The sequence below is a fragment of the Scatophagus argus genome, chromosome 7 (genome assembly GCF_020382885.2).
Source record: "Scatophagus argus isolate fScaArg1 chromosome 7, fScaArg1.pri, whole genome shotgun sequence".
NCBI classification, from domain to species: domain Eukaryota; kingdom Metazoa; phylum Chordata; class Actinopteri; family Scatophagidae; genus Scatophagus; species Scatophagus argus.
In genome coordinates this window covers 12,545,226-12,662,996 of record NC_058499.1, presented here as the reverse complement: position 1 = coordinate 12,662,996, position 117,771 = coordinate 12,545,226, and the positions used below count along the sequence as shown (strand labels likewise).

The following is a 117,771-nucleotide window of genomic DNA, read 5'->3' as shown; positions in this document are numbered from 1 at the left end:
TTGACAGCTTTCGGAGATGTATGATGCCCTCTAAACAGTAAACTGAAAATTAACTTAGTTTTGCCGGTAGTAGGAGAAGGATTGACAGATTCTGTATTCTGATTTTACATGATCAAAAAAGTGTCTGCTTCCATGCCATTGCTGGAAGTGGATAAGAGATGTTTTTTAAACCACAGTGATGGTACTGAAGCACATTATCTCAAGTATATAAGTTAAATGAGACAGTGGGACTCCATGAAACCAGAGTAAGCCAGTAAATGTAATGTGTTTGTGCATGGACATCAGTGGTGAGGCAGTTTTACAGTCATTTATCTGAAAATGGCAACATAATGCAATATCATTTGGGAAGCAACTGTTTTGATTGGGATGGGATAGTCTGCTGAGCTGAAGTTACACGCCGAAGACACAATATTAGTGGCCATCATTTGAGGTAACTAACAGGGTTTCAGTTTCAGGGTTTTTGGGAAATCAAATTAGTCTGCCAGACATCCAATTTGCGTTTTGGTTTAGTCAAATGTAGCTGCTGGGTGAAATGCCGGAGGCCACAAGACAAGAGAAAAGTGGCTCATTTGTGTTACATAACACAAAAATGTGCTGCTCTTGATGTGAAATGGAAACTTTTATTTTGCTAAGCAAGGAAATGACCTACACTTGATGTACTGAGGACCTTGTAATCAAAAGGTTCACAGACACACACAGCAAGCTGCTCAGCAAATCCAATGTGAATAATACATTTCCATTAAGACGGCTCATTAAAATAATTGTTGGTCAATAAACCAGCGAGAGTAGAAGTTAGCCTCCAACGGGATTGTCAAGCTTCTGTGGTGAGCACATAGTTCCTCCACAGCTAAATCATATCAGATGGACTATTGACAGCATCCTGTCAATAGCTGAGCCCTTGGAGGGTTAGCTATTTGCACATTGACTGATTGACTGTTTCTTAATAGACACATAATTGGTGACAAAGACCTTCCAATGAAGTGTCATTTGCCAGTGCATTTGTGATAATTCACAGCCTGTCCCATTTTCTGTTGGACACAGTCCCAAAGTAGGGGCTGTGAAGAGAAGCATGAACCACTAGACAGAGTCACACTGACAAGGGAACATGTACAGTATTTGTAGCGTGGTGGAATAGCTCAGCAGTAATCACAATGAATACAAGACAAACAAACCAGATAGCTGCATGGAATCTATAGATGGAAACATGGAGGATGCAATATGGAGCATCTCAAACTTTGACCTGATATAACATTATTCATTGGCAGTAATATTACAAGCTATTTCCTCTCATTCCAGACTGTGGACAATGTTGATGGATAGTAATTCTCACATGGCACTTTTGTTTACCTTATTTATCTGCTCTCCTGTCTGACATAACCATCATTGCCTTCATCAGGGAGACAAAGCATTTACAGCTGGGCTGCTGTGATTGCAATATAGTGCAGGCATTTAAAGAGGGAGACGAAGAATGAGAGAGAGAGAGAGAGAGGGAGAGAGAGAGGGAGAGGGAGAGGAAAAACGCCCCCGTGATCCTGCAGCATTTCATGAAGGCACTGCTTTTCAAACCAGCTGCTTGGAGGATTTTTAACATCTATTAATGCAGAATTACTCCAATTACAATCCTTCTTTGCACCAAGGCCCCCTTCCGCTGCCTGCGTTAGATAGTGCACACCTCTGGGAGCCAATCACAGCCTTCACAGCCACTGGCAGCAGATGTAAGCAATTTACTTCTGATTTCTTCATATTCAGTGTGAGACAAGCTCCTGGTGACCCACGACCCTGGAGCCTGCAGGATTCTAACCCTATCAAATTAAAGCTCTCTGCTCACTTATTCCCCAGCGCTCCTCTGGTGCTAAGCAGCCATCTCGCTGCATAGCAACGCCGGTCGGGCGTGCTCACTCATACGCCCTGCCTCATCAGCTGCTATTAGGGAAAATATACAGTGCTCTAATTGGATGAGATTCAGCTAAGGAAGTGCAGTTAAAGGTCATTTTGCACCGTGTGCCTCCTGCTCTTCAGAATAATTTCTGTGTCCTCCGTCTTTGGGAGCTGTTAAACAATAGGGCCAAAGTTACAATCCTTTCTCTCACAGGCCGTGTTGAGCAGCGAGTCCTGTGAATCATGTAAACAACATAGCCAGGCCCTGACTGATGTGCTCTGTGTCAACTGCACATCTCCTCCACTGTCTTCTTTCGAAGTGTCCTGGTGCCTATGTCATAACCTTGTCATTAGCCAATTTTATAAATTTGCAAAAGGTTGGAGAAGACTGGTTTCTATGCTAATTAGTAGCCATTTGGTGTATTTTCCCTTAGTGGTGTCAGCTTTAAAGGCTGCTTTGCTGTGTGTTTTCTCTAACAGTGGATATAGGAATAGCAGAAGAGATGAATAATCATTTACGGTACATTTTCTCCAACCTAATATGATGCTTTAGGATGGTCAGCTCTGACAATAGATCACAATAACCACAGATGATGATTGTATTTAACTGTAAGAACAGAGGAAAAGAACCATTACTGGAGGTGAAATTGTCAATCAGTGTTAAAGTGATTAGCTTATGCATTCTTGACTAAAGTCTAAAAACACAAAATGTTATTTTCAAGATATGTTAAAGTGTCAGATGACACTATAGAGTATTGCTGATGTTAGCTTGAATTTAGTGTTTCTCACTATGACATGGGTTCAAAGGGCCCTGGTGGATTTCTGAAGCCACTATAAACAGCTTTGTAATGATGACCTCTTTGTTTAAATGCACGCCAGTTGTTTTATGTTACAGTGTGTATTGAAAATCCCTCATAAGATCCATGATCCTCTTAAGTCATGGGCCACTTCATAAATAAATGATATTCTCCACTGAGGGGCTTTAGTTCAGTTCACTAGCTTGTGATGCAATAATGATAAATGCAGACCTCCAGTTTCATTTAGTGCTCTAATGTATAGACTTACAACATGAGGATCACAATACTGAGACATCATCTGAGTAGCAAATGGTGCAGTCTCAATCTCAAAGATTAAAGGATTTGAGTTAGTTGTCTTCTCCCCTAGAGCTATGAATAATTGAACAATTGTAAAAATCATCACACTAGATAATTCTTAAACTGTAAGACTAAATAAAAAATTAAGCCCTCTAAGATAGCAACTGATTATTTTATCTTATCGAAAATTTCTCCTTAAAACAACAAAAAAAGAAAGAAAATGTTTGCACTTTTCACATTTGATGTTTTAACAATAATATCCTCTTTTATCAGATCTGTATAACAACCCTTCCAGCATAGAATGTAACCGAGGGTGTGGCCATTTTTATTCACATTTTGTTAATTTCTTTCACGGCTCACAATTACTCCATTAATGTATTCACTATTATGGAAACACAACACAAAACGCTAAACGTTGTTTATATGTGTACTGCATTTGTGCTACTCTCACTCTCAAGAGTAGTATGAAAAACATGTTGTTTTCGGTCCTTACCGATGTCTGCTGTGGGCTGTGCTAAAGCCTGTTTGGCTTGGTTACTTTGAGAGTAAATGCTGCAGTTTGGTGTGGGCTCACAGTAGTGGAGGATTTTAGAGGCTCCCTGTCTGCCAATTTTACAGCTGGAAGGGCAAAGGCCTTTTGAGCTCCACTGGAAAACTGAGAGACATTCACAGAAGGAGTGGGCCGGGCCCTGAGTCCCACAGCTTCTCCCACCTTTTGTCCTGCCTGAAAGGCCTCACTGCCTGAAACGCATCACTTGACGCCCAGTGTTTGCTGTTGGGAAACCTGATTAAAGGAGGCGAGACGTACACATACACAGCCTAAGCCTATCAATGACTCTCACAACCCCCCGAGATACTGTATTTGTCCTTGCAGCTTGGGCACTCAGAGTGAATGCTGCCGTCCATTGATCTTTGTCTGATAAAGCCGCTGGCGTGGTGTGCATGGTGCCTTATGGGTTTCATTCCACTCAGGCGAGTCCATTTCAGTGAGCTGTGGTTGAGCTAATGTGGGACACGCTGCGCCAGTCACGGCCTTTGGGATTTGGCCTAAGTGCTGTGCGTTGTGATGCTTTGCTCTGAAATTCTCAAGCACAGACAGGCTTCAAAGGCTCCAAGTCACCACTTCTTCAACAACTTCATCGAGTTTCTCTCAAACAACCAGGTGAGTAAAAAGAAGGCTCAAGTCAATAGATTGATTAGAGGATATATTAATGTCAACATCTGTTTTATTGCTGATTAAATAATTAACCTCTCATTAAGTCCTTCAGGTATTGCACAGTATCAAATGGTGTTAAAGAAAATCTTTGCGTCTACAAAGTACTTGTGCCTCTTTAAAAGAATGCCTTATGATTGCTGAGCAAACACTCCTGTCGAAGACATCTGACAGATGCTCTTTGAGTTCTATTGGCTTAGATCCTGCCGCCTGTCACCTTTCACATCTCAATGGGCCCAGAGGTGACCTCTCTGTTGCCTCGGAGCTCCATACGTTATTGGCCCTAACACAATCAAATGCACGTTCAGCATTTGGGGGTCGAAGCAATGGCAGCCACTAAGGTGCCCTCTTGCACAGAGAGGGCCAACTCCTGTGACCTCTAGCACCTGAACCATGACCCTCATTTACAAGCAGGTCATCTCTGCAACAACTGCATTTTACACAGGGTCAGCTTAGATCTCTGTACACCCAAAAGCTATAAAAAGCAGATAGATCTTAATCATCGTGAAGACATGACCGCACATCAGCAGTGTAAGAGAAAAGGACGACAGCTGGGCCTGGTGTTGAAGGAAATACAATGCTGCAAGTGGAGAGACATTAACAGAAAAATAAATTCATACACACCGCATGCACACACGTACACATGGGTCTAAGGTCATCAATCATCACAGGTGTTGAAGTGAATGCTGTTATATTGCTGTCTTGCTGCAAGAAGAAGCTAAACACTGATTCTCACTCATATATATCTACATACCACATTATATACAACATTATAATTACTGCCAGTAAAATCTCTGCACAGTGTGAACACATTATTGCAAAACAATACATAAATCTACTTTCTACGTCAGTAACATGAGGTAATCACATTTTAGCCCTGAACCAAAACCCCATTTTCTTCTGAACACAGTAAAGTCTGAGATGCCGTGGCACAGAGACGTTCATTGTTAGTGATCGGCCTGCCTTGGCATACATCTGTGCTGAAACAGTACCCTTATTGCCGAGACATCTCAATAAAAGTAAAAAAGGGGTTCTTTAGTTCTGACCTTCTGGCAGCTCTAAATGGCATAAATAGGAATGACATACACCAATTTATGGTAATCAAATTCCCACAGAGCAGAGATTCAGGAGAGCAGCTTTACAGTTGACAGATGAAGTTGTTCATCTGCCTCACACTGCACAGTCATTACTGATGAGATTTAAATCGTGAATTGTGCTTAGGTTTATAAAACTCACAACTCAAACACACAAGACTGACATGACTTAAGTTAAGGTTCTATAAATGAAAAATTATTTCTCTCCTTTGGTAAAACAGTCTGAATATAGGAGGGATTTGATTTGATTCAAATTCTGCTTAATACTCCACACACAGAAAGATTCACCTGTCATCTGCTCCTCTCTCATAACGCATTTATTGAGAGACAGACAAAAGGGAGTGAAAGGAAAGAGGAGGATATGGAGGGAGAGAGAAAGGAAATAAATTGAGAGACAGGGAGAGGGAGGTCATAGCGACCGTGTGATGGTCGCTGACACAGGAGTTCAGCCTGCGGTCAAGGGAAGCAGTTGAAGATGAAGCAGACACACAGGCAAGGCTCTGTGTGCAGGTGCCCCCTCGCTGCCCTGCTCGCTTTCATCCCCCATCCACTCCCACATTGCCCCGCCAGCCCCGCCTGCTATCCACCAATCAGGGCACAGGGGGGCGGCGGCACAGTGGGGACACATCAAAGCGTTCTCTCGGTGAGAGGCTCAGGGCTGATGCTGGCACAACACAGAGGAGCACAGAAGAAAGCAGGGACGGCCAGTTAGAAAAAAGGAGTCCAAATGGAATGGAAAAAAGGAGTCTAACCAGAACAAAACATTTCATTCTCTTCACAAACCAGCATTATGCCAGCCGTGCATCCAAAAACCCAGACACATTTTTCTCACTGCCTTGAGCCAATGGCCCCCTTGAGTATGTGAACAAGGGGGATAATTTAATTAAGAAAATCCAATCTTCCAGTTTGAGGGAACAAAGTTAGATTTGAATGAGTGCAATATGTTCCCTCCTTTCTTTTTTCAAATTAAAATTTCATAGCTGAAATCAAAGCGTTGCTGAGGTGCCCCGATCTCTATTGAGTGTATGCTTTCAGAACAGACGCGATGATGACAAAAACTACTAGTTTTTCTGTGTCCTCGAATCTAATTAAAAATATTTATAACATTTTGCTTCTCTAAAAAGAATGCAATGTAGTTGAATAAAATACCAAAATTGTGTTCTCAGTACTCAGAAAGAAGAATGCAAGGTTATACCTTATAGCTTTGAACTTGGAAAATGGATGACTACTGAACATGCGTAAAATGAATAGACATGTCCTGTAGAATTTTCGAGATGCTCCAACAACCAAGACATCTTAATGTCTTCTCTCTGATGTATGACCCTTCATGTTCACTCAAAACTTATAATGACTTTCTTTGTGAAAGCCCTCAGAGTGAGGAGAGTTTTCTAAATGAGAAGCACCCCTGCAATAGTGCTGAGCCGCCTGCACAGAAGTACGAGCCTCATAATACGAGCGTGTCAAGTCCCCAAGTGAGTATGATGCACAATCCAGCAAGCTTTTGCATATGTTAAGAAGGATAATAGGTTCCTATGGGAGAGGAGGCTAAGGCCCAAAAGTGAGCATGACTATAAAAGTGCTGTGAAGGGGATACACACTACATAGAGAAGTGTAGGTGAACAAACACCACTTTGAATTATGAACTACATCGCGGAAATACAGCAGCACTTGTGTATACAATAATCACAGTTTAAAGGTTCTGCATCACCTTCCCCAAGGCACTGTCAGTAATTTGAACAAAATGTCACTCAAAATACAAAGAAAGGGAAAAAGAGAAGAAAGCATGCGGCACCCTTGCTTAAAAGTCCATCTTTTGATTTACTAAATGCTCTCTTTACTCATCTTTTCCCCAATGGAGGCCGAACATGAAGCTCAACATTGAGATCAATACTTAACAAAAACAACAGCAACAAAACAACACCCCTGTGACTTTGTTGGATTGAGCTGCAAGGGAGCGCAACTGCTGTTTCCATCCCCACGTCGCTCATGTTCTTAGGCCCGTCAATAAGACGAGCAAATGCCTCAAATTCTGAATGTTTGAATTCAACCTGTTTTTCTGGTGAATTGGAGATAAGGAAAGACCTAAACACATTATAAAAGATCAGGACATTGGACTCTACTGACTGATAGCAACACCTTGTTGAACATTACAGAAGTGAGGACATACAGGTTTGGAAACATGAAGTTTTATTGATGGAAATATCAAAGCCACAGACAGGCACTGTTGACCCTTTCAGGATGTCAGTGTTCGACTCTCGCTGCTGGGCACTGTTTAAATGATAATATAGACATGGCATCTCAACATAATGAAAACTTATTGATGCCCTGCGCTGCGCTAATGATGAAATTGACTGAATGCACCAAGCTATTATTTGTATTATTCAGGCCGTTTGACATGTGTCAATGCCCCAGAATAAAAAGGAAGATTTTATCTGACTGGAGTCAATCACTTTAAAGCGCATTATACACAGTTTAAAGACAGCAGCGGAATACGAGCCTGAACAATGAAAAATGTGGCAGTTGGGACAAATCTCAGGATTTATCACTGAACAATAAAACAGAGCTGCTCAGCAGGAAATGGGACACACTGAACACATGTTCCATGGTGTGTGCAATCTCATGTAAAGACCCAGCTGACATTCTGGCAGCGTCCTCCTTTTCTGTTTTCACTTGCCGTTCTCTGCTCCTGTGCCAGCTTATCCTGTGTGTGGTCTTTGCTGCGACTTGGCACTGTACCTCTGCAGCTCAGATTACCACATTCACATTCGTTTCACTGAACGAGCTCCGCAGTAGCTTTTTGGGTGGAGAGAGGGCAAATGCAGCGACACGGACGACATGGGCAAGGTCGGATCTGAAAGTGCAGATTTTAGTAAAGTGAGAGGTGTCACTGTGGTGCTGCGGCCACGTGGCTCGCCGGCATGTATTTGGGATGACCTTCCCATTGTTCGTGAGCAGAGGCTGCTCAGCCCCTGGTCTGGACTGGGTCTGTGCCCGCGGCCAACCTCATCAGACACTCAGCCACTACCTATCCATCTTCCCTTATTGTGCACAGAGGTGACAGCTGGCATTCAGCTGTTTGTAAAAGGCCTTTAAAAAACACACAGGGCCTTCATACTCGGCTACATTAAAGTAATTAGCTGCCAAGCTAGTAGAAAGCACCCCCCACCAAGTGCCAGCAAGACTGCGGATTGAAGTCGGCATCCTGTTTGACACATCTGGGCAAGGGAGAGTAATGAAAACAGCTGCTTCTGCCCATATGGCATCCAAAGGCTGGCAGCGTGGCAGTGTGCTGTGCCAACCTTAGGCAAATTATCCATCATTAATCCCGGGATCTGACCAGCATACGAGTTGCTGCTAATCAAAACATCTGGGGATGGTGGCAGAAGCAGGGGGGAGGTCTCACTTGAAAGGGACTTATTTTGAGAGTGGAGTCAATGCAAGGCGACTGTTCAACAAAGAGCCCTGGGTAGATTACAGGTGTGATATCTGCTGACATATAGTAGTCAAACAAAGCACCAAGGATGTTTAAATTCTCAAAGAATAAATGCTGCATCAAAGGTGCAATATTTTCTTACATACATCCATCTGTATGTTTCTGCCAAATATTCTCTTTATAATAAAGTGTGAACATCAATATTTGGGATTTAGCAAGAACCCAACATGACTTTTAAATGTTGTTGTTTCATGAATTCTTGGCACTACAAACATTCAAGCATTTGAAAAAAAAAAAAAAAAATCAATTCCCGGCTATTTTTTGATTAGCTGCAAATTGCCCTCACACTTGTTTCTGCGTTTGTCTATTGTGTGTCCTTTCCGTTCATAGGCTGGCCTGTTCAAAACCAGGCTTCAAATTCCCTCAGAAAGTCAGTGACATTAAAATGTCCTTTGATGTGCCTTCCCCAAGCAGGGAGCACTAACAGTAATAGTGATTCTGTCACTTAATGCTTTTCCGGGGATCAATAGCTCTTAAATGCTAAAGTGGGACAATTAAAAATAAATAGGAGGTTGCTCTAGTCTAAATCAGATTATACATTGCTGCCCCTAGCAGGTCCTCAAAAGCACAGTATGCCTCCTCAGTGAGTCATCTGCACAGCACCCTGGTTTGTGACTGATGCATATGTAAGTGAGGATGAACTGGAAACACACAGCTCGCTTTTTCTTTTCCTACCACAGGCTCTTTCAGTGAGTCAATACAGTAATTTCAGGGGAAAAGCATTAATGTAAAATATGTGACATGTTGAAAAGGACATACTTCTTATATTCAGCATACAAATATAACCAGTATCTAATAAACGTTAATAAAATGCAATTAAAATCAGAGAAAACCCCCAAATGGCTGAGACTCGGCTGATGGCCTATTTATATTGGCTTTTGAGGATCCATCAGCCTGAGCCATGGCAGTGAGGTCGCAGGTTGGCTCCAGCTCCCCCGTGGCTGCTGCTGTAATGTCAACTCTGGCAGTAATACAGCTGTAACTGGAGGCTGAGCTTGATGGGGACCCGCTCCTGACAGACATGACCAAACCCAACACAATTAGCTAGTGACAGCAGGTGCTGCCTAACTCTGTTGCGTTAACACGTCTCAGGTTTCCTTGTAATGGCCACAAAGTGATCCTAACTTTCAATTAACACATCCCCTGCCTCCACCGCCCTGGCCAGCCACTCAATTCCACATCCCTGCCATTAGCTGCGTGGGAAGCACTGCTTTGGCACAGACGAGCTCTGTGCATGCTGACGGTGAGAGGCAACAGTTTTCACAAACAAAGACACTCATGTCCTCACAGTTTCTCCCGTCCTTCCTCTCTCTTTCTCTCTCTCTCTCTCTGTGTGTCTCTCTCACACAGACACACACACACACACAACGCAAACACACACAAATACCACTCCATTCTTCAAAGTTTTAAACAAACACCATTCTTCGGAGTTTTACGCCACAGATTTGTAGCACAAGCCACTAAGGCTTTGAGAGGCTGAATATCAGTCTCTGTCCAGCTTAAAGGGGAAGTACTGATGTTACCACTCCAGACTAAATAAGGATAAATGGCCGGACCCTCCAGGAGAAGACAAGGCGAAGGCAGCACTGCTGAGTGCCTAAACACACATAGTGAAGACACCTTCTCACGCAAAGGAAGGAGGTTCATCTTCATTCAGCACTGCACTATCCATCACTTCATGTGACTCCACAACAAAGGCCCTGAAAACCACACAGCCGCCCCAGAAGCACCTCTGTGACACAGTGCCATGGGAATTACGTGGCACAAATGACTGCTCAGGTAAGGACCGGTTTGCTGTCAAACTACAGTCTTGTCTTTAACTTGCTCTCCGCTCTCCATCAGAGCTGAATGAAGAAGTGCTCAGCTCTGTCATTTGAGTCTATTGACCTTTAGTGATTCACTGGCAGGCTGTACATGAAACAACAGACAAGAGGTGAAGGGTTTGGGCCTAACCTACACACCAGCATACACACGCAGCCTGATGAGCGACTCAGCTCTATAAAGTGCCATTTACCTTGTCAGCCAGCAGATACACCATCCATATGGATGGACACGCATTCCTCTCTAGGTCACACATACTCTGCCTGCCGATGGGATAGCAAATGACCATTTGTGATGCAAGTTCGCTTTCAGTGATGATAGTTTTGGTCCATCATCTTCTATAGCAACAGTATATGGCTTTAGTCTATTAAATGAAGAAGTGATGTACAAGATACTTCAAACTGACTTTGGGCTGTGATGGCTTGGTGTTAAAATTAAGTCATGCACAGAGGAGACGTGCATAAAATAATCCAGCTGATCTCAACACACATTTGCCATACACAACAGTGATGCATACTGCAGTGAGCAAAACCATGGTCTCAGAGGTACACTACCCAGTAGCACTTGTCATGCTGGCTCTATCACAATTTTGACCTTGTTTGAGGGGCAATGAGAGTCGTCAGGAGCTCCCTTCACTTTCTAGGGACTCAGTAAAAATGACAGGTCCCTGCAGAGTCTGAATAAACATGTGCTTTAGTGAAACTTGTGCGTAATTTGCTCTTTGCCATCTTAACTGTAGTTATTACTATTTTAAATGGATACATCTGTCTATGTGAAGTCTTTCATTACCTCCACTCATTACTAGCACATCACAGTGCTCCCCAAGGACACGCCTTTTACGTGCTCATCCGCTGAAATCCACTTTAATGTTCTGAATGTGACGCTTGTCTCTAAACAAATTTGTCTGAAGCAATTAAAAAGTATCACCTCACAAACAGCCCCTCCTAAATGCTATATTTTACATCAGCTTTTCTCCTACTGTCTGGAAAACATGTGCAGCGCTACATGTTTGACCTCACTTTAAACTGCATATCTGACATGAATAGATTAAAGGTAAAGACTTGCGTTTCATTTCATATGGAAAGCGTGTGAAGCTCAAAACCATGTGTCGATTAGTAGACATGCAGCATTTGTGTATTGCCTTATAGTTTTCAATAAGCATATTGGTGCTGTGGGTTCCAGCAAGTCTCATGAATGACATATTAAATGATCCCAACTGGCAATCAAGATGGCATTGAAATAATATAGCAAGTACAAAAGTAATGATGCATTCAAAATCTGTAACTGCCACTGTGCAAATAAGTGCACAGGCACCTTAAAACCGGATTCACATATTATATGTATTTGAATTCCAAATGATAAATTCTTTATTTACACCGTATACTGTACTTACCCAACCACTTCATGTATATATTTATTTCTGTCCACTATTTGTATTGTTTACAGTTCACCGAAACACTTCACCTGCTTTGTTGTCTTTGTTTAGCTGCATGTCTACTGTGTGTCTGACACTGGGAGACACTTGAAACCAGACTCAAATTGATTGTATGTGTCTTTACGTGTTGAAAGTGATCCTTATTCTGTGTTAAGGGGTTATGCTGTATGTAAGACATGTGTACATGTGTAGGCTGTGATGAGAGGAAAAGTTACTGTTTAGTTGACACGCACCTACTCACAAATGTAAATACACATGGAGGTTATCCTGGTGGTGGAAATACTGCATGGGGGACTGTGGTTGGTCATCATGGGCTGCTTATGTTTTCTCTTTCAAGTCTCTGATGCTGGTGGAGATTGCAGAGAGCAAAGACAACAGTAAGGCTAACAAGTGAGCTCATGTGTTCCAATTCTGCTGTAAGTTTGGTGCTATTTTTACTTTTTCCACTTCAATAATGTTTTAAATAAATTGTTAAAATGGGGAAGACTTAGTAAAATTAAAAGCAACATCCTTTTATTCCAGTTTTAGAGAGTATTTTTGGATTTCTTTTGGCAACAAAGGCATCATTTGGGATGGTGCATGTGGTTTTTCCTCTTTTCTGAAGCCAGTGCACACCAACAACTATTCTCTCGAAGCCATACATTTTACACATTCGCTGTGATGTTATGTTGTAGGTAAAGATCAGAGGATTTGGTAACGCAGACCCGTGAGAACCCAATCTATGAATGTGGATGGCCCACATTTAATAGGTTACATTCACAGACACTGAGTAGGTGCAGATCTCAAAGTTCCCTTTTGTGGAGATAGCTATACTTTTTGTAATCACAGCTGAAAGTCTTCTAACCTGAACGCTATACCCGACCATGACATCAGACAGCATCAAACAGTGTCCCTCGGACACGCTGCCATGCTCAATAAAGTCCAGGTCAACATAATACCAGTTGAAACTGAAAGTAGCGAGAAAGGTCTTGACTTGTGCAAGTGGACAGAAATATGAGCCTCTTAGGAATGCAGAAGTTTTAGAAGTCGTGAAAAAATGCAGCTGTTCCTGATGAAATCAGTTGGTTCCAGACCTCATTTACAGGTCAGGGTTGACTGAAATGACAATTGCATAGCATAGGCCTGTGATCCAACATATGCCTGCACTTAATATAATTACATTTTGAAGGTGGCTTTTAGTTCATATTTGCTTTTGAGATTGTCACTTGAGTACAGTCCAAAGTACCAAATGACTGTGCTAAAAACTATGGAGAGCATGTTGGAAATGATTTAAGTCAGTTGCAAGCAATTCACTCCTTGTGTCTTCATCCCCACCTTGCCCTTGACTATTGGTTGAATTACTGGCTTCCTTTTGAAAATATTTTCCCGGTTTATTTAATATTGTTTGCGCAGCTGTAATACTCAGCTGCACATACCTGCTGGTAAACTGTTCCCTGTCTCTTCTAATCCAATGTCTCATGGAAGTCATTGGCTGTGACACAGCTTTGATCCAAAAGAGAGAAAAAAAAACACAGGTAGGAAACAGTGCAGAAGTTGATATAGTGATATATATATATCACGGCACTCCCCATTGTATACACACATATAGGCTGCAATATACTGTATCATTTAAACAACAGCAACACTTAGACATGGATTCTGATTTCACCTAAAAGTTTCTTCTTAGCTTATTTTCCTGCCATCCCTTTGTCTTTTTGAAGTAAGAAATTTTCATTAGAAGCACATATTTATGCAGAATGGGTTGCGGCTGTTGTGACATATCCACCAATAACCTCATGCTGTCAGGCAATTGCACCTCATTGGAAAAAGCCTGATGAAATAAATGCTGGCTGCTGACTCCTCCAATTTCATGGCACTCCTCATTGTCACCCCGAGTGCCTTTCCACAGATTGAGATATTTGCAAACTGTCATCTCCCATAAATAGCTGTCTGGTCTGATGCTGCCGATGCCCCTCCAGCTCTGATTCTGAGAGGCTTTGGTGCACCGTCTCCACATTCTCGGCTATTAAAAGTCAGAGCTGCTGCAAAAAGGCAATGACAGTGGCTGACGAGTGATGAAGCAAAAACCCTTTAAACAACACACAGGAACTCACACAGCTATGTACATACCCTTCCTCACTTCATACCCAGTGCTGTCACTCACTTCCTGTGACTCCTTATCTGACATGCTGCAATCTTTGAACTCCATTAGTGGAAGCAAATCCCTCTCCCTGTCTTTGGGATAAAATGGGCTTTGGCATAGTTCCATGCTGAGATTAAAAGTTGTCATGTCTTGTGTGGTCACAGAGGTAGAGTGAGTTTTTCACGGCTCTTTAGGATGTTATCTGGCAGCTCATTATTTCATGCACATTTCAATCGGACTCAGATACAAAAGAGATAAGAATGAACTAATATTATATTTTTCTGGATTACAATGTCATAGAAACTTGAATATGATAAATCTAAATTTTTTCTTAAATTTTCCACTCCTTATTGTACTGGATGTTTTTGCTTGCACAATTCAAATGACAAATTGAAATTGTCTGATAAGGCCAAAGGTGAGATTTTTATTACTCTCTGAAAGAACATACACCACAAAAGTTTCACAGTGTGATTTGTAAACATATGCCTGAATAAATGCCATGTTATATTGCACTGTTTATCCTCTGATAGTAACACCTCAGTTTATTGGCAACTGTTCTGGAAACATAATAGCGCACATGGAACTAATGAGAAGACGTGACAAGGTAAATGTACAGCCAATAATGAATGGAGTCAATTTGCCAAAGAAAGCTATACGTACAAACAGGGTGAGGCTAACTGAACATAACAAAAGGCTGGAAGAGGGAGAACCCTAAAACATATTTATTTGGGGCTACACTTTTCTGAGGGCCTCATTAGAGATGGCACCATTGAAGCTGCGCAGAAATACAATACTTTATCAAATATGGCAGAGGAAGTTAAAGAGAAGGTTAATGAGAGGTTTAACAAAGCAGCACCATAGAGCCATGAAAAATAAACCATAAAAGCTGCTTTGTGACCATTAAAATGGTTGTTCTTTCCTGCTTTTCCAGCCAGTATCTCACTGCTACAACAGGAAATGCAGACAGGCTGTTAGGCAGCAAAACAGGCCGTTATGAGCTTAGTTATTACCACTGCTGGTCCACTTTTAATAGCCATATGATCCACCCAGCACACAATGGGCTGTGCCTGATAATATCATAACCAAGTATTTACCATGGTGCCGTTTAAGATTTCCCAGATAAAGCTGAAACACTAGAGCTGCAAATTTGTTAATATCATTAAAAGATGTTACCAGTAACTGAAGCTGAGAGAATATGATCCCTCAAGGCCTCAGTCTGTGGAAATAATTTATAATGTAACAGCTATAAAACATGTACACGTTATCAGGTTCAAGACCTGTCCCAGTATCTGAAGGCTCCTGTTACACATGGCACTGCCTTTAATACAAGTGGTAAAACAATTAAGGGAAATGGATTTTCCACTGTGTGCATGTCAGAAATCAGCCTCTCAAGTCTGTCATAAAAGCTCCAATCAGAGTAAGTAGAAGCAGTCACAGAGCTCAAGTCATAAAAACTTATTTCACTTTTGTGCATGAGCGTTTTTATACCTTCTGAATCACGGGGAATCTACCACATGTATTATAAAAAATGTGCGTGACTAAGGGTCATCCATGTAAACATATTACATGTACCTTAAAACATAGCACAAACATTTATTTCAAGAGGCGAAAAGCACAAACGTTTTAGCTATCATGCAAAAACAAGGAGCTTGTGTCAATACAAATAGCTTAAAGCCATAAACCCATTAATTAACTGCATATCAACACTATCGCTATATGTATAATACCTATCTACTTTGTCTAAGGTGACAGTTGTGTGCAGCAAATTAGCTGTGGCAAATGGAGCATAATGGCCAGGCAGAAGAAGGAAGAAATGGATGGTCATTGAAACTGCCATAGTGTTTAGTATCTCCTTTATTGTGTTCACAGTGGTAATGTGATATGTCACACTGTTGCTAATACACTTCTGTACGCTGTCATCTGGCTGTAATGCTTATCAGGCCTGTGTTGATGATTTGCCCTCTTGTCAGGGCCAATTATGCTTGGATGTGTCATGGTGGCAGGCTGTGCGACTGCTATTACTGGTGCAGAGGGATGACGTGAAGCGGCCACAAACTGCCTCTCTTCTCCAACCCAACCTCAGCCTGGCAGGTGCAGCACTCAGGCTTTCCTACTGTAGGTCAATGTAAGGAGAGGACTCATTTTCGGGTTAAAGTTGGCGTCAGCATTTTGAATCACGTAAAAAATCTTAGCTATTCATCATGTGATTGGTTGAATTCTTGTCATTTGTAAAGATCTGTGTTTTATCTGTTGGCTGTCTTCATGGCCTTGCCTCCACAACAAAGCTATGAAAGAAAAATATTACAGAATTTGGTGTAAAAGCAAAGAAATTTCCATTAAGGTGTAAATGCAATTGTAGATGTGCACATTCATTTAGAAAAGCTCATCATATTTGTGACCTTGAAAAGCTCAATTATAACATTGAAGAAACCCCCTTTGACATGACAGAGATTTTTTCTCTTATTTTATGTTAAATTGAGGTTGCAACACTATGCAACACTTGCCCTTGACTTTCATTATTTGGTTGCTTGACAATATCTAGATACATCCAGTCCAATGCATGCATTTCACCAAGGTATCACACATTATTAAAGTTCCTTTGCAAAATGATATTTGCCATCTCTAATCTCTCTCCCGCCATCAGGGCGAGGATATAGGACATAAGCTGTCAAGTCTACGTTCGAACTACAAAGGTGTTGAATTGCCTTTAGACCATGATAGTCGATTCCTGGACCAGGACTTTGTAGTGTTTCTCTTTAAGCTTTGTTTGGTTCAGAAACAAGACAGTTTCCCAAAATAAAACTCCTCTCAGTGACCTTCCCTTTCCACTGAGTAGTGCAAATCCCCATTCTCTCTGCCAACAAGGACTCATTACTCCCTGTTTTAAAGAGAGCTTTCTGGTCCAGGAGGCCTCATTACAGCTGGAAAAGACACCCATGGGACATGCAAGGAAAACAGCGAAGACCCCCCCTTGAGTAATAAGCCGGCAAACTTCTACACAAGACTCAGTGAAGAACTTACAAACTGTAAAGCGAGCAGCCCCCCGCTGTTCCATAGGAAAGGTGTCTTTGAGGTGTGCAGATTGCGTGGCTCAGTAGTCAGGATACTTCCAAATGCTCACACACTGATTAGCGTTGCACGGCGGTTCAAGACAGCAAAGCAGATACTTTGACACAACTGATGCCTTCACTGTCAAACACTGCTGCGAAGAACATACTTTGAAGCTTTCCTTTTAGCCAAATGTCACCACTAATACGCTGTTTCTGTCCCATCCAATTGTCACATCGAATTAAGAATCCACTCATTAAATTAGTTTCATTAATAAAATAATCTCCCTGGAGAAAACAAAGACTCAACATCTTTGATAACAAATAACTATATGTGAAATAGTAACCACCTCTGCATCTGAAACTACAACAATTGTTGCAACAAGAAATTTTAGAGGGAGTTATTTTTAGACGGTCTGTATTGCGTGACCTTGTGGGTAGGACTGAAAACACAGCTGCTCATTTCTATGGACAAAAATGTTATCTGAACTAATAAACTTTAGACAGCAGTTTACTTTAAGTGAAACACTAAGGGACCAAGAAACTCACAATTGAATTTTCCCACAAAGTCTTGCAGACGTTTTTGTTTCAATATTGCTGCAAGCTGTGATTCCCACGTGAAAGGCATCAGTGAGCTGCCTCCTCCTGTCACTCACTGCTAAGGACAGAGAGCTTGGTACGTCAATGTCATGACCCCCCGCTTCAGGCAAATGTATCCACCCACAACCAACTCTGTGGTGTCAGTTACACAGTCTAGACTCGATCACCATACTCAATCCCGCTCTTCTACTTGCCACTGACAGAATAAACATATAAAACGTACTTGCACAATGAGGAAGGAAGTTTATATTTTTTTCCTGTGCTGCTTGCAAATAACTTCAGCTTATTCGAAAGAACGACTTAACATGCGCTAACAGGGGCATACTGGCAGTAGTATTACATTTCACACCTATTCCTTTTTTTGTTTGTTTTGTTTTGTTAAGCTTTTTTATTTTTATAAAAAAAGAGTTGACTGTCAGCCTGTTTAAAAGGGTAAGTCTTCCTCTCAGGATCAGTTTTGGATGACTTCGGTGTCTGCAGAGGTCAGCATCCCCAGCAGTTAACACAGTGGCAGATGGCATCTCTATAAGATTTAGTAACACATGTCAACTGAGGCTCCCTTAAGGGAGTTACTCGGCCCCATTTATAGCATCAACTTCAATCTCTCTTCCCTGTAACAACAGAAAGGTGACTACAGCTTGCGTTCCCCATGCAAATGCAACGCTTCTCTTTTTCTCTTAACTCATAACAGCAACTAGACTTTTCAAATTTTACACTATTCATTTAGAGATACATCTTTTCTTCTGAATGTATGGAAATATACACTATTCAATATATTACATATCACCATCACCATATTGTATTTTGCTATGTATTCTAGGAACAGAAGCTGTCCTGTGTTGTGTTTTCCTACTGTACAAGTTTCAGCTCCTGTCCTTCATAGAACAGGACAGTCAGTACAGAAGATACTGTAGAAGGAGATGAAGTTATGACTTATGACTTTGGAATCATGCTGGTGTACAGACGTGAGATGTGCAGTCCTTCATACTGATCTACAGTGGATCATCCATGGAGTTGTTGACCGTGAATACAGTATACACAGCGCTATTCAAATTTCTGGTTCTTATTTTCATCATTGAAAACCTATTCCTAGAACAGCTAAATGGGTACAAAACACACTTAAAAAGAAATGCTTATTTTTAGCTGACATCTTTGAATTTTTTAAATTTAAATAATTGATGTGTAATTTCTCACAAATATACATATTATACTAATTGAATGCCGTCTTTTACATTTTAAACTTTAATTGGTTTGTGAATACAGTACGACTGTTGTTGGTTGACGCTGGCTAATAATTTGTTGTGTTTATGACACTGGGGCGCCTTGACTGGAATCAAGTGACTGCCCGTGAGCCAGATCCACATGCCTCAACAGGTAGTGCTGAGCCATAGGGGACTGTTCATTGACAGGCCTTTAAATGTTCAAGTCGTTTTAATTGATCCACATCCAGCTCACAAGCTGCTAGTCAGAGGGTGCATGGGAGCTGTAGGGCAGGGGAACTTAAGAGCCATTAGGCACAAGTGAGTGCACAATCGTTGATGTGAACAGATTATTGTGGCTGGTCAAGCCTTAAAGAACACTGATCGCAGTGATTATCTTTTCACCCGGAGCACTCAAAGTGCACTGACACTGGCAAAACATTTAAGAGATGTCTGGGATGAAGTGCAACCGGAGAGGGTTCCTCTCACCGTCATGGATCAATGTGCCACGGCCTACCAGGGGTAAGTGGCTTGCAGTTGACAGAAGGTCATGTTAATTTTGCTAAATGTATTAACCCATGAGTGTGACATGTGACTAACAAGAGTAACAATAATTCTCTGCTTTTACTTCTTCTCCAAATGTTACAATAATTCATCCTATTACGGAAGGTTTGCAGAGCATATATCATGTCCAATGTGCCAGCAGCCTTCAGCTATGTTTGATTTTTTTTTAAGATGCCAAGTTCATATCTACAATGCAAAGCAGTCTAGTGAGGCTTTCTACAGATGGCTGTCCTTGAAGTAAGATTTTTTTTTTTGTAAAGAGCAGGATATCACCATGGTCAAACACACCTACCGCAAAACAAATCTTAAATAGTATACATTGATGCATGTTACACATCGCTTTCACCGCACCAATCATTTTAAGTCCAGATGCTCTGAAGGAAGACACTGAGTTATTTCTGTAATAAAAACAGCATTTTGTTTGCTGTGCTGTCAGGCTTTTTGTTTATCGATACCCATAGCAAATTCCGTTTGAGTGACAGAACATTGCAAAATGCCAAAGTTGGAGAGAGCTTTCAAGTGGAGGGAAATTGAGTATGCAAGACTGACACTGACTGATTTAGCAAATGTCAAGCAGTTATCTTGAGCAACAAGAGCCACAATCATAATCGGAGAGGCTCACTTTCAAGTAGCTGTTGAAAGAGGAGATATTTTAAAAAAAGATGTTTCATCTACTTTCCCGTTCTGCTCGCGTCCATAATTCTGAAGATTTCTGCACTTCTGTTTTCATAATGATAGATATAACCTTGATATTCCAGATTCCTTGAATCACATGATTGGGGAAAATATCTGCACAAACTTTGGATGGCACTGAGAAAAATGTGCACAACACCATTCTTAGTGTATTTGAGCTGTCACCGAGTTGTCAGAGTACAGTGATGCTGACAATTGATTCATGTGCAAATGTCTCCGCTCCCCGGATGGCAGTCAGAGTATATAAAACTCACTTTTCCCTCTGTGAGAATGACAGGATGCAGTGAGTCAAGACAACAAAGCTGTCACAAACAGCTGTCTGCACTGACAATTATCAGATTTATTTATTGACAACGATCGGGCAGAACCACTTCATGAAAAGCAGCGTCGGAAGACAGGGACATCCTCTCCTGTTAGACAGGATGGACAACTATGATAATACACTGCACACTTACACTGATAGGATGTTGTCAATCATCTCCTCTTTGAAAGCCTACGTAGACTGATGGCTGAAAAATTCTTTGAGGCACTTGTTCATTACCTTTCACCATCCTCTTAGAGGAGTGAGCTCCCAGTCAAGTCAGTGTGAAGTAGCAGATATTGAACTGGGTCACAGAAAAATAATGTTCGACTAAGTGAATTCAGTGAAAAATAGCCTGAATAATGAAGATCCACTGTGTTAAGCACATAATGATCAAAAGGCTAACACCATTACAGCCCCAGACTCACCTCAGTGTCACATCGGCTCTCTGAGGACAGCTATACGTGCATCTCAAGAAACACAGAGAATAGGCCACCACCCTCGAGTGGCTTATGTACTTCTGGTCACAAATGCAGTGCCCTGCGGTTAATTTAATGATCTCTCTATCCAAAACCCCCTCTAAAAGATGAGAGTAATAGTACTTGTAACCCTACTTGTTTGGCGAGGAGCAGGCAATGCGTGTGACTTGGCTGTGGGGGACATGTTTTAATCCTGACGGCCCGATAGCACTCGCCTCTATCCAGAAGCAATGGCCCTTCATGTCTCATCATTTCTTTGCTGTGCCCCACTGCTACCCATTACATAAAGAGGCTGCACTGTTTGTTCACTGCTGTAAGTGTCAGACCTATCTGAAGAAGTTCATTTGTATTAGTAGATGCACACAGCATGCTCCGGCACTCACTCCTTATGGGCTGGATGTATACTGTGGGCCACCAGCTGATTTGGGTAACAAGGTTTTCCAAAGAGCAAATATTTGACTTGAGGTAGCTTCAAAGTGGTGCTGAATGAGAAGTGTGTAATAACTGGTGTGGTATTGGATTTTGGCTTTGTGTCATGATTCTCTTAGCCGCATATCCTACTCCCCCAGATCATGTCAAAATTGTAATATAGCTAACGATACCCAGAATATTTGCAGCATGTAACTACTGAATCCAAAGCAGTGCTCCTTATTTGATTTTATAATGATAAATTAATAATGTTTTTGAGGATCAAGCTACCACTTCTTTGATAATTTACTCTTATTTCTACTCTGCCATTTGCCATCTGTTTCATGGAAACCCAGTACAAATATTACTAAAATTAGAGGTCGAATTATTTAAATTATCATCAACATATTCTGTCCCGGACTAAATACTGGTCAAACAATGGGGAACAAAGACAGAGATGTGGGATTTAATTTCCTTATTCAAAACAGAAAGCCCCAGTATAGTTGACAAAACCGTTCTCCCTGAAATCCCTCATCCATCATGAGGATTCATCATAAAATACTTGAAACACCTGCACATGGAATACAGCATATTTCTTTAACAGCAGAGTGAATGAAGACACTGACGGAAGTTAGCTCAACCTGCGTTTCCCTAATGTGTGTCTAGACTGAATTACTTCAGCAAATGTCAGGAATGAACTGTGCTATAATGTAGATCATCAGCCACAGTTATGGTGTCTGCGCCTTGGATGCCATTTAGCCTTGCAGCCCCGTGTACATACACAGTATCTACCAGGTTACATTTTCACTTGTGTCTTGGGGGTGTCATTTTAACTTGAAGTGGCAGATAACTTAACCACTGAGCTGATACTGAGTGCCGGCAAACTTTTGAATGTTATGTCGTATCTCCTGCTCAGCTGAAGTGTGTGAGCAAGGTCTAAATGGCCTGAGAGGATACAGTAATGCTCTGAAGCCCACATAGGAGCAAGAATTATACCTGTGGTCTGTATTATATGGGCCATTTTGTGTCTGAAAAATCTTGTGTGCTCTGCATGGCAATTTTCAGTGTTGAAAGTCTAACTGACATTTTTAATGCATTTTCCTAGATCACAAGCAGCTGATCCATCCTTATTGTCAAGCACATATTCATCTCCACATGACCGCTTCGAATACTTCTGTTTTAATATTCATAGTCTGAGAGGAAAAAAAGTTTTTATGCAACTTTTTAATTTTCATCTCACAACTACATGCTGTCAAGGCAGGATTTGTGACTGGAATTAAAAAAACAAATAAATGCCACATTTTCTTTCTGAAATCTTGATGTAATGTATGAGTTTAAGGTTTGCAGCAATAGAGGAGCCCCTTGAATTTGTTGTTGAAGCAACACTTTATCTTGCCCTTTGTCCCGTGGTAATGTACTTTTAAACACATCACATTAGTTGGTCTTGGTCTACTGCGCTAAACAGTGTTTTATACACATTTTATGCATTTATACATACAATGAGACACATTTTTTTGTTTTTTTGTTTTGATGTATTGCCTCAGTCAGGTTTTCCAATGATGACATTGATTCGAAAAATGTAAAATTGGAAAATGTAGGGTTCAAAAGTAGGATTTGTCATGCAATTACAATCATTATGCAAATGTTACATAGACTAGTTTAAGTGTTTATGATCATAATAAATAAGAAATTTACCACCACCTCAAGGTTTATAGGTTGGGCAAAACAAAAAAAAAAAAAAAAAAAAGAAATGTTGGAAAATTTTTATTGACTGAGGGATGTTTACAGCTATTTCCATTCAAGTGTTACAGTGAGTCATGGCAATGGACTAGTACGCACAATACCAGGACCCTGAGACTGAAGCAGCCAAATGGCACTGACATGTCAGCATGCTTTTTGTGAGGGCCTGTTGTTAAGAATATAATGTCTGCTATATATATATATATATGATGTTTTCCTTTTGACTTCACTGCATGATGATTTCCAGTGTTTGCATTTAAGAGTCAAAATAAAAGATGCGTCAACATGTACCTTTACCATTAAAGTCAGTCCGTACGCTACTTGAGAAAGTTGGCAGTGGCAGAGGAAGGACTTAGTACATTTAATACATTGCACTTCAGTGACTTTCGTCCACAGCTCTATGGATTGGTAAACAAATCATTCGTAAATTATGCCAGGATGGCTCATTTTCTTATCGAGTCCCAGGTGCCGCTATTTTAATCATTACCTAATTGTCTGGCTGCTCAATCGACAGCATAGAGGCCTCCCACTCTGATTCTGCTGACTCTGGCAGGGCCTCCAAGATCTGGGTTAACCTTTCGATGTCCATTGACGCTCCACAGGCTGATGATGATTGATCGAGGTGGCCCTTGCTGTTAGATAATACCTAATCAGCGTTCAGAGTAATTTGTGTAAATGAGACCTCATTATTGATGTTAGGCAACTTTAGGAGCTTTCATGGATGTTGAATCTAAACAGGCATTGGATCAGCAATAAAACTTTGCTTTGTGCCTTATGCATCTCCTGCTTGAGATTGAGGGCAGCCAGGCTGGTTGAACTGTTGAATGGCAAATAAGTGGGAGAAGATGAGTTGACAGAGCGCACATCGAGAATGAGAATATGTTGCATACTATACCATGCGCCTACTACAAGGCTAGGAACTGTTGAAGAGGTTATTCTCACTATTTAATTTTGTCAATAAAATTAACATGCAAAACAATAATAGCAATATCCCCATTAGTCAAATAATGCTCCTCTGTGCTGCTTGGGTTTTCCTTCCCATTTACATATTCCTCATAATATAGCTTAGATTTGTTCCTTCTTATCTTAATTGAGCTATCTTTGATGAACCAGGGGAAAATAATTTTCCTTTCCATAAGACGACTTACTCTCAGAAACCATTCTGTCAGCACCCTGGTGAAATAAGTCCAAGCAGGGTATTAAAATGATAATAGAGCGTGTGGGTGCTTGACAAGCCATCCACGATGGAGATTATGAAAAGTAACTATTATATTCAGCTCTTTACAAATTTCAACTCTGATGGAAATGACTGCCAAAAGACAGACAAAAGTCAGCATCTGGACAGCAGTGCCCATGGATAATGAGTCTGGATTGGATATACACTATTATAATCACATACAGTACCAACAATTACCTTTTGATAAAAACATCTGTCCCATCATCTGGTTGATTGAGCTGTAATTTTACCATCAGGTGCCGGTCATGGCAGTATTTTAAAAGCAAAGTGAATGCTTCAGGTGCTGCTGCTTCTGAGGTGTTGATGTTGGTGGATGGATGGTTGCCCCAAGGACATGGCCCAGTCCTGGCCCCTATAGATGATGCTCTGCCCTGCCAGTCACAGCACAAGGCTTGGGCTCTGACATGACGACACCAGGCCTTGATGATGATTGATCATGTTGTTTTCTTCATTACTTTAAACCCAATCAGTGCTTGCTGTAATTTGAGTAATGATGGCTCATTATTGGCAATTGCAGAGTTTAAGGGCTCCTTTATTTTACCCCACCAGTGGACCCTTTGGGACAGCATTAAAGAATCAATGATTTTCCTCTTTGCGCATAGATGCTGCTGGCTTGGAAATCCTATTTCAACTGTGAAGTTCAAATGAATGGCCTGTTATGTATTCTGAGAATGGCTTTGCCATTTCATAACAAAGACAAGTAAAAGACAAGTAACTGGAGTTATTTAAGTTTCTGAGAATTGTGAAAATAAAATATCATGTACTATATTTAAATGGGAGACCAAAGGGCCATCACAACGATTAAGATAACCTTCTTCTTCATTTAATCAGTACTTTATAAATGAGATGTAGTGATGCAAACATATCAGCAGGTAAAGATGCCTGTTTTTTAATCTCATTTCCGTATAATTAAGGTAAATGGACACTAACTAAATCTCAAAATACAAAATTTGAAGTGGTTTGGGGCATTTTATTTCAGAGCTCTTAATGAACAGCTAATTAAGCATACAACACTTCAATTATACTGATTACTGCAGCAGATGTACTTACTTCTAATAATTCAATTAATTATAGACTTGTGTATAATCATGTAAAAAAAAACTAATTTTATCATTTTCTTCAAACCAAAGGCAGGTGTTTCATTTATAGACCTGGATCTCTTCAGTCAGTACTTGACCCTTAAAAACCCTGTATATTGTAATGTTTGATGTTCAGCACTTGAATATAAAATTTTACAGCTGTGGTACATCACCAAACTATAATAACGTCACATTATTTTTCATAGTCTAGAAAGTGTCTTTAATATTTCTACTGTAAAGCTCAATAACTCTGTACCTTTGGTTTTAGTCATGAAACATTTCAAGGCTAAAGCTGATCAGCTGGAAATATATTTTTAAAAAATCATTCTCAACAGTTGAAGCATATACGCACATACAGTACAATAATATGCAGGTTTGCACACATCAGTTAAACTCATATGGAAAATCTGTGAGTTCTGGCGCAAGATGCACAACAATTACGTGTTTGTCTAACTGTGGAAATGAAAACATAATTTGTTCGCAGAGCTTCATGTGTTTCAAGCTCCAGCTGGACGCTTATAAGCTTTGACACACACTTTGTGTGGCTGATAATCAGCTATTGATCCCAACCGTACAGATGTGGCTGTGAGAGGCAAATAATCAAATAGCACAGTTATTAAAAAGGATATGCAAAAATGAAATATGACAGCTTAATTAAAAGTGTGCTGATAACAAAGTAAAATTACATTGAGCTATGATAGAGACCGACATCTGAATATCACCAGTGTTGATATCTGCGGAAAATAAAAAAAGATATATTATCATTTCTAAAGCCAAATGCTGCAGCTGAACACTGTCTACAGTGGTAGAGAAGTGTTAAGGTAAAAGACATTGTTTCTGAGGTATATTGGGATCATACATATTCTTAGATGAGGGAACCAAAGTGATTTGACCTTTGCAATAAATACTGTGCAGGTGTTTAACAAAACAATCACAGCAAAGAGCATTTCCAATTTCACTCGATGCCAACAATCAATCATAGGTTCAAAGACAGGACGTAGCAATAAAGGCACCTGCAAAACCATTAATGAGCCTTTCTAGTGCTGGGAGACACAGATGCTGAGAGAGACCCAGGCAAGTGAATTGTAAAGAAAGGTCATGCCACAACTTTACACAGACTGATCAGAATCAATACAAAATTTGGAGATAGAATATCAGCAGTCCACCAGGAGGAGTCAGTGGCAGAAGTGGTGATTAATCATGCCAACACTTTATTATCAATACTATTACTCTTAAGGTCACAGCACATGTGCATAGGGCACTTTGAAAAGCAAATGTTGAAATAAAGTGTTGCGTATACTAAACTATTTTCAGATGTTGTTTCTTGAGAGTGTTGCACTTCACTTTGATGGCACCATAATGACCCTACTATCACATGCTGTTATGAAATTTGGGGCATAAAAGAATGCTGTGAGACACATGAAAGAATCTACAACAAGTCTATGAAGTCTATAACAATTCTTGTTTGTAGCCTTGACAATGTTGATCCTGTGAGGCACTAATGCCCTGAATTAGAGCAGATGAATGGGCCACTCTCCTGGTCATGACAGGGTTTCACTAGCCATCTAGTCTCTCTCTTTTCATCTTATTCCCTTTGGTGAATCCCTGGTCCAAATGTTGTACCCTTTCTTCTGGTCTCAATTTCTGTTCATCAAAAGAAAGGTGAACATATGTCCAAATCTGGTGGCCTCAGCCACAACATACTGTGTCATTAGAGCTGAAATGGGAGAATTTTGCTGAAACACACACACACACACACACACACACACACACGCACACTCACACTCAAACGTATCATAATGGCAGATAAAACACAAAAAATGCACAGCACATATAGAGACACGGGAATCTTCGCACACACTCATTGAGCACTGACACACACACAGACACACACACACATGCACAGAGGCATTTGATGTTCTCCCGTTTGAAGCCAAATTCTTGTTATCGCTGCTAGCTCTATACCGTGCTCTATTTCCGAGGTTTTTGAGGAGAGTCCAGGGCTTTCATCTGAGAGCCATCGTCCATAGAAAAGCCAACAGTCTCAGAACCAGGGACACACTGTCTTACGGCTAACATTCCCAAACCCTTGCTTTGACGAGTACAGCCAAAATACAAGGCAAGTGGAAACCACACGCAGGCACTCAGATAAAGACACAAGGCACAAAGAATACTCCCTCTCACAGACACATAAAGACCTATGCAAAGCTCACTACACCTGTCTTCAATCCCTCGCTATATTTAGCCTTTAGAAGTCACATATCATCACTTTATTAAGTCTTTCTGTGCCCTGCAGCACACCTCAACCAACAGCAGTCCTCTCCTCTGTGTTCTAACGCCCACTCCTTCGAGCTCTGCAGAGAACCACTTACAGACAGAGTAGGCAGACATTAGCCATTAAGCCTTGTTGGTGCCATTTCCTGTCTCATATTAGCAGAAGCTTGGACTTTAAGCAGCAGGGACTTGAAGAGGGTGACGATTCCACTTGTATAAAACATCTGGGGTGTGGGAGTGGGCTTCACATTGAAACATGTTCCAGACACTGAATGTTGTTAATTTTTCACTTCAGCAAGGGGCCCTTTTGAAGTCCTGAATTTAGACAATGTAAAAAAAAAAATAATTTTAAAAGTAGCCACAGAAAGACTAACCATACTCAGAAACAGTCAGTGAGCGAACGAATAGAAGTAAAAATAAGATAATGTAATCAACATGTGGCCTTTATAATTCTGCTCCCAGAAGTAAATACATGTAATCTCTGTTGTGATAAGAAGATAAAAACATCTTATTTTTCTACCTTAAGAGTAATTATATGCATTTAGAACTGAAAAAAAATGTTTCAAATTGCCAACTGCTGATATATTTGCTGAGAAAGTTGTATTTTTTTTCTCTTATAACCAGTTTGAAATTTCAAGTGAATGTAAGCAGAAATGTTTTTGAATGCGTGAACTGAATCAAACGAAATAAAATTATCACAAAAGAAACATCTCAAAAAAACTCTTGTAAAATGGGTTCACTCATCCAAAATAAGTGGATGCTTGGTGAATAGTGAGTACATGCTCTTGTGGTTGTTAATCTGAATTTTGTTTGCTAACACAATTAATTCAACACAAGGGCACATAAGTGCAAACTATGCCACGTCTCTTTTGTGGCAACTCTGCCTCCTTGAAATTCTGTTGATCTAAAAACTAATTTGCAACAGCAAAGATGTTTTTGAAGTAAACACAAGGACAACCAATTATGTTTTTGCTTTAACATAATGATAAATTTTTCTTAATTAAAGTCAAAATTTAAAATTGTTTAAAAATGTTGATGCAGAACATATCAGTAGAATATTCACTGACATTTCATGTGTTTCTGGAACATTTAACCCAAGCAACAATGTTTTTCTTCCCAAAGTGCTATTCTTTCGTAAAAGTAAACAATAAAATTTTTTGCTCAAGGTAACCAAAATGCTTTTGTTGGCTAAACTCAACAACAGAGCAGAGTCGAGACTCCATGTGAATCTTGTGCAGCGTGCATAGCATAAATATAATCTTTGATTCAGTAAAATAAATATTATCCTATGTTTCCCTTACAAATGTATTTGCAGTTGTGAATTAGCTTTACATAAACATAATTTTTAGGAGACATGGTTGTCTGTGGTGCAGGTTTACACTTAGAGAAGGAGTTAATGTAAAACTGAAATGTGAGCTAATATGATAGCTTTCTCCATTTGGGACATTCTGGCTATCACTTTCCTCCAACAAGCACTGTCAAGAGGCCATGCAAAAACACAGTGAATTTGTGTGAAATGTTGAACCCTATGCAAACTGACTTCATTTTGGCATGCAAATTCAGTGATTGTAAAGACTCTACTGAAATGGATTTATTATAGTGAGAAATTTTGCTGGGCCCGCAAGGTAAAGCCAGCAGTTTACATCTTTCTGGCAAAAATAATTTCAGCCACCAGCAAGGTCACAAAAAGACAATTTATTTGGCTGTTTCCATTTGGAGAGGCCTGTGCCTTCTCTTGAAACCTTTCTAAACGTGAAGATGTGGATTGTGCATGCCAGATCTACCCTGTCTTCAAAATGACTTATTTTACTTTATCCAGTGGGCAATGAGGTTAGGATCAGGTTCCTTCCACCATTACTTGGATAGGGGTCAGATTGAAAGTCCAAATGGCTTAAATTGGCCCTGCTGACCTGTGAATATTATATGATGGGAAGCGTAGCGAGGAAGCCCACAGATAATTTTCATCAGTCCTTGAGACGAGCCAACCGGCCAACATTCTGCAATAACAGCTAAAGTTCCATTTGCATGCAGCCTATCACTGTGTGTAGGAAAGACAGAGAAAATGGCAGAGACTGAAAAATGAAGCGGTAAAGGCAAAGCGAGAGAGAAAGAGAGAGAGGAAGAGGACAGGGTGGGGGTTGAGGGTGTACTTAACTCTATTGTTTTAAAAATGTTCACTTCCTTTTTGAACACATATTTGATTTACTATTTGGCAGAATTTCAATGCACTTTTACCCTCCATTTTCAGCAGAGGAGGAGTTAGTTGACACTCTCAATTCAGAACTCTACCAAAAGCTGAGGAGATCCCTGGAGAATCACTCATTCATGCAGCATTCCCATCAGCCCATTAGACTGGCCATCAGCCAGCATAACTGCTTCCTGTTTCTCTAAGACACCTTTTTCATCCTCAGTATAATTCAGTTGTTTGAGAAACTTCCAACAGGAAGAGGTAGTAGATTACTTTAGCCTGAGGATTCTCGTACATTGAACAAACTGAAACTGAACCAAATATCAGGAGAATGGTGCTGCATTCACTCCCGCAATTCATCGCCTACTCAAAAAGGATTGGACTGAGATTCAAATCCGTGGCATGAGCTTCATTGGAGTTGTTGTAAAAGTGCCGCAGTATGTAATGTAAGTGAAAAAGTAAAGGGTCAACACCAGTAATTGGATTTTGCAGATGCAACCATTTTCACTGACTGTGCCTTTAAAAACCGAATACCGTGTGAGTGGCTGAAAGTAGGTACCTTCTTTAAGATATATAGAAATGTAAGTAGTTCCCCCTGAGGATTATTTTTAGTGACTTTGTCTAAAATATTACACGTATTGAAAATGTTACCAAATCTTACTAACAGGAAAAGTCTTAATCATTAGCATTTTGTCACATTTTACACTAAAAATGAATGGCACATCACACACGACATCACTTACATCACATGCTGTTTATGGAAAGCAATAAACGATTGCTATTACATGCTGCGCATTAGCCAATTTCAAGTATAGAGGGTGAAAACAGAGCAGAATAGTGTTTTTTTATACATGTAGGGCATAAATTATGTCCGATCTTGCAAGCTTGATGCCACCGTTGAACAGCTAGTCAATGGAGAGGGCAGGGAGAAGCAATGGAGCGAAGTAATGTGTAATCTTACTACTCAATGGGCTGTGCCCAGCAACGGGCCTCTGAATGCTGGAAGTGTCAGAGAGATAAATAGCAGAGTGTCCCCCTCGAAAAACATGATTAATACCCCGCCTGGTGACGCTGCTGAAGATGAAGTGGGAGCAGCTGGCTCAGGCAGCGTAGGCACGCAGGGAGAGGTGGGAGGGGGGACGGGAGCGAGCGCAGCGGAGCAGAGAGGGCAAAGAGTAGGACACACTGGCAACTAGGGGAAAGGAAGGCAAGGCAAGGGCAATCCAGGCCAGCATAGGCACAGGGACCCCTACCTCAATTCATCTCCTCACATATGCAGCTTTATTTCTTTTTTTTTTTTTTGGTCATGGTTTAGCACCTAAATAATCTTCAGCTACTCGTTTGCTGTAGATGCTGTTTGTATACATAAGCACATGCACACATGCAGGACTTCAGTGACATCACTTTGTTTCTGTTTCGCTCCATGAAAATAGACGTCTGTGTCCTTTAATAACACAAGTCTTACAGGAAATCAAGGATTCCAGGAAATTTAAATCTCATTCAATTAAACAGCCCAGCAGTTCATAGCCTTACCATTTATGACATCCGCAATATAAGAATAAGTCCCACCACTATATGGCCCTCGACCTTTCACACGAGTGTTATTAACATGAACATGAGCATGCACAAGAGTGAGAACCACATGTGGTGATGCACTGCAGAGCCTACAGCACTTTCTTAATGCAAGTTTCTACAGGAAGTGCATTATGCATTGTTGAACACCAAATGTCAGCTTTCTTTAAACCTCTGTAACCACTCATCTATCAGCCCACACCTCTCAAATGTGGCTCAGCAGACAAAGTTTTGTCAGTTGGTAAAATTTCCAGTTACTGTTAAATACAGTGTCCCCTGCTGAGTGGGGCCTGTTTCTGTGGAAACAGTTGAAACTCATAAAACACAGTACAGAACGCACAGAGTTATTGGGTCTGTTCTGTTGTGTAAGTAAACATGTCGAGGGGTGGGCTACTTTTTCATGGTTCAGGGGCCCCAACCCTCCCCTCACACAATTAACTTTTCCAGTGTAATGAGATGATTGATATGCTGGAAGTGTGTGCTTTAAGGAGATATTAATCATTCCCTCTGGTAATTTTAATCATGCGTTCCATCATCCCCAGCTGCTGAGGATCACCTTCCTAGCAAACAAAGGGCGGCCACGCCACTTGCATAGTCATTCTGTTCTAGTTTAACTTTATTTTATGCCGGTTCCTCCCATCTGTTCGCACAAGCCTCCACAGCCCACGTTGCACGTTGACAAGCTGGGGAAGCAGTGTGTGGGCGGGTGATTGTATGAGTGTGTGTGTGCGCATGTGCATGTATGTGTGTAAACTTTAGAAACACAGGCATCTTTGAAATGGTAAATCTAATCCTCCAGGTCCGTGACTAGTTGGTACACCGCCACCAGCCACCTCCACTAACACATACAGTAATGCATACAAACAGCGTGCACACATACACACGCAAGCACACACAATGATTGTGACGCACATAGGCACGCGCACGCACAGACATATACACAAGTGCATATACAAACACACACATACACCACATGGTGTGGGCAATATGTCAGAGCAAAGCATAATTTGGCATTTGAACCAGCCACTATTATTGGAAGTATGAAGAAATGCTGCAGGGAAGATTCGTTTAGATGACAAACAACTTGGAAACTCTTTCTCTCCCTTGACTGCCTTGAAAGTCAAAGAGACTTATATATTCCCAAAACACTGATTAGTTCATGTTGAGCGCCTCCATTGTGCTGTACTGTACATTTGCGTTGTTGTTCCATGTTTTCACCTAAGGCTATGTAAGATTCGGAAGGGTATTCCACAATCAAAGACATTTCTCCTATGACTTTTATTCAGCTGCTGTTTTGTCACAGTCGAGACCACGGGGAAGCTAGTGGTGACCCAGTGGTGCATTCAAACACAAAACAGCACCATTCCAACTATACAAAGGCAAGAAATGTACCTTCTCAGTGGGTAGTACAGGATCCAAGCGTTTCCAGGAGGTGAAATACAAACCATGCTGATAGTAAGCTGATGCAGTAACAGTTAAACTAATGTTTGATAATAACAAATAATGTCGAATGAGAGAATTAGCAATGATAAAATCACATTGTTTTACTAACCTCCACACGAGGACAACAGCAGCTCAAAATTTTGACTTGACAAGTGTCGTACATGAACACTCAATCATGTACTGAATTAATTACAACCAGCTGACACATATTCCATCATCAATACAGAAGTTTTTGAAAGTTATTGAAGGGGGCTTGTCTGGTTGTGCACAGATTAGCATTGCTTGAATGCAGTCAGAGGCCAGTGCAAAGCAGATAGGTTAATCCCCAGGACGAATTGATAGTACACATCCCTAAATGCTCTGAGCTTCGCTGCCTCTAAAACCCATTAATTGTGCCCAGTATGAAAAAAGTAATTTAATTTTACGTGAAGTCCATCCTCATCTGTTATCTGTGGCACACTTCTGCAGAGTACATGAAGGTAATAGAGGTTTTGAGTGGCTATTCCCCACTTATTATCTAATAATGATGAATGAATATGCCAGGAAGTGACAGGTGTTTAGATGCTTTGTTGGTAGAAAGGCATCAGTTTTCAACCCTCCTGGAAATAAATTCTTGTGCACATTTAGGACTTAGAGCAACTTTTGTGCTCTGTTTCACTGAAAATACAGGAAATACTGTGGTTTTATATCTCAAGGCTTAGGGTCACTCTGAGCCATTAAGAGCCATTGGGATACAGAGCTAAGTTTGAAAAAAAAGAAACAAACATTAATTAGGCAAACTGTCTGTTGTGTCAGAACTTGCTTAAAATATACCTTTGGTCTTCCTATGAAAATGCCTTTGCCAACCTTGAAAGATCTAAAAATGTTTCAGGTGCTTTGTCAGAGGCAAAAACTTGTAACTTTTCATGTGGAAAACATAATGAAATTCAAACAGGTTTTTTGTTGAAACTCACCAAAAAACATCAGGCTCATTGATGGAGTTACCTTGTATGAAGATCAATATGACTGATGATTTATGGAACCAAAAAGAAGCAAACTGTACAAGACGCTGCAGGTGTGTTTTCATAAGCCACACAGTGCTGGCATTATTACCAGTGCAGTGCTTTATTAAAAGCAAGTGAACTGTTTGTCAGTCCATTTCAAAATCTATGCTCCATTCAAAAGAATTTCACGTGTTATTATGACTTCATGCTTATCAGCAATCTAAATAGTGTTGATAGAGTGAAGCTCCTTATAGCAACTGTTTTGTGAAGGATGCTTATGAAGAAAAGCGCCCCTCATTATTTCCACCTTGCTTTACCCTGGCACTCCTGCTCTGCTGCATGACTAAAAGACAATTAATCCTAATAATCAGGGCCTTAACCATCATTCCTCATTCTGGCAGGCCTCTTTTTCCATAGGGGCACAGAGGGAGTGCCCGAGCCATGGATCTCTGCTGCACAGATGAACCTCTTACAGATGTTGAGTGAGCAGCAGGCTAATCGCTTAGCCATCTTATGGCCTTCACACACATACAAAAATGGAAAAGTGAAGGTGGTATTTTATCATGTCATGTCTCGTGCTGAATGCGAGACTGGCTGGACCTGGTATCGATTTGTTTTGGTATTTCTAGCAATGACACAAATAAGGAACTTAATAAGAGAAAGACAGGGCTGTGGATGCCTATTAAAGCTCTTCGTGACATCAGTCTAACATGTTAGTACTGATATTTTTAGCCTCAGCTGACTATTTATATATATATCTAAATCTACATCACACATTTTCTTTGTCACTTTATTGTTCAATAATTGTTTTCATGGCATTGGACTATTTTATTCTTTTATTGTTTTGAATTATTTATATATTTTAAATTTTTATATTTATGTTTTGGAACTTGATACTTTAAATCCTTTTTTGCATGCTGATCTGTGATTTTTGTCCTAGTACTTATGCTACTGGATATTGAATCTACCTATCCATTCATGTATATCCAGCATTATAAAAAGAAGCTTACACTAATAAGAGAGTCATTCTCTAAGTATTAATTTATTTTTCTGACATGATACACTAATGCAAAATGTAAAATATGTCGACCTTACCTTCATTATAACAAGTCCTAGCAAATTTAACTAAATAAATATGTTCATGATGCTCAAGTTATTAAGGCATGACAGATGTTTCTGTAGTAAATTATTATAGTTTATTTTAATGTAGCTGAGCTCATCAAGGTTAAATCCTGCAGCAGATGAATGTATCTGGAAGTTAATGCAGCACTTTAATGCTTCTGATGTGTATATTTATGTTGTTTGGTGTCACAGAGAGATCACAAAGAACTGACTGATTAAAAGCACTATTACTATTATTAGACTACAAATTGACTGCGTGTCATGAATAACACATCGGTAACAGGAAGAGGCAGGACAAAAATGGAGGCGTCTTGTACAGTAAAGGATTCTGTGTTTATTATCCTGCTGTGGGACTGCTGTCAGTCACTTTTAAATAGACAGTGTGCACAGAGGAGGATACAAGCACAACGGTTTCAACATTAGTCAGGGAAAATACCCACATTTATATGTATATTTGTTGCCATGTTTACCAAATTATTAAATTATTAACACTATTATTTAGGCCTATACCCGGGTTATACAGGTCGATTAGAAGACCGCTTTCCGGACTATTCATGATCAACAGATGGATTTAGCAGTAATTTGAAATCATGCTAAAATCACAAATCTATTTTCAGAAATTCTTTGGTTGGTCCAATCACAGTACATATAAACAGCACATAAACAAAACAAAGCATTACTTTTACTGATTGTGGGTGAAGGCACCAATGATCACATGTGTCTCTTATGTTAATGCTAAAAAATGTAATAATATATATGCAGTATGTCATACATACTTTCTATCTTAATGCAAATATTTAAGCTAATGGTGTGCATTTAACTGGTTCTGCTCACTGGTGTAGCCTGATAAAGAGACAGAATAGTAGGGAGCAAAGTATGCACACCAATTAAAGACAAACAGTTTTCATTTCATATGGACATATGTCATTGTAGAGACATGGATGTGGAAGACTTACACCTGATCTCCGACAGGAAGTGAGACTCCTCAGGTTACTTGCCACAGCCACACAAGTCATTCATTGAATACTTTTGTACTCTAACTTCAGTATTTATCTAACTTTTACTTGAACTTGAATAGGCTACTTGATTTGTAAAGTAACAGTATCTCTATTCCTGTTTGAGTACAATTTTGGCTACTCCACCCACCTCTGCCTATGCTTGAATTGCAGTTATAGACCTCCTAATATTAGTCAATCTGCCCACCCCAAACGTTAGTTGCCCTGGATGCATTATGGAGAAACTCCAGAGACGCACACCACTATGCACACCTATGTGGTTAAGTTGGCGCACCTGAAGTGCAAAAAAAACCCCAAAACATTCTGTTTGAGTACAAACAGCATACAAAAACACTGATGACTGAGGTGACCAATGTGGTGGCCAGGCCTCAGTATGCTGAGGGCACAGCCACCCTTTGCCATCCCCCAAAATCCATGTTTGGCACTCATACTGCAAATGTGCACATCCTTTCGTCAGCAGTGTACTGAGACACCCTTTCATATCACAGCAGAAAGGCTGTGATGCCATGCTTGACTTATAAGCATGGAGACCTAATCCTCTCAAATTAAAGCCCAAATGTTTAGTGAGTGCTACAGGCCCAGTGTGTGGAAGCAGAGGGAGTGTTACGACTGCCGCAGACAGGAGGCCCAGGCAAACAAGCAGATGCTACAGGGCTGCTTTAGATGCGGAAGAAGAAAATCACCATCACAATGCAGCAATTATGGCAGTCTCAAATTCACTAGACTGAAGCACAGTGTGTTCTCACAGCGTCTCAGCAGCACTCACAGCATCCCACACAACAAGCTCATTAGGCCAGCACGTCCTCCCTCTGATTTAGGGTGGAGGAATTAATGCAACAGCACCTGGTGTCTTGGAGCCATCCATCCTGCCATCTACAGCCGGCCACGCTCAGGTTATGCATTATCTTCTTTAAAAGCGTGAAATGTGGCCACCCCTGTTCGGTTTTAAACTACACCTCTCTTTTTCTAGAGTGCTATGTGAGGGGCAGGCATATTAATCACACTCACAGCCACTAATGCTAACAATCAGTCAACACAGTTGGCCAGGCTCTCCATCTCTGGTGACAGGGAGGTTTGTCCTGAGGCCTGCTGATTCGTCCTGCTAAGTCTGCCTCTAGGACAAAATACACAGCACATGCTGGCTTCTCCTCCAGCAAATACCCCCACATCATATCATGTTCCAAATGAGTGAAATGCTCGAAATGTACAACACACATGGTTTTGTGGGGGTAGTAGTTCTAACTGTAAACAGAACATTTAATTCTAAGTAATAGCAAGGATAATAATCCCTTTTAATTCTTAAAAAAAATAAAAAAAACATTAATGTACAAATGGAGCACAACACATTCCAAAGGCTGATACAGTTTGGGGAAAACTAATTTGTTATTGGAGTGATTTTCTACAACATGGATACAACATATGTCAAACAGTCAAGTTTTGATAAACTAACAGCTGGCTGGTTCAACTGAGAGGAAACTGCCTACTGAGCAAGAGTGATCTCTCCCTGAGTGTCATCCGCCAGCAGCATGAGGCAGAACCAGCATGTTTGGATTCCTACTGAACAACAAGAATATGGCGCCTCTTGTCAACTTCAAGCTGACAAGTGTAACATTGACACAAATTAATACAAAACCTGCACAGTTAATTTCATCCTGAGCTTCATGTTACAAAAAAAAACAAATTAAATTAACAAGAAATTCTCTGAATGTTCTGAGTGCAGTACTATATGTGTGTGTGTGTGTGTGTGTCTCAGTGTGTGAGAATATATGTGTGTGTGCACAGTTGCATGTGAGTCTGGGAGTGCATGTTCTGTTTGATATTTTTTCCATTGCTCAAAAGGAAATGCTAATTATTGGGCTTCAGGTAGCGTAAAATGTACAGCTGTGGTGACTGTCAGTGCTCGGTGGACTATTGAGCTGGTGTACAACTTGACAGTGGGTGGTGTCTCTCGCTCTCATCCCAAGAATCACCCAGTGGCATTGCCATCTTCTGCCAACGTCAATCAGCAGTTTGCTTTTGAAGCACAAGGGAATCAAGCTCAACCTGTCATTCTGTGTTTAAACTCTCTTCCCCCTTTTACCGTCTGTAAAATAATAATCTACAACATCACTACACGATGACCTCTGTTGAATTAAAGGTTTCCAGGTCCCAGAAAATGAGAATAGATGGTTTGGCATCAAGGATAGGTTAGTAGGGAGTTAGAATCAGTTTGATCCTTAACTTGTTCAAACATAAAGGTTGAGCCTTATAGCCAGATGGCAGCAACAGTGCGTGCACAACACTTATAAGCAGGGTCTGCCAGTAACAGATGCGAGCTATGTGCCAGTGCTCCACATTAGTAAATACCACGAGTCACTGCTATTTGCTAATAAAAATGTTTCTTTACACTTCATACTGATGTTGAGCCAGATTCATGGATTTTGTGAACAAACTTTATTCACCAGCTTGATGTCAAATTTGATTACTTCATTTCTGAAGAATTCCAGATGTTTGAGTATTCACTCAAGGGGATTGCTCGTACCAACGCTGACAACTTTGGTCCCCTGTGCTGTCGCAAGGAACAGTAAATATACACTTTGGGTAACACGAGAAAGGTGCTTGTAGATGTGTATTTTATCAATTAATTGCTACTTCAAAAAAAAATCACTTGTTTTCTCTCTTATAAAACAGATTATAAGTATAAGATAATAATAATATTTGTTCAGAATATATTGGCTCTGCAAAAAGGCAAGGCAAGAGAAACAGAAAAGCTGGCTCGTTTATTATGTAAAAATATGGAGTCATCAGTGCTTAAAACAGATAAGACAATAATAATAAGAGTCCTGTAAGTTACCACACAGAAACTCTACTGATGATTTTGTTACTAGTATTTGTTGCCTGTGCCCATAGGATGCAATGAGTATGCTTTAATGCATCTCCAAACACATCTGCTTCAATGTCAGGCAGTCAAAGAAATTACTGAAATAATAGTTAACAAGGGAAGAAAGTCTCAAGAGGTGCGGGGGTCAGGGTTGAGGGGTGTGTCACACACACAGCTTTCACCCAGAAGACCAGAGGTTGTGTCCCATGTGGTAGTCTTAGGCTGGCCTTACATTAGTTTAGGGCTCCTTTCTCCAGTTTTTTTTTTTTTAGTCATTTTTTGAGGGGAACATGAAGTACGATTATATTGACAGAGTCAACAATGGAGTGGCTCCACATTTTCTCCCAGACTCTGATAGCTACAGAATCTGCATTATAGCAGGGTGGATGAACAAACCCTTTAAGGGAATAACGACGTTGCGAAGCTATGTCACGTGTCTAGCCATGGTAGTAGTGTTTGGCTGCATGACCACCTTCAAGTGTAGAGACAGGCTCCTGGGTGCTCTATAGTGTCTCAAGAGGGAAGCATCAGTGTCTGCAACCCGATGAACCCAGAGTCCCAAGAATGAGAGAGCTCATGTGAAACATGTTGTCCACAGTTGTTTAGACTTTTTACTAGCTCAGCGCGATAGGTGAGCACAACCATAAGAAATGGTATGATGTGAACTATCACGTGCTAGCTGAGGTCTACATCCCAGCTCAGACTTGTGAGCTCCAAAGTGAGGGCAGCTTCTATGACATAAAGGGAGTGAGGCTTTTTCTCTGGCTAACCTTTATGGCACATGAGTAAAGAGGGAGTTCATTGCAGGGCTATGCTGCCACCTATGCTTTATTCACTACTGTATATTAAGCTCAGTCTATTGCACATGCCAAATGGAGAACTCGGCTGTGCCATCCCAGAAATGTTACTTGCTACCCCTTTAAATTTACCATGAGGAACCTGAACCCTCAAATCCTGACTGTCACAGCACCTTTTGCAGACATTAAACTACTAACATCCCAGCACTGTGATCACAGTGAGTGGTACTGCCTTGCAGAATACTTTGAATACTTAGGGTTGAACAGGGTTGAAAATGTTCATCCTGATATTCAGAACCTGAACACATTGTAATGTGCTGTGATGCAATGAGGAGTAAATCTATAGACCGCCATTAGTGGTTTCAGCCAATAATCATAAAACTGCAGTTAGAATAGTTAGAATATATAACTGCTGTTTCACAACATTAGAATGCATTCAGGGATTGCATTGTGTCTGTCAGTCATTTTATAAATACAGTAAGGCATTCAGTCCTATTTTTTTTGAGAGGTTGTAAAACTCATTCTGTGAACACTCTGAACATGATGTCAAGGTATTACTGTAAAATGCATTAAATATGTGTTGCAGTTTTTTATTGTTTGTACACTTCACTACAGACGTATGTGCCATCGATCATGTATAGGTGAGTTATGCTGAGTCACACTTGCAGAGTCAAAGTGCACAATGGAGATATGTTAAGGAGAAAAAAATAAATTAAAAAAAAGGGAAAATGTAAAACATAGGATATGTAGTCGTAGTGGAGCAGGATTTAGACTCACTTCGCTGATTCTGTTGCCCTAGGGAGAGCTAACACTAAAATGCTCTTTGACCATGAAATGGCCCAGCCCGGTAATGGTGGTTAATGGCTGTATGGTAGAGTGGTGCTGAGGCTAAGCAGGAGGGAGACCTAACAGGGGCATCCTGCCTGCTCCAGTAGGCCCCATCCACTGAAGAAAAGGGAAAGGTTGGGATAGTAGTGATGTTTGCTTGAAAGTATAAATGTCATTGCGCTGTGGTCAGGAGGCTCTATGTGTGGGTACATTTAGAAAAAAGATCAATAGAAAGAAGGGATATTTCTTGAGTCAGAAAGTGAGAAACAACAAATAGTACTGTGTTTTATTTCCACAAGTACTAATAAAGATATGGCGGAACAAAGCTGCATAATGGAAAATATGGAATATTTAGAATAAATTAAGTATGTGCACCATACACTTTCCATCCTGAGGCACTGGTAGAAAATAAAATCCAATCATTTATTACCAATACCACATTCACTAGTTACACATTTGTCACATTGTCTGAAAAAAATCTACATAACCCTGACCCCAAATTTCTGTGTACAGATTAAGTTTGACTCATCTGACCTTCAGATTAGAGCATATATTTTATCCTTTGTCCTTTGACTCTTTGACCACTAAACCAGAGTTGATGGAACCCAGTGCTTGTGTCCAGCTATGCCATGACTTGAAGTGCCTTGACTGCTGACATATTGCCCTCATCACTGCAAGGATTCGCCAATCCGTCCTCCAGCTGGAATCCTGAAAGAGCAAAACCCAGGGGCAAGATGTGAGTATCAAGACCTCAACAAAGCATTGGCATATCATGAGCCAACCACGGCCAATTGAGGTTACTATTTGAAAGCCATTTGGCAATACAGCATATGACAGTACAGGGGTAATGCCGGTAATGTAGCCTAAAAGTATCTGTCTCTAAAGGTCATTATTAAGAGACAAGACATTACACCACTAGACCTTGCAGATGGCCTTGCTTTAACATATGAGTGCTTTTTTCTTAGGTACTCAATGTTAGGAGTCTTAATTATTTTCAAAGCAAATAACGAATTTGAATTGGTCAAATGGAAAATACAGAAACGCACAGATAAGAGTAAAAGTCTCAATTCAAAATTGTATTATATTACATTCCTTTGAAATACAAGGTTTTTCAGCTGTGGATGACTGGGCAAATAAAAACTTGCAATAACTGGGCCTAAGTCTAGCACTCCCTCTGTATTTGGTTTTCACTATCCTGTGCGAAAGATGCATTTACTGGTAGCAATTAGTTGCTAAGTATTTGAATATGTTCATCAGCTAGTGGCTAAGCTAACCTTGTCTGCTGTTTGATGCTGGGTTGGAAGTCCAAGGTGTCTACAAATGTTTAGGGCTTATTTGGTGGAAACAGCCATCTGCTGCAGCTGAAGATGACCTCATGAGAGAGGTATTGATGAGTCTAAACCATAAAGTTTGGGCTGCCAAACTATAAACAATCTGAGAGATGATACAGAATGAGGGGAAACAAGCAGATTTAGGTGGTAATTTAGTGTTAGTTCACTTCAAATGGCCTCTTTCACATACCAGCCATACATTATTGATGCTTTAAATGCAAAATAAAAAGTTAACACAATAGTATCCTTGAATAATGTTGACATTTATGCAGTTAAATGGCCTGGTATTTGCAAAACAGTTTCATGTGGCCAAAAAAAAGCATAGATTCACAATTACTTCAATTACACAGTTTGTTCAATGTGAAAATTGTCCTCAAATTTGTCAAATTCAAGACAATGGATACTGGATTGGTTGGATTAATTGTAATATTCATGTATTTTATTGACGTTTAATGTTGTAAATGCAGTGACAGTTGTCATTTCACTGGCCATTTCAGTGTTGGTCTTTCATTACTGAGTTACCAAACGTGCACATAAAACGACATACATTCAAGGGCACTGACATATTGTATGCTATAAATTGAGATGTTTGTAAATAGCAATATAAGTACACAGACTAACGTACTTGAACATGTCCTAAATAAAGTTGGGTCCATTAGTACTGATTGTAGAGCAAATCCCGTTTTAATCAGATCTGATGATGAGTCATAGGCTGTGGTGGAGACAGTGAGGAAAGACGGAGACAACTGAGGGTTAAGCTGCAAATGTCTTCTGACAAACCTTGTCTGAGAAAGCTTTAGTGGACAAAATGACAAGTGAAATATGGGGTCAACTATCAGTCATTCATCAATGAACCCATCCTGTCATCATTTGAATTTTGAGCACAAGGCAATATTAACCTTCATAACCCCAAGTCGTATAGGACAACTAGGCAATGCCTAAGACTGACAAGCACAGTATCAAAGTAACTGTTGGGTGTCACTGTAATAAATGCCTTCAGTCATATAAAGCCATGGATAAAATGGTACCAGCGTGATGATAGGCACATGAACAGCTCTTCATAAAAGTCTTATCCTAACTGCTTTACACTGATGCTTCGGCAGCTCAATGTGGACTCTACAAACATGAAATTTAAGTGCTATTTTTTGCAAGGATATTTTAAAACAATTGCTAACTTTTGTCTTATATACTGTTCTTAAAGACAGTTCCACCAACGAAGAATGGACAGAGCAACGAGGATACTTCTGTGACCTCTGCCGACTTAAAAGTTCACTGGTATTAAGTAAGTCTGAGATAAAGTTGCATCCAGTGGGAGCCGGGTGATATCCACTTACTGCCACCGCCTTGTGGGAAGTGACTGCGGTTGACACAAGGAACTGTGACTTCTAACACTATACAATATTAACAACGATACATGATCGGCAAGCTCGAAACGTCAATAATAGCTTTATCATGTTTGCTATCTTTGTTGTAAACTAATAACTGGAGATAAGTCACGCCATGCTGAAGTTTAAAATGGCTGCTTGCCTTTCCTGCGTTTAGCTGGATTATATTCTCTGTTGGTAAATTACTCCCTTTGGAGAGGGAAATTAACCCAGATTTCCATTTCAAAGCATTATGAATTGAGCCATTTTCCCTGCCCTCCCGTTCTGGTGAAAAGAAGGAGTCTGAAGAAGTAGCCTGCAGTGATGTGCGGGCAGTACAGGGCTTCTTTCTTACAGGAGCAACACTCTAACAGAGAGAATCAGCAGCTTTCTACTGAAGCGAAGAATGAGATCACTGGGCTTTTTGTGCGAGGTCAAATTCGAGGCAAGACACATCGTGTTTAAAATTCAGTCCTATCCTCACCGAGCACTTGAAACACACTGCGCCAGCCGGGGAACCTGCTTGCCATTATGCAAAGAAGCGGCAGGCTTAAAGTAAATACGTAATCTTAATGAATGCTGAGATCTGTGGAGGTGGGAGTGAGGGGAGCCCAAGTCAAGTAGAGAAGGGTCAGAAACACAGGGTGAATAATCCTGTGTGTCAACAAAACCCGACTTACTCTCTCTATCCCAATCTGTAGCCATGTTTACTGTAAACAGAATTCAAAAGTTTTCTGACATCTGAAATTGTTGTTCTATTGCAAAATAAGCAAGTGATTGCAGAACCTGTACTCACAATTGACCCTTTTTCCATGCAAAAAGTATTTTTGAGTACCTTGTCTTACATAGAGGTTGAATAAATAAAACCTAATTATAATTACAGATGGAGATAAGGTTTAAGGATTATAACAAATAAACAGATGCTAATGGATACTGATAATAGAAGGTAATTGTGTTTCTAGCTGCTAACAATTGAAAGTCAATTGTCATTTCAGGCTATCAAATATTAAAACAACCAAATATAATGTTCATTTCAGCTATTAAAGAACGTGCTTACATTTGCTTACAGTATTTGTCTTATACATTGTGAACTATGTCACTGGCCCCAGCTTGTCTCAGATGCCTAAGTTTAAAACAATAGGACAGCCATTAGATGACATGTCACACAATATAGGGGTCTTGTTCTGGCCCTGTGCCTGCTGGCTGTGTCCTTTGCTTTGCCCACTTTGCTCTGCGAGACTGCCAGGACATTGAGCCTGACACATCAGAACTGCTGCTCTCTTGGTGCCCTCTTTCATTCGCACTATCACAGAGTCAAAGCCTGCAGAGACGGAGCTGTCCAGAGACTGAGCCCTGCTGGGTTTGACTGGGCCAAGATCCGATCAAGCCTTGAGGAGAGGGTCATCCTCTTCCCCGACTTCTACTTGCTATGATCTCTGAACCGATTCTAAAAAGGCCTCTGACTTGATTTGAGCAGACAGTCCCCCTTGAAAGCTGCCTTTGGTTTGGCTTCTGTAGCCTGGAACGGGAAGAGCAGGGTCAGGCTACACACAGGCAGGAGAAAGCTCAAGCAAAGGCAGTGTGAGGGGGAAAAAACAGAGCTGATAGCCATGCTCCAGGTGCAGATGGCACATTGTTTTATGTGTGGCCTCAATGGATTATGTCAGCCAAGCTACTGGAGGCATATAATATGGAGAGATCCCACAAAAACATTGTCAACCAAAATTCAGATTCATTAACAAAGGTCATGTCCATGACAGAAAATGCCTAATAGATGGCCAAGACTCTTGAAGTCACCATGAGGATAAAAGCAGGCTGGATAAAGAAGGCTGGGGGTATTTTCCAAGAATATAATTTTTAATTTTACAAACTTGAAAAAGGTTTGTACAGCATATTATACATAATTCATATAGGGTTTTGTTGACAGTCTCATTTACATGAGATTTAAGCAAATTACTTTAAATAACAAATTAACAAAGAAGTGCCTTACACAAAGCCTCACATCACAGCAACATTTAGGATTTATGTAACCGGTAAACCCTCTAAAGGAAAGAAAAAAGAAATAAAATGGCTCTTACTGTATGAGAAGAATATTTTATTCAAGTGTCAAATTATTAGCTAAATAATACTACTTCAGCGCACTGGGATGATATGATCAAGGCAGACATTGCCCCTTAGGAGCTGGGGCAGTGTCTGCAGCAACCCCGAAAACCAATCATGGTCAGAGGTCAGAAAAGGGGAAGCAAAGATCCAAGTCCCATCCTATTGTGTGACATGTTTCCTTCGCCTGCTCGCCCCAAAGGCTTAGTGTCAGTGTTAACACTTCAAACACTCAATATCTTCACGAAACACAAAGGACACAACTGCTTGCCATCCACATCATTTCTTCCAGAAACAGAGATATGGATCCTTCCCAAAGGTCACTGCCAGCTGAAGTTTCAATGATTAAGCAAAGCTTTGTTGTTTGACTTTTTTCCTGAAGCAAAATCTACTTTTAGGTGCAAATTGAGTAGTTTGCTCAATATTATAAAATAAAATTGAACTACATTTTATATGTCAACTTTAAATTGTAATGGGTGGTCATTTATTTATTTGATAATCAAAAATGAGGGAAAAGTGTTCTTTCAGATGAAAGAGCTTTCTTCCACTGCACATTTTCTTCTTCTCATTTTAAACCAAATGCATTCTAAATAGGTAGTATTCTTGTTCCTTGAATCATATGGAATAACACTGCAACAGTTATTCAAACAATAATGATGTATGACATAAATATGCAGAGGGCAGTTTAAGTGGGTGACCATAATAAGGCTGCAACACACCTACATATGTTCCTCACTTTAAATTCTTTTTTTTTTCCAGGGATATCTTTCTCTGGAACTTACCTTGTCCTGCCACTCTTGAACCTATGAATACTGTGTGCCTGCAATCATTTCAGAAAGCTTTGCTGCCACTGAAGCTACTTCAGCAGCGCACTCCCGAATCAGTCAAAAGACAGCATTGTTCCCGGACAACTGAGTCCACCGTCTACTCTGTCACACATTTATGGATTCATGCACCAGAACAGTAGACAATGTCGTTGGCTAATCTCACAAGACCCGGATCCAATTTCAAACAGGCACGGATGATTCAAAAATCAATCTGGTTAGCTTTCTGTTTTTAGCCTGCTGCTGTTTTACTCTGGGTGTAACTCAAAGGGAGGTACAGTTTGCCTGGAATGTGATCCTGCTCCAAAGGTGGTGATAAAACACCTTATTTTATGGGTCGCTGATTACTCACTGGATCCTCATGTATGTGCTGATACCAATCTTAGCAAGAAGAAAGCCAGAGGACTCTCCATATTTACAGTTTCCTTCAATTTTGCATTTCTCTTCCATTTTCCTGTGCAACCCCACAGACACTCTCTCTCACACACACACACACACAAAATAAAGAAAAATCTCACAAGTGTGGCAGATAAATATATAATTGTTTGTTCGAGTGTGTTTTGCACAGTATGAGACCTTCCGATTGCTGCACCAAGTAGAATGCACTGCAGGCAGTCTCTTGAGAGAAGGTCTCATTTTCTGCCTCCTGCCGTGAAATATTCAGTCCGGCCTGAAATAATATGGGACTCGTTTCAAGGCTTAGCACTTTTCAAATATGCTGGCAATAATGGACAGGGCATCAAATGAAGCACAGCCTCTCATAGCAAGGAGAGCAGAGGTTTTGAATCCACAGCCAGGGTTTCACATAACACCATAGACAGTTGAAGGGCTGTCTACATATATAGTGGAGTGATTAGTTAATAGCTGGATGAGCTTATTAATACTTGTCAGCGATGGAAATTCAGTTCTATTTGGTTTGGGAATATATAATAGAAATTTATATCACAATATTATTTCTAACTACTTAAGTTTGATACTGTAGAGGGCCAAAATATATTTCCATATTTCCATCCTGCTTTTTTGCATATCAGGGAATCTGAATTTCATTCACTCTTAAAAAGAAAAGAGTGGAAAATCAAGGGTGCACCATAAATGCACAGAGAGAGGAGTGCAGAAGAATGTTATGGAGGGGGGGCTTTGGTGAAAGGATTCAAAGATTTAACAATCCCACATCCTCTCAGCCTGTCCTTCATCTCTAATAATCAAGCTTGGCCACAGAATATCCCTCTGGATGGGAAAAAAAACATGTTGCCTGTCCGCCTCTCACTCATCTTTAGACTGCCAGTCTTGGGTCTTCTTGAAGTCTTCTGTCACATTTACGGCTTCAAACGCTAAGCACAGCCCTTTTTTTAACTGACTGCCATGTCTTTAAAGCCAGATATCTTTTTTTTTGTAGCACATTAGCATGAGATGAAGGGCAGTGCGTCTGATGCAAAGGGAGCCTTGAGAAGGCTGGACCACAGACACTATGAACTTGTTTGTTGCTGTACACCAAAGGCCACGGAAACACGCTAACCAGCTCAGGTGAAGCATGACGCGTAATTCCATAGTACTCCGGCATATTCATTTGCATTTAAGACAAAACCGGTGCTTGAATTTGATGTATGCATATGTATATGGTATATGGAGACTGAAGGCAAATTTTAGATTGGTTTTCCAGATACGATGCATGCTTGTGGATCACACAATATTCAGAAAATATACTGCAAAGTAGGGACCAAAGTTTTGGAAAAGCTACAGGGTTTTGGAACAGACTGCTGTCATCTGCTCCTCTTTAACAAGTGAGGAGGACAACACCCAGCAGACATAAAACCCTCAAAGCAACTGGACCAAACTCAGTGACACCCCAGCACACACATGCTCAATTAGTTCAAACTTATGAAACTAAAACTAAATCTATCTATCTCTCTACGGACGAAAATCTAACTATCCACTGCACACTAAGGAACATTATGCAAAAATGCCATGTTTTCTGATAATAATATACCCTTCAAAAATGTTTTATTCTGTGCGCTCTTACCAGCAAACTTCAAAAGACTTAGAACTAAAATATATATATATATATATTCCAAGGGGAAAAAAGTTAGTGTTTGAAAAAACTTTTAAATTTGTTTATATATTTCTTTCATGCCCGGAAGGCTGCCGTGACTGAACAACTGAAAAGCTTGAAACTCCAGAAACCGGAGCGTCCACTGAGCGGCGCCGCAGCCCGCAACTTCCACAAGCTGACAGCCGGCGCTTCCTCTCTGCAACACGCTGCAGGCCAATCCGCTCTCTCGCTCCGTGTTGGGTTACAGTGACAAGGGCCCCGTCTGAACCACGACTTTTAGAAAGATAATATTACAGGTAGGTGCAAGCCACGGACCGTGTCAGTATCGATAGACAAATTAAGCATTGAAAAACAAGACCGTGACCCAGAAATTCTCGCTTTAATCGGGTCACCGTGCTCGTTTTCAGCACTGAGTGATAATGGCACCTCTCACTGTCCTTAGCATTTGAAGTCCCCTTACCGCAACCTGTAGCTTTTGGGGCAGTGAAAATTGTCCAGCTGGACACCTTGTATTTTCCCCTATTGGTGCCTTTTGTATGTGTTCTGAGCCGTGTACACCTGCTCGCTGATAGCTTTTAACGTTTTTATTTTTTATCTAGTTGAAGGTCAGTTTACCTCTCTAATGAGCTGCTGTGAGGATTTGTATCAGCAGAGCCATAACCATGGATGTAGATAAATGTGTACAGCCTTAATTCACTTGTAACTCTAATGTAAGTTAAATGAAAGAGTAAAAAGCACAGGAACAGACTTACTTTCTGCAATTTAATCACCTTTGTGTATTTTTGAGGCAACCTGGCTGTGTTCATGTATCGTCATAGTTTACCTTTTTAAACACAAAGGTGCAGAACTGACCGCAGTATTTTGACCCAGCTTGTACTGTACTCATTCAAGTCGAGCGAAAAGCAGCAGCAAAAGATGGGTAAATCTCTTTCACTTTCTGGTGTTTCTTTATTGTTGCACATGGGGAAACAGCCTGAGAAGTCCAAGTCGGCTTGTCAGGTGTCGAAAAAGAAATGCTGAGATGCAAGCAGCTGAAATTTCTCTGAAATATAGGCCGAACAGAGTCTTTTGCTCCTACAGGGTTTTGTTCAGGGTTCCACTGAGAAAGCCCAATGCAAAGTGGGCCTACAGCCAACTGGGATGGATTCTAGGGTGGAACCTAAACAGATGGGAAATAGTATAAAGGTGAACACAAGGTCAATCTGAGCTTCAGTGATAAAGCTGTGGGCACTGCTCATAGCAGTGTTTTAAAAGTTGACTTAAGAAAACAGATTGTGTGGTCAGAATAAACTCTTAAGACCATATTGGAGCTTTTTTTTCCGGGCTTCTTTTGTCTAGATTGCCACAGGCAGAAGCAGCAGACACCAAATGGTCAAAAAATTGTTATCATTATGTTTGTCTGGAAATCAGCAGAATGGGGTGGGGGGGTGGTGTTGATTTCCAGCGGGTGGGTTTTCCTTTGTCCCCTTTTTTTGTTCTAACCCAGATTTTCATGTTTAACAGGCCCACAGCTGATCCATCTACCAGTGCACGATTGAGACAGAGGAGGTTAAAGCACCCCGAACGCATGGGACCATATTGCAGGTAATTAATATGTCAGCTCAATGATGAACTTCGTCAATACATCTATCACCACACTTACTTGTAACTGGAGTAGCTCGTGGGATGCTGCAGAGAGCGCAGACTGAGAGCGCATTTGTCCATTAGTAAACACTTCATAGTGTGTGTTGTGATTGGGGAGGTAGCAGGGCTCCTCTCCGTCCAGTTGCAGTCATTTTCGCCCGTCACCTCCTCATTGCTGTAAAAACACTTGCTGTGGTTTGGTAGATTAACAGAGAGCCCCCTAATGGAGTAATTACACCGAGCCAAACATCTATTTTTCACCTGTGCTCTGCCATTATTCTCTGTCCCCTATCCACTCCATTGGAAGTCACTTACTCTCCTTACAATGAGTTATCATTGACTGCCATTTAGACGTTCTGGAGCAATTTGTCTTACTGAGGCCATGCGCTGGCCTCATTGCAAAGAACAATCATTCTCCCTCCAATATATAAAACATTCATGGGGAAAAGGAAGAGAAAATGCCCCACAAACAGATAGTAGAGAGTGGCTAATAGATACTATAAAGGTGACAGACAAGGAAAATAATGTAGGAGATTACTGGAGCAGGAACAAACCTGCACAACCAGTACAAAAGCATCAGGGACTGTATTGCTGGAAAAAAAAAATCCTTCACGAGACAAATGTGTTAAATGGGTAGTATGGCAGCTATTGGTGGTGGTAATTGCTGTTGTTGCAACAAACTGTAAGTCTCGTTTTAATTTAAGATTTAAATCTTTAATTTGCCTTTGTAATTTACTGTATTGGCTTTCATTTGGTATCATATTCACTTCATGTTTGGCCATGCGATAAGTTAGCATATTATTCTAGCGTAAAAATTCCAGTAATATTTAAGATTCACTAATCAGTTTTTTCTCTTTCTGTCTCTCTTTCTTTGGTTGGTTTTTCTTTGACTGCATGCTTGCTATTGATTGACCTCAGATCCTTGAATCTGCACCTCTGGCTTTTCAAGCTTTTTACCATTTCTTTCAATGTTGTATGTAAAGAGGAATCGCATTTCATCTTGTGGCCTTAAAGTTAAATCAGTCACATTCTGAATTATGCACCAAACTAATGAGGATCATATAGAGAATATTACACTGAAGTTGAAGGGATATAAACTAGGTGCAAGGTTAGATTTTCCCTTTTGTGGATGCCTTTTCAACCTGTGCTACAATTTCATCACAGGTTTTTTTTTTTTTTATTATACACAATATTATAGATAATTCAAGTGCGGTTCAGTTTGACACAGCTTTCCTGAAGGCAAATGTTCATTTTAAGCAGTGGCTTGACTGCTGTGCACAGTCCAAACACATAGCCCATCCAGGCTCACCAGAAAGGGTTAATCACGTTCTTAACTGACTGTTTTGTTAGATTAGTCTCTCTCGCTGCTTAACACAATGACAAATAACCATTATTCTTTTTCTTGCACTGATAATCGGGACAACTTTAACATTTCTTACCAGCACAAGTGAAACCATTAATCCTCAGTGATACTGCTGATAAGTGGTGACTTTGGAGTAATGGCCCTGTCACCTTTAGAAAAGGAGGGAAAATTTTAACAATTAAAACAAGATGGTCTTTATATTTTCTGTATCCCATCTCTTTGTGTCATCAGGAGGGATCTGCCATTGGCTAATAGGCTAAATAATTGATTGAGTTTTTGTTGATTATTAACATTAAACAACGTGTCCTCCATACGAAAATAAAGGTCAGCTTAGCAGTAGTGAGGATGACTTGTTCATGCAGGAAAAATACAAAAATACAAATCTTTTGATATACATCCGTTGTGTTGATAGAGCAGGAAGACAGTGAGGATCTGTATAGAGAAAGCAATAAAGAAACGTCCAAGGCTGCTTGACTTGAATGCAGCTGAAGATGGAAGCTATTTATCCTAACCTTCCGACTATTTCCTCTTTGCCATTCTGATCAGCTAAACTTGCTCATGTGATATTTCAGTGTTAGTCATGTTGATATTGAATACAAGTTAATATTGCATCTAGCACTGTAACAATTAGTTGATTAATTGATCGACAGAAATTTAATATTGGAAAATGCCGCAGCGTTGATGTTTCACCTTCTTAAATCCAACAGTTTACTGCTTTTTCCTGTCTTACTTGAATCTTTGGGGTTTTGAACTGTTGATTGGACAAAACAAGACATCTAAAAAGTTGTTGATTTACAGTTGCCGATGTTTTATTGACCAATCAATAATCAAGAAAATAAATGAAATCAAAATAATTGTTGTTAACATCCTCATTTGCTTACCCTACTGTTTAGCTGAAGATGCTTGATAGTCAAAGAGGCATTCAGAGCAAACATGAGGAGTCAGAGGAGGCCTTTAAAGTGAGTGTTTAAATTAATACAAACCACAGCTGACAGAATAGCGATGCTACACGCTGTTACATACCAAACAGTAATATGTCTGATGCCACACAGAAATAGAGGAAGACATGGATTCATTTTTATCCAGACTGTGAGGTTATTTGGTTTAACAAAAGAGTGACACTCTCATAGTTCTACAACTGTGCACTTTACTCCGCTTTCCCAAACATACAGTACGTGTTGAGCCATATACGGTGCTTTTATGTCCTTCAGACGGTCCAGCTTGACTGCAGTGTTTGCTGATGTTGTCATACTGTATGACTCACCATGCACCCTTTGAATACTTTCTGTGTGGACTGGAAACATGGTGGTGACTGTTCAAATATGAGCTACCCTCGAGTGCCATGAGGAAATATTCAAAGCCCTCTCAGAGGCTAATTGAAATTCCCTCAGTTTAATCGTCTTCTCCATCGTATGTTCTGTTTGTCATTATGGCTGTCTCCAACACTAATCAGTTGTTGGTGTAGCAGCCCAGAGGTGTTTCACTATAACTGACAGGATGATAATAAACACGCATAATTGAGTATTTGATTGATTTTGATTTTAGATTATTTGCCCATTTTCATTTAACGACTTCAGGTATCTTGGCATTAAGGAAAAAAAACATTTATTAATTGCGCTTTGCATTTGGTCAGGTTATCTTGTTAGTCTTGTTGTCAATTTGGTAACAGTAACTTGGAACACAGTTGGATTCTCTTGGTCTTAATGCATTTATTGTCAGAATACGATGAAAACAAGTTTACTTAATTGCTCAAGACAGCTCAAGATGGGAAAATCTGTTCAAGTTTGAGTTTGAATTATTTTTCTTCTCGTGTGTTTCATCAAGCATGGTGACTAAAACAGGACACTTGTTGAGAGTCAAAGTAGAACTAATTAGCCATTTCAATATTTACAGAGTTAGCACATAACATCCTTAAAACATGTTTGTGCCACCTAATTAAATCTTTATTTGTCATGAAATAGAATTTTAAAAAGGGATTATCCAAACCTTTAGCTGAAAATTGAATCATTTACACAAGTATAGGCTACACACAGCACCACTTAATGTCTGTCTTGCTTTAGAATAAAAAGGCATTGTAGCCCTACAGAACAGCTTGATATAGAAATGTCAGAATGTTATTAAGGTTGGAAATCTTAAGTTTCATATTGGCACCTGTCTGTGCTGATAGCCATCTGGCTCCATGCAGTTTTGACAAACTACCTTTAATGGTCCTGGATGTTCATCATTAGTTGGAGCCCTGAGTATCATAGTAAAATGTAATACTTGTCAGCTTCCTGTTATACTGTGTTATTGTTTCTATCTAATGTTATTGAACATTAAGTTTCTTATCCTACGTGCCAAACTCACCATTCTTTGGCTGCAACACAGTTCCAGGCGCTTGATACTTAGTATTTCTGTGGCCGTAGCTCTGGTTTGATCAAAGGAGTTCAGGGGCCTAAGTTTCAAATCCTCCAAAGCCCATTTTGGCTACTCTTTGTTTAGCCCATTGGCATTCTGACCCCATGCTTCTCAGACTTTGAACTCAAAGCTTGGAAAAGCCGTATCGCTTCTTTAAACACATTATCAGTGGGCTAGGTTTTAAGAATATCACTAATCATCTTAAGGTTTTAGTGCAGTGTGGCAGTATCGTTCTGTGCTCAGGGGCCCTTTTTGCTGGCATGGGCACTGTAAGAAATTTTCTGTGAAATATACGGCAATTTAATGGCAGCAAGTGTTTAGTAAGCTTATGAATTTCATATCAGAGCAACTGAAATCCACACTGCTGCAGTAGCGCACTGTGAAAGTGGAATAATCTACCAAATTGTTAAAAATTCACATGATATAGAAATGTGACACTTGTAAGAAGAGTGATGTCTTTATTATCAGTTATGGTGTGGCATGACTGCTTGTAGTGTCTAAATACAGAATACAAAATATATATTTATTTTCATTTCACTTATTCAGCTCTGAAAATGTGATTTACTTTGTGTGTCAGAGAACTTTGCTAGAAGTTTAATGTTAAAGGTACTGGTAAAGTGTTAATGCCACACTTTAATAAATAATGTATGTATTGCTCTCAAGAAACTGGCATGGACAGCATGTAGTTATAAAGGGTGATACATCTCGTACATATTCCACACTTATTATGGAAAGTGGAAATATGAAAAGATCAGATTTCAGTAGAATCTGCTTGATGGTGGATGGGCTTAAAGTGTTGCATAAGCTGTGCGCACCAACACTTTAAGCTTATTTTTATTTTTACAGAACTGGAAATCAGTTTCTAAATTTATAGCTTAGTGTTCGTCTTAATGGAAGTTTTCATTTTTGTCTCAGTACTATTAATTGTTGGCACATTTCAGCCCAGTGTTAGTGCCACAGATCTCACTCCAAAGTTTGATCATTGTTTTATTTCATTATTTAAATGGCAATTCGCTATATGTTGATGACTATGTTGTTGTCTACACTAGATTGCTGTAAATGATAACGACAATATTTGTTTAGGTGGTTAAAAAAAAATCTGACCAATCAGATATGTTTCTAGATGAACAATTGTCCATATGTCAGGTGCATCTGTTTCATCCCATTGAACACTACTTGTAAGAGCTGGTGATGATAGTGATGAAAACATAATTTAAACTTACAGAATTTCAGACCAAATTTAATAACATGTCTTGTGAAGATATAATACCTTCTCTTTGTCCACTGTATTGAAAATATGACTGCCCATATGATTGCATGCAAATCTGTTCGTGCCCTTTAGCTCCTCTCACACCTCTTCAATGTCATCAGCCCCCATGCTTAAGATTTGGCACCTTGAAACACATTGTCTTCATCTGGAAACATTTCAGCTGCATTTCTGCCACTCTAAAGGGAGATGAAGATAAAGGAGAAGAAGGTAAAAACACACCCTGTTGTGTGAATCCTAGAGAAGGCCTTGAACCCTGCCATTCATCCCTTTCACTTCATCAGCTGAGTCTAATTGCCAGAGAGGACAGGATACCCAGGGCCCAATTGTTCCTTATCCTCTTTGGAGCCTCTGAGGCATGAAAAGCAAAAGGCCTGCTTTTGATCTTTTTTTTTTGTTAGTTTTTTTCTTTTTTTCCCCTGTCATCCTCTACTATCCGTTCCCTTAGAGTGAGACACTCTTTTCACACTGTGCCCCCTTCTTCAACCACGCAAAATAATTATCAAGCTCTGCCTCATCAAATAATGGTGGATATTGGAGGTCATGATGGGGAGGGCCAGAGGTCTGCAGGGGTGGCCCTAAGACGTGGTGGAGCTCCCAACTCATCTTAGAGGCATGCTCCTTAGCTGTGGCTACCTTTATATACCTTGACCCCGGTTTTCGTTTGTCTGTCCTAATGAGACCCTCTCATGCAGCCAATGCAATAGAGGTCTTGCAATGGCAGGGTTGGGAGGCCAAAGTACAATGAGACACTGGGCTGTGCTCAGACAAGGGCGCATCTGTGCCATCTTATTAAGCCTTGGAAAAGAGCTCATGCGTCTCAACGTCCCATAGGCGCTGAGAGCAGATCTATTGACACCTACTTGTCCTCTGCGGTTAACACCTTTCTGTGTGGAGGCAGGCACACCCAAGTTCTTGTTAGAAGTAATTCTTGGCAGCGTATCTGGCGAGGCAAAGTGCTTAACTCGGTTTGGGTGGCCATGTGGTGTGAGGATAAAGAATGCAGTTTTGTAATGATGAAAAATTCCTTGGAACTGGCGAGATGACGGGGGACGTCAGGACCAGATTGTCAAAAGCAAGCAGTTCAGTGGACAGCAAAGTCTTTATTAATGCCTACCTGATTTTTTTTTTTTTTCAAAACCATGATTTATGTTAATTGTTAATCATATTTTTTTTTTTTAAAGATTGTATATATATATAACAGTTATACACTTACATTTGATATACTTGATCCACTATGCATTCCCTGAAATTCATCAGATTTCGAAAGAATTAAATGCTAGTTAAAACCCCTGCTAATTTAAAAAACGGAATAAAATAAAATCACATCCCGAGAAACAATGAGACTTTAGATATCCAACCTATTGCCTGTCTGACTTACTAACAAAGGGGACAGGATGATATACTATAAGTGGAGCAAAATGACAAACAAAAACACAAGTAGGCAAACAAAAACCTTTAAGCAATCATGTTAAGCACGCCTAACATCTGAGCACTGTGCGAGAACAAAGCAGGGCTCCTGTCAGTGCATCGATCCACTCCTGAAGGCACACACATCCATAGCTCTCTGATTGCTCCCTGCCTCTCGCGCCTCTCTCCCCCGCGCCTCTGACTCTCTGTGCTCTGGCTCCTTTCTGAGAATGTGCTTATCGATCTGGCCTACTTCGTTGGAGTTAACTCAGTGATAAAACCTGACCAAGGGCTTCCAATGGCCTGAAAGAGTTGGGAGGGCTGGTGAGAGGGCAAGATGAGAAGAAATAAGAGATTGGTCGCTAAATTCACAAAAATGTTTTTGTCGTAAGAATAAGTTAGTGAAGGCAGTGGCTCAACTTTCGTAGCCTTAGCTTGATGAGAATCACAGTATCCTACGGCTTTATTGTTTCTAAACAGCATATAACCTTTTGTGTGTGTGTGTGTGTGTCTGCGTGTGTGTGTGTGTTAAGCCTGGACTATATTGAATAATTGTTGGACTTTAACGTAAAGAAGTAAATTAAGACGTAAATTATTTTTTTTATTTTGATCTTTTTCAGATTGTAGTTGAAACCATTCATATTTGATGTACAGCTCTGAAATATTGACCAAATATATGTAACCAAACCATTTTCCTTTGTTCACTTGCTTGTTTTCTGTTAGCTACCGTACCTTAAATAAGACTCTTACTTAAAATAGTCCAGAAAACTTATTTTGGTTGAGCTTCACAAGGCTTTGTTTTACTGTTAATTTCTCAGAGGCTTCATCATACTTTAAAATGATAAATGTACTGAGCAGAGTAGCACTGGCATAGCATAGTGATGTGTAAAGTAGCCTTGGTCATTCAATTGGCAGTTGAGTCATTCTAATGCACTGTGTCTATTGAGAAACAACCTAATTCACATACTACAGTGTTCGCGATGTTGAACTGGTGGAATATTGTGAGTCGAAATTTGAGCTAGTGAGGATTTTCATTATGATCAGTGTTTTGTTCTTCCATGAGCTGTCTGTGATAATAAGAAAGAAAATAGCTGGTTTGACTTTAATTGTGTAGTAAGGAACTGATATAACACCATTGTTGTGTAGTGCATGGTCGGTCTCAGTCATTTTTTCGAGAAGACATACACAGCGATATCAAAAATCAGTGTTTCTTAAAAAAAAGTGACTCATGTTTTTTGTGTCATTATGTGTAGTCGCATCTCCAGAGTGTGATTACATTGTATGTCGGTTTGTGTATATTTTTGCAAGTGTGTTGTGCTGTCATGTTTGTAACATTCCATGTGGGAGGGTCTGTTGATAAGTAAGCCATCTGTAGTGTTCTGCCGAACGACATGTTGTAAAGCGAGATTTGAGAGTGTGGAGAGACTTGACTTGACAAATCTTGGCACATAATGAGACAGAAGGGAGTAAAGGCAGAAGTCTGTCCAGAGATAAACAATTAGATTTGTCCCTGAGGTAAAGGCCAGGCAATGCAAGGACTCTCAGACTAACAAAATCAATATGGCTTCCAGTAAGAACACTCAGGGGGAAGAGTGATGAAGAGGTTATCATTCATTTCTCAGATTAGGACACACATAGGCAATGAGGAACAATAATGCTTTAAAAAAATCAATACAGTCACTAACATGAAAGCTGCCTGTCAGTGATGTGCGCATTTGAAAGTATTCATCTGATCGTCAACTATCTGTCACACATCATCGCTCTAATGAGACATGATAACATAGATCAACAGGGATACCGAACTGAGCCAGTCAAGCCAGTTTTCGTCAGCAGCCAATTGTGAGAGGATCTTAGAGGAGACAGCATTTGGGAATGAAACGTTCACACCCCCAGATAAAACCATAATGGAGCATGAGCCATAGACAGAGTGGGCAGTCCCTTTGCGTTGCATCCCCTCTTAGGTCCTGCCCGGACTTGAAGGTCTAATCTAACATCTCACCACTGTTCCCAGCAGGCCTCACAGGGGTAGCACTGCCAGAGCAAGGAGGGGTGGACTGTTGGCTGCCTTGCGCTTGCACTGGCTTTATAAGAAGACAACAAAAAGAGAGAGTGAATGGTTTTAGGGTGGGAGTGAGGGCAATCACAAGTTGCGTGCAACTGCTGTTAGGCAGGGAGGAATCCTCAGAGACATTGAGTCGCTGACCATGAAGGTGTGAGTCTCAGCCATGGCCAGCCTGTCGCCTCATCTCCATGGAGACGGCGGCATGGCACCTCAGTGGGCTTGTCTCTGCTGTGGCCCCAAGCAGCAAGAGCACTTGGGGATGTGGCCTGACCATCACCTGGGCTCCGGGGGACCAGGAGGCACTGCTCTGATGACCTTCAACAACCTGCCAGTCTGTCATTGCGGCTTGGGGAATAACAAGAAAAAAATCAGCTAGGGATTTGTGTGGAGACACTGTTTACTGGGCCATTGTATCTTTGGGGGAGGCTCTTTGTTCCGGTGGGAACGAGCTATACAGAAGGACATACTTTTCAACATGATTTCACTTGATATTCTAAAATTTCCTTTGCCTGTATTACCCTTTCATGCAATGTCAGTATAGTGGATTTTAGACTGTACTTGTGTGCTTTGTTATTTACTGATTTGTTAGTCAAATAGAAACATCTGGTTCAGGAGGTAAAGGGTAAAAGTATATTAACATAATTAGAATGCAATATTATCACACTGATTCTTACACTTCAGGCTCATTCATTCCTGACAATACAATAAAATCACTGTTTGGACATGCCCTGATTCATCACTTTAGTCTGCAACATTTTTATTGTAAAAAAAAATAATAATAAAAATATGCTTAACTTAAAACTCTTGCATTATTGTGAATACAGACAATATAGCTCCAAATGATGAAATGCTAACATCTCAAATATGCAAAAATATGCAAACGTATCTGTTAGTGGACTCTATAGGACTACAACTAATGTCTGTTTTTATCATTGATTAGTCTGTTGATTATTTTCTTGATAAATCTTTGGTCAATAAAATGTTAGAAAGTAGTCAAAAAAAGCATCATTTTCCAAAGCCCATCTTTTGTTCAACCACCACATAACAATAGTATTCCACTTATAATGATATGAAACATGGAAAAGATCCACAGCATCACCAAAAGCTGGAATTTTATATTTGGCAGTTTTACTGGAAAAAATTGCTTAAACAGCTGCTAATAAATTTTCTCTTGTTTGTTTCAGCTCTTATGGACACCATTAGCTCACAGTGCTAACCACATCAAGCACAGGCTACTTCAGCTTGCAGTATGCCCTTAAAATACAGAAAATGATGTGATATAACATGTCAGAAATTTGTGCATTGTTATGCATAATATACTATACTACAACACAGCAGCTTTTTGAGAGAAGGAATTTTTTGGCTTATGAAACAAACCAGACGTCAGAAAAATGCAGAATAAAGAGGCTGTCTTATGTTTCATTGGCATGAACACCACAGTCGTAAGGAATTCAGTATGATTAGATACATAATCAGGGACATCAGAGTAATTCCTGTATAATATTATAGAATTTCATTGGTATCACTGTGATAAATTATTGCCAAATGGGATCTCAAATCCTCTGCATTCGAGTGTAAAGCAGCGCCATCCAAACCATTCCCTGGAGACGCTTGTGTTGCATTATCTGACAAACCAATACAGGAGATTCTGTGGAAAATCTGTGCTTTCTTCCTTTCAGCCAAAAAGAAAGAGGATTTTGAATGGAGTGGTGATTCTTTATGCAGAGCTGAGACGCGACACCTTCCAGACGGTGAGAGATGGCGAGCCCTAATAATACAGAGCTGTACAATGGTTCTGACAGGCGAGCAATAAAGCAATCAGGGTCCCAGGCATTCCAAATCTCTTTTCCGCCCACCCTCTAACAGACTGAGAGATGGGCGGCTGACCTGTGAGCTGTCAATCATGGGGGATACCTGCTGGAGCCTGATCAGGGAGAGCTGAGGGCACCAGTCCATCAGATCTGTTTTCACACTCCAGACACTAACATTGCAAGCATAACCACAGACACAAAAAAACCCCACTGCCTCGCTCTTAATTAGGAGATGTGTGTGTTGTTTGGGGGGGGGGGTGGAGGTGGACTTGTTTGGTTTAAATGGATATGGGAGTGTCTTAGATATAGGGGAATAGTAAGTGGAATCCCAGTGAGACAGAGAATAACCTTTTCCCTTGATTTAGGAATCAGGCATTGATCTGTCACGCTGTTTTGTACAAGCAAGAGCTCTTTCAGCGTTGCATCTCAGTGTGTGTTGCTCCTCTGTGTGTGCGTGCATGTATGTGTGTGTGCGATGGGTTATGGGGTGGGGGGTGGGGGTGAAAGCTTGTTCATTAGCTGTCTGTAGCCCATTCCAGCAAATAGATCACCATAATACTGTGGTTAGTTAATGGCTTTCTGGTGTTTCCTCTAGAGTCTTCCTGTCTGAGGGCTGACTGCTAAAAACTGCTCCACTGTTTTCTTCTCCTTTTTTCCAAGTGGGGAGTCTTCTGTTCTGCTGCCTAACTCAGACAATTGGCTTCAGCCAGCGGCCAAGGCTGTGAGCAGTCTGGCCGCATGGACTCGCATTAGAGAACTAACAGCAACATCACAAAAAACATGCTGATCTGACATACTGTCAGGCTGATGACTGGAATCATATTTCTTTCTTCTTCGTAGTCTGTGACAGGAAATGCCCTCACAATAAGGGGTTATTATAGAATTGACTAGCCGTAGATGTCCCATGAAACACAATAGACAACATTTATGACAAAGGGATCTGTAAAATAGTCATCAGAAGAGATATGAGGATTTCCAACACCTGGACTAGAGCAACACCCATGAAATGTGGTTTGGATATTCAGAAAATCCTGAGTGAATTCTGTGACAGTCTGTGATTTGATGTTGCTATTTTTTTTTGAAGGATGTTGGGCTTCCCAGAGGAGGAACAATTTTTTGTACTGGACACTGAATAAGCTTTCATGTAGCAACAGCTTTAGGTTAAAACAACATATCAAATATATATATATAGTGCCCAATATACAGTATCAGAGAATATATTGAAATCTTTCCCATACGTCGACACTGGCGACAGTGAGTGAGTTTATTTTTTATGTTTTGCAAACATAGTAAAACTCTATTATTTTTGACATTAAATCAATCAACTCAAGTCACACTCACCATGTGATGTGAAAGGGTTGCTAGCACTGCTTAACCGAATGAGAATCATCACTGAACTAGTTATTTAGCGATGATTCTCAGCTATTTTTTAAATCTAATAGTTTGGTCTGTATTTAGTCTGCTTGCCTGACCGTGCTGTCAGTTACAGTGGATGGCAGTAGAGAGGGTTGTATTGCCGTTTGGTTCAAAAGTGCTTTAGCTGAATTTGCTAACAGTCGTGAACAGAGCATGCAGCCCTTCTCCGCTTCCATCACAATTAGTTTTATCATTTGTGGCAATTTGAGACACTGTGTGCAAAGTTTACAACCTGCCATTCTGTTGCTCCTACATTCCTCTGTGTACAACGACGCAACTGGAAAAAAGAGCATTGATTGGACTGTCAAAATACGAGTTGAATCTTTCTGACTGATGAGTCAAACTGTTGCGTTTTCAGGGGCAGCAGAAGTTCAAACTAAGTCTCAGGTCTTATGGCTATATTGGGCTTTCTATTATCTGCTGCATGCTGTCTGGTCTGCTTAGAGCAAAGCATTTCTAAAGAATTCAAAGCATGTATTGCATTGCTATTATTCATTTATCTATTAGCATAAAGTATCAGCAGTGATCCGCTTTTTGGTGTGTGATTGCTTTTAACAGGCTGTGCAATGCAACAATGGATGTCTAATATTGTCCATGAGGTTCTGAAGACTGGTTACAAATAAAGCCTAGTTCTGTGAGAAAGCAGAAATTAAGGGTGCACACTGTAACAAGGACTTAAAGCAAGGAAAATTTCTATGGCTGAAGTGTGTTTGGGGAAGAATTAAGTGAAGGAAGGTTCAAAACAATGAGTGCATGTTACAGAAACAACAACCAAGTTCTGCTTGTTTCTGCCACCAAATGCCAGTCTACTTTCCGTCTCCACCGGTGTCCTCTATCCAAGCCCATCTCCATCTATTTGTGACATCTGTAAGTTATGGTTGTGTTTTCACAATAGTGGAAGGTAACTGAATACTTTCACTCATGTACTTTACTTTAGTACCAATTCAAGGTGCTTGTACTTGAGTATTTTCAGTTTATGGAAAGCAAGGAGCAGATCAGGAAAACCTGGAAAGCAAGCAGTAGATTGGGAAGGTGGATGAGGTATCTGGCCAGGGTCGAAGACTTTTATTCTGCAGTCGAACTTTCCCTTCCAGTAAAAACATGTAACCCAACATGTATCTCAAAATGTGGCGATTTTGAACTGAAGGATTAAGTGTATGTTTTGAGTTTGTGAAAATCTTTTAGAAATACATGGTTTTCACGTGACAGCCAAGCGACAAACATATGATGATCATGTAAAATATGATGCATTTCTGTAGACTGAACTATCCAACAGTGTACAAGTTAGTTAAAATGAGCTCTCCCTTAAATATCTATGGAAGTTAAATGCAACACACACTAATTGTGGAAGAACTTCACTGGCCCACAAAGAGCCCTGACCTCAACCCCAACAAATACGTTTGGTAGCTGGAACAGAAAAAAAAACACCCCAAAATCTTGTGGAAAGCCTTCCCAGAAGAGTGGAAGCTGTTAACACTGCAAAGCTGTCCATATCTTTAGAATAAAACGTGACTTAGAATGTGAATTAAAGTCTCTGTTGATGTAATGGTCATGTATCCCAGTTCTTTTGTCTATATAGTGTACATTGCCCCATTATAATCATAATGAAGTTCAAGTTAACCTCCTGAGCTACAAAGCTAGTACCAAACTAATATTAGATAGATGATGCTGAGATGCTCACTGTCCAGTGGTGCTAACCTTAGCTTTTACATCACCAAGTAACTCTCCTATCTAGTCTGTTTTCAGGTGCCAGGTGAATTTTGATGTGGTCAGTCCAACATCATTTATTGTGTTGCCTCACATTGATTCTTTTGTTTGGACCTTGTGTCAAATTATTATAACTAAAGGTTATGACAAATATCTCAACAGTTACAGATGGGGCTGCACACACCTGATATGTAATGATAACAACAGGACGGAATGACATCTCAGTTCCAAGACAAAATTTTAACTGGTGTTAAAGTAGGCAGTCGTTTGTTACGCACTGAAAAACCTGCGGCTGTTGTGACTCAGGATTTCTCTTTTAGCAAATCTAGCAAGAGCCTCGGACTTTCCACCCTAATCTGTGCTTATGGTTTGTGTTCGCTTGCAAGATATTATCTCCGGTTTATAAGAGGTGACGTCACTGCATTTCATGGATTTTTTTTTTCGCCATGGATGGCGATCCACGTATGGAGAACCTTTGTTGCTGAAGACGTAGCTTATTGAAATGCTTGGTACCGTGGTATCAAAAGACTGCAGAAACCAAGGCAGCCTACAATAAACAGGAGATATCACACCAAAATCAGCACGTTTGTCTCATTTTATCTTGGATATTGCTAAAGGGTTGAGGTTGTTGAGAGCTTCTTCCTGTGTCTTATTTCTTTCTGCTTGCCTCAATGTTGCTGTAAAGAGCTTAGTATTGCTGTAAAGCGGCGTGATTTGTGGAAGAACAAACCAAATGATAGAGCATAATATGAAACGACTGACATTTTTCTCTTGTCAAATGATAGATATCATCATATTGCACAGCAGTAGTGTGGAGTGCGCTTTGGTCTTGACCTCAGACTGATGTCTTGTCAAGAAATACAGTAGGAGCACTGCTTTACATGTGTGATCTGTTCTGCAATGTTCACACCTATTCATGTATATATATGCTGCGTATCATTTGTTGAATGAAATAAAACTTCTGAAATTATTTGAGTATGAAAAAATTACATTAGTCAGTGTGTCCATAATCAGTTTCCTGTAGGAAATTTGTTAGTGGATGTTTACTCTATGTTTGTGTGTCCTACAACGTCAAAACCCTGAAATCCTTTTGCCAGTACTTTACCTTTCTAATTAAAATGCCAACCAGCCTCTCACAGTCAATTGGACCTAATAAAAACGTCAGAATCTTCAAGTGTTCGCTATAAAGCCACCTCCTCTGTAGTGATGCACTTGGGATTTCATCCAGGGGATATTTTGAAATGGTCCAACACAGAGGATTGTCTAAAGTAACCCTGTGTTGAGATGTCTTGATTCTACCAACATGCTACTGCCAGTAAAATATCTATTGTTCAATACCAAAACTCAAGCTGGCTTAACCACACGTACACAAAGAGCTACTACTTCTAGTTGGAATCTAGATTCAAAGGCTCTGTGCTTGGCACACTCAGCATTGCTTGTGTTATTCCACATATACAGTAAATTATTCCTAATGCATCCCCTTCTAATTGTGGCTTATTGAGCTGTTTGTGTCAAATATTTCCCAAATTGAAAACTCAGAAGGGCATTTTTTTTTGTTGTTTCGAGGTTTACAGAAAACACAGGCAAACTTGATCACTTAGTCGCTCTCATCTGTGATCAGTGAGAACCCCTGAAATCTTAAAATCTTGTCTCTTTCTTTTTTTGCATGTAGGATAGCTGTTTTATCTGTGCGGTCAGTGATAGAAGATGAAAGGAGTGCATGTTTAAGGAGGATTTTTTTTTTACCTCAATTATATTTGACAATGAATGATGAGTTTTCCAGAAGTCTTTACTTAAACTATCCCTCTGCGGTGGTCTGTGGATGCCCCCCCCACCCCCATCTGGGAAACCAGATCATTTCAGGATCCAGCAGCCTTCAGCTCCAAAGGCTTGTCTTGTTCCTTCCAGATCTCTGATGTCATCCTTTACTGAGAACATGTATGTGATCTTCTGCAGCTGGAAGAGAGGCCCATATGCATTTTACATCAGCCTTAGTTATTTTTGGACCGGTGAGAAGCAGGGTTTACTGGACCATTCGCAGTCTGACATCACACTGGAGTGTGCACAGAAAGTAATATCCTCAGAACGAATCATGGCTTTTAAGTTTTTATATCATGCTGTGTGACTCAACTTGCATTTAATGTTTTAACCTGATGTCAAAACTTTTGGCTTGGTTTACTGCCAACATATATGGCACATAAACACAATGAAATTTTTATAGCTACGGAAAGGAATTTAGCAAATTTCTAACATGGATGTACATAGTGTTACACTAACATTGTTAGACACCTGCAATTTAAAGAGTGTTGGAGTATTTACAGAAATTCCTCTATATATAATTTAGATCAGCAGTATTTCTATGTGCTCTCTTTGTACTCAACTACTTCTTTATGCTTAAATTATGAGCATTGGTGACCCCACTGAAATCACACTGCTTTCCAAATGTTTCACAAATGAGTCCTGTTGGAGAGAGAAGAGAAAGTAGATCATGCTCTAATCCTACTGGCTTCCATCTTGGTGTCGTCTGGGTGTGAGTTTGGTTCATTTTCTCATTTCTCAACTTCAGCATGAACGCACAGCAAAACAAACAAACCCGATGCCCCAACAACTTCTCCCCTTTATTGGCAGCTGATACATGAACAAGAGGTTGTCTTGGCTGAAAAAAGCGACTGCTGAGGCGTTGCTGGAACTCCAGACCTTTGTGACCAATGGCGTGTCATCCCTCACTTTGTCATGTTTAACTAAAACCAATCCCCATTTAAAGCAGCATCCATCAGTGTTAGTTGAGAACAATGACAGATTGCCTTTCTGCGGCACTCAAAGCATCTGGATCCTTTCTCTACTCCCCCTCTTTTATTTATGGTAAACAGCCTGAATAACAGCTGGGCAATGGGAATTTACAAGTTAATCAATTGTTTGTTAGGAGCCACAGCGATGCCCCATACCCAACCATCTGCAAGCTAATGTTCATTTACCATGCTAATTTTCCCATAGGCAACAGCATATCTATTGATTTCTTTTTTAAAAAGATTTATCCACATTTAGCCTCATGAAATGTTTAATGTAGAAAAAGTTGCAGTGGTTTCTTTAGTCTGCGGGGGTTAACATGTAAAAGCTTTGGTGTAACTGAATTGAGCTGATAGACTTTTGTGTATGGTGCCAAAAACAAAAGCACAAAAGTATAAGAGCAGTAACACCGTGCATCCACGCACATTATATTCTTCCAGGGGCATGTCCTGGAAGTCATATTAAGTTTCACACACTGATGGTGCATTGAAGTAAGCAATGTTTATCCTGGACACTGTGCTTCCTGTCAAAGTGAGGTTTCCTTTGTCTCTCCTCCCAGGTATTTGTGCCTGTGGCAGGGTCTTGGTCTTTTGTTCCCCTCCTGCTCCTCCTGTGCACCACAAGACAACTGACGTGCACATGAGCCTCAGATGGGTCAGTCACAAGCATCCCTCAACACGCTGTCAGCAGTCCACTGATTGGCTCTTGCACACGTCTGCACGGGTACAAGTGTTATCATCAAAAAATGGCAGAAATGTTTGATTGATGATTGTTTTTATTTGTGTTTGTGGTAGAGATGACATTTTACGTTTTGGCAGAAATGTTGAAAAAAAAATCAGCTTATTTATATCCTTTTAAATATAAGTCGCTTACCTCATGACCAACCTACCTAAGGGGTACAATACGTGAAAAGGTAGAAATTAATCCTAGCAGTCATTAATCTGACAATAAAATGTTTCCAGATTGCATAAATACACAACAGAGCAGCACAATATTTGAGCACATGTAGAAATTGGGAGGTATTTCTCTATTAAATCTACTTTATTTGGCCATGCTATCTTGGCAGCCTTGAACCAGTGTTAGGATAGGGCACCGTATACAACTCTGCTGTGAGCACTGGTATTCACCTTTTCCTATTTCCCGGCTGCAGCACAGAAACCACACACTACTTTATTTATAATCCAACCAACCTCAGTGTGTAACTCTTGCCCGTACTCTTGCTCGCATCACACAGTGAGGTCACTTCCCTCTGCTCCTCCACTGCTGCTCTTGCATTCCAACATGGCTCTAGGACAGCAGCCCAGCAAAAGCTCTATACTCCTCAAATCACAAAGAGGCCCAGATCAGAGCCGAGCTGGACGTGAGCCAGGATCTGGGCCCTCACAGCCCAGGCAGCTGGGGGCAGCCTATAATAAGTGGGAGACAATGAGAACTAGCACACCTCCCACGCTTTGCATGCGGATGTTGATCCAGAATTGAAATGAAATGGTTTCATAGGCTTTAGCAGGCCACTGCTAATTTTGAAAATATGAATATGAAATTCTCTGGTGGGTTTGCGCTGTATATATAAATTAATTGTGTATGTTTAACATAACAAAACCTCAAATTAAGAGAAGATATTTTCTCTGCAAAGCTGGAAAGAACAAAGATTTATTCACACATGAGCACTTACAAAGAGGCTCACTCTTTCTGATTTTGCTAAAACTATAAAAAGTTTTATTCTCTTAGATAGATAAATAGATGGATAGATAGATACTCTATTGATCCCGACATGACATTTCTTATGGATTTTGAGGACAGGTTGCTTCTTATGTTACCTACACTTTTTAAAATCCATATTTGATTGGAGCAAACTGAGTTTACTGTAAAAACTGTGGAACTGATCCAGGTTTTTATTTTATTTTAACAGTCATCAAAAACATGTATGTACAGTGTCTCTTTCTCTGTTTTGTTTCACATGGGAAACTAGAATAATATCAAAGGCCCTCTGTTTTAATGAATAATAATGAACAGTTCACAGTGATGTAGAAGGCTGTGGTGCTTTAATGGTCCCTTGTAGCCTCTTAAGCCTCTGGTGATAAATCTCACACCGGCTCACTCGTATAACTAAAACCCAAACCTCATTCAACTTCACATCCATCAGTATTTGGCTGAAAGCGATGACAAAGCACTTTCAATTACACCAGTAACTGACTCTGGAAACAGTTCATAGCAGGGTCCAGCCTTGAAGACTTAGGGGAAAAAACACAAGGGGGGAGGGCAGAATAGCTGGTAGGGCATTCGTTTGACTCACTCCCAAATAATAAAAAGGGTGGTGTGACTCGATGACACAAGGGATGCCCCCAGCATTGCGAACCCAAGGACAATTCACCTATTTTGTGTGCTGTCACCCCTGTAGTCTGATTTATGGTGGGGACATCCTTCCTATGACCCGTTCGTCCATCAGCTCAGCACTATAAGGATACTCTGGTGATTAGAGGCTGAAGTATCAAAGCATCCTCAGTCAGGGCCCTTGTCTGGTACCAGAGGGCCTTCCGCTGCTGAATAGGGAGTGTGGCATTTGGGAGGGAGAGCGTTGCGTCAGGGGAAGAGTGCCATTCTTAACCCTGAGCACCAGAGGATAGAAGAGCTTTTTGAGAATCCATCAACTGTAAATGCTTCATTCTATAATGTTGCTGTTTTCTTTTCCATTTTTCATCCCAATTTGTAATTACATTACGTGGAGTGTGTGCTCTCTAAAAGTTAACATGGCGGTGTTTAATTGGAGTGATTTTACTCATAATTGCATGATCCTCTCTGCCGCTTTTGGCTTCCACTTTGAATAAGCAGGCTAATTTCAGCATCCATCCTCAAAATTAATCAGTATAGCATACTTAATATTGAAGTTCAAAAATGAAATAATTGAGAAAATGTAAATCTGCTTTGAATAATGGGCGCCTTAGCCATCAACAAAAACAGCAAACCCCGACAATGACATGCTACAGTAGATAAGTGATGATCATTTTTCTCTCTTTTTTAAAATGCCTTTATTACATAAATAAAAAACAAACTGAGTCTGATCCTCCAGAGTGCCTGATCTTTTAAAGCAGCTCTGACTCCAACCCCCTTGATGAAAGGCCCACACTAACATCAGGAGTCCAGAGCCTTTACTCGCTAACTTCAGGCAATTATGACACAGAGGAGATCTTTGCCTTCTGCACTCAAAAAGAAGAAGAAAAGAGACATCCCTTTTTTCCAAGCTTAGTTGTAAAAATAAGCTTGCTCTCCTCAATTGCAGTCACCCCATGCCCTTTGCAATAGCAACAAGGATGTATCGGAACAAGCCATGGGGCAAAACAAATCACTTGTGATTTACAGAATTATAAAGATTTTAATAGCTGCAATGTTTCTCTCTCAGATTGGTCTTTATTTCCAGGAGTCAAAGTTTCCTGGGCGCCCCAGGCTTTTTAAAAGCAGTAATTGGCCAACAGAGAGACTTAGGATCTCCCTGAGTGATTGAATGTATTTGTTGCTCTGAACTTGAGGGTATCACTCTAAAGATCACAAGTCCGGGTTGTGAGAGCATGCAACTTATCAAGCACATTTCAGTTTGCAGTCGTGGAAGTCTGCCTACTTTTTCATACAGTTTTGTTTAAAGTTTTAACCTTTCTGTGGAACTTGATGCTTTTTCTATTTTGCTGATTAATTATTTTCTAAAGAATTCAGCACAAATAAAAGGCTGTGCTTTGTGAACTGAAAAGACCTGAATTAATTCAGGATAATAATTGTGACGACAGGTTGACTGTTATTCTGGCATGTGAGGAAAAACACTCAAAAATACTCAAAGTAGATTTTCGAGATAATACAAAGAATTTTGAAGTGAAAATCAATGTATTTAAGTCTGTATTTTCACCTGGCAGTGACTCAGCACACTATACAGTACATATATATGTATAATTTCTTTTCAATTTTTTTCAATTTTTTTTTGTAGCTCAAATAAACAGTTTTATGCAGAGTGAACAGCACGGGAGGCAACAATAGCTACAAAAACAATTTAAAGCTTTTCTGTACCGCGAGCTCAGTGTTACTTATACCACTGTGCCTCACAATAAATAACACACAGGCTACAGTTACTACTATACAACAGATTGTTAGAAATATAATAACATGCACTGCCTGTTTAACAGCTGACTGAAACTAAGGTAGCTATCTCTGAATTTTTTTGAAAAAGTCAGGCATGAAACAGCACTCCCTTTACAATAATCTTCATTCTGCTGACAATTTTTGAAATATATAAAAATTGATTTGCTACCAATTTTCCTCATAGTGATATATATGTATGTTGTATTTGCTTGTGCGCGTTAACTAAAACTAATATTAACCATTGGGTCAGATATATTTCTTTTGCACCCTCTAGATGTATCACAAAGTCTTGCTGTGCACATCTGCAGAACAACTCTCATATTGTTGAAAGCATGTGCTTTCTAACTGTCAGAAAAACAAGCTAGGCTATATTAAGGAAATCCACCAGGGAGGCATAATCGAGTTTGACTCTCTACCGGTGGTCTCCTTGTTAGTGTTGTGAGTGTCAGAACTGACAGTGCAGGTAGCTCAAATGCCACTTAAGGTTTTAGCTTCAGTGGCTTTTGGAAAGAAATGACCGTGACCTGTGTATCTTGAGCCCACATCCCACACCCTTTCTGCCTGACAGCTGCTCAATGGCAAGTGTCTGCCAGCATGCCGAGGGGAACGCTGCCAAGCAGCCGGAGATAGAGATGATTACCACATCCCTCTCTCCCTCTCAGCCTGCTCACTGAAAACTGATACCTACTAACAAACTGCTGTCAACATGTTAGCGAGGCAGGGAGAGCGAGCGCAATAGCATGTGCTGAGAGAGAAAAAAGGGAGAAAAAGAGATGTGTGGGAGAGTCAACGTGAGGAGTCCAAACAAGTTAGGATTAATGACAAGTTTCTTTCTGCTGTTTTCAGAGCTAACGCTGTTGTTGCAGACTTGAAGAATGCTATCAACACCATAAGCAAAGGCTCACCTTCAGAGTGATGATCAAATAATGAACAGAAAATGTAAATGTCAGAAAATATAGTCACAAGGTCACCAGTTTTCTGGCTTCTGTATCATCATGCAAAATGGTGTACATCCATGAGCAGTCATGGATGCCACTGTAGGGTTTCTTGGGTGGAAGTTTTGCTACTTTTTTTTTTACTGTAACAACTATAATTTGGGTGGAGTGATTACTACACTGTCGAGAGTTTGTGCTTTTAAAGTTTCTACACTGTTCTGCAGATATGCAAATCACTTTAGACCTTTGGTCCAGTCACTTAAAATTTTAAGGTTTTCCTGCTGAGTAAAGAATGAATTCAGTTCTTCCAGAGAAGAGTTATAAATGTCATTGTTTTTGAATAAATCCCCCACTGCGCCACTTTAAGAAGAAATAAAGGAAAAATCACAGCTGACATATATTTTGCTAATTGTTGCAGAGGGGGGACAGGAAGCAGCATGAAGCAGCTTGAATTATCGGTAATTAGAATATCGCTGTGCTTAATTACAAAAGATTTTGATTGTCTGATTTTCAGCAGAAGGCCTATTTTAGCTACTGTCTTAATACACATTTGTTTTTCAAGATGGGAATGACAATTATGATAATGCGCATCCCAGCATGAAATATTTTTGTCAAAGACAGGAAAACGGGACATGTTTAGTAGACACAACACATATGAGGATTATTTGAAAAATGCTAATTAAAGACATTATAACAGTGTATTTTGTAGTTTTGGTTTTGTTTTTTGTTTTTTGCTTTGTTTTTTTGTTTTTTTTAAATACAACATTAAATTTGAAAATCAACCTATTTTGTTTGAATATTATTTTTAGGGCACTACAGCTGGATACACATTGAGAGTGTAAAACAAAAAAAGAGGAGGAGAAGAGGTGTGTTCTTTTAATCAGTCTGCCATACTGTGAGGTAAAAATACTTACAGTAAGGTATTCATTTTACTTGCTAAGGTAAAAGGTTTTTACTAATATGAAAAATGTAACATAAAAGAAGAAGTAAAACTTAGTATCTTGAGCTCGTGGATTAGCTTCAGTCTGGGCTCTGTAGAGGTCGGGGATTTACTTCCTATTTGTGTACTTCAGTTATTAACTACAAGAAATAATAATGATAAAATCAGGGACCAAATAAAACTATAATTTATTCTCAAACAATGTTGAGCAACAAGATAAGTATTTCTCTAAAAAATCAATTTTCGAGAAGAAGAGACAATGGAAACAAACCTAAGTGCTAGTTTGAACCAACCCCATAAGGCTTCCAGGGAAACCACCAAGCCTAAGAAGCACTTTATTAGCCAGCAGGGGGGGGTCAGGAGGACCAGCCCTGTCATTGATTGAGGTTGGAGGATGCATCCACAGCTGCACTTTCTCTAAATTTCTAAGAGTAAATATGCACCTTTGAAGTGGGGGGTGCCTAGGAGCACTCCTCTGCACAGATTGTGTGGGTTTCTGTGGGGAGCTGTAGTTACGGGAAAGATCAATGGACAGGGCATTAGGGGGAAGAGTACACTACACTGTCCAGCCCTCCAGCCTACAGAACAACTCAGCAGCTCCTAGATGGCCAGTATTATTGAGCTCAAGGCAGTGCAATTCTCCATGCTGTTTTCTGAGACGGATAAATTTCAACCTTTCTGGCTACAAAATGTGTTGTAGGAAAAGATGAAATGTACTGTGAACTTTATATACAACTGGAGTTTGGCTCATAGCGTGCCGGTACCACTGTTTTTCTCGACACACATCAACTCCTCCTCTCATTGTGATTTTGATAAAATCTAAATGGGTTTAGAGAACAATTTTGTGTGCAGTGGCTGAGCATTTAGGAACCTTACTATAGCATGGCTGTTCTTCTAATGTCACGTCCCATTGCGGAAGTATTTGTATTATTTTATCTAGAGGTAAGCACTCCTAATTCAACCATTTGAAGATAAACATGGTTGGTATAATTTTTTGAGCTTTTTAGAAAATAATCTAATTAATATTTTTTGACTTTAATGCTCTTGTCTGCATACTTACTGACTGGAAAACTCCTCTGTCTACTTTGTGAGAGCATGGAAAAACCCATATCCTGCTCATTGTGTGGTTGGGTATGTGTACTTGTGGCAGGCTTTAAGTGCATTTTACTTGTGCTGAACACACAGCTTCCATATTGTGGTTTGTAAAGACTACGGAAAAGCCTTTTGGGGTAGCCACACTTCAAGATAAAGCTAGTCTGCTCATGGTTGGTGCAGAATGATAAGTGAGCAAAGATATTTAGACTTTTTTCTCTTCTACTTATGTCTTACAATATCTGTCTCATCCTCAGAGTTTGTTAAATTCAAATATGAAGTAAAATCGCTGAGTAAACTTTCAAATTATATTCTGAATCCATCATTTTAATGTTAATTTTAATGTCTGAATTACAGTTATGTAGTTCAGCAAATGCCGAGCTGTTTCCGCGACAAGGACAAGAGGACAACATGTATCTTCTCCGCTGAGTGTCAGAGTGTAGCGCCTCTACGCTCCAAGGTGTCGCCAGGGTTTGGCTCCACCAGGCTCGGAGATGCAGCCAGAGAGATTTAGCATTTACAACCCCTGTCACACTCCACAAAACACTGTGTCACTCAAGCACAGCCTGTGTGGCAGCTCTGGCATTAATGGAGACGTTGACATCTTCCGACAGAGTGTTTATCTAATACTAATGCTAAGCAACCGGAGCCCGTCGCCCCCACACAGGGCCATCGAACCCGGCTGCAGACCGCGGTGTCTGGCAATCGCGCTAGTTCTTCCATTCATCCCTCAAGTCTCATAGAATTCATAACAATGGCTTTGCTGCTCTGTGTCATGTCTGTTTTTTTTCTGTTATCATTCAGCCAGATATTCCTTACCACCATCCACCATACTTAAGCTCAACTGCTTCACAGGTGTTTGAGACCATGTGGAGTAAATTTATGACATATTGCAAGAAGCATCACCTGTGTATACTGGCATGAATCTCCGGCTCAGGTCCTCCAACTAAAGGTTGTTTACATATTTCTGCTGTGGTGCTGTTCACATTTTTTTCTTGAAGATTATCTTCACAACCCCCCTCCACACACACACACACACACACAAACACAGACTGGATCCTTAGAAGAGGAGATCCAAGCTTGTGTTGAGTAAAAACATGTAGAATCAGCATCAGTATTTTAACGCTGTATGAACACAAGCACTTTATGAAGACTTCTTTAAATAATATTTATTTTTTCATATTTGAGACTAAACACACTGTGCATTATACAATGCACAAAAGGCCACAAAAATTCTTATATATTGCTATATGTATCAGAGACTGATGATGGGTTCATGAAGTGTATGGAGCTATCTTTAGAGGATTGATTTCCCATACTGCCACGCAGTTGGCTGCATTTATATTCCATGCCTGTGGCTCTGTGACCCCTGGTTCTCCTTTGATGTGGCAGGCAGAAGCACAAACCAGGATGAGGCAGAGAGAGAGAAGGCTGAGGGATAGCAAAAGGTGAAACAGTCTACAATGGGAGGAGGGGGCTAGAGATTTTTCTTGTGGTGCAGGTTTCTAGAGGACGGGATGAGAGGACAGGATGAGGGAGTGCAAAAAGACTGGTATGAGTTTGCAGGGAGCAGCGTGAACCCAATGAAGCCATCATCTGACAGATCTGTGAGAGTTTGCACTGAGGGCGGGTTGGTGGTGGGTGGGCAGAAAGGAAGCTGGGCTGAGGGAAAGGGATCGGGTGATGGTGGGGGGTTGGGAGAGGGCATGACGGTGGCGCGAGCTGATAGAGACGTCAGCGCCGCTTCAGTAATCTCACGACGGCTGGCCGCAGCGAGGGGCCATCGAGGGGCCCGTGAGAGCACAGGCATGATAGAGCAGACCACCCCGACAACACTAGCAGGGGGCCAGGCAGTATGGACAAATCAAAGCGGGAAAAAGTAATTTTTGAGAAATTACAGAAATCTCCATGGAAATTAGCATGAAACACTTTCTAATCTCTTGCTTTTCACCATGGACGATAGGGGTCAGTGCTTCAAGTTCTCCAGCCCTTGCTTTCTCTCTCGCTCTCGCCCCATCCCTAATTTCATTATTCCCTCTTGATTTTTTTTTCTTCTCCCTCCTGCTTTTTATGTATACTCATTTTACAGCCTGACACTCCGAAATAGCCCCTCCCTCTGCTCATATTCTTCTACCATTCATTTGCTTGAACCCTTTTCATTGACCACAATTAAACGTTTAGATTTCAAAGGCAAATCAAGGGAGAGCCAAGCCATGCCCTTGGAGTGACACAGGATCAAGCTGTTGGGTGCTTTGGAGCCTCAGATGAGGTGAATCCCCCAAGATTTGTCCTCTGCACCCCTTCCTTTCGTTCTTGTGGTGTTTGTCAGGGCTCAAAACACTGTTCAAATGAATGGGAGGAGTGAGGCGCCCCTAGTTGTGACCATGCGGTTATTGGTGATCAACAGCATTAACAGCAGTACAATGAGTTACCTAAGCCATAATTCTTCTCATCTCAGTTACTTTCAATTCCAACAAAACAAAACAAAACACATATTGAGAAAATGATTGTTGAATCGCTTGCTAAAATTTAAAATTCTTCTGCAGTTTGTTTGTGTCTTTTCATATTTATGCTTAATTTCTTTAGATTTGATCTATCAAATATAGGATAGCTTACAGAAATCAAAGTTGTGGTTTTTTTGTTTTGTTTTGTTTTTTTCATTTTGCATCCATGGAAACACGGAGAGTGTTGTCCTTTTTCATGACCGTGGTCGTATCATCAAACATTGTACTAAACAGAGCCGCGCCTGTTTCACTGAAGCTCTTACACAGAGAACGAGAGTTTTATTATTGTGCTATGTGTAAATTGTTCCTCCGTGTGTGTTCTTTTCAAGGCCAGACAGAAACTTAATTTGGGCAAAAAAAAAAAAAAGAGGAACATCACATTTAGACAGAAAAAAAAAAGCCTGAATAGTACAACATACTCTAAATCCAGATAAATCAGCGTTGTCATATTCAATGTAATAGAGTTATTATGTTTTCAGATCAATTATTAGATAAGTTATAAATTTTAAAATGTTTTCTCACCCCACCGCCTCACTACTATTGGGAAACAGCAAAGAGAGCTGCCATAAAATTCAATCAAGGCATAACCAAAAGAGACCAGGGTCTCTTGAAGCTTCGGTACAAACAAGAGCCAGTGAACAAACATGAAACTGGATCATCTTTCTGTCTTGTTGTACTCCGATGTAGGAAATAATTGCATTCTCATGCATTGCATTTTGTTTAAATTCATGGAGACATGGTCATATTCACAAAATGTAATTCTGGCTCTCTTGCTATTGTCATCCTGACGGGTTGCTGAATGATCTTCCTGAACTTGTCAAATCAATTCCACACATTTCCGCCTTGTTAAATAAAGATGCAGACAAATTCAGTAATAGGTACAGTAGACGGGAGAGAAATAATGGGCATTAGGTCTGTCTAAAATAGTGGCATTTGATTAGCATTACATTGTATGCTGATTCATGGGGAATAGCTATAGAGTAACAGTGGTGGGGACTTAATTAGAGTGCTTGCAGACTTGGCACATTGCAGTGACAAGCAGTGGAAACGTGTGTAAGATATAGAAACCTTTCTAACCTCTAGTTAAACCTTCTCTTCCGTTCTAACAGTTTGCCCTCCAATTAAGCTCCAGACTTGGATTGTCTATTTTCTTTGAACCATTCACATGCAGTTTTGCTAATTGCAACCACAGAAAAATGCCAGTATTGTTCAAAATCTTAATTTATGGTTTTGTCTAAGATATGTCAAAAGAACAGAAGTCTCCGAAATGATAAACTTAAAATATATGGAAAAGCAAAGTAAATGCACACAAAAGATTAGGAACATGTAAAATTCACAGTAGATTTTGTCTTTAACATTAGGATTGATAACAGTTATTTGTACATAATATACAATGATGTATATGATATTTTTGAGCAGAATGAGAATTTAGAACATTTTCTGAAGCCTTATCCATTTAGTAGTTTTGTGTTGGCGCTCGTATATCTACAAGCCGTGGTGTTAAATGAATATGGTCTAATTTCTCTGATGCTGATGTGTTCTGAAAGAATATAACAAGAATACAAAGATATAAAGCTTGAGACCTCATTTAACCTAGATGGTGCAAACATTTGGCAGGGCCTGAGCGTACCTGCTCTTAGTTGCGGTTCTGCCAATAATAGATAGATGGCACTGCATGCAAGGGCCAGAGACTTCTCCCTACCATCTTTCAGGGTCTTACTCTCATTATCCATCTGAAAATTAACCTGTCAATTTATCAATCAACACCATCTTGAGTTTTCTGCCTCCTGTTTGGCGACTAGCATTGCAACGACGCTGACGTGCAGATAACCAGGAGGTATGTGTTTGTTAGTGTAGTGAATGAGTGCATTATCACTTAAATGACTGCTATGAATCACAATTGCTGCCAGTCGGTTGATAAGAGGTAAATACACAAGCAATTTGATTTTAAAGTATATATCTGTTTATGTATTCTTTTATGTGTCCAGAAAATAGGGTCAGGGTGAGGCGGACAGTATTCTTGGTTTTGTTGCACACCATTTTCTTTGAAAGTCTCAGTGTAAGACCAGGTTGTATTTTGACTGAATTCTCCAGTTTACCACCGTGGCCACCGCAGTGAAAAGGAAAACATTCAGACTGAATGACAAACTTGCATTTAATTTAAAAATTGTAAATATACATTTGTTCTTTCCTGAGTAATTCTTTAATGAATGCAAAGAAATACAAAATTCAAATCTAAACTGAATGTTACCGATCAAAATTATTCCATTAATAAAAATCTAATAATAATAATAATATTACTACTACTACTAATAATAATAATAGCAATAATGGCTTCCACAAAATTAATAAATGGTAAGTAATAACAGAAGGTGTTCATTAATTATTTTTAAGAACAAAACTGATACAAGTAATGGCTTTATAATTTGTTATTTGAGGAACATTTGCATTTGCGTATTTGCATTTTTTCTAATATTCAGAATTCAGTCCACATTTTATTTTGCAATTTGAAAGAACAAAATTGTTTATTTCTTGATCATTTCCAAGAAATAATGCAGAACTGCGAGTGTAAATATCAATATTATAGTGTAAAAGTGTTTCAAGGACATTGCACACATTGACTAATTCTTCCCTATTGACTTTGGAGTTAATGTTACATCTGCTCTTAGAAATATCTAAAAGAGAGGCAGATTGAAATATGTGTTTGCATGCTCAGCATGCTACAGAGGTATAATAAGCACTGGGACATGTCTTTATCTCTAAATGGGTTATAATGTGATAAGCTAAACTAGACCCTCAAAAATCCCTACCAAGTGCAACCACGGGTGGGGGACCTCAATTGCTTCAGTTCATTCTTCTTTTTTTTCCCCTCAGTGTTCTCTTCTTCTCTGTTCAGGTTATTAGCCTCTACATGGCTGGATCAGCCGAAAATGGAAGGACGTGAACAGAACCAGACAGGGATTGTGAATAGCAGGAGGGACTTTTCTTTTTCCAATTGTTGTTATTTGCAAATGGCCTTATTGTGTCGAGGTGTTGGAGAGGAGGGGGCGCTAGTGAGGAAAAATGGTGGCAAGTATGTTAAAATGCTGACAAAAAGACAAGAGAAAAAGGAACACAACATCTGGTAATTTGTTTCAGCAAGCTTAGCCTAATGATGTAAGCAGATTACTTTCCAACAGAGTAGGAAAGAGGCATGGAGGGCTTTTTTCTTTCCTTCTGCTTTTTCTTTTTACTGCCCCTTGTGGGTCTTTCCCCTTAAAGATGGAGACAGGAGCCACTGCCATATAGTCACTTAGTTCATATTGGTGACTCTGTGGATGCTCTTCCATGCCATTTGATAATTTATATACTCAGGAAGTGGATTTTGATCAGATCAGAATATTTCTTGGCACACCTTTGGGGCTCTGGGCTTGTTTTGCAGGCTATTCAAATGCCTTAAAAGAGGAAACCTCCCTAACTGTCTGAGGTGGGATGTAAGCCTCTCGATGCTGTGGGTGCCCCTGGCCCGATTTGCTCCTGCTCCTCAGAGAGCAGAGATCAGTGGTATGCCCAGATTGAAAGGGAGGGCAGGAACCTGGCGTGATGAAGGACACTGGCTCCCTGTCAATGTGTGGAGGAGACTGGAGGATGAAACACACCATTAAGAGCAATTTAGAGTGTTGCTCTAAATTTCAGCAGGACTGATCGATCCTGACAGGAGGGCATCGTACCGCCTGCCAGATCACTTAAACCACTGCCCCTTGTCTCACGTTGCTTAATGTCATGTCATTGGCTATCATTCCCAGTCGAACAGTGAGCTGCTGGATTTCATTTCAATTACTACTTGCGGGATTACCTTTTATTTTTACGCATCAGTAATCAATGAGGATTTTGATAATAATGTCATAATGCACTCTTAGTATTGCATTCTGTTCTTTTTTCCTCCATTCGTAATCCAAAGTGAAATCCTCTGAGACTAGCTGTCCTGTTGGTTTATTGATTTTCTTCCCTTGCTCCGTGAACATTGAACAGAAACTTGAGAACCAAGGTACAGAAAAGAGACTATGTGTTACTCAAGGATTTAACCATCAGACAGGTAGTTTACATGATGATGACAACAGTGGAGTATAATACAATTTGTTTATAGAGCTTTTTTGGTACATAAATGCAGCTCAAAATGCTTCACAGAATAAAATAGAACAGCCTGCCAAAATAATTAAATAAAAAAATCCAAATCAATTTATAATAACTAAGCAGTCTCAATGACAAAGCAAGAAGAAACCATATTAAGGTTATTGATGAAACATAAAACAAATCAGGCAACAAATAGCGAAGTGAGATTAGAATAAGTAACCCTGGAAAAAAAAAACACCTTCATCGATCAGTAGTAATTGCTGTACCACTTGTAATGCATTATATATTATGCACATATTTAAAGAAATGTTTCCTGTTGTATATAAATAGACAGTATGTGTTGTGATATGCAGAGTCCTAGCATGCACTGTGTATTATTACTGCAGTGTTTCTGTCTGCCGGTGCTGACATTTTATATGCCATCTATTTATTAGTTGGGATGTTCATTGAGGCAGCTCAGGTTAAGTATCTTGCTCAGTGTCTGACTGGAGATATTGAACCTGCAGCCCTCTTGTACCAAGTTCAGTTCCCTAACCACAACCAGTTTGCCCCTTTGAAGGATGAGGTCTCAGAAAGAGTGGTGCTATGTATACCACACAGACAGAGATCTATTCTGTGTCTGATATCATGTTGCTCCATGTCACTGACTGATGTTACCTGCATCCCCCCATGATGATTAGATCCATGACTGCGCCTACAGTTCCCTTATAAAATCAGTTCCTTTCTCTCAACCCCCAAGACGCCAAGTCCTCCATCGGGGAGAAAAAAGAGCGAGCGAGTGAATGAGTGAGGGAGGAAGAATAGGTGAAGTTATTTTAAAGGATGATATTGCTTCATTGTGTGCTGTCATTCCATCCTTGACAAATGTTTCTCATCTGAGTTGGTGACATGCTTCACTGTATAAATGGGTTATGGGCTACAGTGTAAGTTATGTAAGTCACAATGCTTTGCGACATCTGCTAAGCACATTCACGTGTAATGAAACATAATGTAATAAAAATAATGGAGGAAACATGGAAGATTTATCTCCCATTGTAAGCATCCTTGCTCTGCTTTATTGCAACCTTCTACCTTCGCCCCAACAATACGGGAATTTCTGAAAGTGGAGAGGCGTCTTTAGCACACAAAAATCTTAACACACTGTCAAAGGTCTGCAGACTTGGTATCATTAAAGTCAGTTTTTTAATTATCTCCTGACTTTCCTCATGATGTTGTTGAAAATGGTCTACTTCTGTATAGATGTTGTTTTCCACGACTGTATTGCAACATGATATCGCTTTCTTGAGCTTTACAAATGTTGAATTTTCAGCTTTTTAAATTTAGGACAAAATCACAGTTAATCTAAACTATGATTACTTATGTACTAAGACGTTGACAAATATTTTTAGAATCTAAACTAAACAAATTAAAACACATTAAAAAGTATTAATCAAGTGGAGTTTTTTTGTAAAAATATTCAAACATTGAACCTGACATTTGATGTGGTCCATGATAAAGTGAACTACTAGCCCATTGTACCTTTAATGATTTGTCTGGTGCTTATCTTCAGGGGCTGTCTGTGCCACCAGCTGAGGTGTTAATGCAAATATAGCAGATAATTTGTGAACTAACCTGTTTTTAAGTGGCTTTCTCCAAAAGTGTGACAGGCAGGTGGGGAAACATGGCAGAAGTAATTAGATATTTGCTGTTATTGAACCATCCTGAGAATTCTGATTTTTTTCAGGTAAAACAACTTTGATATCTGCAGAATATGATGTTGTTCTATTTATTTAATTTCTTTATTTATAATCTATCTATCCATCTGTCCGTCTTTCACAATTGTTTTAAAATTACGACAACAAGTAATTGTACAAAAAGAACATCTCGTTAAATAATCTCATTAGCTTTGGCTGTTTTCTCTTAAAAAGAAAAAGCAGGACAATTGATAAAGTCTAAGCTCCACCTTCGCCGCCTCTCCATTTTGTAATCACAGGCAGTTTGGCAGCACAACGTAATTAGTTTGCACGCCAGATTTCCCATGAGTCCCAACCCAGCTCAAAGCCAATCCCTTCCTCATCAGCAGCCCAGAGACTAAACACCTACTTTATCTGGTTCCCCCAAGGCTGTCCATCCATGGGGAGTCAGGGTGCCCTCAAAAACATCGCCAATGAGGGCTGCTATGCCTCAGGCTGAAATGGGTGAAACTTCAGATGGCAGATGGCACAGGGAAGGGAAAAGACCATATCTTTAAGGTAGAACTGCCAAACAAAAGTGGAACATCATATCCTAGAGCCTTACGTCCCAGGGCTGAGATTAAAGCATGAAATATATGTGTAAAAGAGCCACAAATGTCTTCATTTCAAAAACCCTAAGTGATCAAAGTGTCTGATGTGTGGAGGCATGCTGCAGGGTATTTTTCTGTTTTCACCAGTTGACAGTAACCAAGGAAATGTTTAACAGCTTGTTCCAATGTCATGATTGATAAATAGGACTGCTGAAGTTGAGTGTCATTTATTTCAACGCCTATCTTTTGTAGAATAAGGCAGTGCTCCGCTGTATTTGCTCTGATTCATATTATGTGTACATCAGTACCACAACACCTTATCTGTCTTTGTGACTAAGTGCCGTGTTTGAAACGAGACCAGTCCCTTTTTCTCTATCTTATCAAGTTCACTCTTTTCATTGCAAGTATTTGTAGATGTGCATACATCTGAATTACCTCTGCCAGTCAACAGCAAGAAGTGATCGGGCAGTTTTTAATACCACTAGGCCCATCTGGGAGAAGGACCCTTTTCATTCGACATACTTGGCTGCTTGTCGCCTCACCATAATGGGCACGCTGAACGAGCTCTGAAGCAATAGCCAATTAAATGCCTTGAAGGGGATGCCTCGAGGCCCTGCATGAAAGGCTTCAGGTGTGAAATGCTTGTTTTTCAAGAGTGCTGCAAATGTTGGCTGCTTTCAAGTTTGCTATTGCCCTGCTGGCTTCCCCTTCCAGCCCACCCCAACAGCCCTTCTCATGTGGAGGAGGGTAGAGGGTAGAGGTGATGGGCAAGAGAAGACCACTTAAGTACAATTTTCTATTCAGTGTTCCAAACCTGTGCACTCTCATGTTTTTCACCGCTGCCTCGTAACAGCGAACAGAGTTTCAGATGATGCAGACAATAGCTTTTTAGCGCACAATGGAGACAAGAGGAGAAGCTGAAGGGCAGACAGGGGGGAAATATGGATGAGACAGAAAGTCTGTGCATGAATCCAAACCAGCGGCTGTGGTGGTTGGGTGATGGCAGGGTTGGCTGGGAGGGGGCTTAAAAGGAGATGGATTGTTTGCTAATTGTGGTCATTTCTGACCAGAACATGACAGGTTCAATGGCTACTTTAATGCGTTATTGAATACAACAGAAACTTGAAATGCAATTGTGAGAGAAGCTTCTGTTTTAGAAATTTGTTTTCAGACCCTCCACGGGAGGGAAGAATGTTCATTCATAGTTCAAGTGTAAGAATAGACTCCCTTGTCTGGGTGGAATTAATGGTTCTTAGCGCCAACATTTATATTTGAAGTGTTATATCCAGCTTGGATTGAAGTATTTATCCAAACTGCTATATTTCTACTCTCCGTTCTTACAACATAGAACTTAAGAAACAGCCTTAGATCATTGAGGAGTAACATTAAAAGATCCCTGCAGAGACTAAGAGGGAATAAATCCAGAGGATATTAATCTTATTAGGATCATACATCACCATGTTGTCAGGTGAGGAGACAAATGAATGGGTGCCTGTTTATCTGCACTAAGCTGTGTGGTTTACCTAGCCATCGCTTAGGGCACATATTGCCACTAATAAATTGGTTAAGACTGAGCAGAGTGATTGTAATGAAGTTAAGGGACTGGCTTGTCTGAGCTCTCACCACTACAGCCAGCCACTCTCGTCTCCCCCTTTTTATCTGTCCAGATTGGGAGAGCCCCTTCGATAAGATGAAGAGAGGAGAAATCAAAATAAATGGAGTCCATTAAAAGCAGCAATGCATCAACTGCTTGATAAAGTGATTAATAAACAGGCTGGGATTGTGATTGATTAAAACATTTAATCAAACTGTTAAAAAGCACTATTGGCAATGGTGCATAAATGCCTTGCATGGTTTAAATGTATAAAACGCTACAAAGTCATTGTTATTTCCCTCAATTACAAATAATGCTGACCCGACACATTTAAAATCGTGTGGTTTAGGTGGAAAAAAAAAAACAGTGTTCTCAAATTTTTACGTAATTAATCATAACTGTGCCCTGATATGCAGACATTGTGGCTCTCTCAAATCTTGCCCCCACCCCCCATTAGACTTCCAAACACTTAGCAATCAATGACTAAAATCACTTGCAAATTCTGAGGTGGTGCATGAGTGGGCAGTGACAGGCTGTTAACAACGTCGGTGAGACTTAAATGTCATTCAAATTCACTAATGCAAAGGGAAATACGTAGAGCAGATTGACACGTCAAGCCTGGTAAAGTTCAGCCTTGATGTATAGCACATTAAGATAGGAAATTACAGATGTTGTAATTATCAGCATTGAGCGACCTCGTGTGCTTAAGGGTGTTGGGTTAAAGTACTTGTTCTTTGCTTTTAAGGTGTATAGCACGAGAAAAGATTGGCATGTATCAGTAAATGGCATGCTTTTATTGAAAAGAATGGGGCAAATTGAGAGAAAGTAATGTTAAGAATAATTTTCACAGGCTGAAGAAATTTATGATGTTCATTCACCTTCATGAGCTGCAGAGTTGGGAAGAGGGTGCATTTATTCTGCTAGTTATTCTCTTAGTTGAATACAATCATTTCATATTTACTGCATAAATTCACATGAATGTGCTGTTTTTGACCAAAATATGTATTCAGAAAATGAGACAACACAAATCACCAGAACTATTGTATATCAGTTTTCTTATTTATAGACATAAAACCTTCATGTATGATGCCCTATCTTTGACACTTATCTGAACTCTTTCAGTAATGGCCTAGTAGTAGAGCAAGATTGCAAAAGTGTGTTGTTAGGGACAGCTCAGAGGATAAATAGCTGGTGGAAATCATGCATATACACAATTTAATTGGTTTTAATCCAGTTCACAAGATTTGCCGCTTGTCATTGACTCTCTGTCCTGCGTCAGCAGGGGTGGAATGTAACTAAGAACATTTGCACAAGTACTTAATGAAGTACATACTAAGGTACTTCCAATTTACTTGAATATTTCAATTAGGCCTAACGCGATACGTTTTTACTACATTGCTACTTCTAAAAACTGTTAAACTTTTTGTGTTTTGGCAAATGAATTATACTCAAAATACAAGTGCAGGGAGATGGAGAGAGAGACTGTGACTATAACTGTTCAAAAATGTACAAGAATACCAGATGAACTGATAAACAGATCCACAACACATAACTAACAGCTGTGCTGGATTATTTACACCATATTGTCATAGGTGTATTATTAACACGATATCAGTATTTCATTTTTTTAAATATCATGGTTATCATTGATAACCCTATATCGACACACTACTTATTAAGATTTATTATAAAAAAAATATATAAAATGTATTTATTGCTTCAGTGTTACTTTCTCAACTGTAGTATAACGTGTATAAAATTAGCTCTACTTCAGCCAGCTGTAGCATTAAAATAGAGTTTATATGTCAGTACATTAGCAATAAAAATCTTATGGACACCATTCTGCACCCACATTTTGAATGCAGCGGTTTTACAGGGTGATATTGGTACTTAAGAAAATGATCTGAATACTTATCACACCACTGGATACATCTCCTTCTGTGTTGTACTATACCGAGCCAACAGTTTCACTGAAGCAAGGCAAGTGGCAGTTCTGCCAGTGGGCATTTGGGAAGTGCACTTACTACTACAGTTATATCACCACTGTTGAAGCCGCATTCACTTCGCGATAACCTACAATATTTCTAGTACTCCGAACTGCAATGCATTCTTAATGCAATGTTTTGTGCCAATCAGAATCCTTTATTTATCCCCGAGGGGAGATTCTTGAAATAAATGCATATGTTTCTTTATCCTTTGTCTTGAAATGGCAAGATACATAAGTAATAGACTTTAATTTGTGCTTTTTTTTGTGCTTTTGACACTCAGTTGAAATTACCAGATACAGTGCATGCTATTTAGTCTGAAGTCTCCTACATATGAATAGCAGTCAAATGAATGACACATGAATGACTTGTTAATTATGCAAATGGGGTGCTGCAGGAACCTGGTAAGTTGCGGGAACTCTGTCATCTAAAAGGGTATGGTGACTGTGATAATGTAGCTGCTTGGCATGGTTCTCTTCATGTAATGACAGGTCAATTTGACTGGCTTTATGCTTTGCACCCTGGTTCTTTTCTCTGGCTCTGGTGTGGCTGCCCGGCCATCTCCCCCAGCCCCCATTCTTGTGTCCCTTGGACTTTGATTTCTCCTTTGTTCCATTGGCTCCTCTACTGACACTTCCCAAGAATAAGAGATGCCACACAGCCTCGACCGTTTCACCCCACACTGATGACCTCTGTCTCCTCCATGCATGACCTCTCACCTTGAAGCTGACAGCTTGATTAATTGAAGAATGTTATGATTTATGAGTATCTTCTTAGCGTGATTAACAAGGCAACAGGTGGCTCAACCAAACTGCAAGCAAGAACGTTTCTTAGAGAGGAGAAAACAATGGAGGATTATATTTAGAAGCTGTGTTTTGTCCAACAGTGACTTTCAGTTTGGTTAAGCCATATATCATTTTGACTTTTTTTGTCCTCCACTGCAGTTAGGATATCTTCACAGAAAAGGTTTCTTTTGTGTCTAACTTGTCAGCCCAGTCTGACGCACATGAAGATATCTCATCCAAACAATGCGACCAAGTAAAAAGTCATCCAATGGTCTGATTGTCAACTCACCACAAGTTTTGCTGTGGCCTAAGACTGAAAAACCAGTAGAGGAAAGTGGGTGGTTTGTAATTCAGACATTTGTTTCAAGCTGATGTCTACACTGTATCTATGAATGGCTTTTACTGCATGTGATTACTGATGACAGTCTGTTAATGCTTGACTCTGCACAACAACGAGTGTCATTTTGAGAGCAGCATGTAAGAGGAAACAGTGTCAGTCGTGACACAGGGCCACGTCCAATTGTCTACCCAAAGCTTTGCGAGTTAACTCACCTGACAGCTTCCTAGATAAGTCTGTCTTGTAGTCAAGACACTTAACTGCGTAATGGAAGTTGGTGGTCCAACTCAGGTGACAAGGGGATCGGGGTGTCGAAGAGGTCATGTGAGACCTTCTCATCGACTAAGTCAGTCACCGAGAAGGACTATAGAGTGTCTCTTGACACAGTGTCACTGGCAGACTGTCCAGCTGAGCGAAAGCGCATGGTAAGATGTGGCCTTTTCTTTTGACATGGATTTGTTCTGACCTTAGCTTCAGGCTGTGACAACTGATGGATGATTGATGGTGCTGTTTCAGCAGTGTCAGTGAAAACACCAGGCACCTTGGAGAAAGCATTTCACTGACCCTCAGCGACCTTAGTCTAAGTTGTGCTGCACAACAAAAGATATTCAACTACAGTTTGTGCCTGTTATCATTCTCTTCCTCAATTGTTGTCCAAAATTAGTTTTTTTTTCTTTGCATCATCAAAAATATCAGAGCAAGCGGAAACAGTGGATGTTTCCAGATTTCCAAAATCAGTTTATTCTTTGCAGTCATGTATGACGTTCTTGTTTTTAAAACCCTGCTTGTTGCTATTCAGCCCTCCAGCTGATGGTTGCAGCACAAGGAGACAAAACACCTGCACCATGTGAAGTTCCGGTGTCTGAAAGGCACTGGGTAAAGAAATGTTGGGGCGATGTGTTTACAAAAAAATTGCCATCAATGAAAAATTAATTATCTGAGAGTCAGCAAAGGTTAATTTTGGTCAGAAACCTTTCGATCTGGAGGAGCTGACCCCAGCAGTGCTGGTCTCCGCACTTGTGCCTAGCTGAGGTGACACATGCAGTGACCTGTGACATGGGGCAGTGACAGCAGAGTAAACTGAGTCGTGCTCTCGTGCCTCACCGCGTCTGGAGAGCTTAGAGGGCTCCCAGCTGAGAGGAGCAGCGTAAAGCACAGTGCTGCTCCCGTGTCACCAACCCAGTCCGTGATCAGTAGCTCTGTCCTCGACACACACTCCCCAGGCCTGCCACCCACCTCTGTTGTCTCCTAGAGACAGTGCTGCCCACCGCTGGTTGCCCCATATGTTTGGGCTGCACACAAGGTGGTTTCTCGGATACTGTGGTTGCTAATTATAAATTTAATTTGCATTTTAATTAGAATGGTGGAAAATTAAAGCCTGCCAGCTGGAGAATTTCAAAACGCTTTCCCTCCCTCCCCTCTCTCTCTCTCCCTCTTCTCTCCTAGTTTAGGCTGAGCATGACTCCGTCCTGCATCCGTTTGCATGAGCACAACAGTAGCACCGGCACCTTCTCGGTGTGGGACAGTGTGCGCTGTCACTTTGAAGTTGTTCCTTATTTATAGTTGTGCTTTGTAACTTTCTACATGTGTGCTGATAACTGCCATCGTCACCAGCCACATCTTTTCCTAATGGCATAATTTATGGTTCATTTGACAACTCATATAATTTAGTTAGCTCATAAAACTCATTTTTCTCATAAGTTGTTGAATGTCTTCTTCTACTGTGGGTTGATTAGTAAAACAAGGTCTTAATCCCTGTCGTGGTGCTCAGTTGACACACTTTACACACACTGGGATGTAAGGGATCTGCATGTGTGGGCTGCTAATATCATTCAGTTTTGGTTATTATTTTCCAATCTCCATAATTCGTCCCATTCCCCATGTTGTTCCCCCATGGTCATTCTCATTCCCTCTCTCACCTCCCACGGGCGTCCTTGCTCAATAATTGTCATTAATTGATTGACAGCTCTGATAGACCCAACTAACCCCAGTTCTGCTCTCATGTCTATGTTTTAAATGAGAGCTTGTACATCCAGTGACCTTGCCTGCCCATCTGCTGTCACCAAATGTGAAGCCAATCCAGAAAATGTCTCACCTTAGCAAAGTAGAAGTAAATGATTGTAATTGGTTTGTGAATCTATCTTATGATGCTTTGTGTTGTGCATGGTAAAAGCTGGTCAAAGTTTTCTTAGAATTCTTTATGTTATGTTATATATCCATAGGTGTGGATTTATCATAATGCCAGTTATGGCTGTGTCTTTTAATACAAACTCTATCACACTTTTGACCAGTTCCTGTTTCCGTGTGCTTGAATAAATGTTACCCGGGACTCCATTGGATTGAAGAGAACTGGAAGATCTGCTTTAATTTATGGAAGCCCATCACAGCCAATTATGTGAATAAAAATGTAGTTACTTTCTACTAGAAAAAGTAAACCCTGTTTTCTTTGACAGGCATCCAAAAAACAGAAACGCATCTATAGTTGTGTCTATTAAAGCCGCCACACTTAATTTTATTAGCAAATTCCTGCTTATTTCTGTGAATGATTTTTCTTGTGGTGTTAAGCTATAAAAATAAAACAGTTAAACATTTTCTTTTAACGTAAACTGTTTTCCAAGTGGCAGCTCCACCTTTTTCTGACAGCTGAGTAACTGTTAATATAGGCCATATAATTTTTTTTTTTCTCCACAATAATCCATGCATGTACTGTGTCCTGGGCGCATGTAATGTCTGACATTCTTCCAGGTTGTTTTGGTTTGGGAGGCTGCCAGCCCCAGTTTTGCACCTCTTTGCAGGCCCAGTTTGATGTGGTGTGAATAACATTCAGACATACACACACGCCCTCATTAGCATTCATTCAGGGAAGCAATGCAGGACACCCTCTCTGCTCTGAGGGTGGCATTTGGCAAGGGCCAAATACACCTGGCAAAAAGTCTCCATCTTTCCCCAGCCCATCATGTTCATCACATTTATTTTTCCATTATGCACACAAAAACAGTCCTTGTTTTATCCAAAACATCTTTTATAGAAGCTGATTACTTGACATAAAGAGAACACATTTATTTATATTATACTATGGTAACGGTTACATCTTAATACTGTCAGATGGCATAAAAACATCATTTACCATACACTTCTTATCAAAGTCTTTGATGTGATGCATTTGGAAAAATCTCTCAGATTAGACTGCTGATTAAATTTAAAAAGAAAAAAGAAAGCACAAGAGAACAGTCCATTCAGTGACCCCCAGAAGTCTGGCATGCAGCAGCTTCTCCCTCTAAGGCATGGATCCACCAGCCTTAGTCTGGAGCAACAGTGGCTATGTGAAAAAGGCTTGGCAAGAGGAAGGGACGCATTCTCCAGATCTGAATCTGCAGACTGCTGTGTCTGTTACTCTGTATAACAATCCCTCTGTCTCTCCATGTAAGACATATCCATTCTGCTGCTTGATCTTAAAATTATTCAGATATGTTCATGATAAAACTCCACTCCTGTCAGGCAGTAGTCATGTTTTTAAAGTTTTTGTAAAATCAGCCCCAAATATAAGGTCTAGTTTTTTTTTTCTAGTTAATAACATTCCTTTAGCTGAAAAAAATTCTTAGCAGCTGGCTAGTGAAGACCCTTTTTAGGTTTATCTTTGTCAATTGTCAAATATTTGAGTGTATGAAGTGGTGTGATGAGGTGCAGAGACAGATATTTGAAGGGATTTTAACTCATTTGAGCAATTACATGCTTAACTGGCCCAAGATAATCTGTCATCCAAAGCCTCTGTCTCGGGCTCTCCCTCTCTTTTCCGATCCTCCACTCTCTCATACCCTCCTACGTGGCACAAGAGAAGCTCAGAATAGTGGGATTTAGAGCACAAAAGCTTACCCTGAATGGAATGAAGGCCTCAGAGAAATTAATTGCTTCTAACAAACAGCATGACTGCTAGCATGTTTTGTGTCCCATTCTTATCAGCCTCCAGAGGTAGAGGGGTGGCTGACAGTTCTGGAAAGGGTGAACCTACAAACGAAGGAAGTGGACTATAAGAATTCTCCTTTACCTAGATTAGTTTAATGTTATTCAAGGATAGATATCAGCCAAGGCTTTATGCACTGTACTTGTATAGGTATGTGTCAAGTAGAGCGTTTGCTGTTGTCGCATCTGAAATGAACATTAAATTTGAGATCAGGTGAGGCTATGTGATCGTGCTGCTAAATGTGAAGTATATTAAAATGTCCATACAGTGAAAACAACAATAGGCCTGTGCGTGTGTATTTATGTTGTTTTATAGGCATTAAACTGTATATTTTCATAGGACTGAATCATTTTCTCTGAGCCTAACAAGGCTGAAACGTATATTTTAGTCACTACAGGAGGGCAGCAACTTTGTTTAAAGGTTATATTTCAAGAATTGTTGCTTTTCTTTCCCCAGAAAAAAAAACATATTTGGACTTAAGATATTATTCTTCCTATATCTTATGATGTTGATTTATTCATATCCTTAATAATATATTTAATAACAGCCGTAAACATCCTGCAAATGAGGCCCAATCTTTACATAAATGAAAAAGCAAAATAGTATATGTAGCATTAATTAATTAACTGTATAGTTTTGGAGTGCATTCAGGGAAGCATTAGCTGAGGCAGTTATGGGATTTACTTTTGTGAGGGTGTGTGGCATATTTGCCCCACTTCTGTTCTCTGCTTGCTCCCTCTCCCACATGTCACCATTCTGTCTGCCACCACCAGCGTGGCATCTATCATCCACCACAGACGCCGCGGCACCCCACAAAAGGAGGCTGGAGCACGCACAAAGACATTTGCATTTTTGCATCTCATTACAGTTATAATTGCATGCCAGTGTAAGCAGCTCGCTCTCCATTATCTCGCGTAATTTTATCAGTGACGTTTGAAACGTGTGTTTAAATGTCAATTATTGACTACAAAAAAGGAGTGACCTTCTTGGAGTCATCTCTCTCTCTCTCTCTCTCTCTCTCCCTCCCTCCCTCTCTCCCTCCCTCCCTCCATGGTTTTATCTGTTCCTTATGTCTCATTTGAGTCCCCTCACTGTTATGGCAACTATATGTTGACCAACTTGGCTTATCGCATTTCATGACAACAGCGAGTTGACGTGCATGCTACTAATAATGTTAATATACTCACTGTCAGCAGCTTTTCTTAAGATCTCATTAAAACAACAGCTACAATAAAGAAGGTGTCCAAAACCGTGACACAATTCAAAACATCACCAGTGATAAGTGATGTTCTCTGTATTAAATATATACAAGAATATTTTAGTAATACAGTGGCTGTATGCATCATGGCATCGCTGTCATTAATAAACTAAGGTAATCAGTTAGAGTGATGGATTAATACACGCAGTGTTTTTGGATCGAATCTTCACTGTATTTTTGCTTCGAGCATTTTGCTCTAAACTCAAGTCATGTTTTCCATGTAAGCAATTCACTTGGATTTTCACTTTAGAGTATATTCTAAACAACATATGTGCATGGAACCGTATGCAAAGCAACCATTGTTATCCAAACTTTTTTAAAAAAAATCTGACAAATTAGATGAATAAATAAATGTTACTGTCACTGTCCATCTGAAATCTGTCCATACACCCAGCGTTGCCTCACACCACAGCAGCACAGAAATGAATGAGCGAGAGCATTTGAAAGAAGTGATAATGTGTAAATTCCTTACAGGAGGAAGAAAAAAAAAAAGAAAAAATAGTGAAATTTAATTCCTGTTAAGCGATTGAAAAGATGTTTTCATACCACTCTACATAACGTACATTGTGTCTACTCTGCAGCTCTTCTGAGAGAGATCTTTCTCTCTTCGAGCCCTTGTGGTTGAGATATTCAGGATGTTGTTTCATTACTCATTGGACAACATGTTCTGTCATCTGTGTAACCTTCAGCCATCAGTGTAATTTCTGAAATCCTGTTCTTTCTCATAAAAATACATCTTATTATACTGAGAGAACGTACTTGTTAAAATCAGCAACCCTTCTTGCTTTGGCGAGATATGCTTTCTAGTTATAATGAGAGAACTTTTCCCTCATAACGAGATACTGTGAAAGTATTTTTTTTTTCTATGTGAGAATGTGTAAGGTTTTTTGCCCAGCGTGTACTGTGTGCAGTACAGTTTAGTGGCAATGAAGAGAGGAGTTTCATATGTGACTGAACAAAAAAATACTTTCCAATTTTCAAAAGGGATGGTTTTCCTTGCATAGATAATGATTGGAAAAAATGCTGTTTTCCAAACTTCAGTTCTATCTAAAATCTGCTAAATGTATTTATAAGAAACAGTTGGACAATGTAATTGATTTTGTTTATTTCCTTTAGAACCTCCTTTAATGTCCTCATTATATGAAGGGTCAGTCTTTGTTTTTCACCTGAGAAATGATTAATAAATGAAAGGAGAATCAACACTCTTCCATTCCAATACTTATAAATTCTTATTCGAGTCATAATTGAAGAAAGGAGATGTTGGTTGCCTTTATATTCTCTATGTGAGAGGATATTTCACTTATTAGAACTCCAGACTGCACAGTATTGTTAATACAGTGCTGCCTGGCGTTATGCACTGCAGCAGAATGAGCAGGCATGTAATGAGCTGACAACCAGAGGAACCACAATCTTTAAGAGTTTATCAAACTACTCGCACCTTCTAATTAAAGGAAGCACAACCCACCAGGAATCATTTACATTTGATTTGATCTGGAGCAGAAAATCTCCCTATTAGCATCCTCCTCCCCATGAATATGACAGTAATTGCAGACTCACTCTGTTCCTGTTGTCCTTCTCCAGTTGAACACATTTAGCAAATTTACCTCGTACTGTAGGTTATTATTGTGCCATACAGTCTGGGGAATCAAATAAATCACTTAGGTTATCTTATTAATTAAGTCAAAATAAATGCGCTAGAGCCAATTTATTCCTCTCCAAATACCATGGGATCTTCCACTGCAACTAATGGCATAGTCTGACATTTCATAGTCATATTAACAAATAACCTGAAGTAATTCATTTAGATTTTTCCAATTAGAGATCATTTCTTGTGGCTGCAGCGTCGTAAGTATACATGTGAATTTGCATTGCAAGTTGAGCAGTAATGACGTCAGACCTTTGTTATGTTTTCATTTGGAATCCTGCTTGCGGTCTTAATTATGAGCTGAGGCTGTTCACAGAAATCTTACCTCACATATAAAATGTTTTTGTTAATAACTGCATCAAGGTATCAAGCAAAAGTAGCAGCTTATTGTATACCAAGCCGAATAGTTATCACATAGTTTTGACACACACATTTGTATTGTTTGAGAGGGTTTGTGACTTTCTTCACAGATAGACACATTAGTACTTTAGCAAGTGTTTCCCCAGCAACAGCCCAAAGCAAGCAATGAGACCAACTGTATAACCCAGGCATATGACAGTGCTGAACCTCAGTGCCCCTGCCCTCACCCGGCCCTCGGGCCCTCAGTGGAATAACACTCGATCCATAGCTCTTGAGTCTCTGTCCACGCCTCCCTTTTATGGCCTGTGGGTATGTGAAGACCCCGAGCCAGCCGTGCTTATCTGACCCTAACCTTGGCGTATGGTGACCTTGACCTGCACCTCACCCCTTCCTCATCCTCAGGGCTACATCTGTTCCTTTCCCTAGGACACCCAAGTAGTTAGTGATATTGAAACATCACCTAGGGGCTCCATTTGTTTTCTCTGGAGAGGTCAGTGAGGGGTTGTCATTAGGACTGAACTTGATCCTCCACTTCCCCATAAATTGGTTCATCCGTGCAAGGAGTGAGCACACTGTAAATAATGAGCATGCAATGCTGAACATGAAACAGAATCTCAGAACTGACACTCTGACACACTATACTTTTCCTTTTTAATATTATATGGATCCATTTGTTTCCAGTCAAATGTGTCCTGGTACCAGAGTAAAACTACAAGACCACAAACACATGTAGAGCTGAAGTGTATGCTTCTTAGGCAAACTTTGTTTTTTAGTCTGTTTTTGAAACAGGAAAAGCCTGCATTTGATCTCTTTAAAATGCAAAAAAAAAAGATATATATGAATAGTTCAACCTGACAATAAAGGACACACCTGTACAACAGTTGTCCTTTTTGTCACTTCACTCATCAAGTGATCATGGCTGCTTCAATTGTAACTCACCTGAAATGAAGCATACATTGTGTCAGCCACACAATTGTTTTAGGTTCTGTCATTTCCACTCACTGGTTTGTCCTAGCCTGATATCTTGATTGTGATGCCCTTTATTATTTTGCTTAGTGTTTCAGCAGTTCTGTGAATTGGATGACCTTTTTTGTAATTTTTCCCTTTATTCTCTTCCAGCAGAAACAAGCGTCCTTTCCACACTCACTATACCACAGAAGACAGAGTTGATATTAATATTAATGAACATGCACTGACAATGTCAGGTTTTAATGGATAATAAATTAAAGGATTCTCATTGAAAGTTAGCTATGTGTGGGCAATAAACATCACCCGAGGCATGATGCAGGATATTTTAATAAATCATAAGAGGGATTGAAAATGGTTTATTCTTTGGTGTTGTGCAGATCAAATTCATGCCAGACACCAAAGAGGAAAGATGTGTTTGGGAAATTAAAGGGAAGAAAGAAGGCCTCGTAACAATATCATGTTCGCTAAGTACGTGAAAATGTATTGCCATCTCTATCAGTCTCATGGTATCATATCACACAGGAGTCAGGGGGGAGGCTAAAGGTTACAACTCTGAAACATGGCATTGATCCTAACACCTGACAGCATGTGTCTCTCTCTGTCTCTCTCTCTCTCTCTCTGTCTCTCTCTCTCTCTCTCTGTGTGCTTTGTAATTATAACACACATCATTTGCTGCTTTTGCTATTGCCCTTTTAATCGTGATGTAAAACACAGAAAAAAAACGAGACAAAATAACAACAGCATTATTCTTACTTACTGTATATGTCTTGTATATCCATGGTGTTATCAAAGACAGCAATTTAGGACAAATTATTCTCTTTCTTATTCTTTCTATTTCATCGGCCCACTCATAATGCTGATACCAAAGGTGCTGTTGAGCCTGGTGTGCTCTGCATATCATAAATCAGACCTAACTGACATTTTTTTTTCTTTTTTTTTTTTTTTTAAGAGAATGAATATCCACCCACTCTCTGTGGAAGGGCCATGGTATTTGTATGGTCAATGTGACCTTTCTCTATACCCTCTCAGATTAGGTGTACGACACAGAAAATTGCGCTCTTGCTGCAGTCCATAAATCATACCAGGCCATTTTTTTCTTTAAAGAGGTATGTAAATACCAATGTACTAGCTAGGTAAACAACACTAACCCTGATACAAATGGCCTGAAAATTGAAGAAAAGCACCTTATTTTTCAGCTGAAATTGCTTTTGAAACCCAGTTCTGGCACATGGGATGAAGGAGCCATGAAATGATTTGTGCTAGGGGAATAGAAATGTTTTGATGATAACCACACTCGACACAGTTCCTGTGTTGGGGAGTTCTAGCAATGATCAAAGATATCATTGTTGCACATTATTTCCCCCCATGGAGACCCCAAATGCATCTGTATCTGAAGTGACATCCACCCCCATGCACTCAGAGTATATTTCGTTTTAGGGGACAAAGGCCCTCCACCACAGTGCAGCGAGGGCTGAGCTTAACCAGTCAGTCCTTCTGCTGCCATGCAGGCCTTCAGAGGACTTGTAGTGGGCTACAAAGTACCGATATTCAGTGTGATTCCTTTGCGGTATGTAAACAATAAAATGTTTGTATAAGAAAGCAATTAATTGTATTTGAAATGTCGCACCATAGTATGATGCATAAAACAGAGAGAAAGACATTGTTTCTGAATAAAATAGAAGCCAATTGACCAAAGTCTTCCAACACAGGAAACAAATTTCTAACTGATACAGCTGTCCATTTCAGAATGACAGGATACAGTTTTGTTCAGCAAGTGAAATTGAAGAGAAATCCTGTGCCAAAGAAAGAGGCTTTGCCGTAATCTACAGCAACAAATTCATTCCCAATAGCAGTTAGAGTAAACCAATGAATATTTAGCATACACATAAATGTTTATTGTGTTTGGGGTTTATTTCAACATTGCTGTGCAGTAAAATTGTATGCTAGAGTTTATACACTACGTTTGTAGCAAATGTGGAGCCTCCTGCTCCTCAGTCTGTCTGTCCCCTCAGAGTCCTTATGCACGTTGACATCGACTTTTCTTATTATCAGATGTAGCCAAAAGGTTATTTCGTCTGGCCTGATGAGACGGACTGCAACATTGGCTACACTGTGATTGCCTTAAAAGCCAAAAGCATGGCCAGAGCAAAATGCAGTGTTGGTTTTAACAGTATAGTTATCATTTCTTTTCCAAAGTATCCTTCCATGGCCTTTTTGGCAACTTATCAACACTTGCAATCCTACGCAGTGAGTCTCAAGGAGAGCTGCAGGACACAACCCATGATAGCCAAAGGGACAGCTAATTCCCAACATCTGGTACAAGCTGGTGCTGTCCGTAGTTATCACTATGATCGTAGTATCGCTGTGGTGGACGCTGCTTGGCAGCTTGTGGCATCACACTGTTGAAGAATCACCCCCATCGTGTTCTAAGCAGAACGGGCGGAGAGCAAACTGTTTCATTTCAGCACGGTGGACCACTGATGCCTGCAGTAGATCCCCTGTTATCTAATCAAACAGCACTGGTCAGTTATGATGCCAACTCCTAAATCCACAGCCGTCTGTAAAGCCGTGGGGGGAGATTAACCGCTACAGCGCCAATGTCCTACATTCAAAGACTTCCTCTTAAGATCTCTTTTCCTGGAAAGTACAGTTATCCATACAAGCAAACACAGACAGACATACACAGACATACAGCCCAAAGTAAGAGTCCTTCATGCTGTAATGGGGCTATCACAAAGACCACACAGCTTGCATTTTGGAAGAAGACTTGATGCTTTCTAAACCCTCTTTGTCCGAGACCTCTAGAGTCTCTCAAAGAGGCTTGAGCCTCTGCCATCATAGAGCTTTGGAGAATGTGTTGTTTTGCCATATAGGTGCTGCCTTGTGTCCCACATAAGCAGAAGAGAATAAGAAAGGTGGCCCAAGACATTTATCCTTTCTGTCTTGCAGTCTGCAGGAGCCCTAATAAGACCACACTTTCTACAGTTACACTGCTATGTGGGTGCACTTCATTATAACCCAAGAAGCAGAAGCTCTCACATAGCAAGCATAGAGCTCTGGGCACTTTTTTAATATTTATATCACAGTCTGGCGTGGCAGTAATGATATTAGGGAGCTGACGAAATTCTCCACCCAGCTGGACATGTTAATTGAGAAGCCACGATTTAAAGGCAAAGTTCACATTTGTGCAGATGGTGGGACAATGCAAGATGGCAGACCTAGGTCAGTGTCATTTCCAAGCTATACCTTAATGGCAGCATTTTTTTTCTCTCTTCCTCCTTTTTTTTCCCCTCAAGTTTGACACATACTAGTCCCCGAGGTCCATAGCAGTCTTTGAGGCTGGTCCCTGTACCTTAGTGCCCTTGACGGAGGACTATATTTTATAGCTGACATAATTGCAAAATTCTGTGTCCCACCTCCACTTTCAGAGTTGGTGTGTGCATTTTTGTGGCATGAATATGTGATCATGTGAGTCTGTATTATAGAAATGAAATGGTTTCATTTAAAGGAAAGAAAAGACAGTGTTTTCTTTTATGTTTGTCTTTTTTTCCCCTTGATGTTAATGAGCTTTGAGGGTGAAATGCATAATGAAAAATTAGCTGGACTGAGCTGCTCATTTGTTATCAAACGCTGGTAACTGCCGTAGGTTACCATGCTGGATATCTCCGCCCTGGAGATCTGTGCCTGAATGTTATGGGACTTTGTACAAATATCACATGAAACAGGACATAATTTCACTGGAGTCACTTGCCGCAGGGCCCAAGTTTATCTCCTCCAAATACTTGTCCCCTCACTTAGAGACTTGTCCTTTATAAATTATATGCTGCATTGTGTGGTGATAATGTGACCATAAATCAATAGTATTTGTATGATTTCAAATAACAATGTTGGATTTAAAATAGATAATCGAGGCTAATTAAATTATAAAGTTATATTACGCCAGTTTAAACACTAAAGATGATTACGCTGCGTGCAGGTGCCACTGATAGTCATTGTGCTGGGAAGCCTAACAGATGGGTTCATCCTTAGCGAGATGGATACTGTCGCAGCACACATCTACATCAAATTTGAGTACCCAGAGTGAGTCCTCCCCCCGCTCTGACCATACACCGGAAAGCAGGTGTCTGCTTAATAATTTGGTCAAAGATCAGTGAGTTAAAGGTTGAGGCCAGGGGCAGAGAGGGCCGGGGTCATCCTGGTGGTAGGGAGGTGGTGAGACATGATCTCCTCAAGTCTGGAACAGCCAAACCCCAAGGTCATCCATTAGTGCTCTGGCCCATTGGTGCTGGAAGACCCACAATAAATTTACTGTGCACCCTTAACCCTTTTAATACTCACCATGACCCAGATGAGGAGATCAGCTCCCTTAGGGAGGGGCACATTACATTATTAGCACTGTGCATCCATTGACAGCTATTATATTCTAACAGTGTATTATGGGTGACTTCATACTGTAAATACTTCAACACAAATCCTAGAAAATAAGGTGCATTACAATCATTCTTTTAACAAATTTGTTTAATTTTGGCTTGAGTATGTTTTAATCAGTGAAATTGCCTGAATGAGTCTGCTTCTGAGTCGTGTTAATAATATAATACTGTGAGTGAGATTGCATCTTTAATTTAAATTACTGCAAGATATTTTAATATCTAGAATCCCTCCCCTGGCCATCTGTGATCAGTTTCAAATGTGACGATGATAGTGTCAGTGTCTGGCCAAATTCTTAGAGAACATCTGAGTTATGACTGATCATTATCTGCTCTTTCAAACAATGAACAACTTATCTACCTTTAATGCAGTTCATTTTTCTATTCTTACAAGAAAAGGTGAGGCTGCAAGGAAGAAGGAGAGTGAAATGTCAACAGTGTCAACCACTCTCTTTAAATAGGACTCTCCTATGATCCCTTGCTACCATACTCGGTCAAACTTTTCCAGGTGTCAAGACTGGGCGTCAGAAAAAGAAATTAAAGTGACATAGTGTTGACAGGAAGAAAAGACATTCCAGTTTTCACCCCTCTCAGGACAATGAGGGAGCCATCACCTCGGCTCAGACACAGGCACTAATGAATCAAGCAACACCTTAACTTCAGCTGTGCAGGGGACTTTTGGCCGGGGGCACCCATATAGTGTCATTGATAATGGGATCCTCTATTGGACTGCTGTTGATTTGATGTCTACTGCAACCTCTCCCATGGCCTGCCATTTTGACACAGCTTAATTTTGCCCCTTGCTCATGAAGACATCCTGTTAGAAGGTGTTGCACAAGTGTTAGGTCTTCATCTTTCCTGGTTATGTCTCCCCTCTCAGAGCCCGCAGACACAGCAGTGTTTTATTAAGCAAAGACTGGTCAGTTCCGTTTATTTTACCCACAAGTTACATGTGTAATAATGCAGGTGTGGGTGGCAGCATTGTGTTGAAATAAGGTTCTTGGAATTTACCACGTGTAATGCACAAGGATAGAAAGAATACTAGAATATTTTACTCAAATAAAAGTACCCCACTGTTATTTTAGATAAATGTCAAGTAAAAATGAAACTGCTTGCGTAAAAATCTATTTGGATAAAAGTCAAAAATATGTCAGTTAAAATATGCTATACTGAGTTAAAGTTAGTGTGGTGTATTTTTAATTTTAAAAGGGTTGTGGTTGGGGGCGCAGAATCTTATTTGATGATAATATAATATTATAGAGCAATTAAATTAAACAACCTTTTGGATAAAATAAATTGCATTAAGTGTCAAAGTATACACTAGTCATGCCACCAAGTCCTGATCTCCAAACCAAGTATAAGTCCCTTTGCAGCCTGTGCATGCAGGGGAGTATCAATTATATATTCAACTTTCTCCTCACTATAACCTCGACTAGAACTGACCCTGAAAGAGGACAATCAAACAAGATGACTGACTAAATTGAAAGGGAGCAATAAATTGTACACATTAATACTTGGATAACCAACAGGAGATTAAAGGTAGACACACGGTTTTAGTCTGGTATTGTTAGGGTTTACTGAGAATTCAAAATGCTCTTAAATATTGGATTTTAATGATATGGGAGGCTTTTCGAGCTCTGTCTTCTTGCATTCACCATATGATGCTTGCTAATATAACGTGTAAGCTAATACCGTGAGCTAACCTGATTAGCATTAGTGTAGTTGCTGTACGAGTCAAAAACTGGCACAGTGCCAAACGTTTCTGGTTGGAACTTTTATACACTGATGTTCTGCATTTTCCAAGATGTAGATAATTAGACTGTTAATTAGACTGGTAATGCTGTAATTGTTTGGTTCACTGAAAACAGTCTATTAATGAAAGAACGTTTTGTACCAAATGGTTTGTGATTAGTATTTGTACCATTACTCCCCTTAAAGTAACAATCTGTTGTGTAACGTTTTGCATATAACGCAGGTTATAATTTGACAGACAATAATATAAATGATTGGCAGAAAGTGGCAATAATGGTATTGAGAAAAAACTACCGTAATATTACTTGTTAAAATATATCAGCCTCCAGGACAGGACACGTCAGTTAAAATGAATTTCCTTAGAATATGATAAGAAATTATGGATTAATTCACACATTTTTTTCTGAAATGAAGTGTTGAAGCGTTGTGTATGGGCATCATTATACCACATGAGAGGATTATCATTGGATAATGTCTTAATAATGAAGTCTTAAGTCTTAATCACGCTCCTCGCAGGTTGTCTGTATGTCCACCTTCCCTTATATGTCCCCACTTTTCCTGTCTTATGCTGTTGTTCGTCCCCCCCCGCCCCCACCCCAATAGACACACACCACGCACCCCACAACATCCCCCCGCGTGCAAGGCTGGTGGCTCTATTGTGTGACCTGTTCTCACACTGTTCCATCTCAACATCACGCAGCCAGCCTTTCACAGCAGCAATTCATCAGCAACAATCACACACTCACGCCTCAAAAAAAGACCTCTTGCTCCCTTTGCCAACCAATTAAGAGCCATCTGGGCTTGGATGCACTAAGAAAGCTATTGCAAAATCATAACTATATTCATATTTTCTTGATTTGTTTTTGATGTGGAGACTCAAATGTTTTTGAAAATCAGCTTTGTTTTTCATGATATATCCTCACTTCCTTGAAAATAAATCATTCATAAACGGGGACAGTGCGCTTATCAATATTTTGTTAATTTGCACAGAGTGGAAGGAGGGCACAACACAGTTCAAAAAACACAACAGAGCCAGCCATTGCTTTTGAAGCTGCCATGCAAGTGTGTGATTCCCGATGAACTTGAGGTCATAGATTCCCAGTGGCTGCGTAGGGCAGGGAATGGAGAGCAGCAGGGTTCAAGCCTTGGGTCACTGGAGCTTCAGAAGTGACCAGCCAGCTTTGTCCCAGGAGGGATGATGGTGACGGATTCACTGGTGTTTTCTCATGGTCCACTGAACCCTACAGCAAAGACTCCAACTTAGAGCCTGTAGAGAGAGGGAGCACTCCTCTCATCTCCAGTTCACAGAACTCCAAAAGCGGGAATGTCTCGATGGGCTCCTGGATGCCTTGAGATACATGAAATCCAGCCACAACCTCATGGTGGCACTGCCAAACCTCATTTCATTGCTCTCCTGCACGTATCATCTGCAGTACACATTAGGCCTGTGACATACACCGCAATGGTTCATTTCCCCATTGTAGGGAAGTGTTGAACCACTATGTTGTCAAGTAGGCTTTATAGGGCGACAAGATATGAATAGAAACTCCTCCCTGTCTTTTTTTCTTTTCATTCTAACAAAGTTAAAAGGCTTACTTACCCCTAATCAAAATGGCAAGCCCACTGGCATGGTATGTCCCAGCTGTGGCCCTGGCGCAGCATTTCCCTTTTCCCTGTACAAGGTTCTGGGCAGCACATCCAAGAGCTCTTGCTGTGTTATGTACTTAACTGAGGTCAGAGTTGTCATTATCTGGGTCTTGTTGGCACTAAGGGCTCCTCTGATGATAGGACTCCCTTTCAGACCTGCAGCTTTTAGCGCTCCCTAAGAGCTAACCTCTGTGAAGACCAGGCAATCGACCACCTGCAAATCTAGCCCAGGGCTGGGACTGTGTTTAAAGGAGCGTGCTTTATGACACTCTGTCACATGTGTGGCATTTGCCCTAACCTGGTGTAAGTTTAGCACAGGTGCTCTGAAATGTACCTCTGATCCTCTTTGATTGCGGAGTGAGTAAAGTTTACATGTACAGACAGGAGACTTATGCTGAGTTATTTATTAGATGGCTCATAATGACCAGAGGTCAGAGCCCTGTCATTTAAAAACAAGTCAGAATCCATAACCTGGATTCAATTACAAACTCAGAATGTATTGTTTTCTATAATATTAAAATTTTAAAGCTTACACAACATTGGCACATACTGGAAAATTGATCCTTAGAAACTTTTTGTCATGACAGAGGAAAAAACACAACAGGAGATGAGTGTTTGTGGAGGCTTAGTCTTTATTTCTTGATCTAATCACTGTTGTCTCCATTCAAGCAAAACTTCCTCATTCATATCAGCCCCATGGTGTTTCTCTGTTAGGAATTATATTTTTCAGAATATACTGCATTTTGAATAGATATAGCTCCCCCATGCCTCTGTTGTTGTTGTCTCGTTCTCTTGCTCTCCCACTCTGTCTTTCTCAGTGTCTTACAAACACACACATACACACACTGCAACTTGCACACAACCAGACATGGACGACTCTTAAAACCAGTCCCCCCCCCCCCTATAGTAATTTTGTCAGAAGTTGACAATGTCTTGATTTAGTTGTCTGGCTGTTCCGGCCAGTTTTCCCCGCTGCGCTAATGTGAACAGGACATCCTGCTGGGCACCAAAGAATACCACTTCACGGCAGCCGCATAGCTGGCAGCTTTTATTTATGGCGCTACCGAAATGAATGGGTATTAGTGTCCAAACATTTCACCATGCTCCTGCAGCCACACACAAAAGCCACTGATTTCCAGCAAATCTGCACTTATTTTATTCAAGAAGACTAAAGCTAGGGAGAGGGAGAGAGTGAGACAGACAGGGAGAGAGGGGGAGAGAGAAAACATTTATAATGACTTAAAAGACCTCAAAAGAAGAATAGGAATTGCGTTTGAAAAGGATTTACGAGACAGAAATCGAAAAGGGGAAAAAAATGGCCCCGCCATTTCACTGCATTTTTGTCAGAGTTGAAAATGGAAAATATCTATATCCCTAAAATGATTCAACTTAAGTGCTTATATTCACAAAAAACACACTTCCTCCACAATCACCCAGTTTTCAGTTGTTTTGCCCGTCAGTACAAAGCATTGTATTTTATAGGCTTGTATCAGGAAGAAAAATGTATTTTTATCATTTCTAAAATTGTCGATTTAAAGTGTCTCCACAAATCACTCTTGCTGCCATTTTGCAATCCAGGCTGCCTACTGTCTTGTTAACCTATGAATTTTAAGTGGACGGTTCCCATTAGATTGCACTAGCGCTGCTGACTCCTCTTGGCTTTTCTGTAGGGAGCAGGCTGAGGCAGAGTGCTCTCCTGGCCCGGCGCTGCACTTTGCCTGGTCTCTGTGTCCAGGACCTCATCAGCACATAGTCTGCCTGTCCTTGTGTCCCTGCCACTCACCTCCCTGCTCTTCATCTGTCATTCCTGCCCTTCTGCAAACACACTCCACTGACATTTTGAAAAACTCTGGCATTCACCCTCAATATGGATTTTTGTTGATTACAGCTTTCTGTCTGTGAAGATTGCGCGTATTATTGACTTAGCAATCCCATGACTATTTGCACAGCTTTTTCCTCCCCTCTGCATCTCAGTGAAGTCCAGCAATAATATTCACCCTCGTTTCTCATAACCTCTTTTCATTATCCTTTCTTTTTTTCATATTTTTTTTCCATATATTTTACTAACCCCCTCTGGCCACGACCCTTTCTTTATGCCACCAGAGATCAGACTTTCTGCAAAGCTTCGGTCACTGATGTCATTAAGATTGGGATCTGATACACTAGATGTCCATTGGTTAAATGCCCCTGGACTGAACTCCCTATTGTCCCCTAATTCCAAGCGGCAGCTCTGTTTCACTTGCTGCATAATAGCCCATAGGTTAAAGTTCTCCTGCTTTTGCTTTGAATTTACATCTTTCACAGGCTCCAGTCTCTTGTTCTGAGCTGGCGTTTTCTTTTTTTTCTTCCTTTCATTTCTAGCAAGCCTCATTGCCTGCAGGCAGCACGGCTGTTTGTGCTGTTGCTTTCCTGACAATCTCCCACATCCAGGCATCTTTTGGAGGGTCAGAGGAGAGCAACTTGACTTAACAGGTCAACGTAAGTGGGCTCCGCCCTTCTCCAGAGGGGAAGCCACGGAGCCCTCCATTAGGAGCTGACCTCCACGTTGCACTGGTCTGGCCCCAGCCAGGGTATCACATGGCTCTGCCTGAGACAGTCTGCTCATTAAAGCCTGCTGCCCATAGCAGGATTAAGCCTTTTCATGGTTTATCCTCTACTCTGACAACTGACAATGGGCAAGGATAGCTGCTTCAAATGGAGTGTGCATATGAATCATGGAATTATAATTGCTCTTTCATGATGAGAATATTGGAAAATCTATCCACATGCACAATGCAAAGAATTAATTGGGGTCTGTTTTCAAGGGCACATTGCTACACTATATGAGCTCGAAAAAATGGGAATGGTGGTAATGAGGCATTTTCAATAGAGCACAGCACCTGTACACAGACCACTGTTTGCACACACTCGCACACACAGATACCTTCTGCCTGTAACCTTTACCCACCATGATACTTTTACTCCAAGTTTCACTGCACTTAATACACAATGGAGTGCCCTGTTTACTTGTGTTGTGATGTTTTCAAAGAGCAACCCCATTAACAGTGGTGGCCCAAACCCCGTGACCCATTGGAAGCTTCCTAAGGGTGTGCGGGTTATGGAGGACTGTAGCTTGGGCGACGAGTAGGAAACTAAGAAGACACCACCTCTTGAGCTGTGTGGGAGGAAGAGAGCTGGTGATAGCAAGGCAACAGAGCCGCTGTCTGCAGCACCAGCCCCAGTCATGCTTCCTATTTACACCACCTCTCTGTCTGTTTTCATTATTCATATTTCATGTGGTATCCTGGCATGAAAGAGAGTTATTTCCTTCATGGTGGAGGGCAGGTTATGGCTGGCTCTCAGGTTGCACGGCTCACAACAAGTTGGGGGGTGGGTGGGGGGGGGGGGCTTTCCTGCATTCAAACCATCAAAACAGCCTGCACAAATAGAAAAGAAATATTTCCCCTGAGAACGTAATGTTCAGTCCTCTGTTGTTATCCTGTATGTGTAGCTTACCATAAATATGATGAATGAAAACCCTGAATATAAAAATCCTGAAGGGAAAATTGTCACTTTTAAATGATTGGCTATAACTGTGCCATGAATAAAAATAAAGAATCATTACCTAATTTTAAGTGTGAACAACACCATCATCATTTACATATGTAGTGAAGCTTTTTCACACTTGTCTGTAATAAACACAAAGTGATAAGGACCAGGTATATTTCAAAGGTGTTAATGAACTGCCGATTTAATGCTCTCCTTTCTATTTCAAACTATTCCACCATCAATGCCCACCTGTCCTTTTTTTTTTAAACAATGCGTGTTTTTCATTAGTTCTGATTCCGATTTGAAGTGACAGTCTGTGCAACTAATAGAGTTTCCTATGGAATGTAATAATAATAAATGCAGTTTGTCCAGTTTTCACGACTTTTTTCTTTTTTTTTTTTTTACTTTTTCAATACTTATGGAAAATGTAAAAATAAATGAATAACATTTCTAGATTCTAAATTTAATGACTTTTTTTTGGCTGATTAAAATTTAAAGAAAAAGACTGAATAGAATAGAAAGACCACATGGTAAACTTGTGTGGGAAATTAATTTAGTTTTGTGAGCAACAGAGAAATTCTTTTGGAGAGCTGTTAAAAACCAAAAGAGGCCGGAGAAAAGATGAACTGAAAGTCTGTTAGCAGCACAATTAAACTCTGGTAATGAGGTCAGACATCAGATCCAGTGCAAGTGATATCATTACACAAGCTGAACGGATGGGCCGCTCCAGCAGCCATGCTCTCTTGCTGTGGGATTATACTCACTGTCCTGAGGGCAGCACTTTTACTAGGCTGACCCCTGCCTGCCACTGGGGCACCAGCCACCCCCTGGGCTCTTAGGGGCTTTGGCCCACAGTCCTGGTGCCAGTGGCACCAACAGGACTGTGGAGAAGTGAACTGTGCTGCCACGTGGAATGACAGGACTCGCCACTCCATTAGGAAGCACAGAGACAGGCAGGCACCAGCACACAATCCACTCTGTGTTGCCAACTACGAATTACTGGGTTCCTCTATTTCAGTCAGCTCATTTGTAAAAACCAACTAACAATGACAAGGTGATAAAAGGACATTGTATCAGTGATTATGTTTGAACCGGTTGATGGTTAAGGTATGGCTCACAAGCAAATCACAACATTTTTCTGCAAAAGGAATCCTTTCTGCACAGTTAAAAACCATGGTTCATACTTGCAAACAAGATTGAAATAATGAAACATACAGATTGGTAGCAGTCTAATTTTCTTTCACCATTGTCTAAAGCCTCGTTTGCAAAGTCCCTAGCAGGAGTCGGCTTAATTTGTCTTTTCTTATTTGGTCTGCTTGTGTGTTTTGTGCTGTTCCCTTTTTTGTCTCCCGTGATTACTTTGAGGATATCGTTATGACATTCAGCAGCAACAATAATTCTTCTGTTCTAATTCATATCAATTAGTAGGCGATGGTTATTCAAACTGACGGCACAGTGTATCTTGAAAGGCTTGCGAGGATGTTGTGGCGGCAGCATCACTGTGCAGCCAAAAGCCACCCTCCTTTCCCCCCTTCTTCCCCCTTTCTGTCTTTCAGTCCACAACAAGGGGCTCCAAGCAAAGAGGACAATACAAGTCGGAGCCAGTACTTTGATAATTAGTTATTGATTGAGAACAATGGCATGGCGTACACTGTCGTATTAGCTAGACGCCAGTAGGTCGCGACACCAAGAGCAGCCATCAAGAAACGAGGGCCAAAACATGCCTGACTCCCCTAATAAGATATTCCTTCATGTTTTTCTCTTTCATTTCCCTCCTCTTTTTCCTTCCTCAGGCATGTTAGTGTTCAGGCTACATGGGGTCAAAAGTATTAATGCTTGTGCACAAACGAGTGCCTGATGAAGGAGAATTTAATTAGAGAATGCCCACTCGAGCTTCCCATACCACAGTGCCCTGTTTTGTTTTGTTTTTTTTGTTTTTTTTTCTTTGTTTGTGGGACTTTTCATTGCTAGTTTCCCAGAAAAATAACAAGAAAAACAGCATTTAAAAATGTGACTTTCTGTGGCACTGCTAGCATTGTTTTCATAATACACAAAAACAGTGATTGCCAAGTGAAACCTGCACAAAAATACTGTGAAGCAGGGTTATATATCAAAGACCACCAATTCAAAGAAGCGTAATGTTTGTAGAAATTATATTTTGTGGCGAGAGTCTGTTGAATCGGCCTCAGACAACATTTAAATAGAAAAAAACACAGTATCCGGTATTATTTTACTCATGTGATTGACCTAAACTGTGAATCACGTTCTCTCAGACAATCAAGAGAGAAAACAGATGCATCTCACCGAGCAGAGTGGTAGCTGTGTGTTTGCAGTGGCTCATGCATGTCAGAGATGGTGTCAGTTGGTGAAAGTTTGGCTTATAACCAAGGCGTGTTTACATATAACAGACTATCTTCAAATAATTGTAGGTCTCCTTGCTAAAGAGGGACGTGTCAGGTTTGGCATCAGTGTGAAAGAAGCTCCCTAACTCACTTCACCTGATCCGTGGCCTGTAAAGATGCACCTGGCATTAAACAGACAGGGCAGCAGCGTCAACTGAACAATAGAGGACTGTCAGGACCGACAGCAGGGCACGGCTCTACCATCACTGCTCTGACAGGGAGGGTCTCAGAGGGTAAACTGCTTTGCTGGAACTAATTAAACAGATGAAGTTATGACATGAATATGCAGATGTTGTTTACATTTTACCATATGGTATTATTTCAGGTAATAACGCACAGGAGAGTCTTCCCACTCATTAATGTGAAAGGATGGAGTGAAAAGACTGTCTATCAAGAGACACTCGGAGCGTGTTTGAGAAATATGATCAGACTGACACTCGGGTGTTGAAATCTATTTCAAGCCACTCAATTAACATACATGTTGATAGCTATTACAGTTTGATTTAAATTGTTAGCAGGGTAGATGTTGGACAGGCACTGAAAGTAGAATTTATCAATTTTCTTCAAATCTTTCTCAATGTGTCATATTACTTCTAATTTAAAGTGTAAAAGTAATTATCACAGCACAGTGTCTTGTTACCTCGCACGACAATATTTTGCTTTAACTAATCCACAGCCCAAATTCAATAGTCACTTTCATTTTTCAGAGCTGCTGTTTGTCAGTAGGCCTCAGTACACCTGTGGTAAACCCAGTTTAATTTTCAGTGCACAACCTGCATTTAACTCAAGTTCTCTTTTTTTATTATTATTTTAAACCAAAGTGTTAAAAGTAGTAGAACTGTCTGACTTCGTTTTCCCCCAGTTTTGTGTGCAGCCTTACCATTCCCTCAGAGCGGGTGCTGAGAGGTTAAGAGGGAAAGGGCCGATGGAGTCGCGTTTAGTAAGAAGTGTGGGATCACGGGGGCCAGCTGGTGGGGTGATGGGGAACGTAATTGTGCCCGCTGTGTGGATAGGGTGGGGTGGGGTGGGGGGTGGTGAAAGGATGGGGTGAGAAGCCCTGGAAAAAAGGGAGGGGAGGGGACACCTCAATTACCTGTGCTCCCTCTGACCCCTCTCTGCCTCTGTCTCTCCACGGACAGACCCGCTGTCTGAGAGGCGGGGCGCATTTCCACAGGCAGATGCACATCCCCCTCCTTTGTTCAAGATAGCATTCGCACGTTTTCCTGAGCTGCAGAAATTTAATTGCAACAATCTCTTTCTCCTTTATTTGTCACTGTCAAAAAAATCAGAATTTTTTTTTCTTAAAAAAAAAAAACAAAAACAAAAAAATCAAAGCATTTTTCTTATGTGTATTTGTATTTGATCATGGGACTTGGTCAGGCAATATCAGATTAAAGACATACAACAAAATAAAAAGCGAATTTACCTGAACTGAGCAATTCTCTCAGACATATTCAGCAGGTTACATGCAGCTGTCATAGTTTGTTTTGGAGCTCCTGCTTGGGCTAATACAGTAAGTGACAGAGACTGGTGTAAAATCAATACTTCACAGGAGTGTGATGTCTTAATAAACTCTCTGTGTTGTTCAGACAGGAAAGCTAGACATGTACGAGAAGGACTACAGCGCAGGCCATTGTGAAGCTGTCAAGTCTAGTCCTCAAAAGCAGATGAAGCTGTCAGATTATTAATATGTTTATACTGACAGGCCCCAAGTCCACCCCTAAAACCCTTCCCTCTTTCAGTGTCTCTCAAAAAATATGCTCAGCTTCAAAGACAGAGGCCACGAGGTTGGATGCAAGGTCAAAGGCCAAATACATTTTGAAAGCAAATTCTCTTGCTTTTGCAACCTGTTTTTATTGCTGTCGCTCCCCTTCTCTGTGGCGACCATTCAGCTGAAACTTAGGCTGAATTGGCAGCAGCTTTCAAAGCGCTTGGCAGCCTGGTGATCCTCAGGAGCTCTCAGCTGACATCTCTCTGGGCTTGTCTTTGCTCAGGGGTCAGCGCGAGCCCTGACTCCCAGGACCCACTCACTCAGGCGCTACCATGAGTCAGTCCCGCAGACTGAAATTAAAATGTGAAAAGCTGTGCGACTGAAGGCATTCCTCGCCCCCCATGGCATTTTCCTTTCTGTGTGACAGTTCCTCTGAGACTGCTTTTTCTTTCATGTTTCTTTTTTTCCCTTTAGATTATTTAACAACATGCGAACAGAGCTGTCAAGGAGAGACATGCTTGATCGACAGAGCAGGGGAGTGTCCTAGTCAACATGGGGTTAAATTCGATTTTCTGCATGTTCAGTACGCGAGTCTCAAGCCAGTTATTGCCTTGGCTTGATGTTTTTTGATGGATCAATTATCCATTATAACATGTTGCGAAGCCAAACATAACAGCAGCTATGACACCTGTCACAATCTTCTGTTAGGGTAAGGAAATTGAAATAATTTAATGACAGCTAATTTAGTCTTTGTTTTGAATCTCATTATGGCCACAGTAATTGTGTTCTATAAAAAACTGAAAGTGAAATATGACCGTGCATTCAAAGTAAAGTACCCAGACTAGAGCTATTAATTTGATATCTCTCAGTGAAAACAGGAGGGAATAAATTGTGCTTTATCAGATTTGAACAAACAGGTTTGAAAAGACTATGAGATCTTGCAGATATTTTTTTCTACTTTCAAGTCCAGTTTAAATTAAGTTAAAGTCAGAGGTAGCACTGTGGAAAACGGACACACGGACAACATAAATACCAAGAAGTATTGTTGATGACCACAGAAAAACAGTGTCAAGAAATGTAGAATTTAGAATATAGATTTTATTATCCTTTTTTTGAATAGTTGTTACCTAGCAATATAAAACTGCCATCTATATGACCCCCACATGTTTTCTGACATGCAGTAATCGCCACATCATATTTAACATCGCACCACCTAACAAGTCAAAGATTACTTCGGACTGGGACAAAAGCGCAGAGAGCTGAATAGATGTGATATGCTTGTCAATAACAACGTATGTGAGAAAGCTGCGTGGGAGCGTCTTATCGGTACATGTGTGCATATACTTGAATTTGCAAGTAAAGAGCCTTATTGGGATTACCCACGGTACATTCTAGTTGGCATCATAAAGAGAAAGAGGGACTAGATGTGTCTCCCCTTTTTTTTTTTTTTTCCAGGGATTCAGTAAGCTCTCTGTCAATGGTTTGGAGTTGAATTGCCCTGGATAGCTCCCCTCATTCCATGGAATGATCTCAGACCTAATTTACTGGGCAGCTCAGGATCCAAAGCATACAAGGCTCTCCTCTGCATAGAACGTGTGAAATAGATAGAGCAGACATCCCTCAGATGTGCTGAAGTAATCTTCAGCCAGAGCTGGTCCAGCAGGCCTCACCCCTAAAGGGATTGATGCAGTGTCAAAACCTTTGGCTCAGGGGTCATCCTCTCTTCTTGCCTCCCCAATCTGACAAAAGCTGAATTTCTTTCCCTCACCATTCGTTTCTCTTTTTTCTTCTATTGAATTCATCAGCGAGGGAGGCATGAGATGAGAGATGTGAATGAAACATTTTCATTAGAAGGGAGGAGAATCCCCGGTCAGAGACAAGTCCGGAGCTGATCTGAGAGCCAATGACATCCCCACCAATTCTTTCTTTTTTTTTCTTTTCTTTTTTTTTTGTCCCTCTTACTTTACCCAGCTGTCACTCTCTGCGGTATGTGGCAAGCTGATTGAAATCAGCACTGTGTCAGGGCCGTCATATCTCAGAAAGACATAAAACATGCAGAAACATCAATAAGCAACAGGCCGCTGACAGCTCTCAGGCACCGATGCCGGCGAGGAGAGATGAGGGGAAGGTTAGGACTCTGGGGGGATGCTGTGCAGTTGAAGTGTCTTCTTCAGGCTTCACTGAGACCCAGGGAAGACAAGATAAAGTCTATCAGGTTATCGCCTAGTTCAAGTTGCTTCTCGGACAGCAGGGCCACTGGGACACTGGATGTCAGAAGATCTGGACTTGTGCGTGTGTGTGTGTGTGTGCGCACAAGCTTGTACGTGTGTACAGTAAGCGCGTCCGTGTGTGCGCTCATGCAGGTGTATAGTATTTGAGGGAAGATCCGAGACAGATGTTCCACCCGCTACCAGCTGCAAATCGGAGGTTGATTTTGATGGAAATTAAGAGAAAATAATTTTTCACCGCATGATCAACATTGTGTCATACACTAAATATAATTTATGAATTTATGTGATGGGCTCAAACTGTCAAATGAGTGTTTTGAATTAGATTTCTTGGTTTTTGTATTTGTAGATATATATATAATATATATTATATATAGATATAACAAAATATTTTTTTTTCTTAACTATGACATTGCATGCATGCTTTTCTTGTCATATGTGCTTGTAAAATAAGATTGATGATGCATTAGTTACCAAGTAGAGAGGGCCAAAAGATGCTTTGGGATTTTCAGTGTGTATTTAATTCACTAATGGAGGTAAAGGTGATAGTCTGTTAGATCACAGCCTGACACTAACACTTACCACTGCTAATTAGCCAAGTTTTTAGCCCAGAGAAACTGCTGAATCTCTGGTTTCTCGCACCGGATAATGGTCATCACGATGCCCCAACCTACCTGTGTGGAATTATGATACGGGACAAATGATCAGCTTTACAGGACCCTGACTTTGACGAGGGAAATTCACCAGTAATTAGCATGACACAGGAGTTGATGAAGGGAGCGGAGTTTTGGCTGAAGTGGAAGTTTCCCCAAAGTTGAAGCCTATTATTTTTCTGTTGATGGGTTAACGTTGTGGACAGGCGCCCATCTGCATATCAAATGTGACTCCCATTATTTTATGTTTCTCTCTGCTAACAGCGCCTCCCAGCACTCCTCCATGTTCTCCTCCATCTGCCTCCTGTCCATTGATCAGCCTTCCAGGGCATCAGTCTGTTTAACATCTGCTACAAGTTTCAGCAGCTCAGGTAACTATCTAGCTTCTCTCCGCCGCCTATTGATCTTCATGTCCACCTGCAGGAACATCTGTTTCGGCATGTCGTTTGTCAACACAGTCAACTACCTTGTTTCGCTTCACATCGTGTCCACTTTCACTCACTCTCACAAAGGGGTTTTACTCCTGGATGCGTGTTAAATTGCTGTTTGCATTGCTCTAACAATGAATAATATATTAGTCACTCATAGCGAATACATCTTGGCAAATAAAGTGCTGTACTATAATTCAATTGAATCAGTACAACTAAAACCAAATATAACTTTCAATTTTATTTAAACATCCAACTTTAATTGCAAATTACTTTATCTACCAAGACTTTTACAGTACATTTGAAGAAGCAAACAAATCTACTGAACTGATTAGAAATTATTAGATTTGGAGAAAATTAAATTTAAACAAAATGCCATTCACAAAGCAAACCACATGACAAAATAAATTATTTGAATATATTTTTTTTTTTCAGATGAAGAAAATGTGCTTTAACTGCTTTATAAATTCAGTTTTAAAAATAACATTATTTCAGTGGTTTAAGACAACAGGGCACATTGTATTTCCTGTTTTTAATATCACTCTGGGCAGAACACATGAGAGGGAGTCTCGGGCTGAGAAGAGCTCGCATCTACAAATTTGTCTCCATCACAGGCTTCCAGAGCTCGGAGGAACCGCTGTTGCACAGTTTAATTTGCTCTTTTGTAATGATGGGGCGTAGGTTAGTTAATTTCAATTTTTGATTTCAAAAGCTATCAAATACAGCTCAGATGAGAAATCAATTTTCCCAGCTGCCCTGGCTTTGTGGTGAAAAGAACTCCCGCCATTGGTGAGCAGCCCGTCACATGACCGAGTCAGGGATTAGTTCAGTAGGCCCATGTTGCCACCACCTCAATTACAGGCTGCCTCTTGTCATTTACCTCTATAACATCTCATTCTCAGACACAACTCATATTTAATTCATGAAAGCCTGCACAAGAGTAATTGTAATATAGATTGTTATAGAAAATTTGATCAAATTTAGGCAGCAACTTTTTGTTTTGCATTCCAGCAGCGGTGATTGTGCCACTGGCTGTAATTTGGGCTGAAGAACGAATGTCTAATTTTGCACTGAATAAAAAATATATACTAGAAAAGTATTTAATTTAAAAAATGCGTAACTCCATCACATAGCAATATGTACATATATTTTAAACAAAATAACTGTAAAAAATATCAGCAATGTTTTTAATTGGAAAGGTAGCGTCCTGTGTTGTAGACGATGGCAGTCATCATTATTAGGTCTGTTGTGTGACGAGTGGACGGAAAAGGTGACAATAAGCACTCACATTAATACACCCTGTTCTGTTTGAGTGCAGACGGTGTATAGGACTCTTTGATTTACATTTGTTAGCATTAACATGGCCACATATCAATACCTAACCTATCGTGTATCAATAAATGACATGTAAAAAGGAGGCCCTCTTTGCTCAAGACATAAACTTCACTCTATAAACAGACGCGTGCTGAATGAGCGCTCTAAAATATTTTCCTTCAGATAATTGTCGGAAATTCCTTTTTATGATACGTGCGTTTAATTGTTGACACTACCGAAAAAGGCTCAAAGCATTTCGGACGGCGTGCGCGAGCTTATTTTACATCCTTCTGAAGCTTTGATTTGGAAATTGATTCCATTCCAGCATTTCTTTCTCTCAAACGAGCCCTCTCTTCCTCTGCACAACACAAATTGACAATTTGCTCAGCAATCAAAGAATCTCCTTTTCATATGGATGAGTTCGCGGAACAACAGATAGAGTGGAGGCAATTTCTGGACATATCATGAGATTATATGTTTGACAGTTGCGTTATTCTATGTGGTTTCTATGACAACTGGGTGAGGCCTCCAATAAAACCAACCTCAGCTGTCATCTCTTCACCTAAAAGCTTTGTAATTGCTCTCATTTGCATACTACAATTAAGTGTGTTAGCTCACAGCAAGAACAATCAACCTCCACTAAAGACTGGGGATAGTATAATTATTATATCAGTGGATTTGTATAAAACATTACTGACGAGCCTTTGTTTCACGTCGGCATTGTGCTGCCGGGCTAGTTTTACCACTTATTTTTGTAAAACACGCATATATCACAGACTGAGATGGGTAATGCATAGGCACTGGTTACAATGATGTTGTCGTTCCCATCTTTAATCAGAGCTTCAATCAAAGCGTTTATTCCAGAAATGATCGTTTATGTTCCTGTCTATCGAAGATATTTTTATCCATTTTTTTCATAGGCTTTTTGACTCAGTGGTGCACTTGACTAGCTGGAAAGAGAATGATTTGCAGTAGTGGGAGACAGTTTGAACTGCTGATTGAATGGAAAGGTTATGTGCATCGGGCTCTAAGCATTGTTTCTCTTTCCCTCAGATGCGCAGAGGCTGTAATGAAGAGCTCTTGAACTCTCTGTCAGAGAAGTAGTGACAGGAGTTCAGGAGGATGCCTCTTCGGCTCTGCTGGACGTATGAGAAACACACACACACACATAAACACACGGGTACACATACACCCAGAGATAGCAACTAACAGCTAATACAAAATCAAAATGAAACTGTCACTCATACATTATTTCACAAATCACTAGTTTTTCATCTAAAGTGTCCAATGTTCAATTTTTTTCTGCTTATATTGGAAAAATATAAAAAATCTATCTCTGTGCTTCTTTTCTTTTATTTCCTGCTTTCCTCTTAATATTATTTATTTTGGGAGATTTGACATGAAATTAGAGGTTACAAACTTCATATGACAAACATCCTTTTAGTGGCGTAACTCAGGTTTCTGATCTGTAAAAGCAGGCATTTTTCCACCCTTCCCAGCTTCATTATCAAACGTGTAATACAGCAGCACATCTTTGGCCAGGTACATTTGATTTTGAGTTTTGCCTTCAGGCCCTGAATTGAAATGGAAGACCAAATGGCACAAATGGCAAGTGCGCCATTCCTAGCTCTGTGCAGCCTCCCAACACAAACTGGTCAAGCAGAAATGAGACCTGCATCAATTTTAATTTGTATTTATCCTGCTGATGACCCGCTCCTTTCACTCTGCCTTTGGAGGCACAAATTACACCCATCATAACTCTGATTCCAGCGGCCCACGGTGTGCTATCAGGAAATTAACATGGTTATATACCACCAGCGGGTTCAAGGTGTCACAACACAATTATACAATCATGCAACCTGACGAGCTCTGACTGGTCGCTGGTGTATGACAACTAAGCTAGAGGGCTACACTGTCTGTCACATCCAGGCGGGTAAGATAAGTTCACTGAAGAGTAGACTGTGCCTCAGTGTCTGCTTCTCTCTATCTAAATCAGTTAAATATCACATGGCTGCTGCAGTCTGGGCTGATTTTTTTTTTTATGTTTTTTTTTTTGTATGTGTGGTGGTGGTGGTTGGGGGGGGGGTACATAAAGACCCACATCTGAACTTATCTTTGACTTGTCAGGTTTTTATTCCCTGCAGCAAATTGAGCCTGCAGAACTTGTAAAAACATAAATCAAAGTCATATAACGTGGGGCGTCTCTGTGCATCATTAATAGAATTAAGTCATCAGTGAGGAAAGTTTAATGTAAAACCTCATACATACTGCAGTGCTGTGCAGCAGCAGCCTGTGACTTTCAATCAACCCTAATCCTTGTATCTCATAAAACTTCGACCAAAAAAATGAAGGGAAGCTCCCCTGCCTGGATCCCCCGTGTGCTCTCAGTGTCAAGCCATTAGGCTGTGTGAAATGAGGTGCCACTCATGAGTTATAATGCAGCACATCTATAGATGCAGTGGTAAAATATAGCCCTTCAATGCTCAGTTTTCTGTTGGAGTTGGGAAAATAATTCTGCTCTGATAGTGGGCCATCCTGCAATATCCCAATTCAAAGTCACAAAGATATGAAGAGGGCTGTTGGATAAATTCAAAATAATCCACTTCAGCATAGCTGTGAGATTAATGGGAGGAAAAAAAAACATGTGTGTTTGCTCATGCATCTGTGTGCTAGAGCAAACGTGTGTGTCTGTGTGAGCAATGACGACTGATGAATAAAATATATCA

At 40.3% G+C, this 117,771-nt stretch overlaps 1 long non-coding RNA gene across 1 annotated transcript; it reads left to right on the top strand.

Annotated features, from left to right (window-relative positions):
• The first annotated feature begins 48,375 nt into the window (after nucleotides 1–48,375).
• Nucleotides 48,376–116,385, top strand: LOC124062133. Its single transcript, XR_006843867.1, has 4 exons — nucleotides 48,376–48,545; nucleotides 49,753–49,833; nucleotides 113,568–113,674; nucleotides 116,099–116,385. It is a non-coding gene; the product is annotated as an uncharacterized LOC124062133 (long non-coding RNA).
• The last annotated feature ends 1,386 nt before the right edge of the window (nucleotides 116,386–117,771 follow it).